At 32.8% G+C, this 144,179-nt stretch overlaps 7 protein-coding genes across 8 annotated transcripts; 3 read left to right on the forward strand and 4 right to left on the reverse strand.

The window, feature by feature from the left end:
* Positions 1-1,839: 1,839 nt before the first annotated feature.
* On the reverse strand, positions 1,840-9,650 carry LOC134258850 (allograft inflammatory factor 1-like). The gene is made up of 7 exons (XM_062741438.1): positions 9,572-9,650; positions 7,115-7,222; positions 5,883-5,944; positions 5,675-5,741; positions 3,699-3,740; positions 3,425-3,587; positions 1,840-2,200 (listed from the first exon to the last, which is right to left on the reverse strand). The coding sequence occupies exons 2-7, from the start codon at positions 7,140-7,142 to the stop codon at positions 2,116-2,118; spliced, it is 447 nt and encodes a 148-aa protein (XP_062597422.1). The 5' UTR covers positions 7,143-7,222; positions 9,572-9,650; the 3' UTR covers positions 1,840-2,115.
* A 1,201-nt stretch (positions 9,651-10,851) lies between these two features.
* Positions 10,852-24,220, forward strand: LOC134258855 (vacuolar protein sorting-associated protein VTA1 homolog). The gene is made up of 7 exons (XM_062741443.1): positions 10,852-11,058; positions 12,005-12,099; positions 12,330-12,457; positions 21,329-21,404; positions 21,685-21,793; positions 22,878-23,123; positions 23,941-24,220. The coding sequence occupies exons 1-7, from the start codon at positions 10,959-10,961 to the stop codon at positions 24,087-24,089; spliced, it is 903 nt and encodes a 300-aa protein (XP_062597427.1). The 5' UTR covers positions 10,852-10,958; the 3' UTR covers positions 24,090-24,220.
* A 954-nt stretch (positions 24,221-25,174) lies between these two features.
* On the reverse strand, positions 25,175-28,734 carry LOC134258853 (uncharacterized). Its single transcript, XM_062741442.1, has 3 exons — positions 28,560-28,734; positions 28,255-28,278; positions 25,175-26,859 (listed from the first exon to the last, which is right to left on the reverse strand). Exon 3 carries the CDS (start codon positions 26,850-26,852, stop codon positions 25,398-25,400), a length of 1,455 nt encoding a protein of 484 aa, XP_062597426.1. The 5' UTR covers positions 26,853-26,859; positions 28,255-28,278; positions 28,560-28,734; the 3' UTR covers positions 25,175-25,397.
* A 12,955-nt stretch (positions 28,735-41,689) lies between these two features.
* On the forward strand, positions 41,690-63,636 carry LOC134258852 (adhesion G-protein coupled receptor G2-like). Of its 2 annotated transcripts, XM_062741440.1 has the most exons (27): positions 41,690-41,954; positions 44,004-44,570; positions 50,676-50,747; positions 53,045-53,116; positions 53,411-53,482; positions 53,601-53,672; positions 53,955-54,112; positions 54,292-54,383; positions 54,659-54,839; positions 55,353-55,459; positions 55,830-55,909; positions 56,022-56,173; positions 56,267-56,384; positions 56,660-56,787; positions 57,089-57,320; positions 57,961-58,132; positions 58,265-58,408; positions 58,578-58,736; positions 58,859-58,885; positions 59,447-59,596; positions 59,779-59,906; positions 60,248-60,371; positions 60,577-60,721; positions 60,919-60,994; positions 61,098-61,486; positions 62,956-63,036; positions 63,241-63,636. In XM_062741440.1, the coding sequence occupies exons 2-27, from the start codon at positions 44,353-44,355 to the stop codon at positions 63,312-63,314; spliced, it is 3,423 nt and encodes a 1,140-aa protein (XP_062597424.1). In that variant the 5' UTR covers positions 41,690-41,954; positions 44,004-44,352; the 3' UTR covers positions 63,315-63,636. The 2 variants fall into 2 exon arrangements, with proteins under 2 accessions (XP_062597424.1, XP_062597425.1); XM_062741441.1 differs by lacking the exon at positions 58,859-58,885.
* Positions 63,637-72,182: 8,546 nt separating this feature from the next.
* Positions 72,183-92,556, forward strand: LOC134258849 (adhesion G-protein coupled receptor G6-like). The gene is made up of 25 exons (XM_062741437.1): positions 72,183-72,394; positions 72,900-72,971; positions 73,978-74,049; positions 74,342-74,413; positions 74,538-74,609; positions 76,428-76,585; positions 79,479-79,570; positions 81,562-81,742; positions 81,904-82,010; positions 82,198-82,277; positions 82,452-82,609; positions 82,943-83,066; positions 83,275-83,420; positions 83,723-83,954; positions 84,382-84,553; positions 84,725-84,868; positions 85,458-85,610; positions 86,543-86,698; positions 86,897-87,024; positions 87,130-87,253; positions 87,571-87,715; positions 87,827-87,899; positions 88,230-88,618; positions 91,728-91,799; positions 91,929-92,556. Exons 6-25 carry the CDS (start codon positions 76,465-76,467, stop codon positions 92,003-92,005), a joined length of 2,874 nt encoding a protein of 957 aa, XP_062597421.1. The 5' UTR covers positions 72,183-72,394; positions 72,900-72,971; positions 73,978-74,049; positions 74,342-74,413; positions 74,538-74,609; positions 76,428-76,464; the 3' UTR covers positions 92,006-92,556.
* Positions 92,557-95,965: 3,409 nt separating this feature from the next.
* LOC134258856 (pyrokinin-1 receptor-like) lies at positions 95,966-109,450 on the reverse strand. The gene is made up of 5 exons (XM_062741444.1): positions 109,365-109,450; positions 106,082-106,605; positions 97,130-97,663; positions 96,894-97,022; positions 95,966-96,616 (listed from the first exon to the last, which is right to left on the reverse strand). The coding sequence occupies exons 2-5, from the start codon at positions 106,392-106,394 to the stop codon at positions 96,129-96,131; spliced, it is 1,464 nt and encodes a 487-aa protein (XP_062597428.1). The 5' UTR covers positions 106,395-106,605; positions 109,365-109,450; the 3' UTR covers positions 95,966-96,128.
* A 31,011-nt stretch (positions 109,451-140,461) lies between these two features.
* Positions 140,462-141,517, reverse strand: LOC134258858 (uncharacterized). Its single transcript, XM_062741447.1, has 2 exons — positions 141,381-141,517; positions 140,462-141,153 (listed from the first exon to the last, which is right to left on the reverse strand). The coding sequence occupies exons 1-2, from the start codon at positions 141,427-141,429 to the stop codon at positions 140,537-140,539; spliced, it is 666 nt and encodes a 221-aa protein (XP_062597431.1). The 5' UTR covers positions 141,430-141,517; the 3' UTR covers positions 140,462-140,536.
* Between the last annotated feature and the right edge of the window lie 2,662 nt (positions 141,518-144,179).

Consider the following 144,179-nt stretch of genomic DNA (forward strand, 5'->3'; position numbering starts at 1 on the left):
TACATGTATACATTTAATAATTCTACATATTCAGTCAGGGGAGCCGACTTTTTCCCTAAGCGGGGGACACGAATTCTCTGAATTAGCTTGTTTAACAATGAAATGACAGGGGATTCCAAGTCGTTCTTTGCACCTTATCCCACTTCTTATGTTTTGTAGTCCTTGTTTGCTCTGCCTCGATTTGTAATGCTTACATGGACTTTTGATCATGATAAGAGTTATCCTTATAATATTTCCATTTCTAATTTTTTTCTCTGTTATAACTCTTTGAAAGTTGTTGGATTTTATTTTTTGATAATTCTGCTGGAATGTAAATTAGGCAGGTCGATAGGTCAGGAGCTAAGGAGGCCTAATACGCATGCAAATCTCGTGCGCATCTGTCTCTGTGTCTGACGCTAAGGAGGCCAAATATGCATGTAAATCTCGTGTGGCTGCCTGTGTTTGACGTCAGTGGGCGAGGACTATTGAAATTAGCATGGAAGTCCTCGTGTGATTTAAGTCTATGTCTACATTTTTAAAGTCTAAATCTACAATTTTATTTCACAATGAAATGGAAATATAAGGAATCACTGTCTAGTTTTGAGAGTATGCCAGGGACATCAACAATAGTGGGAAACATGGGATAATTTTAGCATAACGGGCTTCGCCCGTTATGCAAATTATCCCATGTTTCCCACTATTGTTGATGCCCTGGCATACTCTCAAAACTAGACAGTGATTCCTTAATTTTATGTAAGGGAAGATAAAACTCGGAAATCATCCTTGAAAAACCAATTAAACGATTATAGTGAAACAGCGCAAACAAGGACCATTGAAAAGGTGAGATCAGGTGAAAATGAGGATCCAGCAAGTATACGCTGTTGACTGTTCACCACGCCGTAATTCTGTTGCCTCCATCTTATAATGCGATATATACATGTATGAAGATACAACATTAAAAAATGACCTAACATTTTGAAAATCATTGATCAATGTACGGTCTAGCAAAACATAGAATTTTCCTGTAAAACTAATATATTGGCCACAAATTTGTTAAATGTTAACCTCAACTACATTAATGATAATGTTGTTTTATTAAACTATTTGTTAATAACCAGCATCAGCTTTTAAAAATTCTACTATATTGAACATGATCTTGCCTATCGATTCAGTTAGGAGAAACACCTCATATGCAGATGATAATGGCATATTTTTAATATGGCTCTTTCTTCATACAATGTTGTATAAAAAAAACATGCAACAACTTTAATAATAGACAGTAACATAAATCTAAATCCTATGGTACTATATTTTTCAAATAAATGAAAAACATTTGTGGAGGTATCAGCATATAAACTTAAATATGCAAACTATATGTTCATAATTTTTACAACACAATATATTACAGTACAAGTTTTATTTTAATTGTAACACTTTATTTCATTAAATTCTGCGTTAAGCGGACAAATTCAGTAAGTTCTAAAACAATAATTTAAATTGTATCTAATATTGGTTTTCAAGTTAAATAAGAAATATCTAATCACTATTTTAATAATAAACAGCTCCTTTAAGGAAAGTAATTTCTGTTTTGTCAGGAAATTTAAAAATATGTGAAAACTTGGCATATTACTAGATATCTAATAATCAATAAAATTGAAAGACTTAATTAAACATTCGTTTCACGGTCTGCTCTGTCACAATTTAACACATGTAGATAAAACTGTTTATAGAAATGTAAAATAAAACCCAGGCGATTAATATGTACAGTAACTACAAATATTACCAAAAATGTACAGCTCTTTTGCACACAGTAACTGTTGACAAAATTATAGCGACTTTGAATTGACCATGATAAAAAAAGTCAAAACCAAAATTTATTATTTCTCATACTACTATTTTACAAACATCATAAACATTGTACTTTAAATTATTTTGTGAACTCGAGGAATTTGTTAAAACGTCCAATACAAATATGACAAGAATCAGTCCTCACTAAAATGAACAGGATTTCCTTGAAACTTTCATTCATTGTTTGTCATTTTCCATCATGCATGCACAGAACAGACAGATACCTCTCTATAGAGCTAACATTTATAAAATAATTGACAATGTACAGTTTCTATTTCACATATTTCCTCAGGGCAGACTGTCTAGGGAGCGTTTCGGTGGAACTCCTGTTTTTGTCTCCTCCGCGCGGCCGATATTTTCAAAAAATAAAATTCTGTAGGAAAGAAAAGATGATTAATCAACTACATAACCTACTATTCTTTAATTGTTGTGTGTAATTTAAAAAAATAGGTTTTATAGAAAAATATTTCATCTGCCATTCTACAGGATTGATATCTGCCTTTATCAGATTGTACTTTGAATAAACACAACATTGTCGCAATAGGCCTTTTTGGTTGGTTCTTATTAGATTAAGCAAATTTACCTTCAATTTGAATATACACAAGTATCGATGTGTTTTTAAAGAATCACTTCTTTCTTGGAGTAATAAAACGCAATGTTATGATGAATCCTTGCAAGGTTAGTTTACCTAAATGTCCTTTTGAGAAGAATGTCAACATCACTAAATTTCTGATATCTAAAGTGCGTGTCTTTCTTTTTACTGTAGATTCCATATTTTTTGCGAGTACTTATTATTGGGAATGGACTCTTCAACAATAAGTAATTATTTCACAAATGGACGACTGATCAAGAGATTTTACATATAGATATCAGCACCATAAAAAAATAAAAGCGAGTAATTTTATTTCGCGAACGGCGCTTCTCGCGAAATTACTCAGTAATTCCAGGCGTATATATAGGAATCTACAGTACTCTCAAGGGAGACTTCATGAGACGTTTTGTGTATTATAGCTTGATGATGATGTCTTAATATAGTTAGTTTGGGTTTTAGGAAAAAAATGGATAAGGATAGTTGTTAATTGTGAAGAGGTCAGAGGATGAAAGTTTGTTGATCTGAAGTTACATATGTTAATTATTTTAGAATAGATATTTCACGTACAGTTGGGCTGATGAAGGGAATTTATAGTTTAAGTTCAAGGATGACTACTGTGCAAGTAATTACTTTGGTGATAAAGAATCTTTATAGTAAATAAGTAAATTGATGGAGGCTGTTAGCACCTAAATTACTATATAATGTAAGTTAGACAGAAAGAAGCATTAGTTGTAATAAATTTTTCAGGACGGTACTTAAAATGTTGACCCGGTTTTAAAGAGCTATTTTTAAAGTGGTAATTTGAGAATGGTAATTTTGATACAGTTAAACAGATAAGAAAGCTTATGTTGCACTGAAAGGATATAATTAACTTTACATTGGTTAAACTGATAAGAAGGGTTCATTATACAGTATTGTCAATTTTAGAAGTAAATTTTAACTTTTCACAAGATAAACTACAATGGACTTGTTAGATAAATTGATTATTTGTAGATAATTACGTACAGTTTTAAGATCGTGCTTTTGCCGCCTAGCATCATGAGGACAAACTCGCGATAGTTGATAGTCTCTGACCCTGTAGTATCTACTTCTTTGATCATTTTCTGGATCTCTAGATGTGTCTTGGCTTGTCCAAGCTTCTCCATCATACGCTTCATAGCCATCATACCTTAGGCATTACAATTTTCAAAATAAGTAATGGTCTAATGGTGTAATGAAATTACAGATGAATTTGTATTTTGAATTTTTCTTTGCGTCCACATATTATATAAAACATTACCAATTTCGAGGTTTTGATCCAAATCGAACTCCAAAAATTTTTCTGAAAGAAAAGTAAAGATGAATAGTTATTTTCTCGAAAGAATGGTAAAGTTGGTTCTATACTGCTGCTTGAATGACTTGGACCATCTTCCTTTTAGGAATAACTGTCTTATCTTTCGATTTCATGATGTGATCAATCGATAGGCTTGCGTGATAATTTGCCAAAGGCGTTTTTGCATAAAATTATCACGCAAGCCAATTAATTGATCATCGTCATGAAATTGAAAAAGAAGACTGTCACAGTTATTCCTTATATTTACATGCTTTGATTCCGCCAATCTGCTTCTGTCTAGCTGTATTTCCCACCCTGCACGTGGTTTTTTTGGCACCACGCCAATACATTTAAAGTACATTTACAATTTGTAATTTTATCTCGGACGAAGACATTGGAAATGTAAATATTAGAATAAACACTTATCTCTCAGCATAAAACGGGTATCACTTTAACTCTCCACTGGAGTATCTTCTTATCCTTACCCTTAAACTGCTCTCTATCCTTTACCTGTACTAACTTACTTTGATTCTTACCCAACACCTTATCTTATACTGTGTAAACACTTACCCTAATACCGTAACTTCTTCTTTCCCAAATAATGCTCACTTTTCCCCTCTATGCTATGCTAACTTCCTACTTTAATACTGTGTTAACTTCCTACCTTTATATATGTACTGTGTTAACTTACCTTTATCTTGTGTTAACTTCCTACCTTTATTTTGTGTTAACTTCCTGCCTTTATCTTGTATTAACTTCCTACCTTTATACTGTGTTAACTTCCTACCTTTATACTGTGTTTATTCCTACCTTTATACTGTGTTAACTTCCTACCTTTATACTGTGTTAACTTCCTACCTTTATACTATGTTAACTTCCTACCTTTAGACTGTGTTAACTTCCTACCTTTATACTATGTTAACTTCCTACCTTTAGACTGTGTTAACTTCCTAGCTTTATACTGTGTTAACTTCCTACCTTTATACTGTGTTAACTTCCTACCTTTATACTATGTTAACTTCCTACCTCTATACTGTGTTAACTTCCTACCTTTATACTATGTTAACTTCCTACCTTTATAAAGGTGTTAACTTCCTACCTTTTTCTTGTGTTAACTTCCTACCTTTATATTGTGTTAACTTCCTACCTTTATACTGTGTTAACTTCCTACCTTTATACTGTGTTAACCTCCTACCTTTATACTGTGTTAACTTCCTACCTTTATACTATGTTAACTTCCTACCTCTATACTGTGTTAACTTCCTACCTTTATACTATGTTAACTTCCTACCTTTATAAAGGTGTTAACTTCCTACCTTTTTCTTGTGTTAACTTCCTACTTTTATATTGTGTTAACTTCCTACCTTTATACTGTGTTAACTTCCTACCTTTATACTGTGTTAACCTCCTACTTCTATATTGTGTTAAATTCCTACCTTTATACTGTGTTAACTTCCTACCTTTATACTGTGTTAACTTCCTACTTCTATATTGTGTTAACTTCCTACCTTTATACTGTGTTAACATCCTACCTTTATACTATGTTAACTTCCTACATTTATTTTGTGTTAACTTCCTACCTTTATACTGTGTTAACTTCCTACTTCTATACTGTGTTAACTTCCTACCTTTATACTGTGTTAACTTCCTACCTTTATACTGTGTAAACTTTCTACCTTTATCTTGTGTTAACTTCCTACCTTTATATTGTGTTAACTTCCTACCTTTATACTGTGTTAACTTCCTACCTTTATACTGTGTTAACTTCCTACCTTTATACTGTGTTAACTTCCTACCTTTATCTTGTGTTAACTTCCTACCTTTATACTGTGTTAACTCCCTACCTTTATACTGTGTTAACTTCCTACCTTTATACTGTGTTAACTTCCTACCTTTATATATGTACTGTGTTAACTTACCTTTATCTTGTGTTAACTTCCTACCTTTATATTGTGTTAACTTCTCCGCCAAATCTTCAACCTCTGAATAATCCTTGTCATTCAGAAAGTCCTGATGAAATGGTTATAAAAAAAAACTTGTTATATTTCAAACCAAGATAAATTTTATTTCAATGGGAAAATTATGTTTTAGTATACTGTAACTTAAAAAAACAAAGGGGTTAACAATGTAAAACGAAGAACAAAGACTTACCTCATTAATGTCGGATAGTTTCTTGCTTAACATCTCCATACGTTCACCATAGGCTTTCCCGCCTCAAAAAATATTTTTAAATAATATATTAGTAAAAACATATTTGGCACAACAAATTTAGGGGGGATATAAAGGGGATTCGAGTTTGTTAAAATGAACGGTCAGGACTTCTTTCAAGGGAAGATAATTTAGAATAACTAAACTTTGACTTATTATATTCCAAGGACTGTTAGGTTAGAAAAGTTTGAACTTATGTTATAAACATCTTTAATGGATATGGAAGATTTAAGTATGTTCAAATCATTGAACTCCGGGGGTAGGTTAATTGGTTCCATAAATGAAGATCATTTTTACAAAAGAAAAGGGAGGAACTTTGTACAATCTTCTCAAGAAAAGATTAATCATATTTGATAAAGGGGCATTTTCAATTGTAAAAAATTAAATCTTGACATAAAGGGGAAAGATAGGCTATAACAGGAGATCAAAGTTATTATATATGAATATTTATGAGGAAGAAGATTGATCATTTTTTTCTGTAAAGATCAACGATCCCATTTTAATTATTGGCATACTATTATTTATTTTAAGAATTAAAAATCCCAATTTTATTTTCCATTTCCGATACTTCCTTGCACTTCTTAGTACACGCAGCTTAAATCATATCAACTTTCCGTTTAGGTAAAAAGAGTGGCTTTTTATTTAGAAAATTTTTTATTTAACATTGAAAATTATAAATCCAGAAAAGCTTTGTATAACAAAGGGAATAATTATATATGTCTTAAAACTTCTGGTATTTACAATTTTTGAAGAATTAAAAAAAAAAATCTAAGGAAAGTTTATTCGTGTATTTGAGCATTTGAAAATTTGAGTCATCTTTCTGTTGATTAAAACAGAGGCGCTGTTACAGTCCTAGCGCTTACCCAGACAATATGCGATGCATGTACATTTTACAAAAAAAGATTCAAGAAAAAAGCTATTCATAACGAAAACTCTAATTTCCGCTGCTCTAGAAAATACAAACTCTCTTTGTGCATTAAAAAAAGCAAAACTTGAACCTTGTATCTGAGTACTAGTATTTGAAGTGCTCGGAGGTTTTGATTATTGAAATTTCTATTAATATCACAACTTAACCCAATTCCTTTACAATTTAATAAACCTTTGAACTTCCATCGACCTGAGGTTTTTTTTTTTAACAAAGTAAAGATTTTTTTCTAAAATAATATGTCCCTTACCCTGGTAATCTGGCTTTTTGGTCGCCATTTTTATCTCGTGTTGTCAATCTGTTTCTAAAGTTGTCAGAGCTGCAGAAACAAGCTCACAACTTCCCTGTCCAACGCTCACTTCCGCACAAACACAAAATACATGAAATATAATTTTACACTATCACATGTCGAGATTTGTTTTTTTTATCACCAGACAATCGTCAAGTACTAAAGAATTACGAACGGGAAATCGTTCATAAGTGCCCACAAGTTAGTTTTCAAGAGAAATCTCATTTTGTAATATTATGTAAGACTATTGTACTACTGTAACACGGAAGTATTGAATTGTGAATTTTTCATGAACAATTTATCAGATAGGACAATTTTCCTTCTATTTCTGTGTTAAAGTGGGAAAACATTCACCAATATCTGCCATGTCAGCGCTGTAGCACTTCGCGACAGTTATGGCCTGACAAACTTAAATCTAATATATTGTGGGGAAACATTGCTGCATTTACAGGAACAACACGCTGTCACGCTAACACAAGTCCGCGCAAACACGCCGCCGCGCTAAAAGACGCTTTCAAGCAAACACGTCGTGTGAGTTGTCTGTTAGCGAGACAACTTGTGTTAGCCTGACAACGTGTCGTGTGTTGGCGAGACAACTTGTGTTAGCCTGACAACGTGTCGTGTGTTGGCGAGACAACTTGTGTTAGCCTGACAACGTGTCGTGTGTTGGCGAGACAACTTGTGTTAGCCTGACAACGTGTCGTGTGTTAGCGAGACAACTTGTGTTAGCCTGACAACGTGTCGTGTGTTGGAGAGACAACTTGTGTTAGCCTGACAACGTGTCGTGTGTTGGCGAGACAACTTGTGTTAGCCTGACAACGTGTCGTGTGTTGGCGAGACAACTTGTGTTAGCCTGACAACGTGTCGTGTGTTAGCGAGACAACTTGTGTTAGCCTGACAACGTGTCGTGTGTTAGCGAAACAACTTGTGTTAGCCTGACAACGTGTCGTGTGTTAGCGAAACAACTTGTGTTAGCCTGACAACGTGTCGTGTGGTAGCGAAACAACTTGTGCTAGCCTGACAATGTGTTGTGTGTTAGCCTGAGAAGGTTAGCGAAACAAGTTGTGTTAACCTGAAAACGTGTTGTGTGTTAGCGCGAAGGCGTGCTGTGTGTAAGCGCAACTATGGGGCGCCGTTTTGGTATTTACTGCCAAAAAGTGATATCATCTATTCGAATAAGTGATATCACTTGTTTGATTTGAATTGGTGATATCACCTATTCGAAAAGGTGATATCACTTATTCGAATAGGTGATATCACTAATTCCAATAGGTGATATCACCTATTCCTTTCGAATAGGTGATATCACTTATTCGAATAGGTGATATCACATTTTCAAATTAATAATGAAATAACAACAGCTCCCAAGACCATAGGTCTCTAAATCTTATTTACTTTCACTTTCGTTCTATAGCTCATCATTCTAGGAGACAATAGATTACAGTTTTGCATTTAATTTTAATCAACCCATATAGAAATTGTAATTTGTTTTGCTCACAAATTAATTCATTTCACTTATCTATCATGTAAACTTTAAGAAAAATTGGAAAAACGCATGAAAACTGGGTAGTCCGAATTTTCTCGGTTCCAGTGGTAATCTATATATTATAGGGAGCATTCATTATTTATTGTTGTAAGAAATTCAAATAGGTGATATCAATTCAAACTGAATAGGTGATATCACCTATTCATTTCCAATAGGTGATATCACCTATTCGAATAGGTGATATCACCCATTGAAAATGAATAGGTGATATCACCAATTCGAATAGGTGATATCACCCATTCGAATATGTGAAATCACCTTTTCAAATAGTTGATATCACTTTTTGCCAGTAAATACCAAAACGTCTCATACGCAACGACGTATATTTTTCTGGACGCAGTTTTGATGAGCTTTAGCAAATGGCCTACCATCTGGACACCATAAATTACAGAGGCGATACGTGCACCATTTAGCGCAATTTTTAAAAAATCTATTTTGGTAGAAATAAAAAAAACCGATTTTTAACGAAGATTAGCAATGTTATTGAACCTCGTAATGCATGAAAAGAAAGAAAAAGAGATATAATTTTCGCATTGCATATGACATTTTGTAAATCAGTAAGAATTTACAATTGATGAAGTATGCCTCATGCAAGATCTAGACCTTCCCTTAATCCTTTCGATTCGTTCCCGACCTTAATTTTTCCTGTCGGTGATGGGAATATCTGTATCTATATTGTTTTTTTAAAAGTTAATGGAGCCAAAACGAAAAGGTCTTGATTGGTCACTATATATTTTTTTAAAGAAATGCAGTTGCTTATAAATATATATTTTTCTCCGAAACATTGATCAAAATTTTAGATAATGACACCGAAATGCACCTGCTTAGTAGATAAACAGTGCTTATATAAAGTTTTTTTAAAGTAGGCATACCTCTATTTGTGCTTAATCCACGATCTTATGTTACAGTGTTAGAATTATGCATACGAATAAGCCTTTATAGAGCAGAGAAACAGTATATATTTGAATCCCTGCAGTCATACGCATTAATTTTACGTACAAACTGGGTCAAAACTACACACAGCACACATGCCAGACTGCAGAAATAATGATCATTAAAAATATACAAGTTCTTTACATGTACTTGTTGTTCGTCAAGCAAAAAATAAAATCCTTTCTTCTTATTATAAAGCTTGACATTCACCATTCGGTATATATTCCCCTTTTACCCAACCCGTCAAGAAATCTAACTCAGTGTTCTGCTCGAAAAATTAAATGTGAATATTTGTTCAAAAATACATAGTTTGAATTAATGTAGAATACATTTAAGCAGTTGGATTAGAATTAAAGATTATAGCTTGATGTTTTTTTTAGGCCCCATTCGACAATTTTTCACTCATATAAAGACGTCACTATAATATACATGTCCATTGAGGGCTTCAAACCTTTACTCGGTACTCAGGACAATGAGCAATCCCTACCGTGACTAGAGATCTCGGTTTTTATGGTCTTATCCGAAGGAATTGCAACTTTCACTTCAAAGTGTAGAGCGCCTGGTGAAGGTCGTAGGTCAGTCGCGACTGAGATTCTTTTTTCAAACCGAGCCAAGATACTGACAAATAAGTTGCTGTGGCAATGATTTCATCAACCCAGTTTGTCAGCTAAAAATCTCACGGTGGTTATGTTTAGTCTTTAAGAGGTTCTTTAACTTCTCATAGACCATAAACTGAGAACAGACTTAAGTCAAAATTTCAAATTACTATAACTTTTGGAATAATTTTGTAATTGAAACAAATTTTTCATCATATATTTGAATTTAAATATTACACAACATTACAAATTTTTCATCATAAATTTGAATTTAAATATTACACAGCATCGCAACGATTTTTAATTAAAAAAAATATTTTGTTTATGTACAAAATAATAAGTCTACAGCTCTGCTCAACCCCACGTGCTTCAAAATAAATTAAATCATAGTGGTCCGGCTTATCTTTTTTCATTTATTTAAGATTAACATGGAGGCCCTATAAACAATTTGTATATGACAAAATTATTATTTTTATCCATATGGATAATTATATTTATTTAAGACATGTAATCGCTTTCTTTTAAATCTTGAACACACTCTATCCTCGTGGAACGAATGATAACTCTGCAAGGAAGATTTGAACAAAGCCAAGGAGTTGTCCCCCTAAATTAGAACTCTTTTGGTTCAGGAGTTACGAAAGGTGTTGTTTATATTTCGAAAGAAAAGAGTGTCACTGTCCCACTGACTGTCAGTCACCACTGAATCAGAGTTTGGTAAAAGCCATCAAAAATGTCGTTGGATCTACTCCCTGCAAAGTTAAAACCTATCGGGCATTACATAAAGACAGCGATCGAACATGACAAGCGGGATCCGGTGGTTGCGTATTACTGTATGTGAATTTACAAAGTTACCTTCTCAAATGTCAAAACTGAAACTTAGTGAAGGTCTACATGATTACCATGCAATTATGAATGACATAATCACAATTACTGAGTTCTAGTAATATATCTGAAAAGTCTAAAATGATATTTGTAATTTCATGTAAAGGATAATAGATGAACTAAGTTATGTCATAGGAAAATGGAAAGTTTGCTTCCTCAATCACTTCTACTAGTGACAGTAGTACATCTTTTGTGAAACGTTGCATTGATTATGATCAAAAGATATTATACTATTAATCATCTAAAATTATCACATTTAAACAATATTATTTCAACTTTTTTCCAACATTTAATAAATGTTGGGTTTGCTATTGTATATATCATGTACATGTATATACTAGATGTCGTACAAGACACAAAAGATAAACAGAGAAATACATGTGTATAAAAGGGATGGAGAAATTTATGGCAGGCTGAACCAGGAATTGGACCTGGAATCCTGCATCACTTATCAGATGTACCACTGACAGAGTCCCTGTCATGCCAATAGCCTTAAAATAATGTTAAACTTAATGTATGGCTGGATCAAGCATTTAATAATCTCTGTGGAGATTCAGCTGGCTAGATATTTGGCCTGATGTCATCAGCAGTGTGAGAATTAGTATTTAATTATCTTGACAGGTTTCATGCTGTGTATAGCTCATCTAAACACCTTCCTGAAGGACAAGAGAAAAAAATTCTGCCTACAATGGTTTTTCTAAATCAAGCCAGTTCTTTGTCAATTTTCTTGAAAAAAAAAAATTAGAAACAATTTTTCTTTAAATCCATAAATTTCATGGAGAAGATGTGTTGCTGACAAAAAAACGATGAATATAATTCAAAAACTGAAAAGAAACATGATCTGTTTTTTTGACATTCTTTTTAAAAAAACATTTTTTTGTTTGTTTTCTGCAGGTCGGTTTTATGCAGTGAAGAAAGGAATAGAAATTGACAGCTCTTCTCCAGAATGTAAAAGCTACTTACTGGGGTTGATGGATTACTTGGAGAAGGTAAGTGTTCTACACTTATACTGACTGTTACTATGAAGTAATGTATTGAACAATATTTATTACAATGGTTTTCACACATAAATGAATAGAATTCAAACAATAATTGTTCATTAATCATGTTGAAAAAATTAATCAAATCTAAAAGGAAAAGATATGTGTGCTTTATGTAATTTTTTTTTAAATGAAATATACTATTTGATTAATAAATGAATATCTTGTATTTCTTGCAGCAAAAACAGGCTGCCCCAGAGGATTCACCAATCAAAAACGAGGTCGTAGGTCAAGCACATGTGGAGAACTATGCCCTGAAAGTATTCCTGTACGCTGACAATGAGGACAGAGCGGGACGACATAACAAGTAGGAGTGTAAAACAATTGAATTAAATACATACTTCTGTATCATCTATAGGAGTTATCAATACGCAAGTTTCGAGATTATCTCCCTTGGTGCGCTCTTTCGTTGAGGAGGGGAGTTTCGTTGCCGCGTAAACAAACAGGTGGGACAGATATTTGTTATTGTGTATGTTGGATACATTGCATCATCGATATACCGGTGTATCATAACTACACGATTGTCAGGATGCACTCTGCAGCTTGAGAATAACCAAATTAAAGTAAAGGCATCATTTTTAAATCAAAAATATCGAAACAAAAAAGAAAATACCAGTGGATGTGAGACTTTTCAGACGAGGGAAGAGATATTGACCTCTAATAAACGATACACATGCATCTGGTCATTGCATGTCGGGAATCTAAATTACATATTGATTCTTTTCCTTATTTTAACTTAAAAAACACTTACTTTTTAGAAAATGTTCGTACAATGAATAAAATCTGTTACTTTTTATAAAGACTATGACGTTTTTTCGTTTTCAAGTACCCGAAAAGAATGAATCCTCTAAACACTGCAATTTCGCCCCTTCTTACATGCAGAATTTTACCCTTTTAAATAAGAAAATTGTTATCTTAAAGCTAGAGTCTTCAAGTATAGTCTGTATGGATACTAATAAAGGATTGTTTAGGAAAGAGACTTTCAGTATATACATGATATCGATTAAATAAAGTCGCATATTTCACTGTAAAACTTCGCCATTACGGCTATGTAGGTCACTGAGAACAAGTATTTGAGTGAGAAGGCGGGGCGTCTATCAAGCGTGCGATTTGTATGAATACATTAGAGTGTGTTCGAATTGTACTTAGTTTCATGATGAAGTGACACCTAAAACCTCTTATTTAGTGCTAGAGGACGACCAAATATAAGTACCCTTTTTTTTAATTTGTCAGGCTTAACTTCGTTTTTTTTCTGTTTAACTTACGAGTCATATTTGAAATGATTTATTAGAAATTCGTCAAATTATTTAAATATAAAGAAACACAATTATTTCGAATTTGTGAATAGAACGTATAATGCAGGATATATACACTTTTGTCATACTTTAAAACTTCATTTTTATAGAGATGATAATTAATCCATTAAAGCTTATGATTAATACATTAAAGCTCATTAAATTTACATGAATAACTATTTCATAGCATATACATATATGATTTTGCGAAATCACACCAAATACGGTTGAAATATGATATATAAACTTCACTCTGTGTATAAAAAATAAAATCGCAAGAAAGTGAAAATTAAACGACAGTTTAACGTCAATATTATCGTTGCTGGATATATAAAAAAAACATCAGTGTTAGACAAGTGTACTTTGTACAGTCCAGATTGCATCGTTTAATTGGGGTAAACAATAAACCATTTAAAAAAAATTACGCCCTTCACCATTCGATTTTTTGTTATTAATATTTAATTGTTGTTAGATTTTGTGCCGATGTAAAGAGTTATAACATGTCGTCAGAAGTAACCCGGAATTTCCCTCTATTCAATTAGGGGTGCATTTTGTGCAATGTGTTCGTCCAGTGACTTTTCACCCGATATATAAGCCTTATCAACGTCTCATACTTCAATTTCTTTTCCGTAAGGTTTCTTAAATTTGAAGTATGCTTTTGTAACAAATGGTTTATTTTCTAAAGATATGATAAATTAGTATTTTTTTCAAATAACGATCTATAAAATTAACGAAAAACTGAGAGAAAAATATTTAATATCTTCTAAGGTTTGATGAACGTACCACTGATGTGATAATTATACTTAGGAACAAATAATATATCCACAGTATTTTTTTTTTAATTCTATATTAATGAGATACAAGTAGTAAGTGCAAGATTTATGCTACAAGCCTCCAATATATATTGATAAATACCGAAAAAAATCAAACAAAATCAACTGAAATATCGTTATAATAACAAATAAAAAAAATGTGAACATGTCCTGAATATACCGGCATAAACATTTTATCCCAGAGTACTTTAAAGTCTAATTATACCCATTTGAAAATGATTTGACCATCGATAGCTCGCAACAATGGACACGATGTCGCATTGATCTGCTCAAAGCATGAAAAGTGAATAGATTTGAGTCACGTGTTCAATGCTTTGTTATTCATGAGGTCAAAGGCGGATTGAATTTGTAAACAAGGTGCCTTTACTATAGGGACAGGTACCCGAGATTTTGCACCTTTTGGGAAAATAACATGTGAGCGCATGGCTGTTTCAATTTCTTTCATGAATTAAAATGACAAGTATAACTCTTTACATTGACCGTATTTATTACAACTTGAAACACCAATGCGCTCATATAAAAAATGGGCTTGCAAAGTGGGGGTGTGGCCTAAAGTCTATGAGAAATAAATGCAAACAACGTACCCCTGCTATATTAATCAGATAAATACCCAATTATAGTGCAAGGAAGTGAAAATTGAAAAAGAAATATATAAACTACAGTGTTTAATGGAAAGATTGAGACAAAAATATGTAGAAAATGTTTAAACTTATTTTTTGTAAATTATCGGGGGGCCAAATTTGGACGTTTAAACGATTCATTCTTTATAGTAGAATTGTAAATATGCATAGTTGAGCTTGATAAAATCATCAAATGCATCCCTGCATAACATTATTATCTTTCTATAACATTTAATTAATTTTAAAAGCCATAAATATCGTTCTTTTATTTATGCACTTTTGTATACAGAGACAACCTGTCCCACCTCCATGCTGAAATGGGTACTTTTTGCGCCTCTATCGTAGGAGAGTTACAATCTCAAAACTGGCGTATTAGGAGTGATTCTAGCTTTTTTTTCCCTAGAATTCCTTTAAATTTTAGCTCATATGCTTTCAAGTTATTGTTGTGAGATGTGTATTGTTTCATTATGTATATAATTAGTAACATTAAGTTTCTTGAACATTCCAGAGTGGTCATTATGTTTGGTCATTTTTTCTAGAACATTCTTGAACTTTATTCATGTCCAGAACTTTCCAGGAATATCATGTATTTACAATTTCTAGAATATTCTAGATTTATGATACTGTATAAATACCCTGTCAATTCGATGCATAAATAATTGTGGATACATTGTCGTATAAGCATCATTGAGGTATTACTGGGATATAATTTCACTGGGACATTGTGTGCAGCAACGGACACTCTGATGTATGTATTTTTAGATTTTTGCTAAGTTTGTACTTAATGATTTGTATATTACTGTAAATAAATTATTGTTAAGTTTAAACTGTGTGATTGATCTTTGCTGGCATTTAGGGTTATTCTGACCCATAACAGAATTGGGGGCTCGTCCGGGATCAAGAATTTCTTGCACTTTTGCAGTTCATTGTCAGAATTTTGTTAATTAAATTGTTAAATTTGACTATAAGCCAGCAAAAATCAACATGGTATTTTCGGTCACAAACTTTCTTAGTTCGCCAAGTGTTCAGGTTTTTGATACGTTAAAAAAGGATGACTTGATCGCATTAGGTTTGCATTTTGGGTTAGATGTTAAATCCTCTCAGAGAAAGCAAGACATTAGAATTAAGGTTGCAAACAAACTAGTAGAAGAAAACATCTTTGAAAAATACGATCTTCCAGAATATACAGATAGATCAGAGTTAGGCTCTTACAAAATGACAGACTATCAGTTTCAATTAGAGTTAGAGAAAATGCGATTTGAAAGAGAAGAGCGAGAAAGAGATAGAGAAAGAGAAGAACGAGAGCGTGAACGAAAATTTGAATTAGACAAATTAGCAGCAGAAAGAGAAGAGCGAGAAAGAGAGCGTGAAATGAACTTTGAATTAGAGAAATTAAAATTACAAAACCAACCAGAACCGTCATTTGTCAAGAATGAATTTGACGCAGCAAAAAATATCAGATTAGTTCCAAAATTTCAAGAAAAATCTGTAGACAAATATTTTCCCCAATTCGAGAAAGTCGCAGAAAATCTTAAATGGCCACAACACGTTTGGTCAACAATGTTACAAAGTGTACTGGTTGGCAAAGCAGCTGAGGTATACTCTGCACTAGGGGTAGCTGAGAGTTCAGACTATGAGAAGGTCAAAGCAGCAATATTAAAAGCATATGAATTAGTACCTGAAGCATATAGACAAAAATTCAGAAAGTATAGGAAGTTTGATAATCAAACATTTGTTGAATTTTCACGAGAGAAAGAAGATTTATTCGATCACTGGTTTAGATCTAAGAAACTTGATAAAACCTTTGCTAATTTGCGCCAAGTCATCCTGGTAGAAGAGTTTAAGGAATGTGTTTCTCAAGATTTGAAAACACATTTAGAAGATAAGAATGTGAAAACTCTTGAAGAGGCAGCAGTCATATCTGATACTTATGCTCTATCTCATAAAAAGAATTTTGTATCAAGATCTCAGACTAGCAGCAATTCTACCAATTCAGACACATATAAAAAGAGTGGTTCAGGGTCTCAGTCTTTCACAAGTTCCCAGTCTCCATCCCAAGGTGGTTCTAAGTCCGGTCCAGGACGTTTTGAAGGATCTTCTGGAATAGGGTCGCTTCCTACTTGTAGTTATTGTAAGAAAAAGGGTCATCTGATCAGTGAATGCTTTAAACTTAAGAGAAAAAATGATTTTGATAAAACTCAACCACACGCTTGTGCGGCAGTTAGAGGTGATAGAGAAGCCTTAGTTTCGATTTGTTCTGACACTCCTGATGTCCAGGGTTCACAGTCCAGTTCTATTGATTCTATGGAGGATTATAAGCCCTTTATGTCTCAGGGATTTGTTTCACTCGGTGACTCTAGCGAAATAAAACCTGTCCAGATTTTGAGAGATACTGGTGCTGCACAGACGTTATTGTTAGAGGGCGTGCTTCCTTTGTCTGAGCAGACTTCTACTGGTGGGTCAGTTTTATTACAGGGTGTGGAGCTAGGTGTCATTGATGTTCCCCTGCATAGAATTAGTTTGAAGTCAGATTTAGTTACTGGACCTGTTATCGTAGGTGTTCGACCTACTCTTCCCGTTCCAGGCATTTCTTTGTTGCTAGGCAACGATTTAGCTGGTGGAAAAGTTGTACCAGATCCTATAGTTTGTGAGAAAATCACTCCAGATGTCATGTGCGATGATGAAGATGATGACATTTATCCAGCCTGTGCTGTTACTAGAGCGATGGCCAGAAGACGAGAAATGGAGGCAGACCATACTCAAGCCTTTGACGAGACGAATTCCTCTGTTGATATTGATTTGAATGACACTTTCTTATCTGACCTTGATGGCACTCAAACAAGCATGGAACCACACAATATCAAGAAGCAAGAGAAGAAAGAATTTTTACCAAAATTTGGTGGTGAGGATGATGTTAGCCAAGGCAAGGACATCCTCAGCCGAGAACGTTTACTCTCTGAACAAAATAAAGACCCAGATATCATTCAACTTAGTAAGAGGGCACTTCCACCAGAAGAGGCTATTAAAGTTGGAGAATGCTTTTATATGAAAGATGGCATCCTTATGCGAAAATGGCGACCACCTGACGCTTTCCCAGATGAAGTGTGGCGTGTTGTTCACCAGATAGTGGTCCCAGCTGCTTATCGTCGAGATGTCATGAGTTTAGCTCACGATACACCTATGGCAGGTCATTTAGGTGTCAATAAGACTTATAATAGGATTTTGAGTCATTTTTATTGGCCTAAGCTAAGAAAGGACGTTTCTGAGTTTTGCAAGTCATGCCATGTCTGTCAGATGGTAGGTAAACCAAATCAGAAGATACCATCTGCTCCTCTCCAACCCATTCCAGCTTTTGAAGAACCGTTTAGTCGAGTGTTGGTGGATTGTGTAGGACCTTTGCCTAGGACTAGATCTGGAAACCAGTATTTACTTACCATTATGTGTACATCCACTCGGTTTCCTGAAGCCATACCTCTTAGGAATATAAAGGCAAAGAGCATAGTTAAGGCCCTAACCAAGTTTTTCAGTTTTGTAGGAGCACCCAAGGCAATTCAGTCGGATCAAGGCTCAAATTTTATGTCGGGGTTGTTCCAGCAAGTCATGCATGAGTTGGGTATTAGGCAGTATAGATCAACTGCTTATCATCCTGAGTCCCAGGGAGCGCTAGAACGTTTTCATCAAACCCTAAAAACAATGCTGAAGACCTATTGTTACCAGTATGAGAAAGAATGGGACGAAGGGGTTCATCTTGTGCTGTTTGCTGCACGAGAAGCAGTCCAGGAGTCTCTTGGGTTCAGTCCTTTTGAATTGGTGTTCGGACATACAGTTAGAGGTCCTTTGAAATTGTTGAAGGAAAAGTGGCTGACTGAGACTAGTGATCTTAATCTTTTAGATTATGTGTCTGATTTCAAAGAAAAACTTTACAATGCTTGTAAATTAGCACAAGAAAATTTGAAGAGTTCTCAGATGAAAATGAAAATGTGGTATGACAAAGATGCCAGAAATAGGGTGTTTAAGCCAGGTGATAAGGTTCTTGTATTTTTACCTATTCCTGGTCATCCTTTACAAGCCAGATTTTATGGCCCTTATGAAATTGAAAGCAAGATCAGTGATGTAAACTATGTAGTTAAGACACCAGGTCGACGTAAAGAGAAACGGGTTTGTCACATTAACATGTTAAAAGAGTATTTTGAAAGGTGTGACCGAAATTCTGTAAAACCAGTTTCCACTTTAGCCAACGCTAAGACTGTTCAAAATTGTATTGAGAGTGATACGAGTGTAGAGATGAATGAGAAAGATTGTAATCAGAGTGTCCGCTTGAAAAACTCAGATATTTTGGCTGATTTTGATGCCAAACTTGGACATTTGAACATTCACCAAAAAGAACAAGTTAAAAACTTGATGAATGAGTATCATCAAATCTTTTCGGATGTTCCAAAGAAAACTAATGCAGCTTGTCATGATGTCATAGTGAGTGACGTTTTGCCTATCAAACAACATCCATACCGTATGAATCCAATAAAATTGCAGTACCTAAGAAGGGAAGTGCAGTACATGTTGGACAATGACATTGTTGAACCTAGTAAAAGTAATTGGAGCTCACCGTGTATTCTTGTACCAAAACAGGACAGTTCCTACCGATTATGTACAGACTTTAGAAAGGTGAATTCTGTTACCCAAACTGATTCATATCCAATACCTAGAATCGATGACTGTATTGACAATATTGGAAACGCGAAATTTGTCAGTAAATTTGACCTGTTGAAAGGCTACTGGCAAGTGCCGTTAACAGAAAGAGCAAAAGAAATATCTGCTTTTGCTACACCAGATGGACTTTATCAGTATAAAGTAATGCCTTTTGGCATGAAAAACGCACCGGCTACATTCCAAAGGATGATTCACTCCCTCCTTCAAGACCTCGAGGGATGCGAGGCCTACATTGATGATGTCGTCATATACAGCGACACATGGGATGAACATCTCCGAATCATGCGTGCTTTGTTTGACATTTTAGCTAAAGCAAACTTAACTGTGAACCTTGAGAAGAGCGAATTTTGTCATGCCTATGTAGAGTATTTAGGTCATAAAGTAGGTCAAGGTTATGTTGCACCCATTATGGCTAAAGTGGAAGCTATTGCAAAGTTCCCGATTCCTACAAACAAGAAAGAGTTAATGAGGTTTTTGGGCATGGCTGGGTTTTACAGAAAATTTTGTCCAAATTTTTCCTCAGTAGTTAGTCCACTTACAAATCTTTTACAAAAGAGGGTTAACTTTGAATGGACAAAGGACTGTGAAAAATCATTTCATAAAATCAAATCTGTCCTTATGAGCAATCCAGTTTTGTCAACTCCAGATTTTTCTAAGCAATTTAAGCTTACTGTTGACGCTAGTGATGTTGGAATCGGGGCAGCTTTGTTTCAAGAACATAGTGATAAGGTAGATAGAGTTGTTTCTTATTTTTCAAAGAAACTTACAAAATGTCAACAAAAGTATTCCACCATTGAAAAGGAATGCCTTGCTTTGTTGTTAGCCTTACAGCATTTTGATGTTTATCTGAATGTTACTTTGCATCCAATTCTTGTATATACGGATCACAACCCCCTGACATTTTTGCATAAATTGTCAAATAAGAATCAAAGACTGACTAGATGGAGTTTGTTGTTACAAGAATACAACATAACAATTAAGCATATCAAAGGCAAAGACAATATTATTGCAGATGCCTTGTCCAGAGTATCATGAACAAATTAGATTTTGTATTAATGTACATGAATTTTATTTTAATAATATAAGTTTTCATTGACATTCAAACTTTTTAAGGGGGGAGGTGTTGTGAGATGTGTATTGTTTCATTATGTATATAATTAGTAACATTAAGTTTCTTGAACATTCCAGAGTGGTCATTATGTTTGGTCATTTTTTCTAGAACATTCTTGAACTTTATTCATGTCCAGAACTTTCCAGGAATATCATGTATTTACAATTTCTAGAATATTCTAGATTTATGATACTGTATAAATACCCTGTCAATTCGATGCATAAATAATTGTGGATACATTGTCGTATAAGCATCATTGAGGTATTACTGGGATATAATTTCACTGGGACATTGTGTGCAGCAACGGACACTCTGATGTATGTATTTTTAGATTTTTGCTAAGTTTGTACTTAATGATTTGTATATTACTGTAAATAAATTATTGTTAAGTTTAAACTGTGTGATTGATCTTTGCTGGCATTTAGGGTTATTCTGACCCATAACATTATTGATCACTGCCATATTTATAATAGCCAAAGTAGTAATACATTTTTTGCATCATCTTTTAGTACTTCCACATCCTTGAAGAAAAATAAAACAACTTTTATAACTTTCATGTTGTCTTGTTATGATATAATATTAACTGATTGAATGAGTTAAACTTGATTGTAGGAATGTTGTCAAGTCTTTTTACACAGCAGGCATGCTGTTTGATGTTCTCTCTGTGTTTGATGAAGTCAGTGAAGATGTGAGTACTTTTATCTGTATTTTTTAACTGATAACAATTTTTAAAAATGTTGATATCTATGAAAATAGCTTAACATATACATTTTGCTATAGAACAATTAATTAGATGTAAACCACAATGAATTGGTCATCAGCAAAAGGAGACCTATTCCTTTTTCATGTCCAAAGAATAAGTCACATTCAGCTATAGATATATCTTATGCACCAAGCTTGACAGTTGTGGCCTCTAGATAACTACTTAAATGCTCAATGATATGATGCAGCATTTTATCATTAAACAGATTGAGAAAAACAAAAAATACGCCAAATGGAAAGCAGCTTACATCCACAAATGTCTGAGGAATGGTGAGACCCCCATTAGTGGGCCATTACCTGAAGATGAGGAGGAAGGTAAGAAAGAAGCTTTCTAAACTGATTTTAAAATTCATTTTGACCTTTATTATGTCCCCTTTGTGACATGTTTTCTTTTGAAGTCAAGCATACTGTAACTGCGATACAGAACACTTTTTGTGGGCATTTCTTATGCAAAAGCATTTGCAAAATATCAACAATTACGGTTTATTTTTAGCGATGACGGAAAGAATCTGTATACAGACACAAAAAATTCAATTCCCATGAAAACACTGTCAGTTTTTATTCAAGAATAAAATTTTACAATGTGAAGTTATTAGTGTCGGATTCAAAAATTTTAGAAAGGAGGGAGTGGGACAGTTAAATTCACAAATGATTAAATGTCTTAAGGAATTATAACCAACCAAGACACTATGTGGTGCGATCATTCCTTGTTGATAAATTAAAAAGCGTATACAAGTACACAAGTTTAGCAAAAATCATTTACGAAAGCGAAAAAGGAAAAAAGCTCACAGGAGGGTTGAGTGGGGGGCACCAGTGAGTGAATCCCCTTTGGTTACTCTACATTTTATTAAAAACATGAAGGTAAAATACTCCTCCCCGCCCCCTCCCCCGCTGTTCTTTCACCTGTTCATTTCAATTTTTTTATATTACCACAGGTGGAGGACATTGTCCGACATTTCTCTCAGAATAGGTTTTTTCCCCAAAGTATTTTTGTTTCAAAAACACTCCCACATGATTCTTACATGTATATATATTAAAATGTTTTGCATTAAATCGTAACTTAAATTCTAAAAAAATGTGCAACAGCTTTACGCAATCTTATCTAAATTTATTTTTTAAAATATAATGCATCCCCTAAATAATTATTTTAAAATGATAAATACCTGCATTTCTGCATTTCAAATAGTACATCAACTTTCTGCAAAATCATATATATGTAAATTAACTGTTGCTTAAAATTGTGTTTCTTATATTACTTTGCACCTGTCAGTTGCTTTGTCAATAGTGTGACAGATTACTTTGCACTGCCATTTGATGTATTTACACTCAGGTGACTGTGAAGGTCTATGTCCTCTTTTAAAACTTCTTCACACTATTGTATAGTATAACTACTTTACAGACATACCACAGCCTTCCACATTCAGTGGTGCTACAGCGGGAGCCTCATCCTACAGTAGCCAGCCCCCAGGTCAACCATCACCGCCTTATCCCTCAGGGAATCAGCCATCACCGGGAACACAGTCTGCACCAGGGGGAGCTCAAGGGTGGCCCCAGACACCACCTCAGGCTTCCTACCAGCCACCACCCCAACCTTCTCAATCCGCACCTGTACCACAGGACACGTGGAAACCACCGACCAATCCAAGTAAGTCTCATATAATACCATTGTACCACCAAACCCTCTCAACCTAACCAGAACACATCACTACCACGCAAAGGCCTGTGTTTGATACATGATACAAAATCTCTAGTTTTGGTTCGGTTCATTTTTCAGTCGGGATCATCATTCAGTCTGGTTTGGTAAAAACATGTTTCTCCGTATAATTAGTTTAAAGAAGTATATTTTTGTGGACTTTTAGTTTGTGAAATAATTTTCAACAGTCAAATCAATTTAATTGATTTCTTTTATTCATTTTGCACTTGAATAATTTGACTAGATTAAGTAAAAGGAAGCAATAAAAGTTGAATTTGTTTCCTTCTATCAAAATGTATCATATCGAAAATAACCAAACCGAGACCAAGTGATACGCATCGAACTGTTTCATTTCACCCCTAATATAATACCATAGTAACCACTAATCCAACCCCATCACTCTGCACCAGGCTTGTGGGTCATAACACCACACTTTTGATATCATTCTCACTTTAACCAAAGGAATATATAGCGGAAAAGTCAAAGCTGAACACATCTTAGTTTTATGTAATAAAGGTATATTTAAACTATATATCCCAGTAAATTATATATAATTGCCACCACCTATCTCCAACACTGTGTGCACCAATACCACAGAATGTGTGGGAACCATCGCCTAATCCCAGTTACTCATGTTGACCACTTTCACAGAAAAAAAGATGACATAGGTATGCATGATGGCCTACTTTTTCTTAAAAGGATTGCCAGTATTTCCATTATAGTACCAGGTTATGTAAGTGTATCTACTGACAATGACACTATCTTACAGGTGGTGTAAAATTAAAGACAGAAGATTACCAGAAAGCTCAGAAGTTCTGTAAATTTGCCACCAGTGCACTCCAGTATGAAGATCCAACAACAGCGATAGACAATTTAACGAAAGCTCTCAAACTGTTAACCACGGGAAAGGAGAGTTAGTGTCAGTCAGTGTAGATAATCAGCACACAGAGGAGACACAGTGTGCTTAATGTGATAGAGGTATCAGCTGCATAGTCAACAAATGTTTTTATGACTCTCTGTTTTGTTAGTAATATATTTTATGTGATGTGTGCAGGTTTTATTCTGCAAAATATTGTACACAGGGAAATTTACCGCTCTCTTCTTGATTTGGCGAATTCAACACAGGGCAAATTCAAAGAAAATAGTATAATTTCTGAAACAGAACTATTGCTGGTCAAATTTAAAACAGGCAAAATTGTTTGCAAGGGCTAAAATAACACAAGGCAAAATAATCCTGCATACAGTAATAGGCCTAGGACAAGTTTAAAAAGGATTCAAATAGCATGGATATACAATTTTTTTCTTTATAAAATTATGCTAAAAATCAGTAAAGTATTACAATTCACTTTATATACAAGTATTATGGATCAATATTACACAAAAAGATGTTATATAAATGTGCTACCATTCATTTCTATTTATCTCCTTCTGTAAAATTTAAAGCAAACCTTACAAGCTAAGAATTGATGCTATTTCTCACTTTATGGTAATAGGTATTGTTACAGTATGTGCTTGTTTGGGGTGCTTAATTATCCCATACCTTAAAAATAATTAATTTACAAAGCTCACATGTATCAGCAAATGATTGAGTCTGTAAGCTTGCATTTTCTTTCTTTCACCAGTGTACATCAAGTAAATTTCGAATATTTTGTCTTTTGTATAATAAACATGCAAACATTCATTTAAAAATGTGAAAACTTCAGCCCATTTTATTTTTAAGCATCACTCAGTGTACAATCCTGATCAATTACTTGGGGATGCTTACTCCTCCGTGGCACCTGATCTCACCTCTGATGTGTTAGAGGTCCAAGTCTGCTCTGTGGAACTGATTTATCATTTCTGAATACTGTGTTTTCCCCATGTTTTCACTTTGTTGTGATTTTATATTTATATCCAAAACTGTCATTGTTATCAAACAAAAGTTTTCATAAATTTAATTTGCTCATTTTATATGATAATTGAAGTTTTACAAAAATATTGTAAAAGTAATAAAATCAGTAGGCATATTACTAGAGAAAGAACAAAGCAAACATATGTTTGCAAAGATATTGAAAAAATATAAATTATATTACTTTTTGAATTATTACCTTTGATCCTGAAGAAAGATGCTGGATAACTTAACATAAGACAGATATTGGCTCATTGAACATTTGCTGAACATATTTTAATATGTAATAAATATATAAATGGATTGGGCAGCAATATATAAGCCCTTTCCACAGATATTCAAAGTAGTGCAAGCCACATTCTGGATATTTTCTTGACAAGTATAACTGTTAAAATTTTGAAAACATCCCCGAGAACACAACACTTCATCTGAAAAGGAATCCAGGCAAACCTCGAGTGACTTTTGAGAACAGGTTCCAGATCTTTTAGAATTTCCAGGAACAGGTTGCCTTGCCAGTTGAAACACTCTAGTCCAGTTAATCTATCTTTCTTAATTTCTGCGATTTCTGCAGCATGTGAGCAGAAGCTTTGTAGCCACATATTGATAACACTAAGGTTTTCTTGTAAATATGTGTTTTCATTATCTGTTGATACACTCTGCATTTTACTGAAGAGTTTCAATAGAAAACTGATCTCATATTTGACAAGATACTGATAAGAGGGACTAACATTCCAGACGTTCAGTGAAGAATTGAAATATCCGGGTAACCTGTTATTGTAGGCACTCTTCCTGAGTTCATACAGGACTTTTATCAATCCCTCCCCTAGACTCACACTATCAGCTCTACGTCTGGAGCTGCAGTAGAGGATCGCTGTCTTGATTTTATATGTGTCTACCTCCAGAATCTCCGTATAATGGAACAGCCATTTTAGAACTTTATACACCGTCTTCCAGTTCTCGTGTAGTCTCCTCATACATTCCTGTTCTGTCTTGGTGTACGAGATGAGCCGACATTCTGTCTGCTTCTCCACACACTTTACAGATTCACATGATTTCAGAACAATGTGGCAGCCATTTTTCTTCAACAATTCGTTTTTCAGCGACATTGTAGGAAGAAGATTGTTGAATGTGGATAGCGATGAATGGCAACACGACATCAGATCAACACATATTTCCAGCTCCTCTTTGGGCTGCCTTTCATACAGTATTTTGACCTTCGTACTTGGATGTTTGATATCTACATGACTGTATTTAGTCCATATCAATGTAAGCGTCTGGACATGGGAGAAAGCTTTGTATGGTTTCCCACGCACTGTGATATCCTTCATCGAGAACTCTCCTAGTCTGCCTTTTATTGGTTCTGATAGAAGCAGCTTCAGAGTCTCCCTCACGAACATGTTGAACTGTAACATTGCGATTTCAAACCTACGCTCGGGGCCGTCGTCTGGTTTAGCGCTATCCCACAATTCCTGATTGACCACTCCAACACGTGCGTATCCATCTCTGCACCCTTTCTTCAAGGAAATAGAGTCCACATTTGACAGCTGTTCCACAACCAGCATGAAATCGAACTCGTTCGGGAGTTCTATTTTGGTTTGTTCGAAGTAGCTTCCCGCATCAACCACTTCTGCTACTGAGAAATGACAACTCGGGTAGCACTTCAGAAGTTTGGGAAGAAGATTTTTCACTAGATGAACCACCATGTCTTCTATGTCTTTGACTACATCATCCGATACCCGGAAACTACACTGCTTGTCATGAATAAGACGTATCACCCCATCCAAAGATGTCATTTTAAACCTGTTGATAAAATTTTATTCTCTCAAATTTTTACAAAAGCTTTCGTTAAAGAACTAGAAATATGCCAACAGGACATAAAGGCCCCGCCAAGAGTTCATAAGAAATGCAACACGAAAAAGCATATTAGATTTGATAAAAAGATTTATTATACCTCTACTGATTTTTCACTATATAAAAGTAAATCGATATATTTTGCTGATTTCCTGAAAATCACCGTGAATAAACCGATTCCCTGAAAAACAGACTGATTCCCTGCAAAAAAAGAAAATATTTTGAATATTTTTTTTTTTATGAACTGATACACACCTATTCAAAACACTTAGCATTTTCTTCAGAAACTTACGACAAACTTAGAAATGTTCCAAATAAAAACTCATGAATATTCATTAATGAATCGAAATGCATCAAACACCATTTGTCAACTGGTCCCATATCAATCAAAAAGTTAAAAGAACCAGTTTATCCATTTTAAAACAGCAAATTGAAACAGAAATGGTGAGCTCAAGATGTGCGGTTTTAAAAATGTCTTGTTTGTATCGGTATCACAAAATAAAACAGTTAAATTAGGCCTATATCAATTTGATCTGAATTGTGGTAGTCTTGCTCCATCTTTGAAAATTTATAACTTCCCATGCTCATTTTTGTGCTCCATCATGTCCATATGACAAATGCAAGCAGTATTCTAAAAATAAAAGGAAATGCAAGAAAATATTTACAAAAATTTATCATAATTGATGTTAATCAATAAGAATTTACTAAAGTGTCCATCAGTCTGACAAATTTTCATTAACAAGATTGGTTTATAGATTATTGCATCAGTTATATTTGGGCACTGTATAAATGGGAAACAACATTTTTCTGTTATTTTTAAAATTGAGATAATCACTAATTCAAGAAAGTGGTGTCAAAGTCAAAATTGAAATGCGGATGAAGTTGATCTCATTATGTATCAGTATATGAGGTTTGATAACATTAGATCTGGAATAGCTTCTTTCAAACTTACATGTAGTTAAATTTAAAAAAAAGTAAAAGGACAAGTTAAAGAAAAGTTGATGAAGTTAAATAGTTTGTATCAACACAAATACGATTTGAAAAAAATTATCTTAAATACGTTTTATATAAGAAAAGTTGGTTCCAGGTCAAAGTGAAAAAGCTGATTTCTCCTCAATATGTACCTGCACATAAGGTTTGATAAAAATATTTTGACTTTTTTTTTCTGAAACTGAGCTGAACTCAGAGTGTGATGGAAGACGGACAAGACGAACACTTCTCGCCCTGGCTACATAAAACATGCAAATATTTATTAAATCGATCCGAAAATTTATTTCATAATTACACCGTCTCTTACTAGTATTTTGTTTAAAGTATAAAGTACACCATCTCGGAAATATTCACCTGTGCTATTTGATTCCAGTTTCTCTGCAAATAAAATCATTATGGTAAATAATGTAAATTATATTTATCATTTACAAATTATTATATTGTTTAAAATCAGCTAATTGCTGATCACCGCCCTTTTTTCATAAAAAAGCTTTGCAAATTTACAGACAAATGTTTGAGGACATAATGATTTAAAAAAAAAATTGCTTTGAATTTGGATAAAAATGCCTATCAATTTTTTTTTTTACGAAAGTCTGTATAATGTATACGTACGTATGTTATAAAGATGTAATTATTAAATGTAAGCCCAAACGAGTTACCTTAGAATTTCCCTGTCCTCGGAACAATATTACTGCCGTATTAGTTACAGTTACTGTATATATGCAGAATGTTTAGTATCCATTGAGTCCTGATGTTTGTAAATGTTACTCATATCGATGGATGTGAAGTAATCACGATTCAGTATCATCTCACACCTGCCCTGTTTGGTCAGTTGGTGGTTTCCAGTTTTCAGAGATCATTGAGTTGGTTTTTTGTGAATTGGCGTTTCTAAAACATGGATCACAATACGGAACGAAATTAAAACGAAAGTACATGTATACACTGAGAGTACGCTAAATTCCAAAAATATAAGGAAATTAGGAGGAATCACTTAATTCTCTTAAAAAGTTTCCTCATCAATCAAAATAATCATCATTAATGGAAAATGTAATATTTTCATTTATTTTATTTTTTATCGTAAAAGGAATATATATATAAAAAAAGCATGCATAAATTCTTTTCCCTCTCCATATTTAATTCTTTAAGTTCAGAAACATAGATCTAGCTGAAAATTTTCAAATAATTGTGCATTCTATGATAAAAGTGTGAGATTACTAGTATTTACATTGTAAATGTCTATATTTGTGCCAAAAAATGGTGCTTTTATCACAATTACAATGCACAATAGGTTCCCTATACCGCCATATTATTTCTCCTTTCGTTTCTCTTTATATGATATGAGTATATAAATATTACAACTTCTCGTTAAGAGTAGATTTCCCATTTTTCTTATCGATGAATGTCTGGAAAAATTCTAACGAAACCTTTAAAATAATTATAAATCGGAGACATGGCAAAAATACGGGTCCCTGGAGACACCAGCAATGGGACCAGGTACCTGTACCGTCAGAAAGTAAGCATCCTTGGAATTTCTTACATTGAATCTCTGCATTAATCAGTTTTGTAATCAAATTTGGTACAAAACAATTGCAATCAATTGTACAAAACATTAAAAAGTTGAACCAATGGTATTTTGTGGTTGTATTTGTACGATCGATATAAAATAAGGATTTTATAATTTTGGAAATGCTCACTAAATATTTTTTTCCCAGTTATATATCCATTTGATATAATTTGATGAGTCGCCGCAGAATCCACCACATCTACCACATGAATATAAAAAAAAGGATTTGCTTATTATAGACGTTATAAGCCACTACCTAAAATTTTAAAAGCACTATATATATTAGATCTTAAAGTGACATCATCACCTTATCCAAGCTGGTTCAAATAATTATTTATCATACCTAAAATTTCACAGAAAAATGGCAAATTCTTGCATTTTTCAAAGTACATCAATATGGCCGAAATTAGCACATTTTTTTTTTTCAAAGTGCGTTACTTTTATCCCAGAATTTACGCACTTTGTAAGTATTTTTTCCAAAGTGCGTAATTTTTTAAAGTACATTAATTGTAACAATGGTTATAACATCCTCAAGATAATAAATTCATTTCAATTTTACTTTAAAAGAAAAACGTGATTGGATGATCTGAATGAGTCACTATTCTCCCCAAACACGTGTAAAATAGTTTGACCTAAAAGACCATAAGAGTGAAACCTAGCACTTTGTTAACCTGCTATATTAGATTAATACCCTTTTTTCACTTTTATTGCTCAAAGTTCTAGCTGAGAGCACATCTATTTAAGAAAATAATTTTATTGGACTATCATAAGCAATTTAACCTGCGTCAAATCGTGATATCTACAAAGATAACGAAACCGTGGTAGTAAAAAGTCGATTATTGAATTATTAGTTACAGTGTTTTCATTTTATTGGCTTCGGTGGTATAAAAAAAATCTGATTAAAATTTCTGTTTATGTTTATAATTTTTTGACTTTTGGTTTTATAACATTTTTGCAGATCAATTGATCCTGGATTTAAGAACTGGTTTAAAATATAACTTCAAATTACCCATTCAGACTGTGCATACAACCTTCAAAGCAGGTTATCAAAACAGTTGCTTAAACAAACTCCTGAAAATTAATGCTGACCAAAGGTTGGGTCCTAGATTTCCTGCAAAGGTGTTTTTTTTTCATTTGGCTTAAAAAACAAATTGTGCAGATAAATTTATGATTTGGTGGGGCTAGAATTTAGACCTTTCTCATAATTTTGGTGCTTTTTTGTTAAATCTGGAATTTTCCAGCGCTCGAAAAAAAAGCTGTGGACATGAAAATCCTATGATAAAAATGTTCACTTCCTTTAATCGTTATGTTTGCTCACATATGATGACAATTATGTTGCGCACAAATGAAGACGAGTCATTTAAAATCTAATTTTTATATTGTACCGCCTTCTAAGTGTAAAAGACATGAATGACTCCAAAGCACACAGATTCTGTATCCACAACCTGGCCTGTTTTTAAAACTAGATACTGTCAGTTGATTTCGCATTTTGTCAGCATTTTGTTAAAGTCGCGCATTAAAGGGACAATTAATATGAAATCCATCAATCCTTTTGTATTCAATAACACAGAAGCAAAATAAAAAAAAATAAAAAAAAAAAAAGAGAGAAAAAAAAAAGAATTAGATAGATTACATGATCAGTACGTAGTGGTACCTGCTGATAAAGCAGGTAATAACACAGTCGTTGTTTGTAAGGTTCATTATACTGATTGAATTTTAGGAGAACTTGGATCTAGTCCTAAAAAACTTGTAATCCAACTTCTTCTCGCAGTTCCTTTTCTAAGGAAGGAATTCTTCAAAATTATTTGTCAGTTTTAATATTTTTAATATTCCAAACAGCTAAAATGAATTTGAATTACCATAACTGTTTTAGATTCCGAAACTTCATAAAAATCCTATCAAAGCAAGGCAAAAAGCGGGTTCCAGTGAATGTTCAACCAATTCTCTTTCTTTACTCTTCACTAATACCCCATTCATACGACATGATTTTCATACCTCAGTATATTTTACACATAAGTAAATTTACTCTCATGTGCAATTTTTGTCGTATGAACTGATTTACTCATATGCAAATTCTGCACAGTTGAGTAAATTTACACCTAGTCAGGACTAGGTGCAAATTAACTTTTGCATATAATTTGTAGCAAATTATCAATTCATCTGTGTAAATTTTGTCGTATGAACACGCAGCAAATTTACATAATAATAATAATAATAATATTTGTATAGCGCCCTATTTAAAATAAATTACTCTAAGGCGCTGAACAGACAGTGTTTCAGATATACAAGTAGTTAAATACAACATAATAATCATAAAAACATAAAACCTAAAATCATTGTACGAGATCATTACTTTAACATAAGAGTAACTAAAATTATAACTTTTTAAGATCAACTTAAACATATTTGTATTGTTCAAAGAAAATCAACTTCACTGTTAATTTCTTTATCCTTTTCATTCTCCTGGAAAATACATAATTATGTTATTCAAGCAGATATTTCATAATGGTCTCACCAACTTATTGCACTGTAGATTTCCTATTACCCAAAAAAGATTCCAATCGTCCTATTTCTGCTGAAGACATCAACCAGTAGATGGCAGCAGTCACCTTTTTCTTTACACCCAACGACTCTTCTACAGTCTTTAGGACCAAGGTCAAAACATTTTCCAACATTTAACAAAAAATGTTAATAAATTTTCTATCTTCCTGTGTGAATTCTTTTACCATTCTTTGTCCTTAAGTCATTAAGTTCATTTTTTTTCGTACAAATAAATCAGAGGATCGGATCTCTCTGAGGAAAGTCTTATACCCAAACAGTAAGGAAATACCCAGGCCTTTTTCTTTTAAAAATTCACAATTCTGAATCTATCTCCTAGTTTTATATAAAAATATGAGGATTTACTTACAGTACATAAATCTCGTCCGAACGCATAGCAAATTAACTTTTACTTACGTGTGTAGATTTACTTATATGTAAATTTGCATACATAAGCAAATTTTCGTCGTATGAATGGGGTATTTAAGATATTAACGGTAAGTAGTTAAGGAGAAACTTCAAGAAGACTTTGCAACAATACATTCAAGAAGAGGTGTAAACCAGATCTGATAATTCCAGGAAACTTTTGGAAAATTTGAAATCACAAGATTTTATCAAAATCAACAGCTTAAAATCTTACCACTTTTTAACTTTATACACAGCCATTCCCTGAGATAAATTAAAATCTAGGCTTTTAGATATCATTGACAGCTGTGTTTTCAATAGAAATGGAACTCGTAAAATTACTTTTTTTGTCATTGGTAACTTGCAAAGTTTTTTTGTTCGAAAACATTCTGATTTTACACTCAAGTACTCTGAAGTTGACTTCAAAGAGATGCTTGAGTTTCTGATTGAAAATATTTATGTGGTTTTTTGAGATTTTGTTTCCTTCTATTGGAGTTCCCATGGGTTCTAATTGCACCCCATTGTTAGCAGACCTATTTTTGCATTCATATGAAGCAGAATTTGCTCAAAATCTTGTATGCTAAGGCTTTCAACTCTACATTTAGATATATTGACGAGGTACATGTAATGTCAATTAACAATTGTTATTGCAGTTATTTCCATTAAGTTTAAGTGTTGGTGTATGGGGATTGGGGTGGAAGTAGTTATTCAGGATTACAGGTTTTTTAAGCATTGGATTGTTAACAAGAATGTTCTTTCCCTTTATAAATTACGAGATACATAATATTTACTTCCATAAAGTGAATCTGTAAAAATATACTAGTATATGTTTTTCATATTTAATATACAAAGTTGCTTATCATTTACTATCGAAAAAACGACAGGTCCCTTTTTTAGAATATCAAATTTTACTTCTCGCATAAAAACGTACTAACGTTAGATGCACAGTTCGTGTTTTATATTCTAAAATTGAAAAATAATACATTTTTGAATATAGGTGATGCATGTGTCTAACTTCAATTTATATTTTATGCAGCCGACATTTACTTCAGGTATTGATCAAGTTTAAAATGGTATCGCTTTTGTTTGATTTTTATCCGCCTATAAGTTTTCAAAATATTTGCGACTATCGTCTCCATCAATAAGACGCATGCCTTTTCACACATATCGAAGAGGTTTGATGATCAAGACTCATTTCCATTGTTTACTTTATATATTTCCCGGGCGACAATTGATGATTACATCAATGTTTTCTTGTTTCCATTCTTATGACTATACTATATATCCTGGTGAGCTTGAGATATAAGATACCACATAGTTTGACACATCTGTTTCATATTTTGATATTTTACTTGAAAAAGACGTTAAGTTAATCTAACAATCAAGCTCTATGATAAAAGTGATGACTTTATCCTTTCAACCGTCAACTCCCCTTACTTATGCAGAATATTCTTTCACCACCTGCAAACGGGGTATATATAATTCGCACGAGCATGTTCTACTACCGGGGTATATACAGTTTCTAAAACGAGGTAAACTATTATCAAAAAAGCTGATGAAAAGAATATCAGCAGTCTCGTTTAAAGGCATCATTTGTTGTTAAGTTTATGGTCGATACAATGACCTTGTCAGCAACTACAATTACAATTTATCATTGAGCCAAATGCTGACTGACGCCTTTCGTACTAATTGTTAGTCCATTATTTATACACTGAATTTACGACGGATTTTTCCTTTGTTTCCCGATCATGACAAGGAGCACACGGAATGTGTGACTGGTCGGCAGGAGATGCTTACTCCTCCATGGCACATGATCCCTCCTCTAATGTTTTAGAGGTCCGTGTTTGCGCTGCTCCAATTTTGTCTTGTTTTATGGACTTTTGAGCTTGAATAGTGTTCGAAATCTCCATTTATTTCATTTCTGTCTTTTTTTTTTTATTAAACATTCTTTCGAGAATTGTTCACTCCTATCCAGACGCCACCACTTGCCAGTAGAGAGCTGAAAATTTAGAAGTATACTCGTCACCTGGCATTTTATTTTTAAATTTAGGTACCGACAGTTTGATTTTGCTTTTTGTTTGTGAGCATTTTGTTAGTGTCTATTATTTCTTTTTTGTTTGTTGTTTGATTTAACGTTCCTTCGAGAATCTATCCAGACGCTGCCACCTAGCGGTGGAGGGCTGCAAATTTGTCACTTACGGCCTTCGAATAGTGAGAGATCTTTTTCATGCAATCACTTTTGCAACTCGAGGTCTCTAGTTCATATGGTCTCATCCACAGGACCGGTCTCCATGTCCCATGATGGATTCAACCCCCCGAAGTTAGGATTAACTCTACTCTGTGTCTCAAGATCAATTGCTCTAACTAATGAATCATGCGTGCGACTACCTTATTTACAATAGTCTTCTACTTTTATTAAATACAAGACAAAGCAGGACAAGAGATGTTTTCTCTCACATGACACCTAAACTCACCTTGATAACAATATGGCAAGAACGAATATATGAACGTGCTTTTTGTAAGCATATCACTCATTCAAACTTGTTAAAAATTAGAAAATGCTTTTCTAAAGAAAAACTAAACACGTAAAAGGAAGTCGTTTTTTTTATATAGAACACATGAACATACGAATGTATACTTTTGGGTGGAGCGGCATTTTACCAGGTGAAATTTAAGAACGCGGATGTTTCCTTTTGACTTTACCTTACAACTCTAACCAAGCCTATCCTTAATTAAGGTCTGTTTTAAAAATGCTTATCTAAAGATTATCGAAATCTTTTTAACCATGGTGTTTTGAGGAAAAAACTGAGATTGAGATATACCTGAGAATAAATGTAAGATAATATAAATCTTATCGCCAATCAATACTATAAAATGCAACAGTGTGGTCACAGTTACAATGTATTGTAAAGATTATTATGAGACTGACTTCGAAGAACGCTGCAATTTAAAACACAGTAACAGTAAATTTACTTTTTTACAACTAAAATAGTCAAATAATATCTAACAAAACCAGGTATCCATCTTTTGTTTGAATCATTTGACCAAAACAAAGTAGTTTTGATAAAAAAAAAATTATTCCATACACACGTACGGATGATAATTAATCAAAAGTTCTAAATGTATGATATACCAGTAATATGATATTTCTCTCATAGTGGGGAGTAGAAAAAAAATAAAGCTGGATATCTTAATAATATGTCTTCCATTTGGTTCCACAGGTCACAATGCCCACAGTCTATATTTTGTGTGTTTTAAATGGCCTTACTGGTGTAAATTCGATCCACATGTTTATTTTTACTGAAAATGGCAGAAATTTGTGACTTTTGAAAGAATATCGAGAAATGTTTGTATTTCTGATAGCAAGCCGACTACATGTTTTACACGAAATCACCATATGTTAAAATGATAAGACGTCTGTGTTTAAATGGAAGTATAAATAAATTTTTAGTAATACAAAGGTATGTTGTTTTTATGAAATAAAGCGTCATATACTTTCGCTATCTGTAAACGTTATCATACTGAAAATATTTTCTCTTTACCTATACCGTGTTTAAATTGAGAATTATGTAGATTTAGGAATACGCCGATAAAACTTTAAATCTAGATTGAGTAATTAAAAACCAGCATGATAATTCGTTGTACTAACATCAATGCTGCTTTGTTTATATTACATGTATTTGTTATTTTGTTATATCTGAACACTTAATAAACTTTATAATTACAAAGTCACAATTTCTTCAAAGATATGTCTGAGTTTCCATTGGTATTATTGATGGGATTTACTCAGATGAAAAAATTTGATTGTAATATGTTATAATTTACGAAAAAATTTGATTGTAATGTGTTATAATTTACTGTAAAATACAGATGATCTTTGCATGTAATATCATTTATTAACCAAATAAACAAAATAAATTTGAATCACCATGCCTCTTTTGGATTCCTCAACATATACCGGTAAATCTTTACAAATAAAGATATACTGAGTACTCCATTAAACGCTCTTTTTTGCTTTTAACTATATAATATTAAAAATGAAGGAGAAACTAAAAATCTGATGGCATATTTCTGCCCCCTACATGCAAGATAAATTATGTTAACATGCAAGTTACAAATCTTTTAAGGGAATCTAATTGAAATATGGGTAAATTCCCGTGCTGACGCCCGTATCGGACATGGTAGATGCAAGATGCAACATAATAATAAGAAGACGCGATTTACTTAAGTTAACATGTGAGATAATTATGTTGACATGCAAGATATTTATGTCAACATGCGAGTTATAATTAATTATGTACACAGATATTTATGTCGACATGAGAGTTAATTATGTAGACATGCTACTTATTTATGTCAACATGCAAGATTCTTATGTTAACTTGCGAGATATTATGTAGACATGCAGGATATTTATGTTCACATGCAACTTATTTTTGTCAACATGAAAGATAATAACTTGCATATTAGCTTACATATCTTGCCTATTAACATAATTATCTTGCATTTTGACATAAATAAGTTGCATGTTGACATAATTATCTTGCATGTTGACATAAATAATTTAGTCGCATGTTGACATAATTATATTGCATGTTGACATAAATAAGTCTCATGTCTACATAATTATGTTGCATATTGCATCTAATATGTGAGATACAGGCGTAAGTAAGTAAATTTACCCATATTTAAATTATGTTTTGTTATAAGATTGGTAACTTGCATGTCAACATAAATAACATTTATATTACAATAATATACTCGAGAGATGATTTAAATGAAATAAAAAAAAATAGATACTTCATTACCTCCCACCCCACCCCCTTAAAAAAATTGAATTCATGAAATTTTACAAAAATTCATAACATCAAAACTACTTTTCACCACTTTATACGACCATTCGCTACGACGAATGAGAGTTCAGTCATTAATTTTAAAATCATAGAAGCTTCTTTCCGAATTAAAATGATATTCAATAAAAAAAACATTGCTAAAAGTCTTTTTTCCTCCATGGCACCTGATCCCACCTCTGATGTTTCGGAGGTCAGTGTTTGTTCTGCTCTTTTTTGTATTTTTTGTGGACTTTGATATTGAATACTGTTCGTTATTTCCATATTTCATTTCATTTCATTTTATTCAGGTAAAAATATCACAGAATGTGATGATTCATCATCATCATATCCTTCTTGCAACTTTATTCTGTAAAAAAAAAAAAACCCATTCTGATTATTTACAAAAGTACATGCACTCCGAAGTTGATATTATAAAGATTCTATTAAATTTCTTATTGCCAATATCTCTGTAGTTTTTGGAGGTCGTCTTTCGATAATCTGTTGGAATTCCCATGGCTATCAAAAATCCCCATTTATAAGAAGTTTTTGATTTCACACAAATCACAATTTATTCCATAACTTTTATACGAACAGAAGTCTCTTGCTGTGGCCGTCAATTCAAAATTTAGATATATCGATGACGTATCTATAAACTTGTATATAAACAAAATTCATTTGATATATACCTATAGAAAAAGATACTATATATTCTGACTAATTCATATTCGGTTGATGAAACAAGATCATCAACATTCTCGTTTAAAGTAATACTTTCGTAAATTCTATTGTTGATACAATGACCTTGTCATCAAATACAATTTATCCCTGAGTCAAATGCTGACTGACGATTTTCATACTAATTGTTAGTCCATTATTTTTTATACACTGAATTGACGACGGATGTTTAGATTATTTCCCGACAATGACAAGGGGCACACGGCGGGCGTGACCGGTTGGCAAGAAATGCTTACTCCTCAATGGCACCCGATCCCACGTCTTTTTTGTCGGAGGTCCTTAAGTTTGCTCTGCTCCAATTTTGTATTGTTTGATGGACTTTTGAGCTTGAATACTGTTCATCATCACCATATATATTTCCGTTGTATAATTTACTTCAAAAAGACGTTAGTTGTTAACTTAAAAGGACTTGATCTGCGCATACTTTTTGATAGGCACGTCACAATAATATAGCATAATAACTCACAATTTATCAAATTCTAAAATGTTTCGCTGATCTTGCTTACCTGGTAGCCTAGACTATGCATTGAAAGTGGCATTTCTATTATTTTTTTAAAATATTTAAATTAATAAACAACTTTGGAACCCTATTAATTTTGAGGGATCAATTTTTTGGTACAGATTCATTAATTTTATCCTGTTTTATTTCAATTTGTGAGTTTAAAAACACAAACACTGCAACTAAAAGTTACGATTTTAGTCTTTCTCTTTGAACATGTTGAAGTGTTTATACACACTCTTTTTATTGCGGACATAAATATGCATGGATTATCTTCAGTTTGAAAAAAATAAAATAAGTCTATTTATCATTTAAATTGAACCACCGAAATATTTTATTTTTCTATATATTACATGATATTAGTGAAAATCGCAATTTTGTCGCCTTTATCCCCCCCCCCCCCTTCTACCCTTATTTTCCACGTAAAACGACGTCGCGTGTTAAGAGAAAAATAAAGCATGGCGAGTAAATTATTTCATAATGTAAGAATTATTTATTTTTTAGAAACTTATACAGTATTGCAATCGTTTGTTAGTGTTATGTAAACCCATTGCGACCTATAAAATACGTATTTGGATAGAATAAATCTAAATTTTGTGTTTTGACATGCCCCCTTTTCACTGCAATAAAGGTTACCTACAATTTTCTTTTCATTTTTTATAAGAAGAATGAAAATTGCATGATATATGTGAAAAACAAAAAATTTCATCATGTATTTTTTTTTATTTTGTAAATTTCTTTGTTTATTGAAGAGTTTTAGTATGTAATTGTGTATAAAAACACGAAAAATGGTCCATATCTTGACAGTGCCCCCATTTAACTACAATAAAGGCAAGGTAACAAAATTTCATTCTAATTTTTCTAAGCATAAAACATACAAGTATATTTCCAAGAATTAAAATTTTTTATCATTCCGTTTTCGTAATTTTCAACTAGATCGGGTCTCGTTAAAAGGACAAACTTTTTGATAGAGGCATAATATAATCAAACTTTTATATCGTTCACATGCCTAATTCATGTACTTGTAGACCAATGTTATCTGCGTATGGTTCAAACGATATTTAATCTCATTTTTTTTTAAACATTGTAAGCTACTGATAAATTAACTACTCAGTCTCGTTTAAAGTCAAATATTTTGCAAATCCTTTGGCGGATTCAATAATCTTGTCAGCAGATACAATCTATTGTTAGATCGAAAGCTGACCGACTTTTTTTTTAACAAATTGATAGGCCATTACTTTCTCACTGAATTGTCTTAGGTTTTTTCTATTCGCTTGATCTTGCTTTGTATTACTTCATTGGACCCTTGTCCATCTTCATGTAAATGGTTCAAACTTTTAATCTCTCATTGGTTAGATTTAATTACTAAATATATAGTATCTTTTTCTATAGATATATATCAAATGAATTTTGTTGATATACAAATTTATACACTGAATTGACCACGGATTTTCCCGTTATTTCCTAGTTATGACAAGGAGCACACGGCGGGTGTGACCGGTCGGCAGGGGATGCTCACTCCTTCACGGCACCTGATCCCACCTCTGATGTTTTGTAGCTCATTGATTTCTCTGCTTCTATTTTGTATTGTTTGATGGACTTTAAAGCTTGAATACTGTTCGTTATCCTCACATATTTCCGTTGGATATTTTACTTGAAAATAGACGTAAGTTGTTAACTTAAAAGGACAAACTTTTTGATAGACGCATAATATAATCAAACTTTTATATCGTTCACATGCCTAATTTATGACTTATAGGCCAATATCATGTATGCCTAAGGCGTTTACACCTCGCAGATGATTCGATATTCAAGAGCATGTTCTATGTTCGAATATTTTTTTAACATTGTAAGCTACTGATAAATTAAAAATAAATTGATAAAACCAGGTTGCAAACAGTCTCGTTTAAAGTCAAATATATCGCAAGTCCTGTGGTGGATATAAACAAATTGTCAGCAGATACAATCTATTGTTAGGTCGAATGCTGACTGACGTTTTTTTTTTTACAAATTGATAGGCCATTATTTTCTCACTGAATTGTCTTAGGATTTTCTATCTACTCGATCTTGACAAGGAGTAAACGATGGCGGTGACCGGGAGGCTTACTTTGCCATGGCACCTGATCCCACCTCTGATGTTTTCAGAATTCCGTTTTTGCTTTTTTGTATTGTTTCATCTTCATATCAATAGTTGAAACTTTTCATTTTTTATAGATTAGATTAATTACTGAATATATTGTTCATTTAAAACATTTTTTTTCATTTATGATGACTTTTTTTTAGATTCAAGTTCTATCACTTACAAAACTAAAACACTGAGAAAACGTCTTATTTAAGTTGTTTGTTTTAACTGTATTAGAATAAATTTTGATTGTGAAATTAAAAATGAAGTGTTATTTTCTTACATAATTGGCAAGTTTTGCGGCGGGCACACAAACAATCCACTGGACTAATATGGTACCACTCTAGACCCTTAAGCCCGCAGTTATGTCGTCATTATCTGTTTTGTAAATATTTTCCATTGAAACGTCTTTGTCAAAAGGTAAAGCTAGCGTAGAGAATTAAGATCTTATTTTGTTGTCATTCTTTTCAAAACACCTGCTTTAAAGAAGATGAAATATCTGGTATTTTTAATGAGAAGGGCATCAAACTTTGCTTACAAAATCAATTGCATTTACATTAATTTACGATCATATTACCTTGCATTGTCATGAAAAATTGATTTGGAGATGGTGATGAAAAGTCAGGATGTAAAGATAAATAGATAAGCACCGATTTTGTGTGAAATATTTTATGTATAGATTCTTTTTTAATGAAGAACATTATTCAGAAATAAAAATATTAATTAAAAATATCGATCTGATTTTATAGATAGTTAAATTTATATATCACCTGTGAACTATAAAGCTACACGTTTGTATCCTGATATTATAGATCATGAAACCCTTTATGTAACGCAGTATGTGCAGGAAAAGAACATCAAATACCAATTAAGGTCCTAGAATTACTAGCTTCGAACTATTTCCTTGTGTAATTATCGGTCAATTAAACTAACCAAATATTTAATAAAGGGAAAAAAACTGAATGCAAAATATCTAAGTCTTCTTTCCAATACACACTGGTTTACTCGATCTATATTATAAAACTAAAATTGACCCGGTCAACTGAATCAAAACGTAAAACGCAGTAGGCTACACAAGGAGGGTTTTATTAATTGGGAGTTCTCACGAACTGGGTGGCTATTCAATACGGGGAAAGTTTCGAAATTCCTCCCCTTGTTCCTTTTGACCGAAGTAAAGAGTTCGTGATTGTGATGACGAGGCGGTCCAATAGACTGTTCCGCTCCACTGAGGACGTTTGTAAATCGTAGCCGTGAAGTGACACCTCAAAATTCAGTATTCGAATTCGTTCATGATTTTAATATTTCCTACATCGGAATAAGAGCATGGAATGACACATATGGTGATTCTAGTTCTTTATGGTAAGTACATTCGGAATAGTTATAGGAGCAAAATCATAATGTATATTTTACTAATTGTCATTCTTTTCTATGGGGATTTATAATTTAATGACCTGAAGTAAGACGATTAACCAAGATCTGTAAAATGCATTTTAAAAAGATAAACTTTTCAAAACTGGTTTCATTAGCATTTTTAAACAAAAAATACATCGTCTTACGAGAATACGTTTGAAAAAAAATTACCATGGCGTGTGAAGAAAAAAGTCACCCCCACACGTAAGATAAATAATGACAAATAAGTTTGGCACCGTAACATTTGAACAAGGTGCGAATGTATCAGATTTCTTGTAAGAGTTATTTATTTAACAAACAATCAAAATATTACAGTCCATTTCTTTTAATCATTTCTTTATGTTGTGGGCGGTGAATCGAGCCACTTTTCGGAGGCCTTCCTCATTAGGGCAGTACATTGACATACAATATAAAAAAATGTAAATTAGAAACTCGAAAAATAAAAGAATGATATGCCTCAAAACAATATGTTGCTTTTTAAAAGTTTATTTAATATTCATGCAGATTTTATTTTCCATTAAATGAATTTTGATTTTCTTTATGTTATTGAAAATGTTCTAAAGAATTGTATTAAATAAGGAATATTCGATTGACTTATTGTCTTTTATTGAACTTCAAAATTCATCGGTTTAAAACATAATATTTATTTTTAGTAAAATTTAATTGTTTAAACGAAGTTTAAGTGGACGACAACCCCGCGAAAGATAAGAAATCTACGGATCTGATAAGAATATGGCTTCTGTACGGGGATGGTCAGCATTTCTAGCGTGTTAGGTGAAACTGTTGTCTAGAAACAGGGCTGACATTACTGTTAATGTACCGGTAACATCCCCACCAAAAAATGTGATGCGGAATCCAGTCACAAACTAAAATAAATTACGTACAGGTGCCCGAAATCAAACGTCACAACCACACATAGGTATGTTCCTAGGGCTTTTACAAAATAAGGGAAACTGAAGGTAAATTTTAGGATCATATCGAATTTCTTTTTATATACGTGATTCAGCATTGAAAGTTACTGATGGTTTATTTTGTTTGAAATCGATGTGCATAATTACGTAAGTATGTAATATATAAATATGTAAGAAGGTGTACACGTGTATTACTATGAAGTTGTATTAATTTTCATCGCATATTAAATATCCTTGCATTTTAAGTTATGGTCGGTGCAGAACAATCTGTAATATTTGTGGTTTTAACGTATTTGTTCAATTTGTTAAACTTTTTATTCAGGTAGGAAATCGGAAAATTTGCTTAAAAGTTATTTCTGAAAAGTTAATGAAATGCTATTTAAGCAGAATATTTTCATTTCTTAAACAACATTTCCAACATCATTTTGCATTTTGTCACATAAATTTCTTACATTAAAATAAATGTTCTTTCTGTAAAGAAAATGCTTTAAATCTTAGTGCATCCAAATGCAATTATCTGTCATTCAATCATTCGCAACTTCAGAAAGTAAAGGTGTTAAATTAAAAGTGTATTTAAAATATAAAAGTATTTACTTATAAAATCTTTTATACCTCTGTCACAAATATCTTAACAGACTCCTGACTACAGGGTTCGTCTCTTGACCAAGTAAGTAACGATGATGCAAAATCCGGCTCACTATATCAAAATTTCCACTTTTTTAATTTTGACCTCACGTGACGCCGTGCACACAAATTTCAGGGACTTGTCAGGTAAAGGGCCCTAGGACTACACATATTGCATGTATGACAAGTTCTGACAATAGTAGTCGCTTTATAATTGTTTAAAAGAAACATTTGTTACGTCACAATGACAAAACATATAATTTGTTATTTCATATTTTAAGCTTGTGTTTGCAGTGTAAAAATGATATAAAACATGAAAATAAATCCAAGTTGCCACCTTGAAAAGTAATTACAAAACCATGTTTTTAAGTGGAAGATTTTGTCTTCATTGAAATATCAGACCCTGTTGCTTTACATGAGGACTGAGTCATTAATTGACTGTTTTACACTATTATTATTGCAGGGCGAGTAATGATAAGGTTTACCTAAGACACAGAGGACTGTTAGAGGGACAGTGCTGTTTATCTAAGGATTAATTTGGCGGTCCCTCCTTTTCCAACACATCAACGAGCAGCGAGGACTGAAACCACAGCCTAAACACAACTAAAACAAAGTCACACCAAACCTAATCGTCACTGGATTGAAATCAAAGTTTACAAGTGATTTGTGTGTGATAATAATGATTCCAAAATGAAATATTTGTTCGACTAAAAAGAAGTGTATTAAAGTATTTCCACTGGAAAAGTAACTACTGCTGATCATTAAGTATTATTTGTGATACTCGAAAAACAAAATACTCACATTCTCCGGCGATGAACCCCCCGGCCACTCTCTGTGTTCTGTGGATGGCGGTATTATGGATTCCTCCCATTGAGGGAGGGATTTCGCGCTCATTGACAAACACAGTGTGTCAGAGGAGGGACAGCGGGTGCACATGTACTACCGACTCCTCGGGAGGTCTGTCTGTATCATGTAAATCCCAGGGAGAATCGGAATTTCCCCTGGACTTACCTTCACAAGCTACCACAATGTAAGTTATTAAATTACAGCATCGTAGTCAAAAACGTTCTTTGAACAAACACAGAGTTGGAGCAATCTGTTTCCTACTTACTTTTTCTTGCACTGCATATTTTGTTTTCTTAAACCTGAAAGAATTTTATTTTGAAAATGATAAGGCCAGAATAAGAGGAATTTTAGGAACATTATGAATCAAAACTTTTAAACCACCAAACAAAATCAAAACACATGGCTTTGCTATACTTGAAAAAAAATCGTTTCTTCAATAAAAGCGACTTCGTAACTAGTCATATATATGGGGATAACAAACAGAATTCAAGCTCAAAAGTCCATTAAACATTACACAATAAGAGCAGAGCAAGCACGGACCTCTAGATTATCAGAGGTGGGATGAAGTAGGATGAGGTGACATGGAGAAGTGAGCATCCCCTGCCGACCGGTCACACATCCGTGTGCGCCTTAACATGTTCGGGATAAAAAGGGAAAATCCGTAGACAATTCAGCGTGTAAATAATGGACTAACAATGTCAGTCAGCATTTAACTTAATGATAGAAGAAGGATATGGAGATAACGAACAGTATTCAATCTCAAATTCCATAAAACAATACAAAATAGGAGCAGAGCAAACACGGACCTCCAAAACATCAGAGGTATATAGGATCAAGTGCCATGGAGAAGTGAGCATCCCCTGCTGACCGGTCACACCCGCCGTGTGCTCCTTGTCATGATCAGGAAATAACGGAAAAATCCGTCGTCAATTCAGTGTATAAATAATGGACTAACAATTAGTATGGAAAACGTCAGTAAGCATTTGACTCAATGATAAATTGTATTTGCTGACAAGATCATTGTATCGACCATAGAACTTACGAAATAATGACTTTAATTGAGACTGCTGGTATTCTTGTCTCATCAATTGGTAGTCAATAATTTACCTCCTTTTAGAAATTGTTCATACGTAGAGCAAGCTCTTGCGTATCGAATCAACAGATATAGACACTCCATATGCAGGTGATGAAGGTATATTGCTGCATAAGAAAGGGAAGTTGACGATAGAAAAGTCAAAGTCATCACGTTTATCATATAGCTTGGTTGTTAGATTACCATTAACGTCTTTTTAAAGTAAAAAATCCAAGTATGAAACAGATGTATCAGACTCTGTGGTATCTTTTATCTCAAGTTCACCAGGATATATCGTATCGACGTAGGAATGGAAATTACCATTGTTAATGGACAATACGTCGTCGATATATCTAAATGTCGAGTTGAAGGCCACAGCAAGTGTTTTCTTCTTTTCATGCATAAGATTTTGCACAAATTCTGCTTCATATGAATAAAAAAATAGATCCGCTAATAACGGAGCGCATTTGGTACCCATGGGAATTCCAATAGATTGTTGGAATACCTGGTCTCAAAAAACCACATAGATATTGTCAATCAAAAACTCAAGCATCTCTTTGATGTCAACTTCAGAGTACTTGTGTGTGCAATCAGAATGTGATTTAACAAAATAATTTTGCAAAGTAAATTTACGAGTTCCATTTTTATTAAAAAGCAGCTGTCAATGATATCAAAAAACCTGGACTTTAATTTATCGTGGGGAATGGTTGTATATAAAGTTAAAAAAGTCGTAAGTTTTTAAGCTGTTGATTTTGGTAAAATCTTGTGATTTCAGATTGTCCAAAAGTTCTTGGAATTTTTTAGTATCCACATATGATTTATACTAATGAAAAAATGTATTTTCTGAGAAGGTCATCGTATAGACCGTAGAACTTATATATAACTTTTTGACAGGGATCTAAAATTTGTTGGAAATCTAATGGACACTTATTGTGCTCCCTAATTAACAGACCTATTTAACATTCTGAAGTGACATGTATTTAAAACTTCTACAGCCGAAAAAAAGTTAAAATTTACCAATAAACAATATTTACTTTTATTCATGTGTGTACACTTGGTACACCCCAGTGAACTGGAAAATAAAGACACTACATAGTCAGCACATCTGTTGCATATTTTTATCCTTACTGACTATAGACGGTAATGCCAACTCAAAACTAAGTTGATGTCATACAAGATTACAAGTTTTTCCAAAGATAACTTTTCGTACTGTAGATCACTTAATTTTCGCGACACCTTATTTTCGCGAGATAGTCATTGACTCCTTATCAGCTAGACAAAATTTTCACGAATTGTGTTTGTTGTTCTATATAATCTTAAGGAATTCTATTATTTGCGAGAATGAAATTTTCGCGAGCATACCGTCTCGTGTAATTACACGAAAATAAGTTCTCGCGAATAAAAAGTGATTTACAGCATTTATGAAAAAAATATTCAAATTTGGCCTGCATATCTGTTAATTACTTCCAATTTATCTACTCAAGAACCTGATCTGAGTACGATAAATTTTTAAACCGATTCATGTTACTGATAAATGATAAAATTTTACGAAGATTTCAGCAAACCCTGCTTTAATTTAGATGTATTTTCAAATTTCTACCCTTGTTATAAATACTTTGTATGTAAAAGCTTCCTTTACCCATGTTGTATTTTGTCATGTTTGATGCCATTACTTTGATACTCAATTTGATTACGTGGTGCTTATTATATCTAATCAATACATATTTACTTTATTTTGGGATTTCTAATATTTACTTTATTTTGGGATTTGTTACTATTTGTTTTCTTCAATTTTTACATCTATTTGAATGCAAGTCGTCTTAAAATAGATTTAGAATGAAATAATTGATGAAAACAATTATCTCTTTGGCTGATAGGGGTGTATTCTGTTCCCTTATCCCTGATGGTACAGCTCAGGGATAAAGGGGAGAGATGTATAATTATTTACACTGAGCTATTAGATAGGTTATTTTTCATCCCTCATTAAACCTTGTTGCCGGTTGAGGAAACACAAATAAAGATTTTTTTTCTTAATTTTGAATTTCTGCAGTGTTAACGAGCATCGTATATAAGGTTTTAAAATTCCTTGGTTTTAATTAGGAAAGGACGAGCGATAACAAATCAGCTGCTTGGATAATTCAATGAAATTGAATACTCAATCAAAACAATCTCGATACACAAATAAGGAAACTATAAAATGTTTTTCTTCACACAGTGGAATATCAATGAAGACATGCCTTATTTATGTGCATCCATAATAAGACATAACTTCTTCCGATAAACCATGAAGTTTTTTTTTCTTTTCAGGTCATGTTAATAGAAGTCTTTAAGGGCAATCATTCGGTTAGAATTGTAAATCCACCCTCCATATAGATTGTTGACTTAAACTAAAATTCTTTCCACTAAATACCTTTGTTGACTTTGACATTAGTACAAACACCTTATTGTGGGTCAAATGGCGAATTAAGTAAATTATTAACTCCATTTAGTAGGGTTAAAGATAAATAACCCCGGATGCACTTAATACAAGTTTAAAATATTCTTAACCTGCAACAAAGGAAATATTAAACCTACTGCAACTTCAGGATAATAAAGAATTAAATACTTGTAGAATGGAAAGGAATGGTACTCATAATCTAATGATACCAAAACTTTCTGTAAAATTATTTTATAACAACAGACATCAAATCCAATTTTTAAAAGCAAATATAAGGAAACAGAAATATGTCAAGCATTTAAATGTACACACATGGCACAAAACAAATTATTTAGTTTTAAATGATGGCGCTATATTATTTTTACCTGAGTCACCCAGGTGACCTATTGCAATCTATTTTTATTTCGACGTCGTCGTCATTTTTCAGTTTGTCTTCTCCTCTGGAACCGCTGAAGAATCTTCAACCAATTTTGAGTCCTCTATCATCTGTAGTTTGTATGGGGCTCTATTGCTCACATAGTGAAAATGCAAAATTAAAAAAAATATATTTATCTCTCTCCTTGTATGTAAGTATAAGATTCTAATGAACAAGAATGTCTTTTCCAAACTTATTAAGTTCTGGCGTTAGGGCACGTAGGACCCGAATGAACATATATTGCTAACCAATTGCATGGTTATATTTATAAAGAGCATGAGTTGAAATTGAAATACTCTATACAGCCCTTTCACACTTGCAAACAAATTTGCCTTATTTTAAGTTCGCCCAGTCATAGTTTTGTTCAAGAGATTATACTGTATTCTTTGAATTCGCCCTGTTTTAAAACCGCCCAAATGAGGGTATACTAGTATGTTCCCTTGGTTAGGAGGTATAATATTACGGCGGGGCTCTTGGAATAAAATAGTGAAAATGTATTCTTTCAATATCTTCTTTTCTTCTCCAGAATAAAAATGTAGATAAACTAAAAGTATTGTGTAATTAGCAAGGGTAATTCTTTTTCTTTTTTTTTTTTACAATGTGGCTCTTGAGTCATGGGTTCTGGAGTTTGGACTTGACTCTGATGTGATCATTTAATTGTTTTTGGAGATTCATTCACTATTCAGTACATCCATATTTCAATTTAGATGTTAATTTGTGAATGTAAATAATGTAATTGCATGTAAATTTCATTAAGATATTTGACATATTATGTTCTTTTTTAAAGATGGAATAAAAAGGTGCTTTAATTTTGTTTATTGTTATGAAGGTTTGTAAATAGTAAACAAGTTAAATTTATAGATAAATATGTACATTAGATATCACTTAATTTATAAAATATGTCAAAAATGAAAAAAAAGAAAGATAAGAAAGAAAATGAACATTGATTAATTTTTATGAAATTTTGTGAATAAGGCATAAAACACAGACCCCTGGAATTTTCAGAGGTGGGATCAGGTGCCTAGGAGGAGTAATCACCCTCTGTTGATCGATCACACCCGCCGTGAGCCCTATGTATAAGCCAGGTAAATGGCACAATCCCGTAGCCAATTTCAATGAAAAACGATTGATATGTACATTGTATGACCCAATGATACGTTGTATTTGCTAGTTAACAAGGTCTTTGAATCGACGGTAAAATTTACATGTACGAGTTCAAAGGGTTTGTTGAAATACCTGTCACATTAATGAATATGTCAAGGATTCTGCTGGAAAATTCAATGTATTCCTGTAATCATTTTTACTTGAAATAAAAGATACCACAAAGACAGGCACTTTTGTTTCATATTTGGACATTTTACTAAAAATGACGTTTCCAGTAATGTAAAACTACATGAGGAACCAAATGACTTAAACTCTAAATTTCTATCGATAACTTCCCTAATATATGTAGCAAAATAGACTTATCAATCGCAAATTGAGTTTATGCCTCCATGGTAATTCGGAACTCACGGTAAGAGTTTGTTCTACGTACAGGCACTTTCTAAAACAAGGCAAGCTTCTGAGAAACAATTCTATGATTAATTAAATAAGGTTTGCACGGTAGGTGTGACGGGTCGACAGAGGATTCATACTTCTATATATGGTACCTGATCCCACCTCGGATGTTTATAGAGCCCTGTGTTTGCTCTCCTACCAATTTGTGTTGTTTCAATAGATTCTGAGGTTAAAATTTGAATGAAATCCCAATATTACACCATTTAGTTCCTGAAAGCTAAAGGAATGACTACTCCTCTTTATGAAAGATGTAGTGTTTGGTGGTATAAAAATAAGAATCAATATACATTTCCTTTAAATATTAGAAGCATTTTTGAAAACATTTGCTTTATCTGAATCATCATTCTGGATTTTAATGACGCATGAACATAATTAAGAAAAGAATAGAAAATATTATGGACCATTCATCCAGTATTCCATTTAATTCAAGCTATATTTAATATGTTAGCGTACTTAAGTTAATATATTTTTGTATGTTCTAGATTATTTAAATAGTAAGGTATTGGCCAGAAATGTTATGTATTTAAATGTAACTTATAATTTTCACATCTTATAATCTTCTCACAAACAGGTAAAAGTTATACAAATTATAACTTTATACAAATTTGTTTTCAACCGGACCATTTCTGTACAACAAACTCAATGATATTTTTATTAACAAGCACAAAATGTTACATATTAATTAATATTGACAACGATTACCAAAAAGGGTTTGCTTACTATGCAGTATAGACATTTAAAGAGATAGAGAGAGAATTAAGCAGATAGAAAATCATAAGAATTAACATTATATGTGTTACTTTTTCAGCACCTTATCAGGCTATCAAGTATATAACATCACCAGGTCTGACTTTCTAGGTGCTACTATGCTACAAGAATTGTAAGTACATATATATCTCAGTATAAATGGTATCACAGATACATCAGATACAATGCTAATCAAAACTAGTGCTAATTGTGCTTTTCTATGTGTCCCCAACTCCCTTTTGGTGCCATATTCCCTGTTATCTCTATTAAATAAGAAATACTTTATGGAATTTTTAATCAAGGTCTTCCAAGAAAAATACAAAATATATTTAAAAAATAGGCATTGCACGCGTGTTCATGTGCGTAACGACCATATTATCTTGTCTACACTATCTAAAATTTTAATAATATCAAAGCATTCAATCCAAAAGTATTAAAAAATGCACTCATTCGAGTGTATTTTTTATTTTACTCATTTCACGTGCACGCACGTGCAAGCACGTGCATAATGACTACACCTTCTTGTAGGAGTCCCTTATATTTAAATAAATCCCATCCTTTTGGTTGAAAAACAAGAGAGTTATAGCCATTTGAAGTTTCAGCCAATCAGATTGCAGCACACGTGCATGCGCGTGATTTCATGAATATTTTCTATATCATATTTTAGGATATCGTAATGCAACTTTTTTAAATTTCAAAGCATTTCGTCAAAAAACAAAGGAGATATAGCCATTTAAAGTTTTAGCCAATCAGATTACAGCACGCGCGCATGCGCATGCTTTTATTAAAATTTCAATATATCATGCTGTAGATCTTCATAATGTAGGACCATGTTGAAAATTTCAAAAGATTATGACAAGAAACAAGAAAGATATTGAGACTTTAGTTTCAGCCAATCAGAGCAAAGCGCACGTGCATGCGCGTGAGATCTTGCTATTTTGACCATGCCATCTTGTCTATACTACTAATGTATCCTTACATTATGAGTTTCAAAGCATTTTATCAAAAAATAGAAAAGTTCCGACTATATCTATTATATTGGTTATTTCAAGTGTTGCACGTGCGCGCTCTTGCAAGCACGTGCGCGCAAAATGACCTTGATTCCGCAAATCTGCATAACATGTCTAATTACCCTAAAAAGGTTTTACCTACCTCGGACGAACAGTTTACAAGATCATTCCCGGACAAAAAAGTACCCAGGAAGAAGAAGAAAAATAATAATAATAATAATAACTAGTGCTAACTGTAACGGGGACCGTTACAGATGTTCCCCAAACGCTCCCCAAATCCCTTTTTGTGTCTAATTCCTGTAAGACATTTTAAAAAATATAATCAGTATCGAAGGATTTCATTAAAGAATTGTAAAAGATAGATATCAACTATATGTCATTTAACGCATTGTATGCGCACGCACGTGCATGTACATACAAGATGATCATGGCATGTTGTCTTAACAGTTAACATATCTATATATCGTGAGAATAAATTTGAAAAAATCTTTATAATATACATTTAAATGATTTTTGAAAATATTGGCCATTTTGCGTATTTCGCGCGCGCACGTGCTTAAATGCATGTTCGTGCATTCAATTTTGATAGTACCATTATGTAGGAATCCATTATACCTATTCACATTTTAAATTTTATCCCGTTTCGTTGAAAACTAAGAAAGTTATAGACATTTAAATTTTCAGCCAATCAGATCGCAGCACACATGCATGCATGCGCATGCTTTCATGATAATTCTTATATATCATCCGGTAGATCTTCATAATGTATAACCATGTTCAAAATTTCAATGGATTTTATCAAAAAACAAGAAAGATATAGAGACTTTAGTTTCAGCCAATCAGAGCAAAGCGCACGTGCATGCGCGTGAGATCTTGCTATTTTGACCATGTCATCTTGTCTATGCTACTAATATATATCCTTATATTTTGAGTTTCAAAGCATTTCATCAAAAATTGAAAAAGTTACGGCTATATTCATTATATTGGTCATTTCACGTGTTGCACGTGCGCGCTCTTGCAAGCACGTGCGCGCAAAATGACCTTCGTTCGGCAAATCTACATAACATGTCTTGACCCTAAAAACATTTCACCTTAGTCGGATGTATAGTTTACGAGGGATTCGCGGAAAAAAAGTGCCCAGGAAGAAGAAAAATAATAATAATAAGAAACAGAGTAAAAACAATATGTTCCCCAACTTTTTGGGGAACATAATAATAAGAAACATTTTTTAAAAATTAATATGTTCCCCAACTTCGTTTGAACATAATAACACCATATGCTTTTCTATGTGTGCATCTGTTTCAAGATTATAACTAATGATAAAATTAGATAAATTCTTTTATTTTTATGTTATGATATATCATTGATTAAGGAATGACATTGTTTGAAAATATTAAAAACTTTCTAATTTATATTTCAGAAACATAATAAACTGTAAAATTCAAGTCATAGGGGGCTGGGCCCTAGACCATCTCTATCAATTGCAGACAATGTAAGTAGAAATATTGATCTAAAACTTTTTTTAAAAATAATCTCCTTTCTTGTGGCATTTTATGCTAAATATTATCAGATGTAAAACATTGATACATGAAGTCGTAAATTGCACTTGTTATTGAAAACATTAGTTCATTATAAAACTTTTTTAATAAGGTATGACTGACCCACATTATTTCATTAGAAAAAAAAGAAATGCATGCTTTTTTTGATTGGAGTGATTTTCTTAAGTACGAGAAATATGCACTAAATTTAAGAATAAATAAAGCAATTTATAATTTTTATCTTACAGTAATCTAGAAAGGAATAAACTATCCGCTGTGGATAAGAATACATTCTATCACATGATTCGATTAAAGAAAATGTAAGTAAATGAAATTTTTAATGTAAGATGATCACTTTGCATAATTCACTAAAATTTAAACGATATTAAGTGCCAATTAAATGAAAATCTAATCTGTGATATTTCTTTCTTTGTACAGCAACCTTAGCTTGAATAACATTAGATTCATCGACGGAGACGCATTTTACTCTCTTCACAACTTAGCGGAATTGTAAGTAAAATATTTCTTTCAATATTAATTTCTAAAAAAATGTATTTAATTATGTTTCTTAAACTTAATTTTGTAATTATTTTACATTGTTTCTAGAACGTCCATAAGATTTCTTTAAAAATAGAATACAGAGTGTACAATTTTCTTGATTAATAAAATAATGTTCGATATCATTTGTGACGCTTGGTATCATTATAACGTCAGCTCCAAAATAAATTGGAAATAACTGAGAAGCAAATCCAATTAATCAATGTTTTACTTGCTATTGTTTATTTGGTCCAGAAATTTGAGAGATAACCCATTACAATGTAATTGCGAGATGCAAAGATTTAAGGAATGGAGTTTCATCAGAAGACAACAGGTCGCCTTGCTGGACGCTAGATGTGCCAACAAAAATAATTTGTCCCTCTTTGATGTCAAAGATTTTGGTTCATGCACATGTGCGTATTGACAAACTTCAATAGATTTTGTATCATCTTACATTAAGGAAAGGATTGAAATATAATCTAAAGGCTTAATAAACTTATTATAAGAAATGGATTTCCTAAACAGCTAGTTAATTTGATACAGATGAGAGATATTTTAAAAATCAAAATTAACTTTTGCTATTCTTTTCTAGCCCCTACTTTGTTTCACAAGCACAATTGTTATATCTGTAGTGGTACGTTATCTCACAATGACTGTCAGGACCAACTATGTTCTACAAATGAGGTAAAAAATTAAGTTTTTAATAAATTACATAATCGTTACAATAAAAGTGTGATTAAATGCATTGGATTTTTTTTATATATCACAGTAGCTACTGATTTAGATGTAGCCATTGTCCTTCCTAAAACATTGAATCTTAATATTTTCTATGTATTTAGTTTCCATTTAAATTTGATTTAAAAAGGTCAAAGTCAACCGCATATGGGGTCACCATTTTGTTTAGGATATCTTTTTAATAATGATCTTATCATTAATTTGTATGTTTTTATTTATTTCAGGCTTGTTTTTCCCAGATCAATTATGTAAATAATAAAGTATATATCTACAAAGGATGTACTGTAGACACAGATTGTGCTAACCGAGAGAAACAGAATGTAAACAGTTGCTACAACACAGATGGCTCTCGAAGTTGTTATTTCTGTTGTCTTGACAACAAGTGTAATGGAAAATCTCTGGGACGTTAGTATTTATCTCTCTCTCTCTCCCATTCTTTTCGTCTTTCTCGCTTCATCTCCAATATGAAAAAGAATTAAACTGATATATTTTTGATTAAATCTGCAGATATTATAATTGCTGAATTTAAACTTTAAATTCATGTTACTTCGCTCAATGAAATAAAATTACAACCATTTGTACATTTAAGTTTTTGCAAATCAGGATTGAACCGTTGGTAAATTAAAGGATACGTTGTAAATCAGCATTCATATTTGCAAGCAAAATATGTGTATTTATATTAAATGTTCTGTTAAGTATTATTTTCAACGCCATGATTTTCTCAAGCTTAGTAGAAGCATTTTTGCTCATTAATTAGCCACATTCAGAGATGTTTTCAATTAAAATTGGATGGAATTAGCAGAGGCATTCAAGTTAAAATGTATAAGACCCATGTCTGACGTACAATGGATAGCAATTCATTCTGAAGGTCAACTAAATGACCTTATTATAAATCGAGTAATACTGTTTTTTTTTCAGGAAGGACAAAAGAAGTTCACTTTTACATTCCAATTACGATGCCTGAGCTAACCTATCCCTATCTTTCCCAGAATTATAATAATACTGTCTTTGGAACACTAAATATTGTAAGTAAAAGACACTGAAATGGTGAAATTATTTTTAAAAAATATAAATTTATTTATCTGGTCTTCTTTTGTCTGTTTAAATATATTTTTGATACTTTAATCTTATGAATCAAGATTTTTTTTTCACTGTTTTATATATCACTTACGACGGCGTATTCGTGTCATTTTAACAATGTAGAAATATTTTTTAAAATCGTTTGTACGATTTAATAAATCGTACAAACGATTTTAAAAAAAAATTCTACATTGTTAAAATGGCACGAATACGCCGTCGTAATCACTCGTATTTATTACAGAAAATATATTTACTTTATTAATGAATAAAATGAAATGCTGTAGGAAAAAAAAAATTACAAACTAATTTTTTCAGATGCGATACAATATTCTCACAAATTTTCTCGAGAGCAATTGCTCCTTTGCTGCTGATGATGTCACAGTACAACACTCAGGGTAAGTTTTTCTGTCATAACCCATCGAAGAAAAATTCATATAAGGTAAAATCTCCATATCTTTCATTAAACAAATTATATATTAAATGTTACCTTTACCCACGTTTTTACAGTCCACCCGAATTCACAATATATTTCAAGGCTATCTGTACGACTTTGAGGGAGTACAAAAAGACAGACATACAGTATGTACTTGAAAAGTTCCTAAAGTCCATCCCTTCACTTTCAGCGTTAAAAATCCTTAAAGTCGACATTTATTATACAGGTATGTGTGAACTTTAGTTTTTTTTTTCCATTTCGTCTTAAAGCCTATATAATAACTTCACCGAAGTAATATGTCAAACATTGTAATGACTAGGTTACTGTGAGGCGGAGAATACGACTAATTACCCCAGACAGGGAGTTTGGCCTGCTACTAAGTATGGAGAGGTGGCTCAGCTTTACTGTGCAGACAACATCCTTGTCAGAAGGATGTGGTAAGATAACACATTATTCTTTTTTTTAAATGTTTTAGCCCAGATCTCAATATGTTTTAATATTATATCTTAGTGTTAATTTTCGTTGCTTTCGAGGCACGTAGAGACCCACGAAAGTATGACCACCACGAAATTAAAAATTTCATACACACTACTACTAAACCTTTTCAAACAACGAAATCAAATCTCAACAAACCAAAATTTTCTCCCCAAATATCGAAAAATTTTACCCCTACAAAAATATGTGATTTTACAGGATTAACATTACATTCCAGCTCCGAGACTGAGGGCTGGGCTCCCCCGCCGTTATGTTCCGTAACACAACCACCGATCACCACAACCCTTGCCCCCACCACAACCACCGCTTCTCTAGAAGAGCTCTCCACTCGTACTGTGGATGATAGTGAGTAGATCTCAATTATACCTTTATATTGCTTTTGTCACAAAGAGGTTAAGCAATGAGAGTTACCCTATATTGATACTCTTATATTTAATTCACGATCTTATTATTGGGCAAACTATAAACTCCTTCAATTTGCAAGATCTTTATTTTACGTTTCCTAAAGTAAAACGTCCCTGCACATGTGAACTATATTCTTGAAAAGTGGCTTAAAGTTAAAACCTATCCATAACATTGAAAAACTAGTATTCCTTGAGACTGAATACTATTCGTTATCTCCATTTCCTTCTTTGTATGTTTTTAGATTCGGCTGATGAAATTGCCGAGCAGCTGTACCTTCAAACAGAGAGGGCCCCTGAGTTTACGGATAGAGACATCAACATGACGGTCTCTCTCCTAGAAAAACTAGAGAGTTTACAGAGCACGTATACCGCTGACAACAGAGAGAAGAATATTGTGGGCGTTATGAGTCACATCATGAATGTACGGGAGACAGAATTCAGTCTGGCGGAAAAGAAATTTCAATCTGCTAGCAGGTACAGAATGAACAATTAAAAAGGTCAAGAGATCATATTCTAATAAAACATCAAGCACTTGTTGTTGTGCTGCAGGCAGCATATGGTTACTTCTATCCAGAAATGTCAAGGAGTCATGTTTACTATTTCAATTAAAGATATTTATTTACCTCGAATTGTTTTTTTTCCTTTTTTGTTTTACGTATTTTATTACCTCTATGTCATATTTTGCTTATCATCCTTTACCATCATATTGAAATTGAAATGTTCAAAACAATATTTGCTAGTGCATTTGGCCGATCAATTCTTTTTATGTTTGATAAATTCAGGATTGAAATTCTTTAAATAAATTATAAGTACGTTTTTGTAATATTTTTAATATTTCTCATGATTAACTAACTTACTTCCCCTCTTACATTTAGAAAAAACCGCCAGCTTCTGTCTTTAAGAATACTACTAGAATCTGATCATAATATTTATCAAAATGTTATATTTAATTAAGAGAATCCAGTGGACTTGGTTTTGTAATGTACATAGAAATAATATAAAAGAATGTATATCACTTAATATATAATCAAATATTATATTGCAACATGGTTATCAACAAAAATTAATTGTGATTTCTTGTAATAGTCATATAAACTTTTTATTTTAACTCCAGATTACTAGGGTCCATTCAGAAGCTGTCTTCATCTACAAGCTTAAGTAAGGGGGATTTCAAACAGGTTGAATCCAACATTGGGATAATAGCGGCGTCCACCAGTAGAGCAAACTATAACGGCATAGTGCTGGCTTCACTGGCTCATCCCAGCAGTGAACTGGACGAAACAAACGTAACCTCTGATTTCTTGTCAATCAATTTTTCAATATTTAAGTTAATATATTAAATGAGATGATCCAAAAATAACGAATGCGAGAACCAATTACAGAATAATTGACATACGTTTGTTTATTTATTGTTTTAGCTGGTTCTGATAAAGGATGGAACGATTCCGGCCCAATCGGCCTCCTGGATACACCTTCCCAGACAACTCATGTCAGAACTACCGTCTTCTTCTGCACCAGCAAGAGTCACCCTAGCAGCCTTCAAAAACGACAAAATGTTTAGAGTAAATAAGTCTTTTTTCTTTATTTCAGCACAAATGTTTCTTTCTCATAATAATAATTCTTATCTTTAATTAGCTTATGAACATAGGACTTTACAAATTGTGACATTATTTATGGCCTATTAATGAAATATTATATTGTTTTTTCATTATTTTGGTTTTTTGTGTGTAGGCCATTCGATCGACTTCTAAACCAGATGACGACGATGATGATGATGAAATTATATTGAGAAGTGAGTCTAACAGTGTTATTCTCTCAGCACAAATACCCAACGTCAAAGTGGACAACCTTGACACACCCATAGAAATGCGATTCCAACAAAACATCAAGGTTTGTCAAATATATATGGTATTTAACTAATTTTCAATCCATAAAGTAAAACAAATTAAGAAAAAATTATATTAAACGACCTTTGTTAGTTGATAATTTATTTTCTATCCTTTTTTGTGAAGGTCAAAAACGAAATCACGGATTCATCGGTAATGATTGGTCACATTTTTAGATTTCTACTTACTTGACTTTTCTGCCAAATTATTATTCTTTCTTTATTATATTATGCTCTTTTATCTTTTCTAACTTGTTCTAAATCATTCACCATCTTGTTTTCTTCTTAATGCACTTCTAAAACCACACTTATTTTCTTTATCTCCCTGCATATTAAATTAACACTGTTACAGAATGTTTCGAAATATACTAAATACTTAGATATGTATTCAATATTTTATTTCTTATGATACACTCTCTTCTTAAAACATCTGACAAAATTTTTTTTGTTTACTTTGAAAACACAATTATCTGAATACTATTTTCAATGTAAAAATTCTGAGTAGTTTGTTAGCTAAAATAGATTTGTTTATTTATTATAAATTTACTTAGCGCATAATCTTTCTAAATTTTCAATTATTTTTTTTACTTTATCCTATAGGTCATACTAAGTCTTCAGAGTAACACATGGAATAATCATGAAAGCGATTATGAATATCTTTACCTTTCTAACCTTTGATATAAACTTTTCATTTGATTTAAACTGATTCTTTTAGACAGCAGAGAATGCCACCTGTGGTTATTTTATTGAGGTGGGACCTAACAAAGGTCACTGGTCAAGTGAAGGGTGTAAGGTCGAAGTTCACAAGCCAGGGGAGTATACAGAGTGTCAATGTGATCATCTCACTAACTTCGCCTTGTTGATGGTAAATTTTACAAGTACCCATTTTTACATTCTTTTTTATTTTTGCAGAATTTATTGCCATTAGTTTATTTTTATCGGGGTAATATAAATTGAATAAATATAAGTACATTCCAGTCTTTAAGAGTTGTTTCTATTTGAATTATTTTGTACAAATACATATATGTTTATTAATTAATTTTGCAGGATGTATATAGTGTGGGAGGAGATCTAAGTGAGGCCAATAAGATGGCCTTGACCTACCTGTCATACCTGGGATGTGGTATCTCCCTCCTAGGCCTCATCCTGACACTTATCACGTACTTCATGTTCAGGTACAGGAAAAAATGAGCCAACGTGCAACTCAAATGACATCACGACATACATATATATAAATATATTGAAAGAAATTATTATATTATATTATATTATATTATATTATATTATATAAGAAAAAAATGTGCCAAACAGATAAAGTACGTCATGCATACATATCTATGAAAGAAAAATTATATTGTTGAGTAAATAAAAATTCTTACAAACATATTTATTGAAAGAATCTATTGAAAGAAAAATTATATACGTGTTAAGTAAATAAAAATTCTCCACACAAACATATTTATTGAAAGAAACACCTATTTAATAATGATCATTGGAAAAATTTAATTCTTTTCAGAAAACTACGCAGCCATAATCCAGCAAAGATTTTAATTAACCTTTGTATCGCTATTGCTGCCACGGACCTTATATTTCTGGCTGGTCAACAAGAATATACTCTAAAGAATGAAATAGGATGCAAAGTAAGTACTCATTAAAACCAGATAGTGGTAATATACTTTATTATGACAAATAAATTGTAAATTATCAAAGGTGGTATTCTTTAAAATATATAACATTGTTTTTTTCTAAAGATTATTGCCTCTCCTCATCTCGTTTTTCCGCTGCGATGAGTTTGAAGTTGTAGAGCTAAGTCGGTTGTACATTGATATCATTTTTCTTTTCCAGATTGTAGCAGCCTCCCTTCATTTTTTCCTCCTATCCGCCATGTGTTGGATGCTAGTAGAGGCATATTACATGTACATAGCTCTCATCAGAGTTTTTAATTCACACATATCATTATTCATTCTGAAAAGCGTGGCAGTTGGATGGGGTAAGTGTTTTCTGCCATTAACAATTAAGATACCTGAAAATTTCATACATGTACCTTTTGAAATATTTTTCAAATGAAATGAGAAAATTTACTTTTTAAAGCATGTCATACATGTACCTTTTGAAATATTTTTCAAATGAAATGAGAAAATTTACTGTTTAAAGCATGTTTCATCGAACTCTATTACGATTATTTAGGTATACCTTTGCTCATTGTTGCCATAACACTTGGAGTGAATACAACTGATAACTACGGCAATCAGAAAGGAGGAATGTAAGCATCAAGAACTTAAAAAAAAAACGTTGGTTACGATATCAAAGATTTTACTTATCCAGTTTTAGCCCTTAAAAATTCACCATATTCTTCTTTTTACCAGATGTTGGCTGAATCCCATTCCATTTTACGCAGCTTTTCTCGCACCTGTTGCAATCATTATGATTATTAATTTCATTGTGTTCGCCATGGTTCTTCGCCAGCTCTTAGGAGCAGCAACAAAGAATCTTAACAAGACTGATTCCACCAAAACCTCATCGCGCTTGCGCGGAGCTGTTACTTTAGTGATTATGTTGGGATTGACGTGGGTGTTTGCAATTCTGGCCATCGATGGAGGGGCACCAGTTTTTCAATATTTATTTACAATATTTAACTCTCTACAGGGATTGTTTATCTTTGTGTTTCATTGTTTGCTGAAAACTGATGCCCAGAAGGCGTGGAAGAGGGCTTGTTGTGCCGGAGACAAGGACAAGGATTCAAAAACATCCAAAGGTATATACACCAAAACATGTTTGTTTATTATACCAATTATATTTCATTCAGATATCGTAAAACAAGACAAATATACTGTCCTCCCTAATTACAAATCTGAAGATAAATACTAATTACTAGTACTTTATTTTATGGTCAGACGACGCGTTCCTCAAAAATATATAATTTTCCTAAGACTTTGTCATTGAAGTAAAAGTACTTGAACAAGTTTCCTCAGAAAAAAACTAGGGTACCTTACCAGGCATTTGGACAAGATTCCACAAGGTCATATTTCTTATATAACCTTTATAGGTAATCTCTTGAATGGCCTATATTACAATTTTGGGTGAACTTATATCTAACAACATTTTGAAAACAATGTAGAAATCAGAAGAGAATGACAAATAATTTTTTTTTATATAATATAGACAGAAACAGAAGATATATTTGAGGAACGAGTCGTCTGACCTTAATCCTTCACAATTCAAAAAAAACAAACAAACAACATTTTACTTGTTTTTTTGCAATTTTTAGGTACTTTTCAGGTACTTTCTGTATATTATTAGATAAACCTCAATTTCTGACATGTAAATTTAATTGGTATTTGACATGACATGCCTTTTCTTTTATAAAACAAGAAAAAGGTGAAATACCTTCAGAGAAACCAGGAGGTAAATGACAAATCACTTGGATGAGTTTGTTTGTCAAAGGGTGACATTAACCTGAAACCTTGGAGATGTATTTTTAAAATTTTACTTTATACCTTTCAACTTGATACACTAATATCTTGTAAAATCCATGTAATATAAATTTCTAAATATGTAAAATTTGGCTTAAAATGTTAAAAGTATGGCTATGTCTAGCAACAAAGAATGGAGTTTGCAATATGCATAATTTGTCAGAATATTGATTTGCTGCCTACATGAACAGTTAAAAAAAAGGTTGAACAAAGTTTTTTTTTTCTTTTGTATTTGACTATTCAGCAGATTAATTGTGACTCATAAGTTTCGACTGAGAAAAAATAATATACAAACTTTATAAATTATTTATTCCTTTAGCAAAAATTACAATTTATTGACTATAATAGCTATTCCTTCCCCAATAATATTTTGCTTCAGTTATGTGTGGGCACAATTAATACTTACTTTCCAAAATTTCAAAAACGTTAAATGATTCTGACTCAGTTGTCATTCCTTTTTGAATTAACGTACACTGACAATTATACCAGATGTGATGATTTGATTTTTTTATATCATTAACATAAATATATTAATCTGCGCACTATGAATCTTGAAACAGGTTTAACTGTATTTTAAATATGATTTTACCTAGATACAGAAACACGTATAAAAAAAATTAAAGATTCGTTAGGAGATGTAAATATACATTTGATGTAATATTCTGCAAATAGATCTTTCTTTCAGAATATCTTCAATATTTTCGATATTGACCTATAAGATATCTATATATTTAATTAAAATATTTGACAGGTTATTCCAGCAATGGGCAAGACAACATGTCTAAATCTACAGCCTCCTTCTCAGATATTAATACAGACGTCAAACACAGAGGTATGTTGTTAGCTTTATACATTAATTCATATGTACCTGAAGGCATTACTGATTTCAAAGATAGATTTGCTTAATTAAAAACAAAAATCAAACCTTAATCATATTGTGACTTTTTTAAATAAATACGTAGCATTGCAATAAAGTAAAATAATATCTGGATATAAATGTATATCGGAATTATCACCAGTTATTTATGTATTACAGAGAAGTCTGCTAATGGTATTTCCAGCAAAAGTCGTGCGAAAGATTTCCCATCCTATTCTGGATCATCTATTTGACAAAATATACCAATCAACAAACAACAATAACTTAACAACAATAAGAACAATCATTAAACAACAATCAACCAACAGGTTGCTTTATACAGATCTCGGTTACTGCTACTATAGGAAAACTTATTTCATCAAAAAGCTTTGAACATGTATATTATGTTTAACAATCACGTTAATTTCTAACAGTATAGCATTGTATACTTCTATAATTATTTTCATGTCAATTATACAGAAGGTTTCTTGTATATGTTTTGCTGTTATCTGCTACACGTTCAATTTATGGAAAATGATTTTTAGTTAAACTGTGCAGAAACAAGTTGTTTTGATTTTAATAAAAATATTTAAAATCATTTAAGATTGAATAAAATAATACTCAAATGCCTAATCTTTTTGACTTTTTTCTTAAGATAACAAAATTTATTGAGTTCGTGTTTCGTGTTTAACTAAAAGTTCACGAATACTGTGTGATTTATGCGAAATATGTGTATATCAAAAGGTTAGTATCTATCAGATTAAGGATAAACTTCTAGAGATTCCATTAGATTGACTTACATAAAGGGAAATAGTTTAAAAATTATCTAGCCAAACTAAAGGGAACAAGTACATTTTAGATATTAAAGAGACATGGAATAATTATATCATTTTCAAAATACTGGATACAGGGAAATTTTTGCTCCCTTTTTATTTTCGCCACTTTGGCTCTACACTCGTTTGGGCGAATTAAAAACGGGACATATTCAAAGAATATAGTATAATTTCTGAAACAAAAGAGGGATTGAGCGAATTTAAGTTAGGGCAAATTTTTTTGCCCTTGTGTAAGGGCGAAAATAAAGCAGGGCGAAGGAAACCTCTGTGTACTGGTTAAATATCAATATTATGTATTGAATAATAGTTTAATCCCAGATAGCAGAATGTTATTGGACCTTTGTTGGGCCAACAATGCTCCTTATGTTGGGCCACCGTTTGCATTCAACATTGGGCCATCGGTAATTTGCTCATCGGCCCTTAATCAAACCAACTTGTTGGCTTATTGTTGGGCCAATGAAACAGTTAATATTGGACCACTGTTGGGCCAATGTATTATTTCAATATTGGGCAAACATCATTTTTGTACAATTGGGCCATTGTAAGCAATTAATGTTGGGCCAACGGTAATTTGCTCATCGGCCCTTAATCAAACCAACTTATTGGCTTATTGTTGGGCCAATGTAACAGTTAATATTGGACCACTGTTGGGCCAATGTATTTTTTCAATTTTGGGCGAACGTCATTTTTGTACAGTTGGGCCATTGTAAGCAATTAATGTTGGGCCAACGGTAATTTGCTCATCGGCCCTTAATCAAACCAACTTGTTGGCTTATTGTTGGGCCAATGTAACAGTTAATATTGGACCACTGTTGGGCCAATGTATTTTTTCAATTTTGGGCGAACGTCATTTTTGTACAGTTGGGCCATTGTAAGCAATTAATGTTGGGCCAACGGTAATTTGCTCATCGGCCCTTAATCAGACCAACTTGTTTGCTTATTGTTGTACCAACGAACGGATATTATTGAGCCATTGTTGGCCAACTTATTCTTTCAATATTAGGAAAACATCATTTTTGGGCCAACGTTGGTTTGTATCTTATTGGCTCTCCATCATGACAACTCATTTGCTCTTCACTGCTGGCCATTTGTCCTCAAAATTGGGCAAACGTCATTTTTGTACAGTTGGGCCATTGTAAGCAATTAATGTTGGGCCAACGGTAATTTGCTCATCGGCCCTTAATCAGACCAACTTGCTTGCTTATTGTTGTACCAACGAACGGATATTATTGAGCCATTGTTGGCCCACTTATTCTTTCAATATTAGGAAAACATCATTTTTGGGCCAACGTTGGTTTGTATCTTATTGGCTCTCCATCATGACAACTCATTTGCTCTTCACTGCTGGCCATTTGTCCTCAAAATTGACAAACAGATATATACAATAAGGTTGTACTAGTTTTGTAGTACAGTTTAATGGTAAAAGTCCTTTAATACTATCTATATATGCTATATATGCTAGATTAGTAGTTTAAAACATATTCTCAATATCTCATAGAATTGCCATCAACAAGTATTGCATTGTAAGTAGCTCTACATTAATTAAAAAACTGGGGAAAATGAAATCAAAATATAAAATTAAATTATAACATACTATGATTTTATTGCTCATTGCATGTAGAAAAATGAATAAAGAACTAAAAGTTGGTGCTCACTTCAAGAGATACATGTAGGGTTACATGACTGTATACTCCCTCTCTGCTGTAAATTTATGCCCAAGTTAAGTAAATTACAGGTATCATTAAGCACGTCTAACAAATAATCAACCCCCCTGTTCTTAAAATAATACTAAAATGAATCCCGTCATTTTGATTACTTACACAAAAATGTTTCTGGCATCTGCATCGTGTTTGTAACCGACAAACAGACACAGAAAAGGGTAGAACTATAGGTATGTCACACTATATTACAGAAAAAAGGTTAGGCACTGACACTTTCCATCTGATCCCTCTCCTAAGTCTTTTCTTCTATCTCCCGAGTCTCCTCCTCCCCCTTCTTTTCTTCTCTGTCCGTTTCTTCCTCCCCATCCCTGTCAATGGCATACCTTGGCTATTCTTTGATTGTGTTCTCAATGTCTTTTTAGAATCTCCAGTAGCACTAAAATTGTAGTATTTGGTACTTAATACATTGTTACTTTTTCAGTAAAGAGTAAAAATACGATTAAATTTACAAGTATATCACTATATGTTTAAGCTGTCAATCAAGTAATAACCGTCTTTTTTTTATTTCATGGTGTGATTAAGTGATTGTCTTGCGTGATGAAGGCATTTATGCATAACATTTCTACGCTTGATCATCATTATCATCACAATGATTTTGATTCAATGTTGCCCCATATATAAAATACATGTATTGAAAATTTGTCGTTACACTGAACAAATTTTAAAATGAAAGAACCCAATTTATGTTTAGTACTGAATTAATTTTGTTTAAACTTCAACAAGTTCAACATTTTCAAAATGTTTGATCATGTACTCGACGTTAAGTGTATATAAGTAAATTAAGTGGTAGACTTCTGAAATGCATTCTACTAGACACAAATTTCAATCTAAATAAGGGGCAAATTATTGATTGTTTTAACTGTATCAAAACACGTTTGTTATTTTACTTTCATTTATTTTTCTTGTATAGAAACAAAAAATTTAATCACTGATAATTTATTTTGTTTTGAAAAATTATAAGAATTTTAGATTTATTTTAGCTAGCTTGTATTTTCAAGTAGGATTGGTTGTAGATTTATTTCTGATTGTAGAGACGATCAGATTTGTTATTATACAGATTTGTAACAATTAAATGTTTATACACGTTGGCCCAATTTTGGTCCAATATATCGGGCCAACATTGGGCCAAGGAGCAAAATGACACTGGGCCAACGTCAGTTGCCAACATCGGCCCAATGTTCTTGTTGACGTTTCGCCAACAATGTCGCATTCATTGGGCCAATGTTGGCGCAACGTTGGGCCAATATCTGTAGAAATAACACTCTATATTGGACCAACGTTGGCCCAACATATCGGGCTAACATTGGGCCGATGAGAAAACTTAAATTGGGTCAATGTCATTTGCCAACATTGGCCCGATGTTACCGATTACATTGGCCCAACGTTTGCCCAATGTTAGCATGCTATCTGGGGTACAGTGTTGACCAAACAGCACCTGGCCTCTGCACTTCCCCGTGCCTAATTTATACAGATTTGTACATGATATCGTTTAAAAACTAAACGTTAATTCAGCTGTGCCGAGGCAGACATATTATAAATACTTACAAAGTGGATGCAGATATGCAAGGTATCAGTCTCATTGCGCTCGCTCGTGTCAGATTAAAAATGGCGCGGATATTACAAGTAGCCCGGTTGTTGTCTACCCATGATGCTCAGTCAGATTCATGGTATATTGGGCCAACGTAGGGCCGATGCCAATCCCAAAACAAACATTTTCTCTCATGATAATAGTTTTATGATATAATGCCAACAGTTATCCCAACATTAGCACACCATTATACATAATCAGCTATCAATATTCCATGTTGGGCCATTGTTGGCCCAATCAAGGTAACCCAACATAGAAAATAGAACCATAGTGTAAGATTGGGCCAACGATGTTCTGCAATCTGGGAATTATTACAAATAAATAAGCATAAACGCAATTTAAAAAAATAGAATAAAACACTCTTTGGTGCTCTGATCACTTAAGTGCAAAGTTAAAATGTTGGAAATATATCTAAACAAAAGCAGGCATCCAATGATAAGCATGGACAAAGAGAGTCCTCTTACTAATTTCAGAATGTGCCAACGTTGTCCCAACGTAAAGCTCAGCAGCTAATTATAAAATTAACACCATCAATTAGCTGGCAGTATAATAATTGGACCAACGTTGACCCAATATAAATATCCCATCTTTAAAACTCCTAAACAAAATAACACTTGTGTGTATTACAAACATTGTGCCAACGTTGAGCCAACATAATACTACCAACTTGATAAGACATTTTCTTTAAGGGTGTATTAGAAACATCAGGCCAACGTTGGTCCAACATACTATTTCAACTTGATAAGGCACTTTCTTTAAGGGTGTATTACAAACATTGGGCCAACGTCGGGCCCACATACAACTACCAACTTGATAAGACACATTCTTTAAGGGTCTATTACAAACATCGGGCCAACGTTGGGCCAACATACTACTACCAACTTGTAAATACACGTTCTTTAAGGGTATATTACAAACATTGGTCCAACGTTGGGCCAACACCAGGATCCTTCCTTCCTTGGAAACTAAAGTGAATGGAAGTTGTTTACGTTGGACCAACGTTGGGGAAACATTCTCTTTCCAATTTGATAAGGCCATTTCTTTAAGGATGTATTACAAACATTGTGCCAACGTTGGGCCAACATACTACTAACTTGATAAGACACATTCTTTAAGGGTCTATTACAAACATCGGGCCAACGTTGGGCCATCATACTACTACCAACTTGTAAATACACGTTCTTTAAGGGTGTATTACAAACATTGGGCCAACGTTGGGCCCACATACAACTACCATCTTGATAAGACACATTCTTTAAGGGTCTATTACAAACATCGGGCCAACGTTGGGCCAACATACTACTACCAACTTGTAAATACACGTTCTTTAAGGGTGTATTACAAACATTGGTCCAACGTTGGGCCAACACCAGGATCCTTCCTTCCTTGGAAACTCAAGTGAATGGAAGTTGCTTACGTTGGACCAACGTTGTGCCAATAAAGGAATTCCGTCATGGTCGACAAGGTTGACTTGGTAACATTGGTCCAACGTTGGCCCAACGTTGTTCCCCCAACACCAACCATACAACCTTTAACAAATGTTGGCCCAACATAGTCATGCTATCTGGGAATGTTTTTCCGTCTTCAGATTGATCTGCTTATTCAGATTATTGGTGAAAATTCATTGTAATAAAATTTGGATTATGAAAGACTTGGAATGAAAACACGGGACTAGAAGTAAATGAAATTTACTTAAAGATCCCGATTTATTCTTGCTTGGGATCTGCTTTGTTTCTATTCATGATTAAATGTATATTTAATCTATAACAACGGATGCATATATCGCTTCCCATGCAAAACTGGCTTAATATACGACCTAGAAACCAAACTTTAATTGTTTTGTTTACAATATACATCGAAGAACAGTAAATGATTTATTTTTCAAATTAAAAATAAATCCATTTGAGTTATTGAGGACAATTAAAGTACATACACTAGTTATAACCATCATATAACTAGAACATAAAGAAAATTCTCTGATCTCCTTTGGATTATTCATCATTTTGACCACTTATTGTGCACAAAGTGTAATACACTCCAATGACTTTAATCTCTAATAAAATGTATCCAGATCCGATCTGTGACTCAAATATAAACAAAAAAGGAATATAGAAACGGAAATGACCCTTGTTGTTTAAAATTATGCTAAAACTGTCGAACAAGGTGATGACAATGTAATACAATTGTAAGGAAAAAATTATCCAAGAGAGATAAAAGAAATAATTTGAGTAATAGAAGAAGTCTGAATACTGTGAAATTACTAATTTTCGTGGGCGTTAATTTTTGTTGTTTTCGAGGTATGATGAGACTCAAAAATTCATGACGACTACGAAATGTAAAATCTAAAAAAACAATACTACTCAACAGTTCTCAAAAAATTCATGACGATTACAAAATGTAAAATCTAAAAAAAACAATACTACTCAACAGTTCTCAAAAAATTCATGACGACTACGAAATGTAAAATCTAAAAAAAAAAAAAACAATACTACTCAACAGTTCTCAAAAAATTCATGACGACTACGAAATGTAAAATCTAAAAAAACAATACTACTCAACAGTTCTCAAAAAATTCATGACGACTACGAAATGTAAAATCTAAAAAAACAATACTACTCAACAGTTCTCAAAAAATTCATGACGACTACGAAATGTAAAATCTAAAAAAAAAACAATACTACTCAACAGTTCTCAAAAAATTCATGACGACTACGAAATGTAAAATCTAAAAAAAAAAAAAACAATACTACTCAACAGTTCTCAGAAAATTCATGACGACTACGAAATGTAAAATCTAAAAAAAACAATACTACTCAACAGTTCTCAAACCACGAAATCCCCACATATCATTATTTTTTTCTCAAACCTCGAAAAATTTCTCCCACGAAAATATGTTATTTAAAAGTATATTAATCTTTGTATTCTAAGCTGGGTTGTTAGCTATTCTTTTACATTAGAGTTTGTATGAGATTATGAAAAGAGACTTTGCTGATACTTGCATATTTTGTAAGTAAATTTTATTAAATATGATTTGTTTGTTATAAATGAAAAATAGAAAAGAATTCGCTTATTTTCAAAATAAGTATTTATAAACATTGTACTGATTGAAATTTCATATTTTTCTACTTTATTTTACATACAAAATCATATAATACGATATTCCTCAGGAAGTCAGTAAAAAATACAATATTTATACAATATTGGAACATATGAAATGAACTCCCTCACTGAAATATTTTTAAAAAGTATTTTAGCTTTATTGATAAATCGTAAAGATTTTCTACAGTATAAGCTAAAGTACTGACAAAATTCAGAAACTAATCTGATTTGCAAACATTTGTAAAGTGAATCATTTTTAAGTTATTGAATACAAATACATGTAGTCTCCCTTGTGGCGCAGTGGTTAGAGTGTCTGCTCTTAGGTCACAAAGAAAGGAGTCAATCCTTAAGTCGCGGGTTCGAATCCCACTTTGGGACGTGAAGACTGGTCGTTCGGATGAGACCTTGTAAATACCAGCTCCAGCGTCGCAGTAGGTGCTGATACGAAAAAGACCAATGGCCATGAGTGCCTAGCATAGGACAAAATTTGTAGCTCTCCACCGGCAAGTGGTGGCGTCTTCATAAGAGTGAAAACTTTTGAGAGGGGCGTTAAACAACACACAATTAATCATCAATCAAATGGGGTTTTTTTTGTAGTTAAACGTCCCTCTTAAGGATTTTTCACGCATATGGAGACGTCACCACTTGCCGGTGGAGAGCTGCAATTGTTTGCCCATACTCGACACTCATAGCAGCTGAGCAATAACGGATGTTTTCGTGCTAACATCTTTGGCAATATGGGACGTCAATGAATACGAACTTCTCAAAAGGACCGGTATTTGCTTTCTATATATATATTTTATTTAATTTGCTTTATAATATTTAGCTCATTATTTACAGTGACCCACTTAAGTTAAATGGTTAAGATGTCACGCCAGGTCAGATGATGATGGTATAGACATAAACAAGCAAAGTGGATGATAGATAATATATTTACCAGAAATTGTAAGTTCACCTCAATGACTTTCTGATAAAAGAAAAAGAAATATGAAACAGACCTGTCTGATTTTATGAAACATTCAGTTAAACTTATTTAATCAACCTATGAAGAGTGAATAAATATCCAATTTCCAAGCAACCATGGGTTTTGTTGAATTTGAAACCGACAATCTACTTATCAAGAAAAACATAAAAGGTTATTGTCTCTCTTTTCTGATTTCCTGTGCTTGTATATTTACTTCCTTTTTCTTCTAATTATACGTTAGGGTTAGATATGTCATTATTTCCGCCTGACTCCCGTCATGTTGAAGTATAGAATAAAAATAATGTAAAGAGTAAAATTCTTCCCTTCAACAATGACTACATTAAATTTTGATTAGGGATTTAGAGTTTAAATTATCACCATGTAAGTAAAGCAAGTTCTTAATGTGATAGCGATTATTGTATCTCATCAAATACTGTTCAATATTTATACGCAAGGAATTCATATGTAATCTAATAATATAAAACAAATCTACTGGTTGCATAAATTTTAATATTTTAACTCATTAAAAGTCTTATTGGCTGCCCAAGCAATTGTTTTTAAATTAAAATTTAGACAATGCATTTATATTTTCTGCAATCTATAGACGTGTTTTAATTGAAAATGTTTAACAGATATTTCTTTTTTTTTCAGAAAAAAATCAGTTGTACATTGGAAAATTGTATCACGTTAACAAACGAGGTGAAACGAGACCTTCAATAGCACAAAATCAAGGGCAGATGCTACAAATCCATAAAAAATAACATCAATCTGCACAATATAGTTATCAACGCAGAATTATGTTAGTGACAGTTCAAATAAAATGAGACATCGTCCATTATCAGAAAAAAACAAAACATAGTATGCCTTATATGTTTCAAGTATCATCATTATATCCGGGACTGGGTATTTCACCTATGAATCGCCATTCGTTCTTGCTTATCATCTCTGTTTTAATATGGTTTACTTTTCCCGCACGCGGAGGGATATCAACCTCTCTCTTTAGAACAGCATGTCAGCGGCCGAGCAGCGGATGTTCATGTGCCACAGACCATATAGGTCTCTCTGTATTCTGTGACGGTCAGGGGAAGTCACTCTTCCCCTCAGACCTGCCTGCTCCGGCAATTAAAATGTGAGTACTGCTTAAAAGTTAAAGCTCGTTTGAAACTAAATTGTTAAAGGATCGGATTTAGATACGCCGTTTCAGATTTTAAAGAAATTTGAGCATGTTTGATTTTCTGATGTCTTTTTTATTACTTATGTATATTTGTTTTGCAACTGACAATCTATTAATCATTAAGATTTAAACGATCTTGATAGCCACAATGTTTCTTTTAAACTTCTAAATAAAAATATTTATTCTTTTTCTATCCCACTTTGTAGAAAAGGTAATGCTTTTGTTTGCTTCGAATTTTTCTGAAAGGACTTTTCTTTGGCATAAGAAAATCTTCATCAAGTTCCCTTTTTTGAGTTTTTTCATTCAATATCTAGAACTAGTGAAAAGAAATATGATAAACTACAATGCTTAAAGCTGATTTTCAGAACGGGAGTTTTGCTTTTTAATTTTCAGAAATATGACAAGCATGATATCAATACTTTTTCATGATTTGTATTTTGTGTTTGTAACTAATTTCTAGCACTCTACTTGACTATCAAGTTTCAAACATCAGTCGATCAGATTTCTTTGGTGCCGAGAATCTAACAGAACTGTAAGTAAACTCTAAAGAGATAGCACTGAATTACATCAGCAAATATTATAGACAATTTTTAAATAGTGTTACAACGCACTTCAAAAAATTACGCACTTTGAAAAATTTTTTCAAAGTGCGTTAAATTTGGGACGACGACATCAACGCACTTTGAAAAAATAAAATTTATTTTCAAAGTGCGTTAATATCGACCATATTAACGCACTTTGAAAAAAAGTGTATGGCTTGGTCAATATTCTTGCAAATCTTAGGTATGATGAATAATTGAAACTCTTTGATAACTCTTTGGTGATGAGGTCACTTAAGGATGTGAAAGTGAGCGATTTTGATTCTTTCATATTTTGAAAATTCTTTCTCTCTTAAATGTTTTACTGTACTTAATTTTTCGAGTATGCATGCATTTTATATGCAAACTAAAAATTTATTGAAAGTTTTCAACGTCATACCAGTTATGCAAATACATTATAATATTTGGGTGTAGCATAGACATCGGTACAGGGAACGGGGTCTTAGCAACAGAAATGTTTTGCATCTAGATGGTTAAGCATTGGAAATTGGAGCTTACCTTTGATGGGGAGGGGGGGTTGTTTCCACTTTCAATTTTCTACAGACGGCTGTTCTCCTTGTTCCAAATGAGGTTAAATAAGTACATGTAAAATAAAACGTTTTTGGAAAGAAAAAATTAATAGAAATTGTTTCTCTCAATTACTAAGATCTCATATGTGGAGCGGAGCGGATCAGAAACTCTTGACTTTGGAAGATGGTAAAATCTAAGTATAGAGTTTTTGTTTTATACATATTTTTTTTTCAAAGTGCGTTAAAAGTCCCCATTGCAAAAATATTCATGTACATTCTTAACGCACTTTGAAAAAATTATTCAAAGTGCGTTGAGTGTGTCCCAAATTAAACGCACTTTGAAAAAATTTAGTTCATAGTTCATAACAACAAAGCTGCCTGCCCTCTTTAAATTGTACATTTCATGTCCATTCTTATTCTTTTCTTGCAGGAATGTTATAAACAGCAAAATAAAAACTTTGGACGACTGGGCTTTTGACCATCTTCATAAGCTGCAAAAAATGTAATGTATAAGAATTTGGGATTCGAAACTATGTATAAATGCAAATTATGTTTTTTTCCTATGAAGTTATTTGAAACTATTTCTATTTGAATGTCAATACACTGTATATGAATTAGTTAAAAAAAAAAAATTATAAATCAGTCATTAAATTGATGTTTCTGCCCCCCCCCCCCCTCCCCTGGTTTCGAAAAAAAAATATTTTAATTTTTGAGAAAGTAAAATTCAATATTCTTCAAGATGAGTAAATATTCATATAGAAATCTAACAGAACTTTTTTGTTTTTATTTCAAAGAAATTTAACGCAAAATGAGTTATCCGTGGTTGGCAAATACGATTTTTACCACTTGGTGCATTTACGAGAAATGTAAGCATATCACCATTCTAAAATAATCGAAATAAACAGCTTTCTGTACATAGACAGATGAATGGCTTTTTGTTAAGCACTTTTTACACTTTTTAATTGACATTCTTTTCATTATTTTGAACAGTGATCTCAGCCTAAATAATATCAGCTATATTGCTGGAGATGCATTTTATTCTCTCCATAATCTAAGAGACGCGTAAGTATTACTATATTTATTAACTCGCAGGATATTAACAAATTGAAATCTTGCCTTCTACATTTTTTATGTACGAGGGTTGATCCAAAAGTTCGTAGAATTTTTTTCTAAAATTTTATCATGATTTGACAAAAGCAAACAATAGGCATATTTATAAAATAGAGTCATAATGCAACAATACTGGAAAATTTCACCACGTTCCAATTACCAATAAGGTCACAAGAGCTTTCTGAAAATGGATGGTTGTGAAACCCGGGGGAGACTTCGACGTAACGTCAAATTAGGTATGTCACGTCACGCCATAGAATCATCCTACCCTAATGTCAAATTCGAACACGTAATTCTTCAAAATGCTGCCCTTTTCTCCATTTTTGTTTTCTCAAGAAAAGCCTGGGTATGCTCTCGCACCAATTTATTTTCATTTATTACTCATATTTCAAAATACCCCATCTTTTCATATGATGTTCCGATTTCAGTAGCAATGTCATGAACAGTACGTCAGTCGACAACGTCTATTAACGCTTTCAATTTATCAAGGGGTACAACACTTAAAACAGAGCCTCAAAAAGGCGGCCACACCTTTAATCAACGTCCATGAAGGTTCTATTTTTCTTCATTTTCTTACGCCACTGGAAAACCAGTGGCTAAATGCATTTTTCCTCAGTCTATGTCAATAAAATACGCATTTAAGAAGAGTGATCCCGGGATTTTCACTTATGACTTGACCGGAATTTGACGTCGTCTAACAACCTTAAATTGAACAATAAATTATCAACTAATAAACAAAAAATCCAGTAAAATACACAAACAAAGGTTTATAAAAGATCAAGCAATCGTAATAATGACATAATTTGCGTTTTCTATAACACGAAGAGCGGTTTAATTCTCATTTCAAGTATTAAGAATTAAAATGATAATAAACGCGTTGATGTGTCCCCCGCATTTCCAAACATCCGTTTCTATGGCAACTGCCATAGAGTTACCATCACAAATATTTAAAATATTTTTTAATTTAAAATATTCAACAAGTGTCTTTATTAGGGCTGTATCAATATATCGATATATCGATACGTATCGATATTCAAGAAAAATATCGTATCGAAAAGTAACTTCCAATACGTATCGGACAGACATTTTTTCTTCAAATTCTGTTTAAAAGATGGGAATTTCAATCACCAAAGATTATATTTTACTTTTTTGAATTAAAACCTTCAATAATTATATAATTTCTAAGGAAATAAAAAAGTTTTAATAATTATTACAAAATACATAGAAAAAAATTTTTGAACATGTTGATTTTACTGTCATCAAAAGTTTTAATTGAAGTGTTATTTTTAAAGACAATGAGACAAGTACTTTAAAATGGGTAATAAAACACTTAATTGTTATGAAATGTATGCATTAAAATGATTTAGAAGCCTTTTCTGATGGACTTGTTTCAGAATCCAATATATCGCATATCGCTTTAAAAAATATTGTATCATATCGTATCGAAATTTTTGGCTCAATACACAGCCCTAGTCTTTATTCTCATTTGTAATTTTCAACCAATTTCACTTATAAATAAATGAAATATTAAGAAATTCCACGAACTTATGGATCAACCCTCATATTTGATAACATTTGAATTACTGCTGCTACGACACTTGTTTAAAAAGTAAATTAAATTTACGTCATCTCCTATTTTATGTTCTGATCGAAAATTTGATATTTCGTTTATCAAAATAGAAACTTTGCCATTATACTTAAAAGGGAACATTTCATCATTTTGTGAGCTAAGTGCTTTAAATAATTTAAATAATTAGATATATATTTCAGGTATTTGTTCGGTAACCCATTACAGTGTAATTGTGAGATGCAAAGATTCCTCAATTGGATCATTCTTAGAAGGGAAAATGTGTCAGTAGTGGATGCTATATGCGCAAATAACAACAACACACTTCTCAATGAGACGAAAGATTTTGGAATATGTCAAGGTGAACACAAGCAGCATAGACTTCAAAAGAGTAAAAGATACAAGAAAAACAAGAAAAGATATGTGTAAATTTAAGTATCGATTCTTTCAACTTTAAGCTAGGATTCTTCTCACATTTCTTGTATTTAAAAATGAATGAAATTTTCACAGAATCAAGAGGACAACATCACTAAGTGATGGTATCAGTGAGATTAAATTTGACCGTGTAATATTAGAAGCAAGGTCAGGTCAAGGTCACTACCTTTTTCCTGGACATTAAATTACTCTTTCCAATCACGCGATCCGTACTTGTAATTCAGAAGATTGAATGTTTTTCTTTTTAGCTCACCTGAGCCGAAGGCTCAAGTGAGCTTTTCTGATCACATTTTGTCCGGCGTCCGTCTGTCCGTCTGTCCGTCTGTCTGTCTGTCTGTAAACTTTTCACATTTTCGACTTCTTCTCAAGAACCGCTGGGCCAATTTCAACCAAACTTGCCACAAAGTATTCTTGGGTGAAGGGGATTCAAGTTTGTTCAAATGAAGGGCCACGCCCTCATTCAAGGGGAGATAATTGGGAATTAATGAAAATTTAGTGACATATTTTAAAAATCTTCTTCTCAAGAACCACTGTGCCAGGAAAGATGAAACTTATGGGGAAACATCCTCAGGTAGTGTAGATTCAATTTTGTTCAAATCATGACCCCCCCAGGATAGGGCGGGGCCAAAATGGCCGACCAAAGTTTTACATAGAAATATATAGGAAAATTCTTTAAAAATCTTCTTCTCAAGAATGGCAAAGCCATAATTCATCATATTTATATGGAAGCATGTTCAGGTAGTGTAGATTCAAGTTTGTTCAAATCATGACCCCCCGGGGTAGGGCGGGGCCAAAATGGCCGACCAAAGTTTTACATAGAAATATATAGGAAAATTCTTTAAAAATCTTCTTCTCAAGAATGACAAAGCCATAATTCATCATATTTATATGGAAGCATGCTCAGGTAGTGTAGATTCAAGTTTGTTCAAATCATGACCCCCCAGGGTAGGGCGGGGCCAAAATGGCCGACCAAACTTTTACATAGAAATATATAGGAAAATTCTTTGAAAATCTTCTTCTCAAGAATGACAAAGCCATAAATCATCATATTTATATGGAAGCATGTTCAGGTAGTGTAGATTCAAATTTATTCAAATCATGACCCCCGGGGGTAGGGCAGGGCCAAAATAGCCGACCAAAGTTTTACATAGAAATATATAGGAAAATTCTTTAAAAATCTTCTTCTCAAGAATGACAAAGCCATAATTCATCATATTTATATGGAAGCATGTTCAGGTAGTGTAGATTCAAGTTTGTTCAAATCAGGACCCCCGTGGGTAGGGCGGTACCAAAATGGCCGACCAAAGTTTTACATAGAAATATATAGGAAAATTCTTTAAAAATCTTCTTCTCAAGAATGACAAAGTCATAATTCATCATATTTATATGGAAGCATGTTCAGGTAGTGTAGATTCAAGTTTGTTCAAATCATGACCCCCCAGGGTAGGGCGGGGCCAAAATGGCCGACCAAAGTTTTACATAGAAATATATAGGAAAATTCTTTAAAAATCTTCTTCTCAAGAATGACAAAGCCATAATTCATCATATTTATATGGAAGCATGCTCAGGTAGTGTAGATTCAAGTTTGTTCAAATCATGACCCCCGGGGGTAGGGCGGGGCCAAAATAGCCGACCAAACTTTTACATAGAAATATATAGGAAAATTCTTTGAAAATCTTCTTCTCAAGAATGACAAAGCCATAATTCATCATATTTATATGGAAGCATGTTCAGGTAGTGTAGATTCAAGTTTGTTCAAATCATGACCCCCGGGGGTAGGGCGGGGCCAAAATGGCCGACCAAAGTTTTACATAGAAATATATAGGAAAATTCTTTAAACATCTTCTCAAGAATGACAAAGCCATAATTCATCATATTTATATGGAAGCATGCTCAAGTAGTGTAGATTCAAATTTGTTCAAATCATGACCCCCAGGGGTAGGGCGGGGCCAAAATGGCCGACCAAAGTTTTTAAAGATATATATAGGAAAATTCTTTAAAAATCATTTTCTAAAAAATAGCAAATCCATGATTGGTCATGGGACTACTTTTGGATTTAAATTTTACAATAAAAAGCCATTTTCTACTTTTTCCTACCCTTAGTGCTCAGGTGAGCGATGTGGCCCATGGGCCTCTTGTTGAATAAAAGATACTACGATATAGGGCCTATAAGATGATATTACCAAACTGACATAAATATCTTAAATAAAATGGATATTTGCTAATCTGAATTTCCTCTATTTTTCTTAAATTTTTAGGATATAATAGTTATTTTTATATGCTTTCTATATTTAACTTGTTCTCTTTTTCACATATAGTAAAGTTGTCACATAAGGTACAAAATGATACAAGAACTAAAAGTTTTGATCGTTTATTAAGAGAGAAATAACACTTTGTATGGATTTTTAGATCAAAGCTGTACTTATATTTGAAGCATTTAAAAGTCAACATAGTTCTAGTATGTGTGATAAATCTTATAAAAATTTCGTCTAGTCTTTGATTGCGTAAAAATTATAACTAAATTCAATGTTCTATAATAAATTTGAGAGGCAGAAAAGAAGATATTTTCACACGCTACAATTCCGCCAAAAATATAGTCCCTGCTAGTTTTCAAACACAGTTTACCATTTCTATTTAAAGTTGTGCAATTATGATGAGGAAAGAAAAATATGGTCTTTTAAATCTCTTACACCTAAATATATAAGATATACAAGCAATTTACTTTGAATAATTCATCTACTCAGAAACAAGAGAAAAATCCTACCTAAAAAAAAGGAAAAATTGTGTTCCAGTTATAAAGTATTACTTTACATCCACAGATTCCACTTTGTTTCGAAATCACTCTTGTTACCAGTGTAGCGGGGGAAAATCCCACAGTGACTGTATTAAACAATCCTGTGTTACAGAGCAGGTGAGGGTTATAAATACTACCAAATCCAGTCTTTTACGGTAATGATACGTATCTTACATTTGGCAATAAATTTGGAAATGATCTGTTTAGATTCCACCTCTACGGAACCATAATTCTGTAATCTTTAGAAACAATTTACTATAGTTTTTTAACCATTGAAACTCCGCCAAGATCCTCAAACTGCATGAGAAGTTCTGAAAGATCGAAAATTAACAAACTCAGAATCACAAAAACGGACTCCCTCAATGAGTTGTAAGGGAGTAACATCATTCGATAAGCATCACGAAAAAGGGGAATAGGTTTTACAGAAAGCAACTATGCTAGAAACCATTAAGTCATTTCCATTTAGGAATAAATGATGAGTACTAGCATGTTTGTCGTGTAAATGGAAGGTTTTTGACGATTAGGATTTATATAAACTCTGAAAAATGCTTTTATACATATCCCCAATGGGAGGTTTTTGTATGGTTGCCTGTTTCCATATAATTTTCTAAGGTTATTGAATTGGATTTACAAGGGCTGTTCAATAAGTAATGTCCTCAGTGCTTGGAAAGAAGCGAAAGACGCTTTTCAATAATTTAGTCTAAATAATTTAACTTAAATACTCTATTTGAATTAAAACACGTAATCATAACATTTTTATCCAATTTCTGATTGGTTTTAGAACTCAATTTTGAGTATGGCCCTTCGTGTACTGGATTATGGCAGATCTTATGATTTCCTGATATTCTTTCTTCTCTCTGAAAGGTGTTGTTTTTTTTTCAAGTTTGTAAAATGAACCAATTCAAAGGGTGACATCCCTAAAACTCCTTAACTCTTCATAGCGTGTTGATTTGGACGCTGTCGTGAAGAAATTTAATACAGTTGATTCCTGATTCTAGTCCCTTCTTCTCAAAAACCTTTCAATTGTTTTGTAAAAAAATTGCTTTCTAGACTTTTTCATAAATTGAACTGCCTCCTCAAATAAGAATTTGAACAACAAGACCACAAATATTCAAGAAAATGGCATAAAAACTGTTTTTGTCCTCTTGCAATTCTTTGCTCTTTTCAGACGCTTGCTGTTTTTGTCAATCTTTTTGTAAAAATGTTTTTGAAGGTTATAAAGCAATTGATTCATGTTTCATTATCTGTTTGCATTTCAGACAAATATGGATAACTACAATTTCTGATCTTTTAAAATAATTGTTTGGATATTCTCAAATCAATATTTTTTTTCATATATAGGGTGTCCATTGAATACTTAGCTTTCTTACTGTCAAATGTTTCTTTGAAATAGTGTGAACTACCCCTAAATTGATGCCTATTTAATTTGCTATGTGTTTTAAAGCCAATCAAACATCATAAGTGATAATTTGTTGAATTATGGCAAACAGAACATTGGTTGTTTGAAGCCCTTGTCGCCAAGGACGGTATCCATTTTTGATGCCCATTATATCATTATTGTTCATTAAAATACACCTGCTCATGTGTCTATAAAACAGGCATTGGTTTCTGTTAATTTCGCAAATTTCAGTGAATATTTCTTTTGGGATCTTATATCAAGTTTTACAGCAGCCTTAAAATGAAGCATTTAATTTCACTCTAGTTTACTGATTCTTTACCATTCATTTTTAATGCAGTGTCTCGAACAGCTCTTGTTTTTTAGCTTCTCGAAATGTAAATATGAGATAAAAAGTGGTCACATGAACTGATATCAAGTCATAAAGATTCAATCAAGAGAGAAAATGAAGCTTATTGTCATATAATATCTGTGTTGTATGTTGTATGTCATAGAGTTCAGGACATTATTTATTGAACAGCCCTCGTACATCACAAAAATATACTGCTTTTTCTTGATAAGAAGCTCAGTATTACTAGAATTGGGTTTAAGGATTTAAGGATTTATATCTTAACTTGATAAGCGAATATATGTAAGGTATTTGAATCCTGTTTCTTTCAAGACAAATTTTGTATCCTTCCTCTTATACGTTGTTACATTTTTTTTGTTGAAGGTTTGCTTTTCCCGGATGGAATTTGCAAATGATAGCATTTCGTTTTACAAGGGATGTACATCTGATGCAATTTGTACTAATCGAGAGAAACAAAACGTGAACAGTTGTTACAATTCAAGTGGATTACGTAATTGTTATTTTTGTTGCCTTGACAAAAATTGCAATGATAACACACTAGGGAGTAAGTTTCATTCTTAAAAATGAATTATTTGATTTAATTGAACATTCCTGAAGTGTCTACAAAAATATAATTTTATCATATTTTATTTGTTTCCAAATGAGAAATTGAATCTTCTGTGTAGTTGCTAGATTTGCTGATTATAATAATTCAACTCGTTTCAGGAAGAACAAAAGAGATCCTGTTTTACATCCCAGTGACTATGTCTGAGTTAAGTTCTTCATATTTCTCTCTGGGTTACAATACGAGTGTAACTGCCTCGCTAGACAATGTGAGTAGATTCCTAAAGAAAGAAAAAAAAGTTCATCTGAAACTGCTTTTGAACAATTGTTGTAATGAGATTGGTTTTAAATATTTTTATAACTAATTTATAATAAGGAATGTCAGTACGGCATCAAAATAAATAAAATATGGATTTGCAAACAGATGAAAGGATATCAATATGATTTTTTTTTCAGATGCAAAACAATATTCTGTCCAATTTTAGCAAGAGCAGCTGCTTCTTTTCAAATAGTGATATATTAGTCAAAAAAGTAGGGTAAGTTAGATATTGCTAACAGCAAATAAAGTGTAAATTGATATCTTTAAGAATAAATGATCACTTGTATTTTCACAGTATTTCACTTAATTTCAAAATGTTGGCAATGTTGGCATTTTTGGACGCCTGACATCATCGCCACGAGGTGATACAATCGACCTTCATTCTTTGCAGCCCACCACAGCTCACCATCTACTTCAAAGCTTCTTGTACGACGTTAAATGAGTATAAAGAAAACGAAATTACAATGGCATTGGACACATATTTGAAAGGCTTGTCCACAGATTCTGGATTTCCACAGACAATTGTTAACATCAGTGTCTACTACGGGGGTAATTATTTTTTGCTTAAAAAAGGATAGATGATCAATGATAAAAAAATCATTTATTATTATAATTTAAAAACAAAATGATTTTTAAGAAATCCAATGCCATTTTTAATAAATCTGATTTAATTGTTTTTGTCAAAAGAAATAATTGATATTCATTTGATGTAATGTTGAATATTTAAGATTTTCAAGAAATTTATTTTATACCATTTTTTCAAAAATAAATCTGTTTTAATTGTCATTTTGTTGTTACATCAAATGAATGAAATAATTAATATTCATTTGATGTAATGTTGTACATTAAAGCTATAATGCTGTATATTTCTTTTGATTAAAGGAACTGGTGTTTGTGAGTCAGAGGAGACAGGAAATTACGTCATAAATGGTGTTTGGCCTGCCACTCAGTATGGGGATACAGCACAGATCTACTGCGCGGACAAAGTTATCGTCAAACGAAATTGGTTAGATAAATCTATATATTTTATTCTCCTTAGTTCTTAAAGTATTCTAATTCGATAGATATATGCTTCTTATATAAAATTGGAAGTTTGAATACTGTTCTTTATCTCCGTATTTTTATTGTAAATTGTCCGTAAATTGATGATATACTCCTTTAGATATATATTTTCAAATTTGTACATTGAACAACAATTTGTCGTAAAAATGCAGCACACAGTATGGCTGGTTACCTCCTCCAAATATAACTCAATGTTCCATAAAACAAGGAATAACTAACAACCCCAGCACAATCTTCATGACAGTCACCGCCAGCCTGCCGTCACTGGAAGAGATCGCTAAACGTACAGTGGATGACGGTGAGTAACGGAAGTGTGTCTCTGTGGTGTATGAGGTATTTTTTATGATACATTAAAATTGTTTAATCAAGGCCCAATGGTTCCATTAAAATTGACCTATTCTTCAATATTCCAGATTAAATAAATGAAAGGTACTTAGAAGTTTATATCAAATTAGGCGGAATGCACAAAAGCAAATTTTACTGTATTGGCATTCAACATTGGTTATGTAGATAAAAATGAAAAAAATTAAAAGGTTTTTTTATATTTCAAACGTTTCCCAGTACGAAGAGTTCATAAGTATAGGATATATGTTATTTCAGAGTCCGCAGATGAAATTGCTGAACAGCTATTCAAGCAAACTATGGTGGCAGATAAATTTACGGATAGAGAAATAAACATAACAGTTTCTCTGCTTGAAGATCTGGAAGGACTCCAAAGTACCTTCATTACAAGAGACAGAGAGAGAAATATTGTAAAAATAATGAGCAACATCCTAAATACTACTGAGACACAGCTCAATCTCTCGGAAGAGAAGTTTCAGTCTGCCAGCAGGTGCGTGATTTTTAGACTAGATTTTAAGCATAGAAATAAGGAGTGGAGTGGCATTATGTTAAACCAAGCGATATCGTTTTTATGTTTTCTTTAAAATAGGCATTCAACATTAAGTGGAATATAGTACATTTTCATGAATCATCATTATAAAATAATTTGCAGAACACACATTCCTTCAAATGTTATTTTATTCTTAATTTTAAGATAAGAGATTTAGAAAGGTGTCTTCATAAGGGTTTTCATAAAATTATGTTTTTCATTTATTGACGTGTTTTTTTATTACCCAACTTTGTTGCACCTCACATTTTCAATGAACATTGTTTTTTTTTTTTATTTTTCAAAATCTCTAGTTCACCGAGCAATTTTCTAATTTCTTTTTTACATGGTGCGAGATGAATGTAGTAATAGTCTAATTTCTTTGTTACAGATTGCTAGATTCTGTTCAAAAATTATCAAATTCTACGAACATTCTAAAAGAAGATTTCAAAGAGATTGCTTCAAACATCGGTATTATGGCAACAGCTATCAACAGAACAGAATTTAATGGAATATCTTTGGCATCTCTGGATCATCCTAGCGAAGAACTTAATCTTTCAAACGTAAGGAGCTCATTTTTATTTATGCCCTTTTTTAAAATCAAAGAATATCAAATCTAAGAGATTGTGCTAGTTTTCTATCAATCAGTGACAGAAAATGTAAAAAAAAAAAAAAAATCAGTTGGATTTCACAGTTTCTTCAATATATATCCTTGAAATCTAAATTGTCTCCAGCTGATATTGACAAAGAATGGAACCGTTCAGCGGGATTCTACATCCTGGATCATTCTTCCCAGGCAACTGTTGTCTGAGCTACCGTCTAACTCATCACCAACAAGGGTGACACTGACAGCTTTCAAAAACGACAAAATATTTAGGGTAAGGGTTAACAACTTCATCGGTCGTATCCAGATTGTATAAAACATAATGATTGTACGTTTCCAAGTGTGCATTCATAGATTGTTTTAAGTATTTTTGATTTATCTCGGGATATACTAAGTCTTGTATTACAATTTAGTAAATCTATATTACTTTCTTTCATACTTTGATGAAATAGGATTTATATGTACTTTACTCCATAATATTTTGACAATACGAGAGTTATATTATTTTTACATTCTTAATAAACTACTATTACTTAATACATAAGATTTGAATACTACTATTTTATTCTGATGTGAGAATGGATTTGTAGAAAGATTTCGAATAAATCAAATGTAGCAAATGGAATTTCATGATAAAAACATTTTTATTTTAAAAAAAAAACTCTTCATATATTATTTGTCACAGGAATACATTTAAGTTATAAATATTTTATAAGTAGAAAACGTTTATTTATATATTCTTAACTTTGACAAAACCTTTCATGCTTTGATTTGCTAGCGTAAGCTTTTGTTCTCTGTTTCATATTTTGCTAGATTTTCCTATTTTGTATAATATAAATGAACTAGCTTCTTCAAATTCTAAGGCTTTACGCTCAAACGCAAAAGATCCCAATACGGTCGAAGGCATTGTATATCGACTTCAACCAAACAGCATTATTGTGGCAGCACAGGTTCCCGGGGTCCAGGTGGAGAAACTTCTCCATCCAATAGAAATGAGATTTCAACAAAACTCCAAGGTCTGTTCATCTATATTTGTGTTACAGTAAAAATTATTTTCAATCAAAAAAGTGAAATATCTAAGAAAATTTAAATATGACTTACAATCGCATGGCATATTATTTGATGGTCAACAAGGCAACCAATTAAATATGAGTGACCATTCATGAGTTTTATAAACTCTACTCACATTACCTCTTATACAGATAACTTTTTATTTGATTCTAGATCACGCATTTCTGGTATATATTTTTGGAAAAGATGAAGAAAACACATTCAATTTATCATTTTTCTAAAAATGTGTTTGCTGTAGTTTATTATAAAGTAATAAAGAAAGCCAAACCTTTGGATTTCTTTAATGTTCTTCATTGGTTCTTCACATGGGGTCTATTCTTGCTTTTCATAATTCTATGAGTTGCGCACGTGGCGGAGTGAGAAGAGCGTCAGCTCTAGAGTCGCGAAGTTAGAAATTGAATTGATCCTTACATAGCGGTTGTAATCCCACTGTGAAACGTGGAGACTGGTCCTTTGGATGAGACCGTATAAACCAAGGTTCCATGTCGCAGTAGATGCTGGCACGATAACGATCCCTCCCTCCTCAATGGCCCTGAGTATCGAGTATAGGACAGAATTTGCAGCTCTTCACCGGCAAGTGAGGGCGTCTCCATATGAATGAAAATATCTCGAGAGGGACGTTAAACAACATACAAATAATCCTAATTCTATTGGGGACGAGATATGTAAGAGATATTTGCTTGTGTGACTTCCGGCGGGGGAGGGTCACTCCTCCATGGCACCTGATCCCACCTCTGATGTTTTGGAGCTCTGCTCCTATTCTGTATTGTTGTATGGACTTTTGATCTTGAACACTGTTCGTTATCTCCATATGTTTCTAATTAAAATTGAGAAGATTTTTTCATTTACTGGCAATAAAAAGGTGTAAATCTTTTAGACCAAAGAGAATGCAACAGCAACTTGTGGATATTTTCTTGAGGCGGGTCGTAACAAAGGCTTTTGGTCAAACAGAGGTTGTAAGGTCAAAGTTCACAGGCCAGGGGAATATACGGAATGTCAATGTAACCATCTCACAAACTTTGCCTTATTGATGGTACGTTCTGAAATCTGTTCAAATTTCTAAGCCTTCATAATCGGTATGTGGTGAATGTTTTGCCCCTTTTCGCTAGTATAACAATTATGATATTAAAAATATTTATATTTTAGAAAAAGTAGTATATAAAATAAAACCTTTTTATATGTATTGTTTTGTATTTTGATTGTTTGTATCATACCTGACATTTATCTTCAGGATGTGTACCGTGCTGGAGGAAAAATCAGTGAAACCAATAAGAGGGCCTTGACCTACCTGTCTTACCTGGGCTGTGGCATCTCCCTTATAGGTCTAACTCTCACACTCATCACATACTGTATGTTCAGGTAGTTAGAATAAAAATATCAATACCTTAATAACATACAGTGTACAAAATTGCAATCAAGTACATATACGGTAATCCAAATCTCATACCGACTGTCTTGTTGCAGAAAATTACGCAGTACCAACCCAGGAAAGATTTTAATAAATCTTTGTTTTGCAATTACGGGTACAGACTTGATATTTCTGGTTGGTCAACAAGAATACACCCTGAAGAGTGAACTAGGCTGCAAGGTAAAATAAAATCACATTCAATTTCTATTATATTTACCAGTTTGCAGGATCGAAGTTACAAAATTATAAAAGGAATCAAGGTAACCAAAAACAATATAGGATTCCAGATATGAATGACATATAAGGTAACTCAGTAAATATATGTACCAATGACATCAAATAGTGTATAATTCCTACCTTTCGACATACAATCTATGACATGTTGAATTTAATATAAATTTATATATTACATGTATGTTTATGATTGCTGAGATTCATGACTTATTTGTAGATAAAAAATAACCCTACATTAATATCTTGGCGGTTTATTTTCCCAGATTATTGCTGCATCTCTCCATTATTTCCTTCTCTCTGCCATGTGTTGGATGTTGATAGAGGCATACTACCTGTATGTTGCTCTGATTCAAGTGTTTAACACTCACATTTCACGATTTATTTTGAAGACAACGTCCGCCGGATGGGGTAATCTATGTCTCTCATATCAATCTGATTTAAAGCCGTATATTTATACATTTTTCTTTCTTGTATGAATAATAGTTTTTTTTTCTTTATGAAGAACTTTTTTTTATTAAGGTACCCCTTTAGTGATTGTTGCTGTTACACTAGGCGTGAGTACGGAGAACTATGGTACTCAGGGAGGAGGGATGTAAGTGGTTCAGAAGAATAGAACACGTGCTCATATATCAATGAATGTGTTCACTGTGTAGTATAATTTGATTAAGGAGTAGAAATCTGAAAGCTTAAAGTATTTACCAAATTATATCAATCTCAATGAAAAATGCAGGTAATTTAGTTACATTATTGTTTAGATATATATTTCTACAGAAAATGAAAAAAAATGTTTTTTTAAGTAGAACTTCTCAACAATTTGTAAAATTAAATATGACAATTTTAGAAAATTTACCTTTTACTATGCAATAATGATGTAGTTTTGTTTGAAAACACGTCACGATTAAATTACCTTGTTACCTTGTAGATGTTGGTTGAAGCCAGTAGCATTTTACGCTGCCTTTCTTGTACCTGTTGGCATAATTATGATTATAAATCTAATTATATTTGCCTTGGTTCTTCATCGGCTTTCTGGAGCGGCCTCAAAAAATCTTAACAAGATAAAAGCCACGAAAACATCATCGCGACTGCGCAGGGCGGCAACTTTAGTGTTCATGTTGGGACTGACATGGCTGTTTGGTATTTTGACCTTCAATGGAGGGGTACCAGTTTTCCAATATCTGTTTACAATATTTAACTCTCTACAAGGGTTATTCATCTTTGTATTTCAATGCTTGCTGAAGGCGGACGTTCAGGAGGCCTGGAAAAGGACTTGCTGTGATGGATATAAAGACAAGATCTCCAAAACATCCAAAGGTCAGCATATCGTATGGTTTACAATATGTTTATAGAGGACATTCACTTTGATTGGGTTAAGGTGCAATGTCCTCTCTTATTCGAATTTATTCTTGTTTCACATCGACCTGTATCAGTGGTATTCTTAGATTTTTGATAATATGTTAAAAACTTTTCACCTTACCTCATATTAAAATAAGCAAAAATACTTGTGATATAAATGTACATTAACAGGTACGTAAATTTGATTTGCAAGAATATAGAGTTCAACTTCATTTGATTCTCTGAAACGCGTTTTTTTCATTACTTTCTTTGTAAGGAGTACCATCTTTAAAAAAAAAAAATGGTTGCACCCTCCCGGCTGACTATCTTGAAGGACCCAACTCAAAACTTTTATTTCATTCTTGAATACGATTTTTTTTATTCCTCTTATCCTGTCAACAATGTTCTGGAGGGTTTTCCACCTTCCTATCGACTCACCATTTTACACTGAGTTGGTAGAGGGCAAGCAAATATTATTTTAAGGATTGCCTAATAAGAAATTGATATTGTCTTATTGCTGAAAATAAATTCAACCTATTGCAACAACCATAAAAATAAAATCTTCATTATGCCCCGACTGAAAAGTGGGAGTGTATAAAGTGATCGGGTTGTCCGTCTGTCTGTCCGTCTGTTACATTTTAGGTATTCCATCAATCTATTGAAATTCCCGTAAGTACTAAATGCGCTCGGTTATTAGCATACCTATTTCATATTCATATGAAGCAGAATTTGTGCAAAATTTTATGTGTGAAAAGAAGAAAGCACTTGCTGTGGCCTTCAACTCGACATTTAGATATATCGACAAGGTATTGTCAATTAAGAATGGTAATTTCCATTCCTACGTCGATATGATATATCCTGGTGAGCTTGAGATAAGAAATACCATAGAGTCTGTTACATCTCTTTCATACTTGGATATTTTACTTGAAAACGACGTCTAATCTAACAACCAAGCTATATGATAGACGTGATGACTAACTTTTCTATCGTCAACTTCCCTTACTTATGCAGAAAAATACCTTCATCACCTGCAGCCCCGTGGGGATCCGGGTTAGAAAAGGTCCTCAGTACCCCCTTGCTTGTCGTAAAAGGCGACTAAATGGGGCGTTCCTTCGGATGAGACCGTATAAACCGAGGCCCCGTGTCTCAGCAGATGTGGCACGATAAAGATCCCTCCCTGCTCAAAGGCCGTAAGTGCCGAGCATAGGCCTAAATTTGCAGCCCTTCACCGGCAATAGTGACGTCTTCATACCAGTGAAATATTCTGAAGAGGGACGTTAAACAGTATACAATCAATCAATCAATTATCACCTGCATACGGAGTATATATATATCTCAGTTGATTTGATACACAAGAGCATGGTCTAGGTATGAACAATTTCTAAAACGAGGTAAATTTTTGACGAGCAAGTTGATGAAACAAGAATATCAGCAGTCTCGTTTAAAGAAATCATTTCGTAAGTTCTATGGTCGATACAATGACCTTGTCAGCAAATGCAATTTATCATTGAGTCAAATGCTGACTGATGTTTTTCATACTAATTATTAGTTATTTATTTATACACTGAATTGTTGACGGATTTTTCTGTTACTTTCAGATCATGACAAGGAGCACACGGCGTATGTGATGAAAGCATATTTGATGAAAGCATATTTCGGGCTACCCATAGAAAAAAAACATGGATACTGTTATTCCTTCTATAATATTAAAGGGTACTCATCTCTTATCCACAACTCCTCCTTTACAATTAAATAGAATTAGGGAGGGGATGCTCACTACTCCATGGCATCTGATCCAAATTAAAATTTAGTTATACTTTCAGAGATTCCTTTTAACAGAATGCTATTGTGCACCTCTTATTTTTATCCGACACTTATTTCTTATCAACCAGAACAAAATATGGTCCTTGCCATTATAATGGCATGGGCTTAGGGTGATCATTTAGTGAACTCGGTACTCACAGTACCTCTATTTTAAATTTACAGTGGTTTCACATTTTGTTTCATGTTGATGGATCCATTTTTTTTTTTGCTTGATCCAAGCGATTAAATTAAAAAAAATATGAACTTTTTAATGAGGGTAAAATATTTGGAGATAACGAACAGTATTTTTTAAGCTTCATGATAAACATGACGATTAATTTTTCAATCGTCAACTTCCTTTCTCATGCAGCAATAAACCTTTATCACTTGCATACGGTGTTTATATATTTTATTCGATACTCAAGAGCATGCTCTACATACACACACCTTTCACTGACCCAGTTTGGGTAGCAACTGTTCCTTCGCTATGCGCTTGGCACTCTGAAGTGAGAGTTGCGGGTCCTTCGGATGAGACCTTAAAAACCGAGGCCCCGTGTCAGCGGCAGGCGTTGGCACGATAAAGATCGCTCACTGCTCAATGACCCTGAGTGCCGAGTAAAGGTCAAAATTTGAAGCATTATGAATCCATATGAGTCTAAAATTCTCGAGAGGGACGTTAAACAATATACAATCAATCAATCTACGTATACACAATTTTTAAAACTAAATTATTAGGAAAGGAGTTCCTGAAACAAGAAAATGAGCAGTCTTGTTTAAAGTCATCATTTCGTAAGTTCAATGGTCGATACAATGACTCTGTCAGCAAATAAATTTATCATTGAGTCAAATGTTGACTGGCTTTTTTTATACTTATTGTTGGGCCCTTATTTACACACTGAATTGTTCGCGGACTTTTCAGACACAGTGGGTGTGACCGTTTGGCAGGGAGGGTATGCTAACTACTCCATGGCATCTGATCCAAACTCTGTTTTTTGAGGTCCATGTTTGCTCCGCTTATATTTTGTATTGTTTTTTTTTTTGTATTTTGAGCTTGATTACCGTTCGTTTTCTCTATATATTTCATTCGAGGTATCATTGTACCCATCGACCATAGAACCTACAAAATGATGATTTTAAACGTGACTGATAATATTCTAACTTGCTTTAAAAACAGAAAAGATGTCTCTAATATTAGACAGACATGATTTAGAAATCTAATAATTGCAACACCAGAATGTTAAGTATCTAATGACTATCAATTTAAAGCAAGATTATAAATCTACAGGCTACCCCAGAAGTAGAGAAGACAGATCTACTGTAGATATGTCCAGCATGGATATAAAAGCCAGACACAGGGGTAAGAGATACATAAAGCATATAACTGAATCGATCAAATCGCATTTATTAAATAGACAGTATTACATGTAAACATGTTATACATAAAATGTTTATTTGACGTAAACTGTTTTCTTGCTATATTTTGTAGGAGGAATAGAAAATGACGTATCTAACAAAACTGATGACAAAGAACATTCTGCATTGATCATGTCTACGACGTGGTAGCACCGACAAAATTATTTAAAGAAATGCTTCATAAACATTAGCCTAAATCAGTAATGGAAACATCTCTTTGCTTTCAAATATTGTTACCGAGACAATAGCGTTGTTCTTTAAAGAATTCCATTTTCAAATAAAATCACAAGAGAATTAAACGCCAAAATTTATAGGAAATAAAAAAAAATATGTTGTTTTATTTCCACAGACAAGAAAGAGAGGAAAAATCCGTCGTCAATTCATTTGTATATAATGGCCTAACAATTAGTATGAAAAATGTCAGCCAGCATTTGACTTGATGAAAATTTTTATTTTCTGATAAGGCCATTTTAATACGAACACAGAAATTACGAAATGACGACGTTTAACGAGACTGCTGATATTATTGTTGCATTCGTACATTTACCTGCCTTGTCATTTGCAAAACTATTTTTGCTATTAAAAACCCCATTCTGATTGTACAAACAATTTCGTTGAAATTGATATTGAAAAGCTGCTTGTGTGATTAACATTATGTGGTTTTTATTCGAGATTAGGTCCTCCAACAATCTATTTGAATTTCCATGGTTTTTGTATTCATATGAAAAAGGTTTTATTCAAAACCTTAAACTTGAAAAGAAGAAAACACTTATTGTTGTCTTTATCTGGACATTTTAAAGTAGATGTAATCGACGACATGCATATTGTCTAACCACAGTGTTTATTCCAATCCCTATATCGATACGATATATACTGATGAACTTGAAATGAAAGATACCATAGTGTCTAACATATCTGTTTCAAAATTGGATATTTTACTAGGAAAAAAAAACGTTAACGGTAATCTATCTTAATGATAAACCTGATGACTTTAACTTCGTCAACTTCCCTAACTTAATATGCAGCTATTTACCCTTATCATCTGGACTCTGGAAGTATATCTCTCAATTGATTAGATACGCAAGGGCATGTTTTGCCTATGAATTGTTTTTAAAACAAGGTATACGTTATCTACAAAGAAGTCGATTTTATAAAAATATTAGCATTCTCGTTTAAAGTTTAAATTAATCATTTCGTAAGTTCTATGGTCGGTACAATGACCTTGACAGCAATCGCAATTGATCATTGGGTCAAATGTTGATTGGCCTCCTTAATACTTATTATTAGGTCAATATTCATACAATAACATGTCGACGGATTCTTCCGTTAGTTCCGATCATCGACAAGGGATGATGAATCTTCCATGGTACCTGATCCCACCTCTGCTGTTTGTTCTGGTCTTGTTGTATAGTTTATTGGACTTTTGAAATTAAATACTGTTCGTTATCTCCATAATTGTCACTTTATCTTCAGATTTCATTTTATATATTCCGGGTAGTACAGATTTAGTGTTGTTTTATACTCAGGTTACCCTAAAGGCCCCTGTCCTCCTTGTCATCCAAAAAAGTGTAAATAACACTATCAAACAATTTGTCGACAAATAACCGAATCTCTCTTGGACGAACACGATCATTTTTGTCCATATTAAAATTTTAGGGCTGATCCTTAAACGGTCAAGTTTTAAAATCCTTTCTTATCAATCCGTCATCTTTTCTACAAAAAAAAGCAGAATGTTGAATACTGACGGAACTGACTAATTAGATGCAAACGATCCAAAATAAAAAAGGAAAATACTTGACAAGAATTTCTGTGCCACTGGTACCAATCAAGTTCCTGAGCTTGTGTTCTGTAGAAATCTGCACAGGGTATCCACAGCTTTGGCTACTATCTTACCAGTTAGCTGGTAAAGTATCAGTCACATAATCCAGCGATGGGGTATACGATGAGAAACCGTAGTATGAAAATGGCGTGGTTGCCGGCCGGACACCACTAGTAATCGGACGGTGACTGAGGCCATTTTGCGAATCGGTGGGGTCATCGGTAGAAGATAATTCGTAGTTAAAAATAATGACTAGGTCACATTTCACGGTAGCCGTAGACCGGTGGTAATCGTTGGTAATCCGTGATGTTAACGATGCCCTAACATCGATCCACAATGGCCTAGTAGTCCTTACAGAATCAGTCACATTATCCAGCGATGGGTATTCGATGGGCAAGCAATGCCTTTTATGATAAAAATGTCGTGGTTGCCGGCCGGACTTTCAAAGGCCCAGCGAACCATTGCTAATCATAAAACAATGTTCCAGGATAATCGGCCGATGTGTATTACATCGCTCATACATTGGTGAACATCATTCGAACATCGGTCGACTACGGGCCAATGTTTGGTCGAACATCGACCGGTGATCGGCCGTTATCTGTTGGACACCACTCAACCCCCCGATGACCTCAGATTCAACGGATATTGGACGATGCTCAGCCATACATCGGCCGATCCGTTAAAGATGTGTTAATGATGGGTTGCCGATGAGGAGCGATATGAGGCATCGTTGGAGACATCGCTGAATTTTAACTACGAATTATGTCCTACCGATGACCCCACCGATTCGCAAAATGACCTCAGTCACCTTCCGATCACTAGTGGTGCCCGGCCGGCAACCACGCCATTTTCATAAAAAAAAAACGCATCGGTTTCTCTTCGTATACCCCATCGCTGGATAATGTGATTGATACTTAAGCGATGTCTCCACCGATGCCCCACATCGCTCCTCATCGGCAACCAATCATTTACACATCTTTCAAGGAATGACCGTTGTATGGCCGAGCATCGTCAAGTGTCCGTTGAATGTAAGATCATTGGAGAGTTGAGTGGTGGGCAACAGACATTGGCCGATCATTGGTCAATGTTCGCCGAAACATTGGCCTATAGTCGACCGACGTACAAACGATGTTCACCAATGTATGAACGATGTAATATATATCGGCCGATTACCCTGGAACATCGCTTTATGACAAGTAATGCATCGCTGGGCGTATGTAAGTCCGACAGGCAACCACGCCATTTTTATCCAAAAACGCATTGGCTGCCCATTGTATAACCCATCGCTTGATAATGTGACTGATACTTTAAGGACTACTAGACCGATGTGGACCGATGTTGGGGCATCGCTCACACCACGGATTACCAGCGACTACCACCGGTCTACGGCCACCGATCGGGAAATGGGACCTAGGCATAACGGTTACATGTACAAGTACAACCAACTCTTGTCAATTCCATCATTTCATCATCAATTACTTAAAGCTGGATTATTTCATGCATTGATTTAGATCAACAAAGAACGTAGAAAAAGACAATTCGGGATACAGTTTGCCATTAAGGGACTCCGATCCTCAGCCAGGAAGGACGACTTCAAAAAGTCTCAAAATGTAGCTTGAAAATTTAATTTTTTCATGCAGCAATTTTCATTATATACCTCTCAATGTGCTTCAAGGTTCTTCAAAGTTCTCGGAAAGGTCTAATTAAAAGTTGAAACTTTTACCCCGTAACAGCATTTTAAAATTACATAAATCAAGAAATTGATGTTCATTTTAATCTAACCATAGATACCAATGTTTTTTCACAGGATATGAAATTAGAAGTGCTTAATGGGGCTTTGCAATGACAAGAGAATCTTTATACACTTTGCATTATAAAATGATTGAAGTAAACAAAAGATATTAAAGTACATTATACGTATAAAAATTGTGGAATTTCTTCAAAAGCCTAGATACCTATGATTTTTAATTTTAAAATGTGTTAATTGATCAAACTTGAATTGGAAAATGCATAGCAGGTGTTTTTTCGCAATTCCTGCAAAAATATTTGAGATTAACTTTGTAATTTTCTCCTTATAATATGATTAACTTAAAAGATAAAGTTTGAAGAATTATTATTGGTAAAAACACGTTATTTTAAATACATTATTTTGAGTATTTTCAATTAGCCAATGCTTGATTTCAGAACCTGAGGATCAGAGTACCTTAAAATAACTGAAAGTTCTCAAACAAGTGACTGAAAGAGCTCCCCCCTTAGGTCACATTTCAGTGACTATTCATTTGACTGTATGGTGCAGTTTCATCGAGTGCTACTCTGAATATTTTAAAAATGTTTAAGTTATTTTACGTATCACAAAAGATATTTAATATAGATAAAACAAGTGCATCAATGAATAACAATAACCGAAGAAACATTTGGTTTAAAAATGGAACAAAAACATAACCAAGTCTCCGCCTACAAAGCTGATCTTTGTGTGTATATGTTAGATTTTGTCTGTTCCGTCATTTCCACGTTCTCTGCTTTATTTAGCGGTAGGTATGTCAGGAGCTTAAGATCCTCATTATCAGAGTGATATTCATTGTCTATGTATGTCCCATCTCGACATATTTTACTCCTATTCTGTTGAGATCCCTGGGCTTTGGCACTATTGGACAACAGTTTAGTCCTCAGTGGATAGTTTGAGTCTGTTCTGGGGTTCCTAGAGAGCGAGTTCCTGTTGTTAAGACTGGTGGGTTCTCCTGGTTTGTCGCCGTCATCACGTGACACATTACTTCTAATCGTGCTCTTCATGTTGTTGTAATAATACACAAGACTACGCTGGTACTTGGATTTCCTGTGTCCTGCACAACAACACAGGGTCTCTTTGAACGCCTCCCGATATCGCTTTGACATCACGTTATACAGGAATGGATTCACGGTGGATCCAACAAAATACAGAACACCTGTAACAGATAGTCAAGACGTTTCTTCAAATGTTTCCTTTAACTAGTATGATTCTTTCTAATTGGAAGTATTTCATGATGAAACCTTTGTTTTTCACATTTACATTTATAGAAGAAAAGAATGATTTAGAGAGTTAAAAGAGAATTGTTCTATTAATTAAAATGTGAAGGAGGAACAATATACCAATATTTTGTATTTAAAACACTATGTAAATGTATAACACTGAGTAAAACAGAGTTTCATTCAAAGACAATTTTAGAGATGGTCCTTACTGACCTGAGATGTAGAATAGGTGGCTCTGGACCTCCAGTTCGTACGGCGTCCACAGATCTCTGTGATAGATCGTGTACAGTCGCTGTGTGTGGAATGGCGCCCAACAGAAGAAGAAAGCAGCAACTACAGCCACTGAAGAATGAGATTCAAAACTTTCTAACATAACATTTCTAACAAGAAAGGTTTATAAAATCTGAAGCATCAAATATGTACAGCAAATATAATTAGGGGTGACTAACCCAACATCCGGACAACTCGTCTGGAATGTGAAGAATGGTGTCCACCGGTGGATTCTTCCGAATTTGCTCTGTTTAATGCTGTACTTCGCAAAGTTATCGCAATTAAAACATACAAAATAATAATAACAGTCATTGGAGCGATAAAAAACAGGAATGTTGATATTTGAAACATAATGGTCATTTCAGAAATCCACTCAAGTGGAATGTTACACACAAGGGACTCTGGGAGGGGTTTCTTCGTCGTAGGACTAAGGGCGTAAAACAAAGTCCGTGTATGTATTGGATAGGGTAGAGCAATCAGAAATGAACTGGTCCATATCCCAATGATAATCAAGACGGATCGCCTTAGATCGGCGATTTTATGAGATATCAGAGGGTGACAGATGGCGATGTATCGTTCCACTGTGAACGCTGTGATCGTCAACACTGATGCATATGACGTCATTTCCGTTAATAATGCTTTCCCAATACAACACACCTCACCAAATTTGAATGGATATGCCTGCCATATAGAATACGTCTCAAAAGGTAAACCTGTAAAGATATGTCGAATTTAATAGACTCTAAATTGACATTTTTGTTACGCGTACATTGTTCTTAAATTGTCTTGCAATCAGCTTTGAAATTACATAGGTCTGCAATACCAAATATGAAAATGTTTGACATAATTAAGGTATCTTCAAGATAAAAGGATATTTCCCTGCTTATTGAGCAATCCACCGATTTTCAAAAAACTGACGTAAAACTATTTTACAAACATATAATGAGATAAAGGAAATTTTTAAATCGACGAACAGTTAGGTGCTTATTTCAGTTGTAACCGATTGACGGGGAATGCTCCCGTAAAGATTCAATCCCAGCATTCTCTTTTTCGATGGTCTCTGTCTTTGCACTGATCTTTGTCCAATTTACAAATGTACAGGACTAATGAGGTTTATCTCTACTTGTTACTATAAGCATTTGGTAGCTAGGAACATAGTAGGAGATGGATTGAAATGCCCACCGAGAGGTAATTATAAGATTTAATATCTGAGCTTTTTATTGATCTCCTCTCTGTCACTGACCAAGAGTCAAAGTAGACTTCGAGCAACAAATGTCACTTTTTCCGATTATTATTATTGGTCATTTTCATTTGATGTTATCATTTTTTCCATTATTTTTTATTCTCTTTATATTAATTTCTTTATCAATGAACAATATAGAAGTACGTTGTGAATCATTGAACGGTACATAAATACAAACTATACAAATATTAGAAAAGTACACTTTTATTCATATATACTTCAGGTGTTATCAAGTAATGTCGATCAAATTTAATCTTCAATGTATTATGATCCGGCTGATAAAATCTTTCTTCTCGCAGCACATGCGAGAACGAAATCATTATAATTGATACATAATCGATGTCTAAACAAGGTATAACAGCAAGGCAAAAGTACGTATTGCACGTTCAGGAAATACGACAAACAAGTAAGTGTTTTGTGCAGTCCGAGAAAAAATTAGGTAAAGTGGAATAAATGTTGTTGAAAAACAACATTGTAAACAGGAATTGAGAAACATTAGTAAGGAACAAGTAAGCTTCACCGAATACTTAGAATTCTATGGTGCTGGTTTATAGTAATCTCTGTGGATTTTTTATTATATAATGGTTATGATACACACACAAAATAAAGAACAGGAAACGTACACAGAATTAAGAACAGAAAAACAAACCAGAAAAGCTGACAGCCAAATTAAGACAATATCATTAAAGAATCCCCCTGAGAAATCTAAATACAAGACCGGAAAGGAGATATAGCGGATTATAGTAAAATTATACAGTGCCTCAACTTAATTATAATCACATTGAAATGTTCACATACACCTTCTGGTATTTGAGATATTTGTTTTGGAAATAAATTTGTCATGTTGGTTGAAGCAGTGATGTCACATCAAAATAGACGATCACTGTAAACATTGTGATCCATATTATTTATTAAGATCTTTTTTCGTTCTACATTTGTCAAGATATTTCTATCAGGCAGGTTCCTATGTTACCCTCTAGCAAAATTAAACGTCTTATTTTGTCTACTTATATATATATATATATATATATATATATATATATATATATATATATATATATATATATATATACAGTGGACCCTCATTTATCTGGACGCTTTGGTTCCTAGTCAATTTGTCCGGATATGTGAAGTGTCTGGATATCTGAATTACCAGTTAAACAAGACAAAATAACTTTTTAAAAATCCATTCCGATGAAAAGTCGACCGGATACTGAAGCATCCGGATATCTGGCGTCCGGATATCTGAAGGTCCACTGTATATATATATATATATATATATATATATATATATATATATATATATATATATATATATATATATATATATATATATATATATATATATATATATATATATATATATAAAGATTATTTAAAAGTATGTTACAACGCACTTTGAAAAATTTTTTTCATAGTGCGTTAAATTTGGGACAAAGATAACACACTTTGAAAATAATGAATTTCTTTTCAAAGTGCGTTGATATCGACAATATCAACGCACTTTGAAGGAATGTGTATGGCTTGGTCAATATTCTTCAAAATCTTTGGTATAATACCTAATTAAACCTGTAGGCAAAGTCCTTAATCTTTAAGTTTATTATAGGTCAATCATTTTTTTTTTACTGTGACAACCTATAGTGTTTGAACATTAATACTTAGAATACTTCATTAAGAAAGGTGACTGATGGTTTTTGCTCTAAATGACATTAACCAAAAAGCCTACATCTATAAATTCCCCCTCTCAATTGTCTTTACAATGACAAATGAACATTTGTCCCAGAAGACCTTCTTATGTCAAACTTAGTTGTAATTCGATTTGTTAAGGTTGCTTAGCCCAAGTCTAAAGTCCACGTCATCTTCGACTATGACACCGTTTTAGTGCTAAGGAATTAATACTTCATACACCAAATGAAAAAAAAAGATGAATACTGTGTTAAAGTGTGAAAGTCATTTACCTAAAACCATGAAACTAAGGCACCAACCTACTTTCTATAGCCTTGACAGAGAATTCTTGACGATTCAGATATCAGTCTCATGTCCCAGAGAGACTTCTAAATGTTACCTAAAACTATTTAAAGTCAAATGATGGAATTCCCCAATTACGTTAACTGGAAAAGACGACCATTCAAGCAACTGTATCCACCTTATCAGTATCTAAACTTGATTCTTAAACTTCACATAAATTCAAAAGTCCATTCAAACAGTAAAATCAGGAACAAAGCAAACAGGCCTTCAAATCATTAGATGTGAGATCAGGTGCCATAGAAAAGTGAGCATTCCCTGCCGACAGTTCACCACCGCCGTGTATTCCTTGTCATGATTGCGAAATGCCAGCAATTTCTGTAGATAATATTGTGTGTAAATAATGTCCGAACATTTAGTATGTAAAACGCTAGTCAGCATTGGCTTAATGATACATTTTTTTTGCTGACTAAGTTATTGTTTCGACCATAGAACTTACGAAATAATGACTTTTAACAAAACTGTTGATATTTCATGTTTCTCCAATTTATTTGTCAATAACTTATTGTCTAAAACCTCATTCTGAAAATTGTACATACGTAGAGCATGTTCTTGTGCACGAATAAACTGAGATATAAACTCTTTGAGCAGATGGGTACTGTAAAATAACATGTTTTCGTGGGGTCAAGTTTGCAAGGTTTTAGAAAAAAATATTGGTTTGTGAGGATTTGATTTCGTGGTTGGAAAATTTTGAAGTAGTACATAATATGGTCTGTAAGAAATTTTACATTTCGTGGTGGTCATAAATTCTTGACTCTCTCCATACCTAGAAAACGATGGAATTTATACCCATACGGAAATTAGTGATTTCACAGTATATTGCTGCATAAATAAGGGAAGTAGGCCATTGAAAAGTTATGTCATTACAAAAGCTTTGTAGATAGATTACCAATAACTACTTTTTCAAGTAAAATATCCAAATATGAAACATATGTGTCAGCCTCTATGACATTTTTTTTTCAAACTCGCTTGGATATGTCGTCTCGCCATATGAATGGAAAATATCTATTATAGTTGTTAATTGAGAAGGTAATACGACGTCGATATACTAGTATCTAAATGTTGAGTTGAAGCACCCAATAAGTGTTTTCTCCTTCTTATAAATAAGATTTTGAATAAAGTCTGCTTCAGATAAACGTAAAAATTGGTCGGAATTAACGACTTTTTAATTTTATGATATTTCACTTTTTCGTGCATTGTAATAAAAACATTTATTAGAAATAACATGTTCTGTTACACTGTAAAAAAATAACTAGTTAATGTCAAGAAGAAAACTAGTAGATTCACTGTCCATACAATCACTACCTTAATAGTAGTTTTACCAGATATTGGTATATTTACTAGATAAGATTAGTAAATGTGGAATTAATGAGTAACTTTCACTATGTATCTAGGTATCTATACGACCCCCGCTCCACAACTCACTATCTTAACCAGTAAACTGAAAGTTTACTAATCATGACCAACGCTTTACGAAACACACTAGTTAAATTCACTAGGTTTTTCTTTCAGTATTGAGATGACCTTTCAAATATTGAAATCAAATAAAAACATTTATATCTGGATCACCTTTGGGGTAATAATTATTGCGAGTTAATGCTTAAATTGACAATCAACACGTACAAAACGTCTCAATTAATCCTTAAAATATATGAATCCTACTGTTGATCAAAATGATCAAAGTCACCCTGAATAACTGTCTCAGCTGGTTAATCAAGTGTTGGATCCATATTTACAGAATTACACGTGCTGATTTAACTTCAGACACAAACACCATCAAACAAGCTGCTTTGCTGCCTGTTGAACATAACTTGCCGTGTGAACATATTTACAAACAACTTGGTCGTCTCAGGTTAATGAAGTATTGCTGATTGAGAGGTCATGAAAATCAGACATCAACAGGTCGTAAATAAAATGTAAAGATGTAGGTAAAGAAATGCTCATTTAGTTGTCGTATTATCTAGTTACAAATATTGACCGGTGAACATCCATATTTGGGACAGGTACATTGTCCAATTGCAATAGAAAGGCTTCAAGAATTCATAAACTCGGATTGGTTTTATAGGTTATAGTACCATGCTCAAATTACGAATGCTGATTTAATAGAGAATAAGTACAATGTATATTAATGATAGGGTAATTTTCTTATTAATTATTTCAGAATAAGAAAAAGTAGCTACGATAGTATGCATCTGACCCAAGTTTCTGGGATGAAATGGCCATTACTGAAAGAACAAAGAACTCCCCTAAGGATTCAGGAATAACGCCCTCTGCGCCACTACTCCAAGAATGCCGTTAGAAATTGCATAATGAACATTAATTATATCCAAGTCGTATTTCTGTTTTCCATACACAATCCCTCTGTAATCCCAGCGTCTACCATAGTAACCTTGAGTCTATGTTGTTCTATAATTACAGCTTCTTCTAAGACGAATAGAATCTGGTGCGACTTGATCAGCTATAAAGGGCGCTAATAAGACGTCATGTGGGACTATTAAAACAACCACTGTTTTCATCAGCCGAGTGACTAATTTTACCGAATTCTGGTTTCTGTGAGATTCATTCTTTGATCGTTTTTGCATCAAAGATATGCCAGATATATATTGAATAATCTCAACATGCAATATATTGCGTTTTTAATGTTAACTAAAGTGTAACGGTGTATCTGTTCATAGCAGATATCAAAACAGACACAAAAAACAAGCTAGGAAAACCTTTTTGCAGAATAGTATTCATATTTTTTTTATCATATTATTGGGCCCTACAACATTTATATTTTTCTTTGAGTTAATTGCAATGTTGCTAAATGAATCAGAGTAGTAGTTAATGTATGCAAAGTGTAAGAAAAGTAACGCAGTATCCGTCCTTTTACCATATTTTATCTTGTGCGTATGAGAAAATGACGTTATTTTCAACGGGTATTTTGACCCATGGAGTAATGGTAACGCAAAATTTCTAACAGGACACTTTAAATTTTAAAGATGATAGTTATGATTTCAGATATGCATTATATTTACTCTAAATCGTAAGTGGATCGTAATTATTAGATGTCCCCATTTATTTGATCATGACAAGGAACACAGAGCGGATCTGACCGTCGACAACTAGGAGTTGCTTCCTTCTACATGGCACCTGTACAAAATTAATGGACTTTTGGCCATAACCTCTGCTTGTTATTGTCACATTCATTTTATAGAGATAACACCTAAATGCAGGCACAATACCGAAATACATTTCCTCTTTTAAATATTAATGCTATCATTAAACACCTTTTTTAAAATGCAGTTCAAAGGTCATTGGTCTTTTTCGTTAAACTTAAGGTATGTCACTCGTGAAATTTGTTAAATCAAGATTTATTGAGAAGTATATTTTGGATAATAACTCATATAGAGTGACTCAAAATCACAGAGAAAATAGGGGGACAGTGTTCATCTTACTGATCTACGGTATAATGAAGGTGACCTTTTTGCACTTAAATTTTAACTCTGGTAATTTACTAAAACCTCTATTATATTTTATCAGATGTAACCACGGCAAAAAATAATCTTATTTTACGTAAAATATTTTGAATTATATTTATCATTGAAAAAAAATCTTGCAAATTAATGCGCGTAAATTATTGAGTGACCTTTTTGCACTAAAAAGTAACATAATTTGGGGTATTAAAAAACTAAATAGGCAATAAAACATTTTCTTAAATCAAACTTTTTACGACTGAAGTGCTGATCAGTCAAAAGTATCGAGTACTTTAAAATAATGAAAGAAAAAGTTGCGGTCAGTGATGTTAATTTTGAAATATTGGTCAAAATATGTGATTTTCAGGCTAAAAATGGTGTTAATTTTATATTGACTTATTTGACATATCTTCATTTTTTGGCAAAGTTTGTTGAAGGAAGGTGTACAACTTGTTCTAAAAATATAAATTAAGACCTATATCAAATATTCCTAGCAATATCATAATGGAAAATATTCTCCTAGTAAAAGTATGTGAGGCTAAAAGTCCAAGATATTAAATTTAATAAATGTGCAGATTTGCAGAATTATCTGCTAAATATCCTTCCATCACAAAAAATAGTCCCTCACAAATCTTGCTTCTTTGTAGCTTTTTGAACAGTTTTTTGTTGATTGATAAAACATTAACATTGTTGAAATTAAAAATGTTATAAAAATTGAATTTTGATAAATAGTTTTGAAGTAAGAGGTCCTGCGTGAACTTTTCCAAAAAGCTGTGAGCTGACGAGTGACCTACATTAAAAATCATAATTAAAATTTCATTACCGATTAGATCAGTGAAAATGATTATCGACAAGTGTTTTGAACATCTTAAAGTGCAGTAAATGGTTATTTGATAAATATTGATTCTTCTACAACACGGAGACAATTAGGACAGTTTGGTCGTGTAATTGCTCGCTCTTTTTGATGGAACAGGCCAAAGTGACATCTTCCCATGACACGATTTTGATGCACAATTTAGTGTAACATCTTTGTTACCTTTTTCAAGGGCAATGAAGTCATTTCTTTCTTGAACTTGTAGAAGTATAGCCTATTTTTAAAATAGTTGTTTTTGAAGCTGCTTTAATGTACAATTCACAAGAGACAACAAGGCAAAGCACCACGAGGTATTCTGCTAATTATATGTCGTTTGGGGCATACACCAATTCTCGCTTGATTTCTTCCTCCTAACAATTTTAAATACCAGATCGGCTATCATCTTAATTAGATGTCAAATATAAATGTACTAACTATAAATTTCCACCACATTTTCATACTTCGCGAGTCGAGTCATTGCACCCCGGAGCGCGGTGTTTATATATGATGGGCTTCCGAAGCTTCCTGCATGCTTCTCATTGCATAATATTTCTAATTATAGTTTATTTTGAATTTCGGACAACAACCCTTTGCTGGCTACACAAATAACTTTCAGGAACAAATATTGAATATTAAACGAGTCCGATGCGGTCCTATTTACCCTCATTAGGCGTAATTAAGTAGTTTGTCTGTTGCCGTCTAAGTAATTTCCTTTGGCGCGCTTTCCTTCGATCGGATTTTGATGAAGTCGAGTACTTCTTTCGTGCATCCAGAGCAATCAAGATCAGCTCTGATTTTCTTGTATGATGAGTCGATGTAAATTAAGTCCAACACTATGAAATCTAATGTAGCTTTTTCAACCTCTTTGGTGACGCGCCACCGATAATCGGTTTTACGATCATAATTGATGTAACGCTCAAATGGGGAATATTTGCATGGAAATGGCGCTATTGAGTGACCATGATTCTCGTAAAGTTAAGTGGACATGAAATCTTTATCGCTCTGTTTTTGTTCTGAATTAATCCTTCACATGTATGACAAGCGTAAAAGTAATATCATAATAATCTAGTTACATGCGATCGTAAATCCTCGCTAGTTTGGGGGAAATGACGGTACGTCGTTTATTTAGCATATTAGGATATCATATTTTAATTCTGTTTCATTGATACTATTTTTAATTATTAGTTACATTGAATATCAAAATGACATAAAATATGTGCAATATTTCTATTCTTAATGTTGAAGATATTAAATATTCGATATAACTGACTACACGGACATGATCTAACAGTATACACATGTAATACTGTGAATTGATACTTAGTATCCTGTTTCTCTATTCGATTTGAAGTTCACACCTTTTTCTTGTTTTCATAAAGCCTGCGACCCCCGTTTCTGAAGTTCTTGATCACGATAAAAAAAATTAATATCATGAAATTTTTTTTTCCTTTCTTTCTTTCTTAAATTTACAATAACTCCTGTTTTTTAACAATTATATTTAAAATCTTCATACCCGTCGATATGAATATAAAACCTGTATTTTAGGTATACTTACAGGAGACTAAGATGAGAATGTCGGAGATGGCCAGACTACAGAGGTAATAATCCGTGCTGGTCTGCATGTGGCGATTCCGGACAATAACGATAGCCGTGCACACATTTCCCACAATGCCCGTCACGAAGATGAAGCTGTAGATGACCAACAGACAGACCACGGACAACATGTCCTTCCTCTTGGGTCCCATCATTTTCAGGAGGTACTCCTCGTCTGTCAGATTTTGGGAGGACATGGTCCCCCTCTCCCCCGGGATGATATCTGTCACTGCCCCGTGTATATGGGACCAGTTTTCACTGTCACTGATATTCATACTATAACGATCGATCGCTTCACAATAGAGAGTCGATCAGTTGTCAATCAAACAGAGGTCCTTAATGTTGTTTTTATCGGTGATGGTGCGTTTTTCTTGTGAAGTGCTGATATCTTTTCGATCTGTTTTTTACGTGCAGTACTTTTATTTCGACGGTGCAGCAAGTTTGGCACTTCCGCTCATGTCCAGATTGTCCCAGTTGGGCCTTCACCTGTTAAAGAGAAGCAGGACGTCCAATGAAAATAGATTTGGGGAAAAAACATTGTTTCCTCTGAAAACAAGTACACGTTTCTTTGTTGTTGTAACAGAGCACATTACATATGTACAATTCTTTGAAACCTACTTCTGTATGGGATAAAAGCTCTCACATAAAATTGATTAATGTCTTACAAATGTAATCCCTACAAATGTGCTTGTCGCCAATATTAAGATCTTTAAAAGGATTCAGAAATAAGTTTTAAATTAAAATATTATTCATTATAACTTTTTGTAGATGAAAATATCAAGATAAGACCATGAATTTATTCTTAATTTGATTTGAGGAAGCAGACCTGAAAATAAAACGTGATTTTGAAATATTTTGAAACATGAATCATTAAAATAAAACTTGAAAAATGAAACTAAATATTTTTCTTTAAATACGCAGGGATAAAAAAATAATGACTCAATTACTTTAGTCTAAATTCGGACATTTATAAATAAAAATATTTTTTAAATGAACGGGGATTGGAGAAAAAAACAAGTCTATCAAAAACATTTCTTACAACAACGGTTTACAAAGTATTGTCTTAAAATAATGTTAAAATAAAGTATGGTCTTACAAGAACAGTTTACAGAGGAATAGTCGTAAAAGAAAATTATTAAACAATAGTCTTAGTATCGTGCGGTCTCTGTATTCTCCCTGACTGCTATAACGGCGTCTTTAAAAGAATATAGAGAAATACGGGAGATCTTTGGGTACACACATACTGAGCTGTTTCCAACTCCACCATCGCTGACAGGCTTAAGTGAGTAAAAACACAGTGCATATATCTAAAACAATTATTGCACCCCACTTGTTCTGATATTTTTGCACGTGTTTCTTCGCATAAACATGGAAGGTTATAAATTGAGACATGATTTTTCTATTTGTTTCCCAGCATCCTTAAGACATAACGCTAAACTGTCTACTCCGATAAGAATTGCTTCATTTCGTTTTCAGCTTTTTCTAATTTCATTCAACCATGTAAGTAATTTCTAATATGTGGGTCATTAGAGCAATAAAATATTTAATGTAGCGTTCCTGTGAAACCAATGGTAGAGTTTGAAATTACATGTATTGATAAAGTTTTTATCATTCTTTTCAGACATGATTACATGTATACGCCAAACAGAATATATTTGTAAGCAATCCCATGCTATTAGATGCTATTAAATGATATTAAAAATTTCATACATGCGAACGCTAGTCGTTACACCATTTGTTAAAGTATAGTAAATCTGAGATATATATTAAGAAACAATATTTATTTTCCATTATAAAGGGACTCAGATTTCTAAGTTAAGTTAGACCGTTCAATTTGTTCTCAGACACCTAAAGCATCTGAATGTGAAATAATTATAGAGTTTCTCAGTGCTTTGTCATAGTGTTTTAAAGAGTGGAAGTCGAAGTATTTAAATTAAAAATAACTATATTTTGTTTGACCGAAGGTACAATTTATATCCTCATTTTTATGCGCCCGGATCGATAGATCCGAGGCGTATATTGTTTTTGTCCTGTCTGTCTGTCTGTCTGTCTGTCTGTCTGTCTGTTTGTTTGTTGTTTGTTTGTTTGTTTGTTTGTTTGTTTGTCCCCAAAGTTTAACCTTCGCCATAACTTTTGAACCATGAAATAACTTCATATTTGGTATATATTCACTAATTGGGTGCTTTCAAATGACCCCAATATTAATGACCTTGTGACCTTGAATGTGACCTATATGCTAAAAATAGCTTTTCTTCTGCAAACTTTAACCTTCGCCATAACTTTTGAATCATAAAAGATAGAGACTTCATAAAAGCATACTACACTAATAAAGTTCTTTCAAATGAAACCAAGGTCAATGACCTGGTGACCTTGACTGTGACCTATATGCTAAAAATACCATCACCTTTCACCATAACTTTTGAACCATAAAAGATAGAGACTTCATATTTGGTGTACATACTCCACTGATCAAGGTCTTTCAAATGACACCAAGGTCAATGACCTTGTGACCTTGACTGTTACCTATTAGCTTTTTGATTTTTCTTTTATCACAAACACGTCTTGTTTCTGCTTAGTATCAGCATATCTGTATCTACCGATCTACCGGAATCTGAATATAATTATTATATTTAACAGAGCAAAGTAACTCTAACCTCATTCATATCTTAAAACTTCTTTTTTCCACAATACAGACTTTGAATTAAAAGATAGATCTTAAAAGAGCATTTTGCAAATATCTTACAATCGTAGGTAATATGCACATCATACATAGAAAAAAGTTGCCAAGACAAAAAGAAAAAAAGAAACGCCTCTTCATTCTTGTCTTTTATAAGTTATAGGTTACAAGACTAGGTTAAAGAATTGCAAATCTGGAAATTTATTAAACACGATTTCTGAATTCTAATGAATCTTATATTGTCCAAATTTTCTGAAATCTAATGAATCTTACATTGTCCAAATTTTCTGAAATCTAATGAATATTATATTGTCCAATAATCCGTTTTTTTTTTAATAATATCAATAAAATCCACAGGAAATATTGAGTGTTATATTCCAATTCATCAAAAATAGATATAAATTTCACAACATGATCATTATTAATCGTTGTGATATATTAAAACTATTATTTCTCTTTCTGAGAAAATCTGTAAAATTCGTTTCTCTATTATTTCTCAATATTATTTCTGTCTTATACTTCCTTTTAAAGGTTTTTTTTTAAATTTAGGATTTGAAGTTCCTCCTACCTTTACAAGTGTATCCTTTGATAATCCTGCAGATATCGTAATACGGTTACCCGGACATGGTGACAATCGGACAGAAGCAGTGATTGTTTAAAGACTTCGGACATTAACTTTAAACTGCCTTCATTACTGAGTCGTGGTGATATCAAATCATATCTCACTTGTACATCTCATACTATTTCATGGATTATTAACCAAAATAATTAACCAAATCAGATGCTGTTGACTCGCGGGCTCCTGCTTCCATCAGATGTGAGAGCGACACATAAGCATGGTCAGGACTGACCCCTAATGCATCCTCTATAATGGATTCATACATAAACCTCGCGTGTTGGATGAACTTTTTTATCACAGTTATCTGCAGTGATCGTTTTTCTTACGGCACATTCGTGACCCTAACATGCAACCCTTGTTCGTCTCCACTTTGAGAGTTGTTTGATTTCCACAGAAGGAGATTAACTCTTTAGACAAGTCGAGAACCCGGTATATAGACCAGACCCTGGACTTTTTCACAGAGAGGTGCTAGTTATTTGATTTACATGGTTGTACAGCCATTCTGTGTATCCTTAAGGACCTATTTATTCCAAATGGAATTCATTTATTGCTCGGTTTATCATGTCGGACTTCAATATCTCCTCGACAAATACTTGGTTTAGGGAAGGCGATTGGTTTCGGGAGTTTAATCACTATTTTTTATTTCAATATTACACACTGATGTGTCAGATACTCGGCTGTTTGCTCAATAATGGAGTTTGATCAATCAAGTATTACATGTATATCAATCTTTTTAGCAATAAACATGTACATGTTGGGAAATAGATACAGAATATGAATTTTTAAATATATACATATGTACATTATATCTAAAAAGGCTGAAACAAAAAGGCCGCAAAAATATTTTTTACAAGAGAAAAAGTACATAACTCTAGATACAGCTTTTTATATTTTGTCAAATCTGACTATTCCTGGACTTAAAATGTCCAAAGGAGAACATAAAATTGTTGACTGTTAATCATTGAAATTAAAAATTGGTAGTCCACCTGAGATACAAACAAGTCTAATTTTACTTCAACAATGCTCAGCGACTACATTAAACGGGTACCTGCCTTGTGGTTTGTAAATTTTCTTGAAAAAGAAAACATTCAAACTGAACTTCAGTTAGAACAATTCATTTTTTTCCCACATTTGATATTTTTTCGCCTCGTAAAGGATTTTGAATAAAAAGTGATTCTGCTATTTCTGGCAGAAACCCGAGGTTAATTTCTAAAACAAATGAAACGCAGGATAGTTACGGAAGAAGATAAAAATAATTCCATATGGATTTGCAAAATGTGTAGAATTGGTGACTTTTTTTTTTTTTTTTTTTTTTTTTGCGTTTGCAACGCTGTGAATAATTTCAAGTTCCTTGCTGAAATTGTAGAATTCTTTGACATTGTATGCAATCTGAAAGCATTGTAGTCTCTGCTCTGGCACGGACAAAGCGATATTAATAAACAATAAATAGCTAATCGACGCATTTCTGATATAACGACCATTAATCAAATCCATCTAGTATTGTAATAGTAGCACCATTTTGTAACGATGCAGAGTGGTTTGGCACGCGGGAGTGCATGTACCGGTAGATTGGCGCCTAATGACAATTCGTTCAGTAGTTATCAGGTCGTACCCCGTACCATCGAGTATATCACAGGCCATCATTACCTCCTTTATGTCAGTTTGTTATTTTGATAAAATTAATCTTTCTATCCATATTGAACTTTATCCACTTATCCAGTATCATAAATTTATAATTTAATTTTTGATTTCCACGAAAGTAATATGCGTCACTATTGCTACGTTTCGCAAATTAAAATTTACCATGGACCTGTGGAAACTGACTCAATAAAATAAAAAGAAATTAAGCGGGAATTTATTTAAAAAAATAAATCAGAATTCTGTTTTTTCCATCCCGAAAGTCAAAATGTTAAAGATATTTTATGAGGTGATAATTGTCTTTTTGGCATAGAAGCGGAAGTTAATGGCGGCGCTCGCATCGCACAGCCTTGTAATTGTTCTAAGCCGGAAGTCATCACACAGAGTTGGAAATCCTTCAATATCGACCCTGCTTTTCGTATATATCTATTTGAAGTTGACAGAAACAAAGAAAAAGACAGCGATTGTTATCCCTTAATTTTTCTTTATGTTCGCCGAATGTCATTTTGGACATCTCTATCGAACATAAAAGTGTTCTTAAATATTTTTGCGGCCGATAATTTGTTTTATTTATGGATTTTCTGTTTTTCTTTATTAATAGGATTGGTGATTATTCATTTTAAGGACAAAATAATGGGACAAAAGTCAAAATGTTGGAGAATAATATAAATCAATGTTTCAAAGTTCAATAATAGGATAATTACAACATTTCTGACTATATTTATAAATAAGCACAAATAATTTTTTTTTATTGGAAACCTGCTGGTATATCCAATAATTTTAGTTATTTTATCGTTAAGAATAAATATACAGCGGATTAATCTGTTAATTTCTATTTTATTACACAGGGCTTCTCACGCCTTAATATTGATATGTTACATGAAATAATAGATACATGTATAGAAATCAGCTGAAAAAGGATACAACGGGTCTGAATTTATTGAGCAGAGTAATAAATGACGGTATCCATGTACATGTATAAGGATATCAAAAATCGTGCCGAAACTTTTTTTTAAATCAGAGTTTCCCTTCCTACAAAGGTTGAACAATGGTTTGCCTATTCTTTCTGCAACATCTTTCCTTAACAGGACAACTCTGGAAGGCAACACTTGCGCGTATTCAATTATTATTTATTGAAGCATAAACGGAACCCGTAATTTGAAAGAAAAACAAACTGAAGAGAAAACTTCTAAAAAGCACGAACAAATTGACTTCTCAACACAGTACTATCTCTTAGTGACGTCCCTTTCAGAAAGATATCAGAAAATGATTTATTGACATCAAAAATTCAATTTTCTGATATCAGAAAATCTAATCTTATTTCTGATATTTCCTGATATCAAACAATCATTTTCTGATATCAAAATATCGATTATTTTGAAAAATCTTTGATACCCTTAACTAAAATAAGAAATCAGGCAAAAATTAGTTGCCATGTATTACCGGAAAATATTTTTTTCTCAGAATTTTTAGCAAGAAGGTTTAAAATATTAATTCCATACATTTCAATACATTATTTCGGGTTCCAGTAAACGTTCAACCAAGCCTCAGAGTCTTTCTATACTCCTAAATAAGATATTTATCAGTAGTGAAGGAAAGACTTCAAGAGTACTGTGCAACTATATATTCAAGAAGTGGTTTAAATTAGATGTGGATGCTTAAAAACTCCAAGGAACTTTTGGACAATTTAAAATCACAAGATTTTACAAAAATCAACATCTTAAAACTTTTATATTTTCAACTTTATACACATCCATTCCCCACGATAAATTAAAGTCCAGGCTCTTTGATATCATCGACAGCTGCTTTTTCAATACAAAATGAACTCGTAAATTTAATAACTTTGTCATTAGTCATTTGAAAAATTATTTAGTTAAAACACATGCTGATTGTACACACAAGTACTCTGAGGTTGACATCAAAAAGATGCTTGAGTTTCTGATTGACAAACGGGTCCAAGGTTTTCCAACAATCTTTTGAAATTCTCATGGGTACTAATTACCCTCCGTTATTAGCAGACCTATTTCTATATTCATATGAAGCAGAATTTGTGCAAAATCTTATGCGTGAAAAGAAGAAAACACTTGCTGTGGCCTTCAACTCGACATTTAGATATATCGACGACGCATTGTCAATTAACAATGGTTATCCATTCTCACGTCGATATGATATACATGTATCCTGGTGAGCTTGAGACAAAAGATACCACAGAGTCTGTCATATCTGTTTTATGTTTGGATATTTTACTTGAAAAAGAAGTTCATGGTAATCTAACAATCAAGCTCTATGATTAACGTGACTTTAACTTTACAATCGTCAACTTGGCCTTTAACTTGACATTTAGATATATCGACGACGTATTGTCAATTAAAAATGGTTATGTCCATTTACATGTTGGTAGATATATCCCCGTGAGCTTGAGATAAAAGATACCACAGTTTCTGACACATCTGTTTCACAATTTGATATTTTACTTGACAATGGCGTAAATTTAATGGTAATCTAACGACCAAGCTCTATGATAAACGTGATAACTTTAATTTTTCTATCGCCAACTTCCCTTTCTTATGCAACAATTAATATACCTTCATCACCTGCATACGGAGTTTATATATCTCAGTTGATTCGATACACAAGTGCATGCTCTACGTACGAAAAATTTCTTAAAAGAGGTAAATTATTGACAAGCAAGTTGATGAAACGAGAATATCAGCAGTCTCGTTTAAAGTCATCATTTCATAAGTTTTATGGTCGATACAATGACCTTGTCAGCAAATACAATTTATCATTGAGTCAAATGCTGACTGACGTTTTTCATACTTATTGTTAGTCCATTATTTACACACTGAATTGACGACGGATTATTCCGTTATTTCCCGATCATGACAAGGAGCACAAGACAGGTGTGACCGGTCGGCAGGGGGTGCCCCCTCCTCCATGGTACCTGATCCCACCTCTGATGTTTTGGAGGTCCGTGTTTGCTCTGCTCCTATTTTGTATTGTTTAATGGTCTTTTCAGCTTGAATGCTGTTCTTAATCTCCATATACTTCATTTGAGAACGCCTCTAAATGCAAAATTAACAAAATGAATTTGATATTTATATATACATTTGAAGACATAGGCATTGCGCAATCCTTGTTCGTCCATCTTTCTTTAAAAAGCAGTTTTTAAAAAAAAACATGATGTAAAATCAACGAACAGTAATGATAATTAAAAGTCACTGATACTGATAAGAAACAATGCCCATCTGGAGCAGAGCAAGTACGGACCTCTAAAACATCAAATGTGGAGACAGGTGCCATAGAGGAGTAAACATCCCCAGTCAACGGTCACAACCGCCGTATACTTTTTGTTGATCGGGAAAACAGAAATTCATTAACAATTTACTTTGTGAATAGTGGACATACAATTTGTATGAAATATAGTCGGTATGCATTCCAACTAATGGTAGATTGTATTTTCTGACAAGGTCAAAGTTTCAACTAAAGTATTACATTTTGTTGACTTTAAACAGATTCTTATTTCAGAAATCTGTATGTCAATAGATTAATCGTTTGATTATATCAGAAATTGTTGGTACATAGAGCATGTTCTTGCGCATCCAATACTTTGAAGTTTAATCTCCATATGCAGATGCAAAGGGTATATTGCTTCATAAATAGAAGTTGAAAATAAAAGTTAAAGTCATTCTGTTTATAAAAATGCATAACTGTTAGATTTCAATTATTTTTTTTTATTGTAAAATGTATAAAGAGACGTCAAAGACCCTTGTTTCTTTTATTTCGAGTTCAAAGTGATATCGAATCAACGAAGGAATAAAAATAAATATTGTTAACCGACCAAACGTAGTCTATCTATCTATCTTAAATGTTGAACTAAAGACCTAAGCGAGTATTTTCCATCTTTTCATGAAGAAGATTCTACATGTAGGTACATTCTGCTTCATATGAATGCCAAAATAAGTCTGCTGTTACAACAGTACTAGAGTGTCCTTGGTATCTTTGGAAATTTCGACATATTGTTGGAAGACATGATCTCCGAAAATCAAATAGATCATGTCAAACAGAAACACATAAGAACATCTTTTTAAAATCAACTTTGAGTAGATTTACTTGTGTGTACAATTCAAGACGTGTTTTAAGAAATAATTTTGAAATGACCAATGGCAAGGTATGTAAATTCGCGGGTTTCTATTCAAAAAGCAGCTTTTTATATTAAAAAAATTGGCTTAATATTATCGTGGGAAATGGATCTATGAAGTGTTAAAAAGTCATACATTGAGGTTTTTTAATTTAATAAAAAGAAATTATACTATACATACCGGTGTTCAATTTCTTTTGATGTCAAGAAGAATAAATATATACATTTGTGGTATTTTTCCATTATATAAACATACAGAGAGAAAATCTCTTCAATTCTGTATGAAGTTTGTCAGAGGCCAGAGGTCAATACATGGCCGAATCACACGGCGCAATAATATCTACCGTTAAAGTTTATAAATATGAAATGACTTGCTTTTCAATAGTTTTCATGCATAAAAATGAACAAAATAAACAAGTGAAATAATTGTTTTATTTACAAAGTAAACAAGTACTTTACAATCGATTTAAAAGTAAAGAATAAGCCTTTGATTACAAGTTGTATCATATGCACTTTCGTCAGCTGCACATTCTCTAACTTTTATCCGCCTTATTTTTGTTAGACCTTCAGAAAAATGTTCATGATATAGGCTAAAACTATATTTATTCATTAAATTTTACTCACGATAAATGTGCAAATCTATTGGAAAATATCAAAGCATTGCAATCACGCCACGAACAGCTGAGAAACACCTCGATCGGTTCTGTCGTACTTCATTGTAAGAAGTCGCCAGTGTCTCCGTGTTATCATAATAAACATGCCTTTAGTTATTTAAATCGTAGATTGAATGTTTATGATCAAGTTTAATACTTGATTGCAAATTAACTGACTCGGACAAGTGTCTTAATCCATCGGATCCATCCATCCCTATCAGGCGACCGAAATTCCTCAAACTTTTTAACAACATTTTTTGTCTTTTCAGCATTAATTATCAATTTTCACAAATAAAAATATTCCCCGACAAGAATCTGTTCACTATTTCTGATCACAAGTAGCCTTTAACAATATATTTCCTTCCAAAATAGAATTCTTAGCCTGACGAATTCAAAGTGTAACCGCCTTTCAAGCCGATTTACACCTTGCATTGAATTTTATAAACTTGTTATTTATTTATTTCTTATTAAATTAGTCATATTTGTAATTTCATGACAGGACTACGACCAAAGAGGAATCTCCGGAAGGGGAAATGAAAATAATCTGTGAAAATGTCAACAAATAAATTATACCAAAGTAATTTAGATCACTTTTTAAACAATTACCACCTGCTCATATAAGATCTAGAGCAATATAGTTTTACAAAGCTGTAAAACAGTTTTTGGAATATAAAAGTATTTTATTTCCGGATCTGTTCGAGGTATAGAATAACTCGATTCGCCACGCCTATCAGTGATAAAATAAGCTATTCTATACCTCTTATCTGTATTGTGGCCACGCGAATCGTGCTGGAGCGGTTAGTTCCGTATCCTAAATTTTAATCTATTTAAAACATCCCATGCCTTGTGTGAGTGTTTATTTTAGACATTTCCTGCCCCGCGTGTGTCTATTTGAGACGTACGTCTAACTGATATATATGATCGTCAATTGCAACTTGATATACTACCGCTTGTTAATGCTACAAATTGGTCGGATTAAATGGTAACCATCATATCAGTTGTTTTTTTCTGGACTTAAGATAAGCCTTAATGGAGAGAAGTGCTCTTCCTTTAAAAAGTTAGTCGTATTTTTCATGTTTCCACAAAGAACAATCTGTTCAATATAATTTTATTTAGATCGATGTTTAGTCCCCTGAGACTTACATTAAGTTACATTACATTGAAATATTATGAAACGATTCTTCTATAATAAAGTTATTGTTAAATGACAAATCCTTGGTGGGGGGATAATATAGATTTAATGTCACTCACATTTTATCAACTGCTATACAAACACACAGCCTTTCTTAGATGAACGAAGGATTTTTTACAACGTTTTCTTCAAAGTAAATTATTTCCATCATCTGCGGCATGTGGAATTATAATACTGCGCATCAGCTAATTGGTTTCATAATATTCTCTTTAAATAATTGAGTTCAGCTTCGATACAAAACGCCCCTTTTTCATATCATCCTTAAGACTATAACCGATTCATTATTAGGCATGTTGTTAAGATCTTGCCGATTGATGATTTCGTCTCCCTTCATCTTGATATAACTCAATTCAAACTACACATAGTGAGGAATAAACAATGATCAATGATCAGACAATTAATAACACTCGGTTAGTTAATAGACTTATCGCATTTTAAAAAAGAACACCCAAGGAAACCCCTGTGTTAAATAAATGGAATTTTGGTGTATTTTGCTTTACGCTAGATTTTTATCTGTTATTAATTTCAGGAAAGTATGTCCGACAAGTGACCGAAGCTGCTTTACTGGTATTGAACACAAAACTAAAGACATTTCATTTTTGAGTATGAAATTGATTTACCAAGATTTCACATTGTTACTCAGACTCTTTCGTTAATTAACGTAACAGATACCAAACAAGATTGTAAAATTTTACTCAAATAATATTTTGACAAAAAATTGTTTTGGGTTTCATCTTTTAAATTCTCTAAATCAAATTAAAAATAAGTCAGAACAATATTTTCTTCATAATAAAACTAGAAGTAACCATCCATTAAAACGCTTCGAAAAAAAAATACAATGTGATAGTAAGAATTAAAATCAACCAACAAATTCAGGTTCTCAAAAAAAAAAACTCTTTCACTTACCCCTTTTCATTTGTCGTGTTGACGTTTGACGCGGAATGCTTGAAATACGACCAACGTCTGGTGAGCGTTTGTCTTTCGTTCCTTCCTCTCCCTGAGGTTTTTATCAATACACAACGATTTCACTCTTATTCACTCAGATGCCGGAAAATAATTACACCGCCATACATCACGGATCTAACCCGGTGTAATGAAATTAATCCATTCACAAAAGAACTGAAAAGATCAAGATTATAGATTTGGAAGGAGAGAAACTGTGCTCACCATTCAAATTTTAATTCGATTTTGCTTGTCATCACCAAGCAGAGGTCAATAATGTCTATATTTTGGAATTTCATCATCTATACGTTTTTTTTTTAAAATGGCACCGCAAATTCATTATTAAAACCCCTTCTGTAGGAAAATTTATACAAAAACAAAAAACAAAACAAACAAACAAAAACAAAAACAAACAAAAACACTCAATACTGTTCTTTCTCCTTTCCGCCAAGAATTGACTGACGGCAGCAAAAGCCCCGCTTAAACTTCTTGTACGAAAGATAAAAATGTTCTGCTTAACCTGTATACGATTTCAGAGACACTAAGGAGAGCAATTACAATCCTTCTAATGAGAAATTATGTGGAATGGTTTGAGGAAGGATCATTTCAACGCAGAATAAAACAATACGTTTGTCAGACAAATCAAGGATTAAGAGATGTAGAGCAGGTGTTTAAAGTAGCTAGAAAACACAGGATAAAAGCTGTTCTAGAAAATAATACAACAAATTATCATTGTATTATCAAATCTAGAATATCCTCAATTAAAAATCGGTCAAAACATTTCTGTCAGGCTTAGTTTACTTTTACAGTAATTTGTTTCTTAAAACAGTATCCCGTACAAGCAAATTGTTGGATTTGAAGATAACAAGTCCCTGCTACTTTCCAGAGCTTACCACGAAGTTATTTTTTTTGGGGGGGGGGGGATGATATGTTTTTATTTTTTTTTTATATTTTTTTTTTTTCTAAATTTTTTTGTTTTGTTTTTAGTTTGGTTTTGTTTAACGTCCCTCTCCAAAAATTATTACTTATATGAAGACGCCACCACTTGCCGTTAACGTTGGAAGGCTACAGACTTAGACCTATACTCGGCACCCATGGCAGTTGAGCAACTACATTGTACTGTAATATGGGACCTCGGTTTATATGGTCTCATCCGAGCTAAGGACTGGTCGCCACGTTCCACAGTTTGATTCGAATTTGCGACGTAAGGATCACTTTCTTTGCGACTCGAGAGCAGAAGCTCTTACCTCTAAGCCCAGCGCGACCAAGTGTGTTTTGTGATCGGGTTTTTATTACGATTTTCCCAGAACTCTTATATAATGTAAAACTCAAGTTATAATGATTTGAACTTTGACCTTTGCTTTAGAGTTCCTGTTGCTTTGTTGGCAGTATGTCGACAGGAGGATCCCCATTCAAGACATTCTTCTCAGGGTTATCGGAAAAATGTTGTTTCCACACTTCAATTAACGGATTTTTCGTATTTTTTACTGGCACGCCAGATCTGCTTATTAAATGCACGCCCCAAAAATTGAATTTTTTGGTCATTCACAGACTTTCCTGAGTGTGATAATTCCCGAAAATTTGAACGTGACTTCTTGGTGTTGAGTTTTTAGGGGTGCCATTTCTTCTGATAAATGCCAGGAGTAGGCAGATTTTGTCATGACTCGTGACATTCGCATACAACTTCCTAAATGCATGCTGCGAATTTCACGATGAAAAGGTCTGTCAACGTAGAATAAAGCCTTATTGCAATATCGTTAATTTTCATTAGTTTGCGTAGTGCATTGATTTAGTAATTTTATTTCTGGAATGTCAAAGCCAACAACTTTTGAAATTGTTAAATAAGAATCATATAGCTTATAGAAAAATTGATACAACTGGTTTGTCGTTGATAATTTTCCTTCAATCAAATTAAGTTAACGAAAATTTGATGAAAGCTTGAAACTTGAAAATCGTAGAGGTAAAATAAGAGAGAGAGAGAAAGAGAGAGAGAGTTCCATGATATGGAAAAAATCAAAAATCCTCTTTATCCTTTTTTTTCCTTAGGAAAAATACGATGCTTTTAGTCATTCCTAGACATCATTATCTACCAAATTGATAAAATAAAAAGAAATTATGAGAACCTAAATTATTTAAAACCTCTAAATCTAAGATCTATTGGAATTCCAATGAGTACCAATGGCGCCCCGTTATTAGCAGATATATTTTTGTATTCACATGAAGCAGATTCTTTTTGTCCAAAATCTTACACGTGAAAAGAAGAAAACATTTGTTGCGGCCTTCATTTAGAACTTATCAAATGTAAACTTCCCTTACTTATGCAGTAGTATACCTTCATTACCTGAATAGGATGCTTGAGTTTCTAATTGATAATTTCTGTGTGGTTTTTCGAGACCAGATCTTCAAACAATCTATTTGAATTTTGCAAGGGTAACAATTGCGCCTTTAATATCAGACCAATTTTTGTATTCATAGGAAACAGAATTTGTCCAAAGCCGTATAGGTGAAAATAAAAAAAAAAAAAAACACTTGTAGTGGCTTTTAACTCGACATTATTTTAGATATATCAACAACGTATTGTCAATTAAAAATGGTAATTTCCATTCTTATGTCGATACGATATATCCCGTTGAGCTTGAGATAAAAGATACCACGGAGTCTGACACATCTGTTTCATATTTGGATATTTTACTTGAAAAAGATGTTTACTGATTAATGGTAATCTAACAACCAAGCTTTATGATAAAAGCGATGACTTTAATTTTTCAATCGTCAACTTCCCTTACTTATGCGGCAATATACCTTCATCACCTGCATACGGGGTTTATATATCTCAGTTGATTCGATACGCAAGAGGATGCTCTACGTATGTACAATCTTTAAAATTATTGACAAACAATTTGATGACACAAGAATATCAGCAGTCTTGTAAAAAATCATCATTTCATAAATTTTATAGTCGATAAAATGACCATGTCAGCAAATACAATTTATCAATGAGTGGAATGCTGACTGACGTTTTTCACACTAATTGTTTGGCATTATTTACACACTGAATTGATGACGAATTTTCCCCTTATTTCTTGATCAAGACAAGGAGCACAAGGCGGTTGTGACAGTTTGGCAGGGGATGCTTACTCCTCTATGACAAGTGATCCCACCTCTGATGTTTTGAAGGTCCGTTTTTGCTCTTTTCTGCTTTTGCCCGAAGTCATTTCTGCAAATGAAATGACCGACGTTTCCATCGATAAAATTCATAACTTATGTAAATAGATTTATTCGACCATTCGCAACATTTTCTAATTTTTATGGTCATTAAAAGACATTGTTAGCAAGTGTAACATGATAAAGTATGGTTATATTTTGGATTGAGTGTTTCATGCCAATCGCAAAGCCTTCATTTTTATATCAAACTTGACAAAGGAAAGTTCACTCTACCTGAACAGTGTAGAAGGCTTAATTACGAAAAATAACAAGGGATGCTTACTTCACCAGGACAGCGGATCCCACCTCTTAAGTTTGTATTGTTTAATTTTCTAAAGATCAATCAATGTTAGCATATTCTGAACTTTTTTTGGATTTGACAATCTCCTTTATTACTGCCTCGTGAGAAAATAAGAAAAGAAGGGTGTGTCACGGTTAGTTGAGAGAGAGAGATTGAAGACTGGAGAATAAGGAAATAATCACAGAAACAAGGGGAAGTAGTTTTTGGAATGCAATGGTGAGAGACGCTGAGTTTAAGGTCATTCCACTTCGGCGAATGTGATGAAGAGGTGATATAAAAACAAGGATAAACACATGACACAACAATTACAAGAGCTCCAAATGGGGAAGCTACCACAGGGACGCAGAAATAAATCAAAATCTCCTGTCAAAAACAGTTACAAAAACATTTGTAAAAATGCATTAACAGTCGAAGTTACCATTGAATATTATTATATGTTTGAAAAATTCTTTGATCTAGACACAAATTGGTCTTTGTATTTATATGAAAAGTTTTCTGATAAACTCAGCTTATAACACCACTAAAGCATTTTATGTGCGTGTTGTTGCACAGAAATTGTTAAAAAATCAATTAAATTTTTAAATTATATTGTTTTGTAAATACATCTCCATTTTTGTACATGTATGTGGTAGGTAAACTAGCAAATTATTTAAGATGAGCAAAATATGTTAATATAAGAATATTAAACATATGATATTTAGAAAGCATTCTTATTGTATGATTAAGCTATTTGATAAGAACATAATAATTATGTTCGATGTATCAGTATTTAGTATGTGATAATATTTGTATGAGACATTTATCAAGTGCATGTTTATGAATATGAGGTTCTCATTTCCAAATGGTTAACATACTTTGAAGTCTAGAAAGATACATATCGCTATGAATACGAGAATTGTTCGTTCATATGGATATTACACCACTTGCCGGTGGAGAGCCGAAAATTTTATCTTATATTCGGCACTTAATTGAATTGGGTGAAGTAAATTTTAATAAGTCATGTAGAAGTATTATCATGAAATAATAAATATGTTTAAAAAACGGTAACCAAATGCATCATTTTCTCGACTTTTATACTGTGTTTTCTAGCTACTTTATTAACCTGTTCTAAATGTCTCTATCCTTTATTTGTCTGACAAACAAAAATATACTATTTTAAGAAACAAATTACTGTTCTAGTAAACTACACAAGACAGAATGTTTTGACCGATTTTTAATTGAGAATATTCTAGATTTAATAAACCCCGATCTTTTGTTGTATCATTTTCTAGAACAGCTTTAATTCTGTGTTTTCTAGCTACTTCTTGCACCTGTTCTAAATGTGTCTATCCTTGATTTGTCTGACAAACTTATTGTTTTATTCTGCGTTGAAACGATGCTTCATCAATCCATCCACATAATTTCTCATTTAAAGAATATTGTTCTATCATTAAGTGACTCTGAAATCGTATACAGGTTAAGCAGAACATTTGGTCTCTCTCTGCCGTCAGTCAGTTCTTAGATGAATCAATAATTTTTCAGTCTGAAGAGCTTCATTTCTGTTTGATATTTGGTAAAAAAAAATCCAATTAGTATTAAAAATCTTCACATCTCATGAATTCTTGACAGATGTTGAGATTTGGCTAACAGATCTAGAATAAAACTGCAATGTGAGTTGTGAAAGCTTTCGCTAGTCTTCTTAAGAATCAAAACTTTGGACAGATTGAATAATTAAATATAAGAGTGGATAGTAAGTTAGCCATACCTCGATTAAAGTGAAGGGTTTATAAATAAGGTACGTACATACATGTCATTATTACCACCACGCACAAAGACGATAACTTGTAAAAAGTAAAAACTGGAAATAAAAGAGAGAAAAAATAAAACAGAAAAATGTGGAGATGAATCAAACTCACATTGAAAGAAGAAGTAAATTATTGTAGGAGAGATAAAGAAGGCTGAGATTGCGGCCAATGTACCACCTACTGTTTAAGACGTTGTAGAACAAAGCAGTGTTCTACAGCTGTTCTCTGTTAGTTACCACTGGAGATTAACCTACGATTATCCTTCTAACGGTCTGTCTGTCAGTAACTCCAGTTTTAATATTAAATCAAAGTACTGAAAGTACTGGGAAGCGCTAAGCATATTGATTTGAAATTCATCAGAATCCTCAAAATCTGTTTTGTATATCTTCGTAATGTATGAAAAATATTCAAAATTTTAATTACATTTTGATTTCTAAACCAGTTTCTAAACGTCTTTAAAGAATCCAGACACTTAAACATTTAAGGAATGACTCTAATTCTTGGCCAGATTATCGAGTATAACATGGTTTGGGTCAGTTTACGCTTTATAATCCGCGAAGCGGATTATAAAAAAGCGTAAACTGACCCAAACCATATTATACTCGATAATCTGGCCAAGAATTAGAGTCATTCCTTATAATTTAATTTTAAAATAATTAAACAACTGGGGATGTAAAATTGTTTTGTTTTTATTAGTTCAAATTTATCGCGCAATAATACAACCGTAGTAACGGAAGTGATGGGAAGCAAGGGGAGGTAAAAACTGATACATAGATCTAGCAGCCATGATGCTTGTTTACATGAGGTAAGATCGATCAACTGTTTGAAGTTAAAGGTACATTCATTAAATCTGGAATTTTTCATGAATCCGAAGGACTGGAAATGAGGGGATTGATGGATACAGACGATTCAGCTGGTTGTCAAGGGGGTGTGTCCCCATACCAAACCAGATTATACAAAATGTTATGCGTTCCTTTTTGGAAATCAACCAATGAGAGACAAAAATACAAACAGAATTAAATTATTTGAAATTGGAAAATTATTTTTCCTCCCAAAAGGATTATATAAGAAAAACTACCCCTGGTATCTTGCAGAAATGCCTGGTAAGGTACCTTAAATTTTTATGAGTAAACATGTTAATGTAGCAATACTTCAATGACAAAATCTTGGAAAATTTTATCTATTATTAAGAAACGTCCTTAAATTAAAATTTCCTGTTGTATTGATTTTAAGCAATAGGTTGACAGTGCGACAGCGCTAGGGCGAGCACAGTTGTTTGGTACATAATCAAATACTAGTATGTGAGTTCTGAAAACTTCCCGTTTGAATATGAAATTCAACATTGTCTAATGCCTTTTTATTTGAAGCATTTTACATTTTCTTCCTCTGCCAAAAATTCAATCAATATCACATACATGAAATTAACAAGAAAATATTTCTCCGTGTAAAAATATTTTCTTTCCCAATCGCCTTGTAGGAATCTATTAAAGGTAATATTTGCTAGAAAATCGTTATTTATTGAAAGGGAGATGGTAATCGAGTTTTCCAATGAAACTTAGAGTTTAAATGTAGCAATACAATTGCTGGAAAATGTGTATTTTGAAATAAATTTGAACACTTGAAAATGTCGCTTAAATTCTTATAATTTGTGTGCAACACTGCTTTCTAAAATCTTCTGGTGATCATTTTTAATAACAAATTTATTCCGCGTTTACGAGTGTTTCAAACTGAAATTTGGCATCATGTTTTTCACATCGTCATGTGAGTATAAAAAATATTATATTTGAGTATAAAAATATTATATTTATCTTTTGATGTTATCCTTTAATCTCTGATTTTCAAATACATGATATATGGCGTATTTGCAGTAACCTTTGTGTTGATATCACGATATGTTTTACTCATTTGTAAATATCACTTTTTTACAATATCTTTTTTTTCTTAACACTTTTCTTATTGGAAAAAAAATCATTTAACCCCCAAAGCATTTTTTGACTATTGTTTTCATAATTTAAAATGCTTCAATATTTTTACGGACGCTTGATGCTTTATATCATTCTTTACTTGTGTATGTATGATGTTCACTACCATGCAAAACATGCTGAGAGGAGAAACATATCTACGGCATTGTTGTGCTAGTTGAAAAGGAATACTGAAAATAATTGCTCATAATTTTTCTGCTATTTCAATGATGACTTATTCAAGAGTTCAAGAAAGAAAATATATGCAAGTATTATTTTCAAGTATTAATAAATCTTCATAAAGATATACAACATTGTTTTATTCTGTTTATATTTAGATTTCATTAAGAATCGACAACACAGCTGAGGCACATTTTTACATCAACTTTTTCTTCCTTATAGTTTCCTACTTCATGTATCAAACTGTTTGCTTAACACTACATTAGTCCTATTCCTGTCCATTGCTAAGAACGTTAATTAAGGTTTTAGCATTTTTCGCCATATCCTGCACACTACACACAATTTTAAAGCACACTATTCCGAGAAATAAGTTATACTATTTGAATGGGTTCGTTGAAAACACAACCACCTCATGCCCTACGTGCCTGTACAGCCACGGAAACTGCCTTTTCTTTCGAATTATTTACATAATGTTTTACCCATATATTACAATAATAGAGTACAACACAAGTAAAGACATCAAATAAGACAGTCCATGAATGCATTGCAGTCTGTTACTAATTGATACTTAGATGCGAAAATCAACTTCACTGATAGCTCGCAGCATGGTGCAAGGTGTTAAAAAGAAGGCTTGTTTTAGTTACATTGCCTGAAGTAAGGGACTAGAAGAAAAAATAATAGTTTATATGAATATAAGTTATACAGGACACACCATATTATGTAAGTAGTGCATTGTTAATCAATTTATTTTTTTTAATACTGAATACTAGTAACTCTCTTTCAGTTTGATATTTATAAAACTAATGAACTACAATGTATAGAGAAGAGCATGATAAGAACTGCTTTTATCTACTAACTGTAGAATATTTCTATACCTCACTAAATGCTTCCTATTATTAGAAATGCACGTAACGCAGCAGTACACTAAAATAGCGGGAAGAGAGTCAGGGATTTCCAGTTGCATATTTTTAGAATATCAAGAGGAGTTATCTAACTTGCTTATAGTGGCACTGGATCGCGAACGGAAGTAGATTTACGCTGACAGAAAGCGCTTTGCGCTTCGCTTAGCGCTTAAAAAATGAAGAGAGCAAACACTGATCGATCTAAAAATAGTTCTTAGCAACAAAAATCTGTGGACAGTGGATAATGGTAGTATTTTTCTGCTTAGATTTACGCATTAAAAAAAAGCAAGCAAAGTTGAAAAATGAGACATTTCGGATAGAGTTATGCCCCTTAGACTTGGCGAAATTCTCGTTATCTGCAATTTCCGCTATTTTTCTTCGCAAGGGTTGCACATACTGAAAAGAAATTTTGTATACAGATTCATCATGTACATATCTTGGTCAAGTTTTATTTTGATTACGAACGAGCGCTATCGAACAGAGTTATGCCCCTTTCCGTTCAGATAAGATAAGATAATTTTATTTTCCAATTTTGGGCCCAGAAGGCATAAAGGTATTTTTTTACAATGATAAGATAGAAAGTTCTGGAAGAAAGGTCACCTATACAAACATAAACACACACACACATGTAAACATGCATATATCTGATAAAATCCATACTAGTAACTATAGAAGTAGCAGTTGGGGTTATCAAATCGCTAATTAACATTTGATCAAAAACATTATCAATATATACCAGTATACAAATATATGTGTGTCTAGAACATTTTATGTTAATAGTACATTTAAATTAAGTAAAATAAATACAATACAGATGTACATACTAAAGAATAAAAAGAAAATATTCATTTGTGTTAACTCATGGCATTATACCTTATTTTGAAAGCTTTGACAAGATATTCACTTAGCTTTATAATACTTAGTTTGTCTTCTTTAGACATTAACCAGATAAATTTGTCTTCGATTGATAATTATCTGAAATTTTAGTTAAGCAATGGGATATCATGAAAAAATTTATCTCTCTCTTCAGTATATACTGGGCATTCAGTAAGAAAATGATATTCATCTTTCGTATTCTTTTCAGAGAAGAACATACTTAAATGAAATACTAGTATGGTATACAGATTTTTAATACGAATACATGTATCTAGGTCAATTTTTATTTTGGTCCGATCGAATAATTTTTATGCACCCGGATCGATAGATACGAGGCGTATATTGTTTTTGTCCTGTCTGTCTGTCTGTCTTCTGTTTGTTTGTTTGTTTGTTTGTCTCCAAACTTTAACCTTCGCCATAACTTTTGAACAATGAAAGGTAGAAACTTCATATTTGGTATGCATACTTCACTAATTAGGTGCTTTCAAATGACACCAATATTAATGACCTTGTGACTTTGAATGTGACCTATATGCTAAAAATACTTTTCTGTCTGCAAACTTTAACCTTCGCCATAACTTTTGAACCATGAAAGATAGAGACTTCATATTTAGTATGCATACTACACTAATAAAGTTCTTTCAAATGACAATGGTCAATGACCTGGTGACCTTGACTGTGACCTATATGCTAAAAATAGCTTTTTCGTACCTTTCACCATAACTTTTGAACCATAAAAGATAGAGACTTCATATTTGGTGTGCATAATCCACTCATCAAGTTCTTTCAAATGACTCAAAGGTCAATGACCTTGTGACCTTGACTGTTATCTAAGCTTGTATGCTAAAAATAGCTTTTTCAATTTTTCTTGCCGCCGGGCGCATAGTGTTTCACAAACACATCTTGTTTACAGTTATATTTGCCCCTTTGACTTAGAAAAATTCTAATTATTTAGGGTAGGGGGGAATATGTGTTTTAGAAACAACTCTTGTGTTTTTAAACTTTCTACAAGTAATTTTCTGATATTTAAATGAACTATATCTTGAATATTTACAAATTTAATTAAAAAATAAACAATTGATATGTTATTAAAGATAAATTAAGGTTCAAAATCTAAAAAATTAGCTCTAGAGTAAAGTTTAACAGTGAATAAGAATAAAAGTTATAAAGTATTCACGATAGATAAATATAAATATAGTCAATTTTTGTTAGGGATATGGATAGTGACCTCTGTCAACCGTCTGTCCCCGGAATATTGTTGCTAAAATCCTTGTAATGTAGAATATGTGCAAATAGTAATTTTACAGGTTTATGTACTACTTTAGCCATATACTGGAGTTGAACCGCAAAAAATCCATATATATACAACTACATGTATTAATTTTTTTTCCGTAACTTTAATTTACAAGAAATAAAACTGATCGACAAACTTAAATGCTGCATGCAATGAAAACTTCTCTAAGTTCTTTAAATTATTGTTAAGTACGCATACATTCCCATTTACATATATTTTAAGTAACTATTCACCTTTAAACAGAAATACAGATATTTATCATGATTTTGGGTAGATTTGACGCTCTCCTTCATTTCATATACCTAGGTTACTCAAACATTTTTGACGTCTTTCTAAAAAAAACAAGAATTCCTAGACTTAAAGAAAACTATCCCACGTTTCATTTAATTATATATTCCTTCATAAATTTTAAAGAATTTTCCTATCTGGTCTTTGACTTTGATTACCAAATTGAAGGTTGTTGTCTACAGTTGGCCTCAGAGTATTCTAGACCGCATCAATCGGAATGTATTATTTCTGTCGGGATCGAGTGTCTGTGTAGCTTTGGGGCTGCATATTAAATGACAAATGTCTGAAGTTATGTAGCCTGTAAGCACTCTAAGACATTGACCTACATAATCACGCCTTGATCTGTTTGACAACAAAACAGGAAATTCAATTGATAGAGGTGCTTTTATTTCGATTCAAGTTCATAAAGATCGCTCATGCACATAAGCTGCCCTAAATGTATGGAACGCCAAGTTAACATACATTCAATATTTGATCTCATCTTCAAAATTTAAGGAATGAATGACTTTTATCCATGTCAATAGCTACCACGGTTATACTCGTTTAACCTAGGCTGGGGAGGTTTACGCCTTATAAACCATGTAAACCGCCAAGTAGTTTATAGAAAGCGTAAACTACTCCAATCTAGATTATATCCGTGTTATTTAATGTATTACTTTATACCTAATAATTTTACATTTAATTCACTTTAATGAAACATATGGAGATAACGAACAGTATTCAAGATCAAAAGTCCATAAAACAATACAAAATTGGAGCAGAGCAAACACGGAGCGCCAAAACCTCAGAGGTGGGATCAGGTGCCATGGAGGAGTGATCACCCCCTGCTGAGCGGTCACACCGCCGTGTGCTTCTTATTGTAATAGGGAAATAATGGAAAATCCGTTGTCAATTCAATGTTTCAATAATGGACTAACTAAAACGTCAGTCAGCATTGGACTCAATAATAAATTTTATTTTCTTACAAGGACTTATTCATACTTTAATTGTATTCGACTTTTAATGTGAACTTTTAAACGAGACTGCTGATATTACCCTTTATGTCACAGAGAAATTCATCAACTTGTTTGTTATGTAAATTACTGCAAATATATTGTTATATAGGAAAACATTTGTGTAAATATACGATATTTAAGCAGACCCTATAACAAATTGATTTTTGAACAAGACAATAAAACTTTTAAACGAACTGCTGATATTCTTGTTTCATCAACTTGTTTTTCAGTAAATTACTGCAAATGTATTGTATGTTCTTATTCGTAAATTGATTTTTGCAATACATTTTAAATAATAAATAATACATGTTTGCAAAACATTTAGCATTGTACTTGAATTAGCGGATGTTCCTTTCCGCCAAAAGCGCTAAAAAGAATACACAGCCAAATGTAATACGTTTACAGTGCCTCGTTTTAGAAATTGTTGATAAAGGTAAAGATATTAGATTTGTCTTTTGTGACATTTCAAAAGCATTTGATCGAATGCATAAAGGTATCCTTTATAAGTGTAAAAAAGGTATATAAACAATTTCTAATTGGAAGACTTACCTTTCAATTGTACATATTTTAAATGTATCGTCAGCGGATTGATGCGTTAATGACATAAATTATTGTGACGTAGGCAACATAGTTCATATGATATGAATTATTTTTTATCCAATCAAATGAGGCGTTCTAACAAAAATTAAATTATTTGTACATGCACCTATCTTCAAAACATTTTTGAATCAAACCTATCATTATATATTCATGCTAAAGCCTCCATTGATTTAACACACAGTTTAAGTGATAAAAATATATTTTGCTTTTATTCGTCCTGTTCTTGAATATTCAGATATTGTATGGGATAATTGTACTGAAAGAGATGCAAAATTACTTGAGAGATGTTCAAGTTGCAGCTGCCGAATAATAACCGGTTTAAGGCAATTCATCAAGATCAAAGCTTTACCTCTGAAATGAAGAAAAATACATAAACTAGTGTTATTTTATAAAATAGTGTATGGTTTATTTGCAAGATTTATTACAACAATGCATTCTTGTAATTCTTATTTAAGGAATCAGGACAATCTTACATTTCATATTCCACAAGCCAGAACAACTTCATTTATGAAAAGTTTCCTCCCTTCAACGTTGGAAATTTCCATTTATTTCATTTCAATTCAATAAAGAATATATATTGATAAAACCTAAGAAATATTACAATTAGGATATGAATATAGTGTCAATTGCGAAATAATGCTAGTAATTTAAATGATGACTTATTTAATCAAAGTCCATAAAACAATACTATTTTACGAATTGTCCAAAATACTGTATGGAAAGACAGAACCTAATACAAAACTTTAATACTTTGCAATTACCAATGCCTTTATGTTTACAACTTATTCTAAATGGTGACAATAATCTTACAGGTGCCAAAATATTGCAATATTTAAACTTGTTCAAGAATTTATTGCAACTACAAAGCGATTTGCATGATATTCTATCTGCTTTTGTTTTTCAATTGTCACACCCAAAACCTATTTATGTTTTCTTATTCATTTTTTTTTAAATTTATCAATTATAATATTATAATTGCCAGTCATATATGTTAAAAATAACGGGAAAATCCATATATTTCTCTTTTTTTGTTCTCAATTTGCCTTGTCATATAATAACTGAATATATGATGTATATATTTATAAGCATGAAAAACGTCATGTACAATTTCTTATATATTTCTCTTCATAATAAAATATTGTTTAAATTAAAATTATTTGAAGGCATCGAATATAAGTGTGAAAAAAGGTAAACAATTTCTACTTCGAAACTTCCTTTCAATTGTACATATTTTAAATGTATCGTCAGCGGATTGATGCGTTAATGACATAAATTATTTTTATTATGAATTATTTTTTATAGTTCTAACAAGAATTAAATTATTTGTACATGTTCAAAACATTTTTTCACATATATAGACATTGATTTAAAGACAATATATTTGTTTGCATTCAATACATATTTTCATTTCTATTTCATTTCAATTCAATTGAGATTAAAGGATATGAAGTTATCACAATTTCTCTTTGGGATCGGGTTAATTTTAATACGGAAAATAAGGTTCAATTTCATAAAAAACTAATGATAAGCATGAAAAACGTCAGTACAATTTCTATTTCTCTTCAAATTATTTGAAGGCATCTATAAATAAATTATACCAAGATTAATTTTATTTTAGATTTTATTTCTGTTTTCACATATATAGACTGCGCAATATATTTGTTAGCATTCAATACATATTTTCATTTCTACTTCCTAATAGTTCATTTTATACAAACACAATTTCTCTAGTTAATTCTAATACAGGTTCATTTCAAAAACAAGCTAAAAATATATATGTCATTCATATATTTATATGAATCTTCATTGTGAAAGCTTTATATGCAAAGAAGTAAAAAGGGGGAAGGGAGATTCAATTAAACTGTGCCTACTTCTTAATTGAATGACTAAATATTTGTTCCTATCTCCAAATAAATTAAGGATCAGTTTAATTGAAATGAATTCATCTTCAATTAATCGATAGGTACAATTAATATAAAGAAAATTCAAACATATGTGAATATATATGTTACTTTTGTGTTCCATAGATATCGAAACAATTCCTGCATATATGTCAAGGTTGCATTTATCAAAAGGGAATATTTTACATCAAAATACTTTATTTTCATATGATATCAATCTTTATCATCATTAGATATATCTATACTCTTTATACTTTCTGAAATTAAAATTCCAACATTCAGAGAGAATTTTTATCACTTACTCCTTGATGTAGTTATCAAGTTTTGACATGTTTAATTGATCTGCTTACGGAAGTGTCAACTCATGATCCCAATGATTCTAGAATAGCTGATATACAATCAGCGGGTCCAGGGAAAAGTTGGCTTTTTTCTACTCCATCAAGGCATGTCAGTCACATGTGACAAAACGAAGCAGTGCGATTGATTGAACCGTGCTCACCAATCTTTTAGGAATCCTTTTCGACAATGGAAAACATTATTGACAACTTATGTCAAATGTGAGAGAACAAGACTCCTTCAAATGAGCTTAGAACCGAGAAAGTATTAAAAACGGCAGTTAATCTTATTTAGTTACATACTAGACAAAAACTAAAAGAACACATACGTCGACTCCCTTAATAGCATATTTAAGACATTGATAAACCTACTGAGTGGACATCAGTATTTAAATATATTTTACTTTAAGCAAAGAGAAATATATATTCAATTAATAGTAATATGATGATAACATAATATTGCATCAATATTACGTCAGTTCAAATAAGTTGCAAAACTGTATTAATTCAAATTAATCATCCCTGCACGACATATGATTCCATACCGACGTTTTAGAAGTCTGTGTTTTCTCTGCACCCTTTTGTGACTTTTAATATGAAAGGGTAATCTTTTATTTTCATGTTCCATATTTCATTATAAAATCACACGGATTTGTTTAAAATGTTATATATGGAGACGACGACCAGTTTTCATTAAACAAAACAGATTTTGGAGAAGAGCAAACACGGAGCAACACGGAGCAAACACAACCATGAGAGGTTGGATAAAGTGCTATGGAGGAGGTAATATTCCCTGCCGACCGGTCACACCCGCCGTGTGCTCCTTCTCATGATCGGGAAATTACGGGAAAAAATCTGTCATCAATTCAGTGTATGAATAGTGGACTAATAATTCGTATGAAAAACATCAGTCACCATTTGACTCAATGATAAATTGTATAGATTGCAACCAAATGAAACCTTCCGTAAATCTCATTTGAATTTGACGTAATGACCCATGTTTATGTCTGATAATATTGTTTGAAAATTATACAGCAATATAATTTGTTAGCTATTTTTACAATCTTTGAATATATAGGAATATACACCATCAGATATTAAGTCAAAGTTATAAAGGAAGTTATGATTGTCAAAGGTTTAAAATTTTAGTCAGAATAATTTTTCGAAGTTGTTTGCAGTTCAGTCATGGTGTATTTCAAAAGAAAATATGCATGATAGAAAATCTTGTCTTTTGGTAAAAAAAAAAGTGCAATAGCTATCTTTCACTCTACAGTGATTAAAAATCATTAGAAATGGTTTGTTCTTTTCACAGTAATAGATAATGGATTTTTCAATCTATCTATGAATGTTCTATGGATGAACTTTCAATTACAGTAAATTATATGTACAATCCCCGAGGTTGACAGCCTAACACTCGTTAATTGTCCCTTTTTAGAGACACTGAAACTGGAGACTGGACTTCCTGACATTGATCTATACAAATGTTTACAAGGATAACTAATAACTCACAGCAAGGATTGTTTCACCGAGATATCTGGATTTTCAGAACATTAGTGACGTCATGTCATTCCAGGAAGTTGCGTCTTACACACTCTAAGCATCTTGGGACAGTTATTAATTGCATAAAATACAAGCATTCAAGAACATATCAGGTATAAATAGACAAATAGAAATTGAATTATGATTTCATTTTCATTTGTGTCTAAATTTTTTAGGGAGGGGGAGTAAAAAAAGCTGTATATATTCAACCTCAAAAAGCGATAACCCAGTGAAAAAACATTTCGATAAACATAATGAATAATCAGTATTCGATTTAAGCAGTGACTTCCGTCCTCAATGCATTCGTCCATTAAGAATAAGCCATTTTCTTTATTCCTAGTCACTCCTCCTATTACTGTTTTTGGTGTCAGTTCCCAGATAGTAGCGCCTTTTAAGACCTCGTTTCAAATAAGACCACTTTCAATAACTTTGAAGTGTTTCGATTAAACTACAGAGTTTTATGGAGCAATGTTTCATGTGAGAGTGAAACTGACATGGCTTCTACATAGATCAGCTGAATTCTCTATCCTCTCTGTACCAATTACTGACTATTTCCTTCACTTTTATTTTTACGACTACACCACTTTAAGTTTCTTTTTTGGTTTTAAAGTGTTTTAATGCATTCTGATGGAAATGAATTTTCGATTAGTATACGCCGCAGTATGAAAATGAAATTCATTTGGACACGAAATGAAAACATTTAAACAGATGAAAATCGTGATATAATGAATACACGGCGGCCGCCAAGCGTAATTTTACGGACACACCATCACCATTTCGGGCAGTAATGAAACCTCAAATTGAATAATTGTCCAATAATCACGGCCTGTGTATTGCCGATATCGCCATAACTCTCGAGACTTGAAGAACGAACTACCAATGCACGGTCGAATTTCTAAACAAATTAAATCACTACAAAAACAAATCGTCCAAACAATGCATAAAATTCACTCAAATATGGAATATTAGTTATTTCATTAAAAAGAACTAGATAAATGCATTTTATATATACTCAAACACGCCTTATATTAATAAAGTTTAAGATAAGAATGAGAATGTCAATGAAATATATGGAGATGACGAACAGTATTCTAGCATTCAAAAGTCCATAAAACAATCCAAATCAGAGCAGAGCAATACATTACATTACATTACAATACATTAAATTATACTGTATTTTAAAAAGATTCATAATAGGAGTCAAAATAAGCGCTCAAATGAATAAACCATGTAATTATTTCATTGAAATATCATTATGTCTGTAGAGATTGCAAATGACATATTGCTTGACATTTCTTTAGAAGATAAAAAGTTGTGATTTATCTCATGAGCGATACGAAGATCCCTGGAAAATATAATGGTGGAGGCCTAGTTGGAGTACATACAATGTATAAAAGCTGTGGAAAAGCAAAAAAAGACCATCCATCACATCAGCTGTATCCTTTGTAGTGTTCAGGTCCACGCAGTAGTCCTAACATACGTGGTCAAAATAAGTATTTAAAATATAACGTAACAGTTGCTTTGAACATTGTCAATCAATATACGACCACTTCATTTGCGTTTTTTGTGTACATTAGCTCATTATAATGTCCTTAGTATTTAAAAATGTTGAACTCAAACATGTCAGTTAATATAGATCGCCCCATGAAATCAAATATTTTGTCTGTAGCCTGCCTCGGTTTATAAACTAATTACAAGAAAAAGTTCTTTCAAAACAGATCAGTTACATGTGGCATAAGCTCCATATTTTGTGAAACAGCGAAATCACTAAGTAAAAAAAAAGGCGATGATGATATAAAAGATGTGGAAAAGCTGGTCTCCTCTGCAGTCGGTCTTAAAACGATGCTGGAGTTCAAGTCTGTCAATAATCTCTTTCAATCCCACTTGGCACTTATTTTGCTTCATTTTAGGCGACCCGTTTTTAAACTTCTCTGAAGCAAAATTTATTTATAAATTTCCACATAAAAAGAAAACACTTGCAGTGGCCTTCAACTTGATATACAGATATGACGATCCTTTTTAAAGAACAATTATTATTTCCACAAAGATTGTCTCATTCGTTTCATATTTGGATGTTTTAGTGACCATAGACAAGAAGATCAATTAACTATATGACCAACGAGATTGCTTCAGCTTTTCTATCATAACGTTTACTAATTGAATTAGTTATAGTTCATCTGAGTATATTGTTAATGTTTCCTAAAGATCGGGATTTCCAAAACATTGCTTAAAACATTTCGTAAATTCTATAGCATTTTCAGTAAATATAATTGATCATTGAGTCGCAATTTGGTTGACTTGTTTCATACCAATTGTTAGGCCTCTGTTTTGTATTAAATGATTACTGGGTATGGGAGCCCTATGTTTGATCAATACGTAGAAGTCTCGTCGGGTGTGAGCAAAAGAGGATGCTCAATCCTCCAAGGCACCTGATCGCACCACTGGGATTTTATCTTCTTGCTTGGCATATTATTTAGTTGATCATTGACGTCTTAAGACAGTAAAACATCCAAACTTGTAAAAGATGTAAGCTGATGTCCTTTGTCAAATGATATAGTGTAGTTGTTAGTTGGCCATTATTTTCTGAAGAGAGTACAATCACAATATGAGTAATCTGACTTATAGTCACGTTCTAATTAAAATTAGACTTACTAAGTAATGTTTATTATTTTCCTTGACAGAGGAGAAGACTCCTTTAAGGAGGGATAATTTTTTACAAACGTATGTTTTAATTTCATACATTAAAACACTCACACACACCCTCACCCTCACACACACACACACCCTCACCCTCACAACTCGCACCCTCTCTCACAAATACACAAGTCCGAGAAAAGGAAAACTGAAAATTTGATGAGTATTGAATATTTTGTGGATAAAAATTTCATTCAACAAATCAAATCAGGAGTTGAGCAAACACGGACCTCTAAAACATAAGCAGTGAGATCAGGTGCCATGGAGTAGGGAACATCCTCTGCCTACCGGTCACAGTCGTGTAATTCTTGTCATGTTCAGTAAATAATGTGAAAATCCATCGACAATTCAGAGTGGATATAATATTAACGGCCTATCAGTTATTATAAAAAAAACGTCAGTCAGCATAAGTGTAGATTGTATATACTGAAAAGATCAGTGTATCGACCATAGAACTTACAAAATGATAACACTAAACGAGGCTGCTGAAATTCTTGTTACATCAACTAGTTTGTAAATATCTTTCCTTGTTTATGGAATAATTTAGACGTAGAACATGCTCTTGTATACCGAACCAACTGATAAAAAAGGAAGGGTGATGTACAATGAAATATTATTATAAGCTTATTTTCATGACAATGTTGACTCTTTAAATAACAAAATGACATTTGGGGGAAAATTGAAAAGATTTTTTTTTATGTTTATTTGGGGATAATTACATTAATGTAAATGAAAAAAGTAACTGAGCCCTATATGCTTGAATTCCCACGCGCTCAAAGATATATCAAAACCTACAAAATCTATCAGGATTAGTATGGTATTCACGTTTCTCGTTTTCAAAACTATATCTCTTCATACCATAGAATCATTTCGGATTGCTAATAGACAATGTGTACTTTGTTACGCCACATTCTAAGGTAAAATAAAGTATCAGCGTAAAAGAACTATTATTAACTCAGAACTATCTGTGGAAACGATACAAATCCAGAGCAAAGCAAACACGAATCCATTAAAAGACCAGAGGTAAGGCGAGGCGCCATTAATCTTTTAATACGTTTAAGGCAGCAAAATACTATATTTTTTTAAACTAAATTTTTATTTTTACAAAGGGCGTTTAAGGCAGCAAAATGCTATATTTTTTAAAATAAATCTTTTATTTTTACACAGGGAAAAAGTGTTTCTGTAATTAATAAATATATTAAATGTCATCCTAACAGAGACTCAAAATGCGAAGCTTTCTTTAAATATATGATGAATATCCATGTTTGACATGTTTTATATTCTCACATTTGACTTCAAGGTCTCTGACACTGACTGACAAAATGAAGGAGACAAAGGAAACTAAAGGTAAGAATTATGATACAAAGAAATAGCCTCTTTATATAAACTTTCAGATCTAAAAATGTGTCTACAAATGTCCCACTTCAATTAAATGAAAGCTATAGAGAACAATAGCTATAGACCGTAAGTCTCTTAAGCGTTCAATGGTTATCTCCTCTTGACGGTGTGTTCTATGATGTTTTTCATAACTAATAATTGTAATAAAAATTTAATGATCTATATTTCATGTTTACAATCTCTTTCCTTCATTTTTTTTTCAATAATGAGGAGTGTTAATCTCTTTCTCCACGAACGCTAATTTTCCATGAATAAAAGTTTAAAGAACTTTATTCGGTAATAACCAATATTTGTCCCCCAAATCAAACTTTGATGGAGATATATTTAATTAAGTTCTTAAACAGGGGAGTATATGCTGACTTCAAAGCACTGAATATTTTCATAAGTACTGACGTCATATGTATGTAATGACGTCACAAACATGACGTAAATTTCAGTTTTTTATGAATTTTACAGAAAAATGTACATATTTCGTCGATATTTTGAGTAAAAGTCACCGAGCGCATGTGTGTTCAGGATCAATATTTTGATATAATGTGTAGAATGATGATATCAATGAAATATGTCAATACTGTTCCTGAACAAACTTGCGCTCTATAAATTTCAAAGCTACAGTTGTTGAAATTTTGTCCATTTTGCCCTCTTTCTGAAAAAAGATATAAAATCGGACTAGTTTGTGACGTCATAAAAACAAAAATTGTGAATACACTGCTTTGACACTATAATATTTTCTGTTAATTTATATTTCTCATACAATTTATTGAATTCAGCACATTTCAGGAAGTTTTCAAAATTTGACTTTTGTGGGGGCAAATATATGCAATATACCGCATATAGTTCTTTGCAAAGGAATATTAAAACGTGGTATTGTATAAGATCAAAATGATAATAATTTTTGCCTATTAAATAATATTCAAATTAAGCTTGTCATACTGTCAAACATGGACTGTGGTGAAATAACCCCAATAATTTTCTTATAATTTCTGTAATTGTTTTAGTTTTATCTTGTAATGTTCATGACTCCAGTTAACCACACGTTCGACATTTTGAAATAAATTAAAGACACGATAAGGAATAATCACAATAATTATTTTCATGCATTGTTAATAAGATGGGCATGCGAGACATACGTGTATCTCTCCATAAAAGATAATTAATACTAATAAGATGTACGTATTATTAATTATTAAGGTTCAATGAATTGGAAATAAATAATTTGACATGTCTGAAATCAATTTCATTTACATAGGCGGAAATTATTTGGCTTATTAATTAGATATTTTGGTAAATTACTGTCAAAAACACTTTCTTTGTCTTTGTACTTCAAATTTTCATGGAAAAAAATCTTCAAATTCTTCATGGACAGTGCTTAAAATAATTTGTTGAATAGTAGTAATTCATGTCGAGATCTCAAAACTAAATATGATTCAGGAGAAATAAATTTATTAAGAATGTTTTAATTAAAAATTAAAATGGTAGGTAAGTGTAGCTTATAACAAATGTCGATGTTTTAAGTGTTATTTGTCTTACTTCTGAATTTGAAAGTGATGAAGTCGTACAAGCTCGAGAGAGTGAAAATAATGCGAATCGAAAATAAGGGTGAAAGATATCTACTTAAATCCTCACTAGCTCTAAACAAAATGACAAATTAAAATGTTTAACAGGCTTCTACCTTTCAGTGAGCAATAAATATATCAAGGAGACGCCTACCGTTACGCAGAAGGATAAACACAGAATTTTCACTTTAAAAAATGAACAACGAGAACATTCCCTTTTCATTTCGAAGCCACAAGGTGGGCCACCAAAGACACCAGTCGAACAATCTGATCCCTGAGCAACCCCATAGAATAGCGAAAATCCGTACTAGTAGTCCGGTATCTACTGTAGATCAAATGATACTTAGAATTAATAAATTAATATAATTATTTCTACTAAAAGAATTGTTGAGCTTATGGTAAGAAAACAAATTGGATAAACTACTTCATGCTTTGTAACGGATATCAATATGTTTAAACATAAATGTGCCAGTCCTGGTATCTTCCTAAACTATAAAAAGTAAGCAAAGCAAACCCTGAAAAATACTCAACACTGGTTATCAGTTTACAATGGTAAACAGTATCATCACTGAGCGAAAATGGTTTTCATTAAAAAAAAACCTTTACCGTTTAACAAACTTTATCCAAAGTTTTTAAGAGTACCAAGAGTAGAAACTGATTTTAAGCTCTAAACCAGTTTATAATATATATTAAAAAAAATAAATAACAAGAAAAAACAAAATCACAAATTAAGTCAGTATTTGTTTTTTAAGGAGCAGTGACACAGCATCCTTTGTGACAAGTCTCAGGTTCCCAACAGTCTGCTGTGGTGGTACAGTGATAGTATGGGTCACAGTTACGGTAATCAGCCAGGGGCGGGGCAGTGGTATAATACAGACTGGGAGGGGTGGTGGTATAATAGAAATTCTGGGGAGGGGCCTGGCCATGACTTCCTCCATGACCCGTATTATGTGGAGGTCGGTTCTGTGGAGGATGACCTTGACCTATATGATGCTGTTGCCCATTGCCCATGTGATGTTGTTGCCCATTGCCCATGTTGTGTTGAGCACCGTGTCCCATGTTTTGTTGCCTGCTTTGACCCGTGTGAGCAGGATTCATGTATGGCGGTTGGGTTGTGGCCACGGGATCCATGTATGGATACGGGGTGGTCGTTAAGGGGCTCTTTTCACAACATCCGGTTTCCTTACTGCAGTGCTCGTCCTCATAACACTGATATTCCCCGTTAGAGAAGCAGTAATATTCTGGACCCGGACAGGTCGCATTTACACAACATCCCTTCGAACACACCTCCTTTTCATAACAGGGATTCTGTTCACTACATTCATAATACGCGTCATAACAGTGGCTGCCAGGAAAATGCTGACCTAAACGAAATATTCATTTATTTGAGCTAGAAATTATTCCACATTGAATTCTTATCTTTTTCTTTAGCTATTTTCTTGTCTGAAATAAGACCATATGGCGAAATCACTTCGATGAGTGTAAAAAAATTTACAAAGTCCTGCAAAATCAATTATGCTTGGATATAATCACAACGAATAAAACTAAATTAAAATAAGAAAAGAATAAGTTTAACAATAAAACTGCTTACCATAAGCAAGAGAAAGAAATAAAAGTCCGCAGAGATATCTAATAATCATATTGTCTCACTCCAGGAGAAAGAGCAATATATTGGAGTTTTAAATCTTACTAAAATAAAATACTTTATACCACAGGTTTTTATATGACTTTAATTTATGATAATCATGCCTTGACCTTAAATAAATTTCATGCCTTAAAAGTCATAATACTTTCATAATTTCCTTATTGTTATGCATGAAATCAAAATACCTATCAATTAACGCACTCGCTGGTATCAAGCCGAACAACGGCAGATAAAATAAAATTTGCCAAAATCAGGCATCGCTACGTGTCAGTTACAATCCCAAAATTAATTACAGTTTTGAACTGATAAATATTTTACACGTTTCAGAAGATAATGTGAATATTCGAATATTCGGAATTCTTTAGTAATATAAAAATTTGTTATAATCAATTCACACTGATTTTCTACAAATGTCTACTGCTAAATATTTGAATCATCAACGCGAAGCTAGCGCTATGAAAAAAGATAAATATATGGTAGAAACACCTACAAATAAAAAAGCAGAAGTAAACTAAAAATAGGTGAACATTTTCTTCACCGATATGTATAATACAGAACTTTTCTTTTTTTCTCTCGAACTTTTCTAAATGAATGTGGTCGACCGTGTAACGCAGTGGTAAGAATGTTAGCTCTCGATAGAGTCGTGGAGTACTTAATCCTTGCGTCGCGGGTTCGAATCCCACCGAGGTAAAAAGACACTGACCTTTAAGATGAAACTGTATCAACCGATTGCCTGATTTACTTTAAGAGATGGCACAAAAGGATCCATCTGTCCTCAAAGGCCTTAGACAATGATCCCTATATATGTTGTTATTTTTTATTGGTTTGTTTGTTTGTTTGTTTTTTTTTAACGTTTTTTTCGGAATTTTTTCTCAATTACTTGTAGAAACACCACCACTCACCAGTGAAGGGCTGTGAATTTCGCCATTTAGTATAAATATATTTTATAAGCCTTCACACTTTTTTCATCATCTTTGCTATTTATTTGTTTCTGTGCGTAACTTTTCTGTCTTTGTAAATGTTTTCAGTACCTCAGTGTAAGCTAGTTTTGATATTTAATTGAATAAAGGGTATTATTACATGTACTCTGCTCTTAAGTGTGTAAGCAGTAAATTAAAGGATCTTTTCCCGTCTGTAATTACTTCGAAACGGTACATCAGTTTATACGGTCTCTCAAATCCGAAAAATCTGTCTCCACATCCTTTCTTGGGATTCCAACCCGCAAAATAATGATGTTTTTACTCTGTGACTCAAGGGGAGAGCAAACCTTCTAACCACTTCGCCATGTGGGCGACTATGAGTCTATGACGCATTTATATTTGTATCGGGTAAAGTATATATACTGGGAAAAGTGGCTTACATGATATTCATGTCATTATCTTTTTATTTGAAAATTATATGAAAATCATATGAAATTATAATAAAAATATATTTTTATGCTAATATCATGTGAATATAAGTTTGTATGATATTCACAGAGATCTTTTTTTGAACTTTCATGTGATGTTTTCTTTGCTTGAAATTAATGCGATAGACTCTTCATGTAAATTTCATGTGAAATTTATGTCAAAATTACATGAAGTTTTCATATAATTTTACACCATGTCAACATTTAACGTTTTTTGAAAAAATGTTCATGAAACAAAAGAATTACACTTATATTTTGTAATAGACCACTTTTGCAACGTATGTGATATACTTGATCAATTATGTGTGTTATTACTTTATGTGTATGTTATTTTTTTTCTGTGTGGAAATTGATGTAATTTGTATCGCGATCGATGTCAAATGCTGTCTTAATTTACTGAACATGCTTTTTGGGAAGGAATGCTCTGCTTTGCGGTGCCCTTACTTTGATGTGTTTCATTAAAAAGATTTATTGAAGAAAACCTAGAAACGGACAACGAAGAAAAGACTCTGAATAGGTCTATCATGCAGTAACTCTTTATCATTCCCACCCAGATGTATCTATTTCTATAACTCATAAACTTAAGTGTCAATGATATTTGAAAAAAAGAGCATTGTAAATACAATATAAGCACTGTACAAGGAAGTCTGTAGTAAAAAATTTTGTTCTTTTAAATATATATATATTTATGTTCATTTTCAGGAAAATCAGAATATTAATTACATTAATTACATTTAATTATATTAAGTACCTGTCTGCTTTTCGATGTTAATTTGATACCATATCTGATAATCTCTCTGTTAACCTCCAGGTATTTAACTTACATGATATTTTCATAGGAATTGTTCATTTAACATGTATCTAATATCTTTTCTCATGTTTTTACGAAAATAAATAAAACATATAAATTAAATTAATAAAATAATAAAATACAATTATTTAGTTTTAAATAGCTTTAAATTTTTTTTTCGTTTGTAGTCTATAAATATATGCCCCCCCCCCCCCCCCCCCGTGAAACACAAAAAGCTTTGGCATAAATTTGTAAAATAACAGTCCATATTATCTGTAAAAAGGAATTTTTGTTTCACGGGGGGGGGGGGGGGGGGGACATGTTTAAAAAATATTTTAAGTTTTCCGATGATTTCTATAGTAGAAAACACAAGTTTTGCCAAAATTATAGCGTTATCTCTCTTTGGTATCCCAAATAAGTAAGGTTTTATGAAAATTCATATAAATATGTATAAAAATTTTGAGAATTATTCCAAGATGTTAACTTTTGAGAATTGACTTATAGATAGGCGGAAGAATAATACTATCATTCGTAGTTCTTTACGACC

The sequence above is a fragment of the Saccostrea cucullata genome, unplaced genomic scaffold, assembly GCF_032062105.1.
Source record: "Saccostrea cucullata isolate Sc308-1 unplaced genomic scaffold, CSIRO_AGI_Scuc_v1 ctg480, whole genome shotgun sequence".
In the NCBI taxonomy this organism is placed as follows: Eukaryota; Metazoa; Mollusca; class Bivalvia; order Ostreida; family Ostreidae; genus Saccostrea; species Saccostrea cuccullata.

Excerpts from the sequence above, each read along its gene's own strand:
- LOC134258850 (XM_062741438.1), bottom strand. The coding sequence starts at position 7,142 with ATGGCGACCAAAAAGCCAGATTACCAGG. Across the intron at positions 5,742-5,882 it reads AACTATCCGACATTAATGAG|GACTTTCTGAATGACAAGGA; the intron begins GTAAGTCTTTGT and ends CCATTTCATCAG. Across the intron at positions 3,741-5,674 it reads GAAGTTAACACAATATAAAG|AAAAATTTTTGGAGTTCGAT; the intron begins GTAGGAAGTTAA and ends CTTTTCTTTCAG.
- LOC134258855 (XM_062741443.1), top strand. The coding sequence starts at position 10,959 with ATGTCGTTGGATCTACTCCCTGCAAAGTTAAAACCTATCGGGCATTAC. Across the intron at positions 11,059-12,004 it reads TCCGGTGGTTGCGTATTACT|GTCGGTTTTATGCAGTGAAG; the intron begins GTATGTGAATTT and ends TGTTTTCTGCAG. Across the intron at positions 23,124-23,940 it reads GAAACCACCGACCAATCCAA|GTGGTGTAAAATTAAAGACA; the intron begins GTAAGTCTCATA and ends ACTATCTTACAG.
- LOC134258853 (XM_062741442.1), bottom strand. The coding sequence starts at position 26,852 with ATGACATCTTTGGATGGGGTGATACGTCTTATTCATGACAAGCAGTGT.
- LOC134258852 (XM_062741440.1), top strand. The coding sequence starts at position 44,353 with ATGAACCCCCCGGCCACTCTCTGTGTTCTGTGGATGGCGGTATTATGG. Across the intron at positions 50,748-53,044 it reads GCTACTATGCTACAAGAATT|AAACATAATAAACTGTAAAA; the intron begins GTAAGTACATAT and ends TTTATATTTCAG. Across the intron at positions 63,037-63,240 it reads TACAGACGTCAAACACAGAG|AGAAGTCTGCTAATGGTATT; the intron begins GTATGTTGTTAG and ends TATGTATTACAG.
- LOC134258849 (XM_062741437.1), top strand. The coding sequence starts at position 76,465 with ATGCAAAGATTCCTCAATTGGATCATTCTTAGAAGGGAAAATGTGTCA. Across the intron at positions 86,699-86,896 it reads CAAACTTTGCCTTATTGATG|GATGTGTACCGTGCTGGAGG; the intron begins GTACGTTCTGAA and ends ATTTATCTTCAG. Across the intron at positions 88,619-91,727 it reads GATCTCCAAAACATCCAAAG|GCTACCCCAGAAGTAGAGAA; the intron begins GTCAGCATATCG and ends ATAAATCTACAG.
- LOC134258856 (XM_062741444.1), bottom strand. The coding sequence starts at position 106,394 with ATGAATATCAGTGACAGTGAAAACTGGTCCCATATACACGGGGCAGTG. Across the intron at positions 97,664-106,081 it reads CATTCTCATCTTAGTCTCCT|GTTTACCTTTTGAGACGTAT; the intron begins GTAAGTATACCT and ends ATATCTTTACAG. Across the intron at positions 96,617-96,893 it reads CCACCTATTCTACATCTCAG|GTGTTCTGTATTTTGTTGGA; the intron begins GTCAGTAAGGAC and ends TATCTGTTACAG.
- LOC134258858 (XM_062741447.1), bottom strand. The coding sequence starts at position 141,429 with ATGATTATTAGATATCTCTGCGGACTTTTATTTCTTTCTCTTGCTTAT. Across the intron at positions 141,154-141,380 it reads ATTTCTTTCTCTTGCTTATG|GTCAGCATTTTCCTGGCAGC; the intron begins GTAAGCAGTTTT and ends TATTTCGTTTAG.